Source organism: Rhinolophus ferrumequinum, chromosome 22 (assembly GCF_004115265.2).
Source record: "Rhinolophus ferrumequinum isolate MPI-CBG mRhiFer1 chromosome 22, mRhiFer1_v1.p, whole genome shotgun sequence".
Classification (NCBI taxonomy): domain Eukaryota; kingdom Metazoa; phylum Chordata; class Mammalia; order Chiroptera; family Rhinolophidae; genus Rhinolophus; species Rhinolophus ferrumequinum.
This window is the reverse complement of record NC_046305.1, coordinates 25,900,473-26,027,688: the sequence shown is the minus strand read 5'-3', so window position 1 is coordinate 26,027,688 and position 127,216 is coordinate 25,900,473. Positions and strand designations below refer to the sequence as shown.

At 45.5% G+C, this 127,216-nt stretch overlaps 3 protein-coding genes across 8 annotated transcripts in view; 1 reads left to right on the top strand and 2 right to left on the bottom strand.

Annotated features, from left to right (window-relative positions):
• Positions 1-6,854: 6,854 nt before the first annotated feature.
• DSTYK (dual serine/threonine and tyrosine protein kinase) lies at positions 6,855-57,093 on the bottom strand. Its single transcript, XM_033092794.1, has 13 exons — positions 56,680-57,093; positions 39,504-39,892; positions 28,343-29,012; positions 24,616-24,848; positions 24,139-24,222; positions 23,222-23,398; positions 22,466-22,595; positions 21,950-22,106; positions 21,385-21,517; positions 19,522-19,635; positions 14,908-15,022; positions 11,656-11,790; positions 6,855-11,246 (listed from the first exon to the last, which is right to left on the bottom strand). Exons 1-13 carry the CDS (start codon positions 56,942-56,944, stop codon positions 11,059-11,061), a joined length of 2,790 nt encoding a protein of 929 aa, XP_032948685.1. The 5' UTR covers positions 56,945-57,093; the 3' UTR covers positions 6,855-11,058.
• A 14,039-nt stretch (positions 57,094-71,132) lies between these two features.
• TMCC2 (transmembrane and coiled-coil domain family 2) lies at positions 71,133-107,102 on the top strand. Of its 6 annotated transcripts, none has more exons than XM_033092441.1 (6): positions 71,133-71,384; positions 71,517-71,816; positions 83,592-84,134; positions 102,837-103,777; positions 104,917-105,052; positions 105,541-107,102. In XM_033092441.1, the coding sequence occupies exons 2-6, from the start codon at positions 71,610-71,612 to the stop codon at positions 105,850-105,852; spliced, it is 2,139 nt and encodes a 712-aa protein (XP_032948332.1). In that variant the 5' UTR covers positions 71,133-71,384; positions 71,517-71,609; the 3' UTR covers positions 105,853-107,102. The 6 variants fall into 6 exon arrangements, with proteins under 6 accessions (XP_032948332.1, XP_032948331.1, XP_032948333.1 ...); XM_033092442.1 differs by lacking the exon at positions 71,133-71,384 and adding an exon at positions 72,154-72,879 and having other exon boundaries at positions 71,692-71,816; XM_033092440.1 differs by having other exon boundaries at positions 71,133-71,816.
• A 19,787-nt stretch (positions 107,103-126,889) lies between these two features.
• NUAK2 (NUAK family kinase 2) overlaps positions 126,890-127,216 on the bottom strand; it is a 17,502-nt gene continuing 17,175 nt past the window's right edge. Inside the window, 1 exon segment of the mRNA XM_033094143.1 lies at positions 126,890-127,216. This exon segment is cut by the window's right edge and continues 887 nt beyond it. The gene's annotated coding sequence lies outside the window, so the exon portion shown is untranslated.

The window sequence follows — 127,216 nt, the reverse complement described above, 5'->3', positions numbered from 1 at the left end:
CCTCATCTCAGCTTCTGATTCAGCAAGCTCTTCTTCCAAAGCTATTCTTGTATCCCAGGGCCACAGGGTTGATGACAACAGTGCCACAGACATTACTACTTGACATTGGATGGGGTCCCATACACGAGGCTCTGCCAGACCCCATAGCTGAAAGACAGATGAAGGAGCCCATCTGCCATCCTCCTCAAGTCAGAGGGCCAGTGGGAGCTGTAATTAAGAAAAAAACTGACCTGGGAATCAGGGGACATGGGTAACAAGAGTAACCTCTTGTCCTGGCCTCTAGCTATCTGTGGAACATCCTTTCCTCTCTGGATCTCAATGTCCTCTGCTGTAAGAGATGGCTTAAATGGGATACTTCAAAAGGTCTTTCCAACTCCGCTGTCTCTGAAAGCCTCCTGAGCCTGCTGCCCAGGGATCACCTCTCTCAGGAGAGAAAAGAGGAAACAGTGATCTTTGTCCCAGGTTCTCATTCCACTTACTAGGTCTTCATGATGCCAAATGGTGAAGCATGCCCATAGTAGGTTATAGTTCTAGAAGCTGGAGGGAAAAGTGTGACTCGGGCTGAAGAATTCAAGCTCCAAGATCCGCCAGCTCTGGCTCCAGTCTTGGGCCAAAGACATGGGCTGTGCCTTCTCCTGAATGCTGTGCAACATTTAAAATGGCGGAGACCTTGGACTTCTTCCCTGGAGCCTCAAGGTGGGACAATTTTGAAATGTTATTTCAGGTCCACAACTCCGCATAGGGTCAGCTGATGCCTCCTTTGTAACTTCATTGCACTCTAAATTCTCCTCTGCTTATTCATGCTTCCTTCACCTTGTCTAAGGTTTTGATCCTAAAAGGTCTAGAGATCTCCCCAGTAAACTTCCTGCATATAAATATCTATCTCAGAGTCTGTTTCTCAGGGAGCTAGGTCTAGAAAAACATCATACGTGGCCTACAGGGTTCTTCAGGACTTGGCCCCTGCCGATCTTTCTCGTCTTATTTCTCGCCAGTGCCCCCTTGCCTCTACTCTTCAGCCTTATTGAACTCTCAGTTCCCCAAACACCAGGTTTTCTCTTACTCTGCTCAAATTTGTACATTTTTTCACATAATTTGTTAAACAAATATTCATTATGCTGCTGTATCAATCATGGTTCTGTCCAGAGACGCCGTACTCGGAAAGGGGAACTGAAGAAAGTTTAATGAAGGGGCCATTTAAAAGCTGTAAGCAAGGTTATGGGAAACCAAGCATCGCAGGACCGGTAGCAGTGGGAAGCTCCTTGGCTTGATGGAATAAAGGGAAGAGTGCTGAGTGGGATCTGCATCCCGAGAGCTGTAGCTATAGGAGAGAGCCACAGACAGGAGTTGCGACCTTTAGGGAAAAGGCAGCCATTGCCAACCCCACCCAGCTGGAAGTGAGCCAGCGTAAAAAATTTCCCCAGTTTTCCTGCCACCGTTCAGACTCCCACGAGTGCAGCTGAACATAACTGGAAGCCCCAGAGCAAAAGATGTGGTCCACAGAGGCCACCGTGCTAGGGCACAGAGCTAGACAGAGCGATGAAAGTGGATTTGGAGAGGTAAAGAGGGAGCATTCAGCATAATCCTCATTGTGTGCTAGACACTGAACAAAATAGAATAGCATCTGCCCTCATGTTGTTTACAGTCTCACAAAGAAAAATAGATTTTCATCAGTGAATCATAAAAAGTAATGAAAATACCCATTATTTTCATGTACACATAAAACATAAAAATTCACCATGAGCTAGCCTATGAAGTAAGTTCCAACAGATTTTTTTAAAACTGGCATCATATAGACCATGTTCTTTGTCCACAATGTAATTGTTATAAATCATTAACCAAAACATAAAGGAATTTATCCTCACACTTGGAAATTTAAAAATATACCTGTGTAAAACTCAGGGCAAAGAAGAAATCACAATCGCAATCAGGAAACTCTTAAAACTGAACAATAACAAAAATATTACATATTAAAACTTATGGGGATGCAGCAGTAGTTGTCTCTAAAGGGAAATTTTGAACTTAAATGTTTATGTTAGAAAAAAAAGAAAGGTTGAAAATTCATGAGCTAAGCCTCAAACTTAAGAAGATGGGGGAAAACAACGGCCAGTGGAGTGGCTCCAGTAAAGGAGAACAAAGAAGATGAGACAAGTGCCGAAATTAATGAAATAGAAAACACAGGTACAATGAAAGAAACAATCAAACCAAAAGTTGGTTCCCTGAGGAAAAAAAGAGAATGGCTAAATTGCAGTATATTCACATATTAGAATAATATACTGCAGTGAAAAAAATGTGCTACAGTGACGACAAATTAGCTTGGATAAAAGTCAGAGACATAATGAGTAAAAAGAGAAAATTATAGAAGACTAAATACAGGTAAAGCCATTTTTATAAAGCTCAAGAACATGCAAAACCAAGTTATATATTGTTTAGGGTACATGTATATTTGGAAAAACTTTTTTTAAAGCACGAGAATGATAAGCACCATAGTAACCTTGGCGTGTGTAAGAGGCCAAGGGTTGGCATGTGGGAAGAGCACACAGGGGCTTCGAAACTATGGTAGTGTTTACACACACACACACACACACACACACACACAACACACGTGTATATATATGAAACTATAGTGTCATAATTTACAAGGATGTTACATATGCTTTTTTACAGGTATCAAATAGTAAGTGATAACTTTTAAAAACTGTAAGCAAATCCTGCTTAGTAAAATGTCTCAGATGAACTCTGTATTGTTTCTCCACATTCCCAGCTTGGCACCTGGAGCAGCTCCCTTTATTTTCAGAGCCTGTGACTTCATGTTGAACCTGGCATTTCCCCATCCTTTTGCCTTTTCAACTCCAGGGTTACACACATAGAAAGGCTCTGATTTAGCATATTCTTAGACACTTGAGTATCTTTATGATTCATTTCATTGGGAAGCCATGTTGAGAAAACAAGGAAGGGAAAAGAAAGGAAATAGAAGCCAACGGAGTTTTCTTATGATGAAAAAAAATCCAGAGATTTTAAATTGTCCTTCCAAGAGACCTAGTTGTGACCCTTCTATGCACCAGCTCCAATGTATAAATCTACTTTCATGACCTTGCCTCCAAGTAGAGCCAGAAGGGTGGGTGTGGGTGTCCAGCAGCCCAAGTGAACTGTAGTGGACATCTGTCACCTGGGGCCTGTCCCAAATCTAGGCCCTTTTGTAACCGCTCTTTGATTACCGTTTAGAAATGATATCTCCTCCACTGAATATAGTTTTTAGTGAGAAGGAAAATCTAGGTCCCGGTTTTTCACCATGGAATCTGGAGTTGGAGAGAGTCTTCCAGTTGTGAACCAACACAACTAGGAAATGGGTCTGGGAGCTATGCTGGGCCAGCTGAGAAACTTCTCCCTCGCTGACAACTTACGAGGGAGTGACGATGATTCTTCACAGCCATAGTGAGGTCTTTGCAGTAGCCTGCAGATCTACCCTGGTTCCAACCCAGTGATTCTGTAAGCCTGATCTTCCAGGTTCCTGCTGATTTTGTGAGCCCCTGATATATTTCCAATACATATTTCCTTTCCCCTAAATTAGCCATTTCCTTCATTTTCTTAAATCATGAGGAAAAAATAGATGTTCATAGCAGATGAACAATACAGTAACAGAAATTCAATACACTAGCAGTTGGAAGTTCTCTCCCTACGAATACCACTGTTCTCAGTTATGTAAGGGTGAAATTTGGTAAATCAATAATGCAGTTAGACTTAGCTAGTTTGCAATTTGATCCACCACATCTGTTTCCTCTGTTTCTCCCCTCAACTGATTAACTGAAGAACTCTTGGGGTTTTGGGGGGTTTTAGTTTTAAATTTTTATGGGGAAATAGTGTGTTTTTCCAAGACCCAGCAGCTCCAAGTCAAGTCGTTGTTTTCTTTTTTTCCCCTTCTTCCGCCTGCCCCACCTCCGGTTCAAGCCGTTGTCTCTCGGTCTAGCTGTGTAGGACACAGCTCCCTGGCCCGTGCTGGGATTACGAGCCTTGCTCACAGCAGCCCATAGCACTCTGCCCCTGGCTGCTCACGCTGCCTGCAGGCCACTCCTGGCAGCACTGACAGCCCAGCCCAGGGAGAGATGTTGTTCGCCATCTTGGCTGTAGAGGGCGCAGCTCACTGGGGAATCGAACCCGCGACGTTGGTATTATGAACACTGCGCTCTAACTGAGCCAACCGGCTGCCCCAAGAACTCTTGTTCCCTTTCTGAAGGCTACCCATACCTCATTAATCCATTTAATTAATAGAATCCTAACCCGAAAAGAGCAATTTCTTAACCCTCAGGCGCCCAGACACAGGAGTCCAATGTACAGTTTTTATTAGTGATGCGTAAAGTCCCAGGCTGTGGTGGAAGACTCCAAGTCTGGAGTCTAGAGATGACATTGCCTAAAACAGACCAGACCCCAGGAAGGATGTCAGCCCTCAGACCTGCCCGACCGACTCCCCATTTCCTATATAAGAAAAAACTAATTTGAAAGTAGGTGCAGTTGTCCACTCTGAGACTCTGCCCCTGGCAACCACCCACCCACCAGTGTTTCTCTGCTTACTACCTGCTGCCACTGGCTTCCTAACTTGAATAAAAACCTTTAATTGCTTCCCTACTTTTCTGAGTCTTGTGAATTCTCTCACCTCCTGTGCACAACCAGGGGTTAATTCTACGCAACTACAAGTTTGACATATATCCTTACAAACTTTTTTCTATGCATATATAGAGATGGACTAGATCGCTAGATAATTTGCGGTTATGGGTAATCGAAGGCATTTTTACAAAAAAGAGGTCATACTAAATGCATTCTTCTATACATTTTTTTTTCACTAGTGATGTAGTATAAACATTTTTCCTTGTCAGCACAGAAACCTGTCATTCCTCTTAACGGTTTAGTATAGTATTCCAGACTATGAGCTCTATAATTTAATCTTCCCTTGTCAGACATTAACATTGCCTCCAACTTTTTAGTGTTACAAATAATAAACACCCTTATACTTATACACCTGTGCAAATATTTTTATAGGTAGGGACTGCATAGAAATTGCTTCTGGATCAAAGGATATATACACTGAAAATGTTTGTAATAGGTACTGCCAAATTGCCTTTTTGTGGCTATGTCCACTTCCCAACAACACTGGGAAGTGCTCAGCTCCCACACTTGTAGGTTTTTAATATTTATTTTCTGTAATTTGATAGAAATATATAGTTTTCATATCTATTTCTCTGATTATTAGTAAAGATACCTTTTCAAACATTTATTAGCCAATTTGCTTTAAGATTTTTTTTTATTTCTTCATATTTTATCAGTTATATATTGCAATTATTACATCCAAATTAGTGATTTGTCTTAATTTTATTTTTGGTATCTTTGCCTATATGTGTGTTCTTGTAACCTCTATCATTTTTTCTTCAGTAAAATGGGGTTCTAGTGAGGGTTTAGTGATTTAATACATGTAATGACTTAGAATAGTGCCTAGTATATAGTAAATATTCAACGTGTGTGTCATTAACTAGTTCCTTTATAGTTTTCTTTTTAACATTTAGATCTTTAGTATATTTTTTTTGCATGATTTCTTTTTTTCCCTGAGGTGAATAGCCAGTTTTACAAAATAGTCTATTTCCCCACTAATTTGAAATGCCACCTTTAGAATATACTAAGAATAGGCCATCCCTAGAAGCGCTCTAAAAGACCTCACCCAGTACACGGCCATCCATAACTGCACTTGAAAGGCTATTCAATTAACATTTCATGGACTCCTTAGGATCCTACTAAAGGTACAAATTTCAAAGTTGAATTTAACAATGTGTGGAAACTTGGTGGCCTCTCCCCTCTGAGCACCACCCAAACACAGGACCAGGAAGGCCACTCCATTTGCCCTACTCAAGGGAAAAGCCTGCTGAGGGATGTGTTCTTGGAAAAGCATGCCCAATCTAAAATTGTGTATGCCACGAACTATTTTCTCCAAATAATGGTTAGAGAGGAAGTTAAGATAACTCAGTCACACAGAACTTTATACTAGAATATACGGTATGTGCATGTCAGATAGGATATTTAGCTGTGACGGGCAGCTGGAGTTAGTGGAAAGTTTCACAAGCGTAAGAGGCTCATCTGCATTAAATGACTCTTGTGTAGGGGTAGGCAGAGAACCACTGAGATCCAACTTCCGCTTTTCCTTTAAGACTTAATCACACACATCAACTGTTCAAGGTATGCTGCCATCTCCTGGCCAAACTTATGCTGTAGACAAATCACAAGCAGTTACAGCAAAGAGTGCTACACCATCCATACAAGCAGGATAGGGTAACTCCTAACAACAAACACCCTACGGGAGAAGGTGACATACTGCCTGCTGACATTCCCTGGTGATTACAGATAGTGCCACTCTGCTGGTAGTGGCCTATGATGGTGCCTGCTTAGCAAGCAAATCTGAAAGTGGGGTGGGCCTAAATAGAAAATTCAAATAGGCCAGTATAGATTCTATCCCCAGATTCTCTCATAGTATAATAATGAATAGCTAGGCTTGTGCACGAATTCAGAATACTTCAAGTTTGTGCTGAAAAGAAGCTGAAAAAAAGGGTGTGAATCCAGGAGAGTTCTGAAAACTAAATTGTTATCACCACCCCGTGGTGTCCTTCTCCACTGCCCCACCTTCCATTCCCTTGCCCCACCCTCTGGTAGTGGTAATGTCAAGTACTGGGAAACCAAGAGTGATTTATGGGGGCGTGGCATGTTCCATCGACCTCTCAGGCAAACTGAAAGGCATCTGCAAGACATGGACTAGAATACAGAGATTCATGTTAACACGGTGAGGTAAGAGGAAAACAAAAACCAAACACACGTAAACCTGACACATTAATGTGACCTTTATTATACAGCACAGCTGGTATTTGTGCATCCCAACAAGTAGACAGAATACTCTATAAAACCAAAACCAACCCTTCAAAATTACACTAAATTAAGACTTAACCCATAGTTGTATCTCTTTAAAATACACACAATTAACACGGTCCTGCTGTAACAATGTGGAAATGTAACAAATGGAAAGAGACAACACAAGAAGAGAGAGAGTGTAAGGACTGAAGTTTGTGCTAATTTCTCGTTATTGCACTTTCATTCTACACACTTAGTATGTTACACTTTTATTTAACACTGTAATAAACATTAGTGCTTTAAAACAAACAAAAACATTACATAAAGACAAAAGACAACAAGCTGTCCAGACCAATTTTCTTTCCAACTGTCTGGGGAGGACGGCCTCGCCAGTGCCAGATGTCCAAATATACTAGTCTCTACCTCATCTCAATTGGTCTGGATGTTAACAAAGCAAATGAAGTAAAAAATAAAACCCTTTTAAGAACAGTAGTGCTACCTGAAACCCCCAAGGGAGTTTGCAATATAAGTTTCTCAAGGTTACGCCCCCTTACCCACTTTAACATCTGCACTAGCCCTAACCCACCCCACCTCCACATTTAGGATAAACCTTTTTTTTCCTTTTAAAGAGAAATTGGGTTATTTGATCAAGCAAATTCAAAAATCAAGCTTTGAAATCTCAAAGAAAGCAACTCCTCTTTTGGCAGTGGGCTCTTGGAGGGCCGCTTAGCCTGCTCTCATGCAGTGTGGACTTTGGAGGTTCCCTATTGGCCAGACGGAACATCAAGCATCCTTCTGGCCAAAGCAAGTCCAGAGGGAGTCTATTCCGCCACGTACTACTGTCACCACCAATCCCCCTTGGCTTCTCAGTGCTGAATAATGGACCAAAAAATAAAGTGTCGTTCAGTGCAGTTATCATGTTGTAGCCCTGCCACTCCAAACCATTTCTCCCATAAGAAAAAATATTTTCCAACACCTTTGGCAGCTTAAGCAAAGATGCAAAAAATGCACTGGAGAGCTGACAGATACTAGTTGAAAGTTCTACCATTCCCCTCTTTCTATCTGTGATAGTATTGTATCCTTTCCTTCACTGTTTCCTTGAATTTTAGTGTTAAAAATTAGGAAAAGCTGCTGCCTAGGCTCGGTCCCCCTAAAACTGACAGAGTCATAAGCGACTCTCTTTGGTCTGGGAAGAACCACCACAGCCCTCCTTCCCAGAGAAGTGAAAGACTTGCTCAATCATGAGCTTCTCTCTGTAGAGGATCATGGGAACTAGAGCACACCTGTGGAAACTTTGGCCAAACGAACATTCCGCAACCCATGGCTGGCTCCCTAGGCACAGGATCAGCCACTCCACCATTTATTCTAATTGCTCTGCAGGAAGGACCCTCACTCAGTCCTGAAGCAACGTAAGTGATCAGACTTCACGTGCATTAAAAATGGCCAGGTGATCATTTGGGGGCGGGGGTAAATTGCCCTAATTAAGTTGATTAGAAGGACAGAACATAGTAAGGGTAGTTCTCTCATCACATCCTTCTTCCTCCCTCAGCCACAATCACCTCACCACTTGGGAGCACATATAGCCAAAGCTAGGAGGTAAAATCTTCAGACTTTGGTCTTGCTGAGCCCTTGACAGCCCAAGTGCCACCAGACTTCTTTGAATACCTAGTGTCTTCCCAAGTAATATACAGTACAGTACATTTCATGGCATTCCACCACTTTAAAAATAATGGGTGCCAAAGAACAAATAATCCAAAATTAGCTGACAATGTTATAGAACAAAAGCAAAGTATACACGTATTATACATGTACAATGTATTCCTGCACTCAGCCTGCTGAGTGTCTAAATATACCTCCAAATGTCTACATACGGGCTTTGGCTGGCCTGGAGACTTTCAGGAATATTTCACACATTTTCTCGAAATACTTTTTTAAAGAACCGTAAGACAGCTACTCGTCCATTAGCTGCTCCTTTTCTCCCTCCCCACTCAGGCGAAAAATGTGGAGACAGTGCTAGAAAATTGGTGTCTGAGAATAGACTAAGCAACAAGGGATAAACTGAAAAGGGACTCTGGGTGGAGAAAAAAAACTAACCTCCCATGTGTGAATGGCGGTAAGAAGTAAGACTTCCAACGAACGTTAGGAATGGGGTCTCCATAATGAGAACACAGACTCCTGATTACAGCTCGAGTTAAAAGAAAACAGTCTGGAAAAGGGAACTATATAAAAGCTTTCTGGAAATATCATACAGAACTAGACTTACACAGACTATTTAGCAAGTGGAGACTGCTTACCTCTTCTTTTTAAACTGGAAACCTGGCTTCTTGGAAGGCCCGTCATAGCCCCCAGAGGGGCAATGAGTAAACACTGACAAGAATAGAGTGACTTGAAATAAAGCTAAATAGGTGTTAAAAATTCTAAGAGATACACTGAACATCCTACCAAAACAAGGCTGGTGCCTCTAGAACCCAAACAGACTGCATCAATCACTTTATCATTTGCAAGTAAAAAGGTTTTTAGTGCTACATGGTGTTCCTGACGGGATGTAAGTGCTCAGGGGCCTACTACGCTCAAACAGATCACAATCAGAGCCCAGGACAGCCAGAGTTAAAAACTGAACTTTAAAAGTTGTATGAAACATTTCTTGAAGACTCCCAATTTACACCGTTAATGTTCAAGAGATGGTCATTGTCATAAAGAACCCTAGGAAATTACAGCAGCAAATCTGCCCATTATCTTAAAACACCTACTTAGGTACCTGTTTCACATGGTTTGGAGCTAGGCAGAGGGGACAGACCACAGTGCTCACCACTGTCTATTCCTTCACCTACATGCTTTTCGAAGTCTATTGGACCATTTTGGTTGAAGAAAGCATGAAGTCAAGATCTGTGATGCATCTATGTTTAAATTGTTCCCCTGCCTTTGACTGGCATCCGAATTTCTCTTATGTACAACTTCATGGCAAACTCTCCAAAAGACCACCAACCCACTTCACAACTACGAAGGAGGGGACCCCTCCCAGATCCTAACACACAGGGGTGAGGGGCACACACAGAACTACAGTGTTCTTCTCTTTCATCTGGTTCTTTTCTTCTAACATATTTAAAATAACGTAAAAAGAAGGAACAAGTTGCAGAAGAAACCTTGGTTAAAAAGCCCACTGATCAAGTTTAAAAGCATCAGTGTTTTAGATTCAAACACAAAAAGAAGAGTTGGATTTTTTTGTTTTAAAAAAACAAGTTGGTATCGTTCTAGTGGGTTTGTATGGAGGTCCAAGGGCTCAGATCATTGCCCACTTCTCAGCTTCACCAAATACTTCACAATGGGTCACTTTTACTAGACACTCACCCCTAAGTGCCATGTTAACTGGAGCTTCCCTAGCTTGAAACCAAAAAGACAAAAAAAAAAAAAAAAAAAAAAAAAAAAAAGAATCGTGACCCTAGGACAGAAGAGATTCTGCTCTAGGGGTAGCAATAACTTGAAATCCAGTAGCATATACACACGCACACACACTTTTTCTTTTTGTAGCCTCTTAGTGATGTAACCATGAAACCCTCCACCAGAAGTCAGGGCTATGTGGTCCTATAAATGTAAACACACTGGCACTGTAAGGAACAGATAGCTTTGTTTCTAGCTTCATCACTGGGGCCTCCAGCTGTTGCAACCTGAGAACTCTGGGTGCAGATAGCAGGAACCAGATATCCACAAATTATTTTTTTGCTCTTATGTTTTCACAGTCCCAGAACCAAGCTCAAATTTTCTAAGGGTCCTGATGATTGGATAGAACCAAACTATTCCTAGCTAGAGCCAAAATTACAAAAATTATAGTTATTAATACTATTGCCACTGTAGTGTCCCATTTGCCTTATAAACATACAGTGAACAGACAATGGTAACATTTGCCTCCATTTCAGTTCTGAGGCCAGAACGTTGCCTTCTCCAGCTTTTACCAATGTCCTAGACAATCTTTTGCTAAAGGGACAGCTTGGGGACATCAGTGAACTGATGAATATGCTCAGCCACCCAGGAGTCATCTCTGCCCATAGAGGTCTCAAGCTGCCCAGCAAGCATCAATCCCCTCAGGAGCTCTCTGTAATGAACAACTGTCAAATTTTTCCCAAGGCCAAAAGGTGAGGGGACAGAAAGAAATAAGAGAGTGAAAGAGAAAGGTCTTTGCTTTCAAGTAGAATCATCCAGTCCTCTGTTGGGCTGCTCAGAATGTGACTTGCATAGCCGGTCCATGATGCCCTGGAGCATGGGCTGGACAATGCCCAAGAGAGGTCTCTGAGAGGGGTCGCCATCCCAACAGGCTTCCATCAGCTGCCAGCACTCCTCATCAAACACAGGAAGACGTTCTGGGCGGACCCCTAGGGAAAGGAGCATGGAAGTAAGACCAGAGTCAGCGACAGGGGGATCAATACAAGTAAGAGGCACGGTCAGCTCACAAGCTGATGACTCAGACGGGGCTCAGGGTACTAAAGATGCAATGAGCTTTGCTTTCAAAGGCAGACGTCTACGTTAGAACCCAATAGTAACAGTGATGATAAACTGGAACACGCTGGCATAGGAAGTTGAAGAATTAGACATTTCTTAAAGAAGCAAGCCTTTTTGAGACAGTCCAATACAATGCTGCCTGGAATCAATGGTTTGACTTAAATGTCTTTTCCGGATCCCATGACGGTGTAAATGTGTGGATGGTGATGGCAGGCCCCTGCTGCATGGCTTGGTCTGCTCTCCACAGGGAAGTGTGGGCAAAGTCGGGCTCATGGCTCTTACCTCTCCGCACATTGTTCCAGAGATGGTCTTTGCTGGCACACCTCTCAAATGCCTCAGGGAGCTTGATAGAGCCTGAGCAGATATACCAGAAAAGAATGCCAAAAGCGTAGACATCCACGGAATTATCATACTTCCCTACAAGAAGGAGTGACAAGCAGTGAGCCAGGGAGAGAAATCAACAGCATCATCAATAACTTGCATCTGCAGAGGTCTTTACACATTTTGCCCTAAAGCTTTTAACATCCATTACCTCCCAAAACAACCCTGTTGGGCAGGACACACTCATAATGCCCATTTTGTAGTACAGAAAATATGGCACTGAAGGTCAAAGCTAGAGATTAAGAGAGCCAAGACTAGAACTTGACAAAAGAGAAGGAAAACAGGCGTTTTATTTTAATGGGACAGTAAGAAAGACTAATCCTGAAAGGTCATATTAGGGAAATAAAGTTGGGAAAATACATGCAAGTGTGTGGGTAGGTTGGAACCAGAATATAAAAGTTTTTAAAGTCAGACAGAAGAATCTGAGTTCAGTGGACAGAAAGAAGTCATTTATGTTTTAGAGCCGGAGGTAACATGAAAGTATTTTAGAAAGATTATCGTAACAGCAACAGCATAGGCTAGAGTAGAAACAAAGGAATTTAATATAAAGTAGCCAAAATAAAATAGCAGTGGGAATAGAAATTTTTTTAAAAAGTAAATCTAGGGGTGGTCGGATGGCTCAGTTGATTTGAGTGCAAGTTCTGAACAACAGGGTTGCCAGTTTGATTCCCACATGGGCCAGGGAGCTGCGCCCTCCACAACTAGATTGAAGACAACGAACTGCAGCTGAGTTTCCTGAAGGGCCGCCAAATGGCTCAGCTGGTTAGAGCGCCAGCTCTTAGCAACAATTGCCAGTTCAATTCCGCATGGGATGGTGGGCTGCGGCCTCTGCAACTAAAGATTGAAAACGGCGACTGGACTTGGAGCCGAGCTGCGCCCTCAACCACTAGATTGAAGGACAACGACTTGGAGCTGATGGGCCCTGGAGAAATGCACTGTCCCCCAATATTCCCCAATAAAAATTTTAAAAAAAATTAAAAAAACACACGTAAATCTAGAGAAAGAAAAATGATGACTGTGTACTTCGTTCCGATGTGGGGAGGACTCCAGTTCTCCAGCTCTACCTCCTAACCCTTATGTGAAGCGTTGGGGAAAGACTTGTGGAAATCCATATATATTCCTAATTTAACTCTTACCGATACTACCGAGTGACCTGTGGTTACCTTCTCATTACCTTTCCATCTTCCCCAACAATGATACAACCCCTCTTCCTCCACACAGGCTCAAAATCTCAGCAGCATCATTTAGTCCTTCTTTTCTGTTCATCAAACTTGGTATCAAGTTAATCATAAAACCTTGCACATTCATCCTCTGCATTATCTCAAATCTGTCACTTTTTTTTTGTTTCAGCACTACCACCAACCTAACGCTAGAGACCACCACCACTGTTTCCTTACTTTGGTTCTTCCCACTCAAGTAACCTCTACCTATTGCTGCTAAGCTAACCTTCCATAAACATTTTTCATTCCTCACCTGCTCAAAAACTCAATAGCACCTTACTTCTTCCACATTAAGCCTTCATGCCTTTGCATGAATTCCGGCCTGGTTTGCTATTATTCCCCAAATGGATTTCTTTCCTGTCATGCTTATTTCTATTCTGCATTTTTCCTCATATTTCCCATTCCCCAGCATCCAGAATTTTCTTTTCTCCATGATATATGGTTAGACTCTAGAGACAGAAAGAGCTGGATTCCAATCCCAGCACCATGACTTCTAGCTCATTGTTCTGGGGTGGGTTTCTTCAGCAATCTAACCTTGACCTAACTTTTTCCACGATATGGACATAAAAATGCCAAGAGAATTGTAGTGAGGATTAAACAGAATAAAATATATGAAAAGATATACTCACACTGCCTAGCTCAAAGAATATACTTAAATATGAGTTCCCTTTCCACCTACTGATTTTTCCAAATCTGACTCAAGTTCTATCTAAAATCTCACTTCTCCCACAAAACCATCAAACATTTCACAACCTTTATTTATCCCTTCCTTGAACACCAACATTACATTATGTAGCATTTAATTTAGCACTTAATCAAATGTTGTCTTATATTGCCTCCTAATTATTTTACCTCTATTAACATCTCTGTCTCTGTAAGTTCTTTATGATAGGGGACAACTCCTAAGTTGAGACAATTAAGTTTGCGAACTTGTTGCAACAATGTTGCTAACCTTTTTTGATATCAGACTGCTTATTCATTATGAATTTGTACCAATTGAACAAACAGTTAATCAAGTTTACTATTTGGAAGTGCTGAAAAGCCTGCATGAAAAAGTTAGACAACCTGAACTTTTCGCCAACAATTCATGGCTCTTGCGTTAAGACAATGCACCAGCTCACACGGCCCTGTCTGTGAGGGAGTTTTTAGCCAGTAAACAAATAACGGTATTGGAACACCCTCCCTACTCACCTGATCTGGCCCCCAATGACTTCTTTCTTTACCTGAAGATGCAGGAAATACTGAAAGGAAGACATTTTGATGGCATTCGGGACACCGAGAATAATATGACAACAGCTCTGATGGCCTTTCCAGAAAAAGAATTCCAAAATTGCTTTGAAAGGTGGACCAGGTGCTGGCGTTGGTGCAAAGCTTCCCAAGGGGAGTACTTCGAAGGTGACCATGGTGATATTCAGCAATGAGGTATGCAGTAGCACTTTTTCTAGGATGAGTTCGCGAACTTAAATTGTCTGGCCTCGTACATATACCGTATTTCCCCGAAAATAAGACCGGGTCTTATATTAAGGTTTGCTCCAAAAGACACGTTAGGTCTTATGTTCAGGGGATGTCATCCTGAAAAATCATGCTAGGGCTTATTTTCCGGTTAGGTCTTATTTTCCGGGAAACATGGTAGGAGTTATTCAGTCAATATTTTATGATTAAATAATTGGTTGATTATGGCAATTATTACACTAATAGCCCAGAGAGACATCCAAAAGAACAGTTAGTGACTCCCATTTGTACTTGTCTTTCTGACCCCTTGACCTCTTCACTTTTCCCCTTACTTGTCTTAGGTTTTCCTTGTTCTGTTTCCTCCCTTGCCTGGGCCAGATCTGCCAGTGGTACTTGTGGATACTACTCTTAGCTCAAGGGGTTGCACTCAGGGTTACAGTACAGAGCCCAGCCTAAATCCACTCCCTGCCCTCCAGCTTACCTGTGAAAAGTTCAGGGGCCATATGGATTGGTGTCCCCACAATGCTGCCTGACATCATGGCCTCTGGCTTGCAGAATCCTAAGTCAGTGATCTTGGCACGGTTCTGCTTGTCCAGCTGTCAACAAAGCAGGGCAAGAGTCACCCTGTCTCTGGTCCTGCACACAGCACTCAGCTGCATCCCCAAGCTCACAAGCAGGTATCTACCTCAGTAGTACTTACTCCTGCCTCCAGTCTCCCTGCCTCCAGATTCATTCCCACTCCTGTCTTCTTCCTAGACAGACTGTAAGCAACCTGACGGCAGCGACTGCCTTTTTCATCTTTGGATTCCCAGCAGTTAGCACAGGGCCTGGCACTGTCAGGCTTAACAAATCTTGGAAGAATGAATAAGTGAAGAACACCGAGTTAAGTATTTCGGTTCCTGATTATTCTCCTCTGAACTCCAACTCCAGGACAGAAAACTAAGTAAGAAGGTTGAGGTCCTTTGACCAGCTGAGGAGTTTCTTGAATTCCCTGTAGTTTCCTTTCCTGAAGGTTCAAGAGAATAAATCTGTGTCTCATTTGGTTATTGATAAGCCTCTTACTTGTAGGATTCAGCCTATAATTTTGGGAAGATCTTTCCTTCCCCTGAGTTGCTGTATCTTTCTTTATACATCATTTAAGTGTTGCCAGAGACTCCTCAATGATAATCCAATATATTTTCATGAGAAGTATGTCAAAAGATTCTTTGTAACTCACATAAAGGGACTAGTGGGTTCATGACTATCTTCCCTCTTAAGATGCATTTACCCATCTTAGCCCTCATCCAGTACCTCTGATCAAACCCTAAACAATAACAAGACCAAAAATCCTTAAAAATATCAATGTCACAAAAGTATAGAAAGACAGGAGGACTAGTCTAGATGAAAGGACACTACAGAAACATGGCGACAAAACGCAATGCATGATCCCTGGATTGGGATCAAACAAACAGACTACATTTGGGATAATTGAACATATTTGGGACAATTGGAAAATGTTAATACAGACAGTATGTTAACTAACAGTATTGTATCAATGTTAAATTTCTTGGATGTGATAATGGCATGTTGATTACACAGAAGAATGCCCTTTTTCTTAGGAGATACAAGCTGATGTACAGGCATACCTCAGAGGTAATACAGGTTCAGTTCCAGACAATAGCTATAAAGCCCATATTGCAATAAAGCAAGTCGCATGCATTTTTTGGATTCCCAGTGCATATAAAAGTTATGTTTACACTATACTGTAGTCTATTAAGTGTGCAATAATATGATATCTAAGAAAACAATGTGCATACTTTAATTAAAAATACTTCATTGCTAAAAAGTGCTAACCAGCATCTGAGCCTTTAGCGAGTCGTAATCTTTTTGCTGGTGGAGGGTCTTGCCGAGGCTGCTCCTTGATGGCTGCTGACCGATCAGGGTGCTTTGCTGAAGGCTGGGTGGCTGTGGCAATTTCTTACAATAACTGAAAAATTAACTTTGCCGTGTCAATTGACTCTTCCTTTCACCAGTGATTTCTCTGTAGTATGTGATGCTGTTTCATAGCAATTTACCCACGGAACTTTTTTCAAAATTGGAGAAGTCCATCCTCTCAAACCTTGCTGCTGTTTATTGACTACCGTGTTTCCCCGAAAATAAGACCTAGCCGGACAATCAGCTCTAATGCGTCTTTTGGAGCAAAAATTAATATAAGACCGGGTCTTATTTTACTATAATATAAGACCGGGTCTTATACAATATAAGACCCGGTCTTATATTAATTTTTGCTCCAAAAGACACACTAGAGCTGATTGTCCGGCTAGGTCTTATTTTTGGGGAAACAGGGTAAGTTTATGTAATATTCCAAATCTTTGTTGTTATTTCAACAATCTTCACAGCATCTTCGCCAGGAGTAGATTCTATCACAAGAAACCACTTTCTTTGCTCATTAATAAGAAGCAACTTCTCAACCAATAAAATTTTATTAGATTGCAGCAATTCAGTCACATCTTCAGGCTCCACCTTTAATTCCTCCACTGAAGTTTTGAGCCTGTCAAAATTATCCATGAGGTTGGAATCAGCTTCTTCCAAACTCTTGTTAATATTGATATTTTGACCTCTTCCCAAGAATCACAAATGTTCTTAATGGCATCTAGAATGATGAATCCTTTCCAGGAGGTTTGCAATTTACTTTGTCCAGATCCATCAGAGGAATCACTATCTATGGCAGCTATCGCCTTACAAAATCTATTTCTTGGGGCCGACCCAGTGGCTCAGATGGTTGGAGCTCCGTGCTCCTAACGCTGAAGGCTGCCGGTTCGATTCCAACATGGGCCAGTGTCAGATGGCTCAGTTGGTTGGAACGTGGACTCTAACCACAAGGTTGCCGGTTCAACTCCTCGACTCCCGTAAGGGATGGTGGGCTCCGCCCCCTGCAACTAAGATTGAACACGGCATCTTGAGCTGAGCTGCCGCTGAGCTCCCGGATGCTCAGTTGGTTGGAGCACGGGCTCTCAACCAGTTGTCAGTTCGACTACAGCAACTGGACCTGGAGCTGAGCTGCACCCTCCACAACTAAGATTGAAAGGACAACAACTTGACTTGGAAAAGTCCCGGAAGTACACACTGTTCCCCAATAAAGTCCTATTCCCCTTCCCCAATAAAATCTTTAAAAATAAATAAATAAACTTTGTATTTTAAAGAAACGATGTATTTCTTAAATAATAACACTTGAAAGTCAAAATTATTTCTTGGTCCATGGAATGAAAAATGGATGTTGTGTTAGCAGGCGTGAAAACAACATTAATCTTGTTGTACTTCTCAAGGAGTTCTTAGGTGACTGGGTGCATTGTCAATGAGCAGTAATATTTTGAAAGGAATCTTTTTTCTGAGCAGATCTTAACAGTGGGCTTAAAATATTCAGTAAACCATGTTATAAACAGATGTTCTATCATCTAGACTTTGTTGTTCCATTTATAGAGCACAGGCAGGAAGATTTAGCATAATTCTTAAAGGCCCTAGGATTTTTCCGAATGGCAAATGAACACCTGCTTCAACTTAAAGTCACCAGCTGCATTAACCTCTAACAAGAGAGTCAGCCTGTCCTTTGAAGCCGGGCATTGACTCCTCTCTCGCTATGAAACATCTAGATGGCATCTTCTTCCAATACAAGGCTGATTTGTCTACATTGAAAATCTGTGGTTTAGTTTAGCCATCCTCATTATCTTAGCTGGATCTTCAGGATAACTTGCTGCAGCTTCTACATCGGCTCTTGCTGCTTCACCTTGTACTTCTGTTATGAAAATGGCTTCTTTCCTTAGCCTCATAAACCAACCTCTGCTGGGTTCAGACTTTTCTTGTGCAACTTCCTCACCTCTCAGCCTTCACAGAATTGAAGAGAGTTAGGACCTTGCTCTGGATTAGGTTTTAGCTTAAGGGAATGTTTATACTAGTTTGATCTGTCCAGACCACTAAAACTCTCTCAATATCAGCAATGAGGCTGTTTCACTTTCTTATCATTCATGTATTCACTGGAGTAGCACTTTTAATTTCCTTCAAGAACTTTTCCTTTGCATTCATAACTTGACTAACTTCTTGACACAAGAGGCCTAGTTTTCAGCCCATCATAGCTTTTGATGTGCCTTCCTCACTAACCTTAATCATTTCTAGCTTTTGATTTAAAATGAGAGATGTGTGACTCTTCCTTCACTTGAACACTTTGAGGCCATTATGAGATTATTTACTGGCCTAATTTCAACACTGTTGTTTCTCAGGAAATAGGGAGGCCCACGACAGGGAAAGAGATGGGGGAACGGCCAGTCAGTGGAACAATCAGAACACACACATTTATTGATTCAGTTTTCTGTGTTACATGGATGTGGTTTGTGGCAGCCCCAAAATAATTACAATAGTAACATCAAAGATCACTGATCACAGATCACCATAATATGAAAATAACGACAAAGATTGGAATATTGTGAGAATTACCAAAATGTGACACAGAGACATGAAGTGAGCAAATGCTGTTGGAAAAAAGGCCACCAATAGACTTGCTCCAGGCAGGGTTGCCACAAACTTTCAATTTTTAAAACACAGTATCTGTGAAGTGCATTAAGCAAAATATAATAAAATGAGGTATACTTATATTTAGGAATGACGTATTATCTGCAACTTACTTTCATATAGTTCAATAAAACTGTGTGTGTGTGTGTGTGTGTGTGTGTGTGTGTGTGTGTGTAGACAGAGAAAGAGAGAGACAGAGAGACAGAGGAAGAAAGAGAGAGAGAGAGGAAAAGAAATACAGAGACCATACTAAAAGAGAGAATGTGAATTTAGGTGAACAGTACATAGACTTTCATTGTACCACCCTATTAACTTTCCTGTAAATTTAAATTTTTTCAATAGTGTTGAAAGAAAAAACTTAAGCAACATAAACTGGGTCTATGATGCAAGTCCTCCCTTAAGCTTTAAGTTCAAGATACCATCCATGTACTCTGCTGTTAACTCTACTACTTTCCTTCCAGCTGTTTCCTGTGATCAAACTTATGTGTACCCTCCAGAGGTCACTTAACTCACAGAGGCAGCGCGTTATCGTGGGCAAACAGCTCTTACTTACCAGCACGTTTTTCAGTTTGATATCACGGTGGACAAGTCCCTGGCTGTGCAGGAAGCGGATTCCTTCCACCACATCTAGTGCTATCTGCAAACGTGTCTCCAGGGTCAGCCCAGCCTTGGGGAGACAAAAGAGCTTACTTGTCACTAGAAGGTAATTCTTCAATCCAACCTGCTTACACCAACTAAGAGTTCCTGCTGTGGGGTACAGAAAGACTGACTGCACTAGGGTACACAAGGACAGAAAAGTGGATTAAAAGAGGGAAAAGAAAAGCAGTTAGGAGACGGAAGTAGAGGAAAAGCAAGAAAGGACAAGCTATACAGGCCAGATAAAATCCCTGAAGGCTGCACTTAGGCCAGCTGGATAATCCCCAAATGTGACTAGGAAAGATGCAACCAAACGACTAAAGGCATGAGCTCATTCTAACCCCTAAACAAACTCTGGAACTGCCCTTGAGGCTCTAAGTATTTCTAGGTCCCTCAGCAGATTTACATCCATTGCTCTGTAGACCTAGTTAGGCCAGGTTGGGTTTTACGGATTCAAATACTGAAGTCACTAATCTTCTACCAAGCCTCCGATTTAGGGTATCTTGAATTCTGGAGAACATCACATCACTCAACAAAAAGCTCAGATATGGTTCTCTAGCCCACTTGTGGAGAAATAGCAGACAATGCTGACCTTAACTCCTCTGAAATGAAAAGGGAAAGCCACTTCGAGGGTCATTTTCTTCACCATATTGATTTCTCATAGGTCCTACTAGCACTTCTAAGGATCCCTTGGTTCTACTTCTGGAAGCTTCCATATACACTGGTACAAGAGAAATCTGTGAGAACGGACCTATCCAGACACCTGGAGTTAGCTTTCCCCCACCCCCCGTTCTCCTCAGCTACAGTGCGGAGAACAGACAAAAGTAACCTCTTCCTTTTTGGTTGTTATTTTAGATGAGGGATATTTTCAATATCCAACTGAGAGTGTTTCACCTTCACTAAAATAAAAGCTTTTGATAGCTTTTCATTGTCTGTAACAGAATTTGAATTCTATGGAAACTCTTAACATTTTTAATCCTTTATAGTTTCTCCCTAACATTTCTGTGCACATTCTCTCTTCCCACCCCCAACAATTCCCAAAATGAACCAGTTGCCCCAACCTGAGCAGTGTCTTGACTGGTCTTCCAAGGCTCTTGCCATTATGCTGTTTCCTTGCCTGGCCTCTTCTTTCCAACTGCCCAAATTTTATCCTTCAAGGTGTACTTATCAAACTCAAACACCACATCTTCATGAAATATTCACTGACTATAATTATCTTCTTTTCTTTTCTTCTTTTTTTTTTTTTTAAGGAGGGCACAGCTCACCGTGGCCCATGCAGGGATCGAACTGGCAACCTCAGTGTTATCAGCAGCATGCTCTAACCAACTGAGCTAACTTGCTGCCCCCTGCCTATAATTATCTTAAAAGCTCCTGACAATTACACTTTTTGACATCCCTTTATGGTGCTTAATATAGGGCCTTATACAAAGTAGTCACTAATAAATACGTGTTGACTAAACAACAAAAACTGGCTGTATCCATGGACAGCAAAAAGGAGAAAGAACAGAGTTATAGGAAACTTTTCTGCTCTTTTGAGTCGTCCAGATTTTCCCCACCACCAAGGTAAAAGTGGTGAATTACAGTATTCTGGATATGCAATGGGCTAAAAAGATTCTGAGAAATTTTTAAAGTTGTTTGGCAATAAGGGTAATAAAGCTTGATCACTCCAACAATGTTTTAAGAACGCTAGAAGCTCTGAACAAACAAGAAAGGATGAAAGGCCAGGAAGTAAGCTGCAGATGTGGTTGCCAGCGAGATCTCTGTCCTTGCCTCGCCTCACCTTCAGCCCAGTGTAGAGGTCCCGGTGTAGTCGCTCCATAATGAGCAGCACGGCAATGCTGGAGCCACCACCGTAGTTGTAGTCGATGACGGAACCATGGAGATCCACCAGTCGCTCATGCTTTGGCAGAGACCTGGTAGGAAGGAGAGAGATCTAGGCTATAACACAGCATGCCACCACAGGGGAGGGAACAACCTGAGACCGTGTTTAGTCCAGGTCCACAGGGAGTGGCCCTGGTACAGAGAAAGGGCAAAGAGAATGAACTCCTGAGCAAAGACAAAGAATTATGGCATCTAAAAATGCATAGGCCTTAAGGACTAAGGAAGAAAGTCAAATGGAGGGATGAGCCTGAGACATTAGGATGGTGGACAAAAGGCAAGCAAACACAGTAATGGCTTTGACGACAGCACAGCTCTGGGCCACACACAGCAACACTGGTCCGCACCATTTGAGACCTAGGTGTGCAGAGACAAGGCATAATGTAGTTTTTGGTACAAAATTTATACCAGGCTTCTAGCTTCTTCTCTAGGTCTCTTCCCATAGATGTAAATGAGACCTGACCCACCTCATGTAGTGAAACTCCAAAGCCAGGTCATTCCAGTGCTTCTCATCTGGAGGAACAACTGACTTGAGGGCACACGGGAAGTGTCCCCCCCAGTTGTCACACAGGTACACCACACCGTACTGGCCCCGGCCCAGTTCCTGTCCCAGTTTAGGTTTACCTACAAGGTACAGAGACAGAGATAAGGCAGGAAGGATGGGAACTTGCTGGGCAACCTCCCTAAGATTCTTAGCCTTGGACCTGCCTAGAGGCAAAAAGTCGTAATTACACAGAGGGGAAGAAATTAGGATGTCCTTCTAAACCAGCAGAAAGTAACCTAACTGGTTTGATCTGAATAAACTTTGGTTATGTTATTTGAACTATATAAACAGCAGGACCAAACACACTCAGGAATTCAAAAACACATCAAGGAATGCTTAGGTAGCTTCGCAAGGAAGCAGCTTTTGACACTTGGATTTTCCAAGGCTGAACATGAGAATGTCAGGTATCCAATTTACTTGCAAAAAAACAAGGACTCACGATGCAGCAAGACATCCTGTAAAGAACGGCTCTCCAGAGAAAGGCGGGCCAGGCGGGGGGCGTGATCTTTCCGAACCTTCAGCCACAGATCTTCAGTTTTCTCCAACCTGCCTGAGTGGCCAGCTTCCAGCTGGGAGGACACAGAAAATAGACATGACCTCTCAAATCCCTAGCTCTGAACTCTCCCCATTATATAGGAATAATAATATCTGCCTCATAAGGATAGCTGTGAGAACTAAATAAGATATATGTAATATACTTAGTTCAGAGACTGGTTATAATGGACTCTCAACAAGTAATAGCTTTTCTTCCTGGATGCATATCATATCTACCCACCCTCCCCTAATACACACAAATATTCATACACGCACACATGCACATGCGCACACACATGCGCGCGCACACACACACACACCAAAGGGAGATGTCACAAAACTGCAGACTAGTATGGAAGATGGAAATTCATCCCTTTCTGTAATTTACTCCTAAAACACTATATAAACGTATATAAAATTCCTGCCCCTCAATTTTCATTCCTCACTCAATAAAATGGAAATTAACTGACTCCCTGCATTCTCCCTAGAGTTAAAATAGAAAAATATCCACGTGAACAATTTATTGATGAAGCTTCTTGTGTCATGATATTATACTAGTAATTTTTTTTTAATTGTGTGGAGAGCAGAGAGTAAAATATTCCCCAATGGAGGAGGTTCCTCTCCACTTGATCCAGCTGTGTGTCCTTTCCTACATACCCACCTGCCGCAATGAGGCTGCAAAGGCCTCATGAGAACTATTGAGCCGGGTCCGGAACTGGCTGCAAATGCTTTTGGCCAACTTGGAGGCACTAAGGCTCTCAATGGCTTCCTGGGCCACCTTCCTCTTCCATTCTAGTGTGATGGCAGGTGGACTCACCCATGTGATGCGCTGAATGATCTGCCAGGAGGAGGACAGTGAGAACACAGAGGGATGGGAGACAGAAACCACTAGAAAGAACCAACGCCCTTTCCACTCTTAAGATAGGATGCACATGAAGTCCAACACTCCTCTCCAATTCCATCTACCTCAAAATCAAGGCTCAGCTCAAAGGAAAGCATTAAAGAACACTAGGCCTAGTCTGCATGCTCACAAACTCAATATATTACGTCCAGTGCCAGGGAGTGCCTGATAAATCCACTGTGAAGTCAGTAAGTAACTCTACATAAGAGCTGGACCAAATTCCAGAAAAGCAACCACACTCATGGCCTCCGGCAACAAAACCTGGTTCTGAGAAAACATTTAGGTTAAGACAAAAAAATATGAAGAAGCTGCAACCACTCAGCTCTGCCTTTGTAGCTCCAAAACAGCCATAGAAAATTCATAAATAAATGGGCATGACTGTGTTCTAATAAATTTATTTATAAAATAGTATTTTAAAAAAATATGAAGAAGCTAGTGAAGCAGGGTCTATGGCGCCATAAAATATCATTGAAACATGCCACTTTAAAGAGTTAAAGGGCGCACTATTAACAATTACTGCAGAATAGGCATAAGCCAGATTCTCCCAGGCAGGCAAACTAAGACAAATAGCCACCCCAAACTAACAGAAGGTCTTGGATACCTGTTCTCTATCTGAGTGACTAAGACTCATTTGAGTCAACTAAGAGCTAAACATTTTTTCTCTAGGCAACCTCTACCTGCTTGATTTGCTCCCACAGCATTCTTGTAACCGAGGACCCTGAGTGAAATGTGACTTCGACATGATAGGCAGCATTTAAGATCTGAAAGAGAGCACACAAAAGAAAATCAATATGCCCTGAATAGAGTGGCTATTTTAAAAATGCAATAAGTGATATTTACTTCAAGAACGTAGTCTGGTCTCCAGGTTTTCAAATTTATTCCTCAATATATGTTCAGAATCAATGCAAGTTGATCACTTTTTGTGACTATTTGGGCCCCTTTTCTTCATCATCTTCTTGCTCATCAACTTAACAGCAATTGTACAGTGCACAAGCACCTCCCACAGGCAGTGGTCATGTGATAAGAAAAACAAAATTCTAACTGGATCAACAAAAAGTTGAAAGGGAAATTGTTGGCTAACTTGAAGTTGGGCTTGTGTGTGGACTGTTTCATGCATTATCTGTGACATGGTATCTTAAACATTCTTTGAGTACCTGTTTGAGATTATTACTGGTGATGTGAACTGAAACATCCTGAGACTTCTCCAGGCTCTGCAGACACCGTTCCAGGGTTCCGACAAAGCTCTCCCGTAGGTAATCCACCGAGCTGATGAGCTTGTTAGCCACCGCCTGATTCAGCCGGGAGATGATGAGTTCTTGGATCTGTCGGATGCAGCATTTGATCTCTCTGGTGCCCACTGGTTCCCCATTCTCAGGGACAATGACATCTATGGAGGCAGAGAAATAAGCTAGTTGACTGCGAGGGTAGGGGCAGGTACACTGAACAAAGGCATCCCTCAAGTCAGAGCTAAGGAGCGACCATGATGACGGCTACAAAACACATGGTTGGCTGATGAACTCTGGCCTTCAGGATGATCAGGGGCCATATAACCCTCAACTACTTCAGGGAGCTAGGGATCTTAAGAAGGAGCAATTGTGTCTAGAATGAGCCTCCTGATGTCGTTAGCTTTTTGGTCACATTTATAGGAGGGGTAGAACGTTTATTGAGTGCAGACTATTTGAAAGCACTATAGTAAGTATTTTACATGTGTAGTCTAATTTAATCCTCAAAATAACTTTGTCAGGTGGACACTGTTGGTTATATTGTATAGATCAGGAAATAGCCTCAAAGAGAGGACAAAGTGGGGATGGTACAGTTAGTAAGTAATATAATCAGCGCATCTGCACCCAAAGCTCATGGATTCCCAAACCTCTGACCTTTGTAATATTTCACACTACCTAGCATACTAAGAAAAATCCCAGAGTCAGGAATTCAATTCTAATCAATCACTAGGTAAATAAAAAGTAAAACTAGAACATTGTCCCCACCATGCCACTATCTCTCAGGATTAGAAACTCTGTTTTGCAAGCCAGAGGACAGAAGCAATTAAGAGAAGACAAATTACCTGCAAAAAACTCCACTACTAAAAAAGCACTCTCGTGTCTACTGATGGAAATTTAAATTAGTGCTACCTCCTTGGAGGAAATCTGGCAATATCTGCCCAAATTCTAAACTAACCAACCAACAACAACAAAAAATCTATATACCTTTTGACCTAACTACTCTTCTTCTAGAAATTATTTTTCCAGAAACACCTCCTTACAAGTCCTAAAGATATGTAGGTACAATAATGATCAATGCAGTACAGTTTATAATAGCAAAAAGAAAGAAATAGACAAAATGTCCATCAGTAGGGGAGTAGTTAAATAAATTAACGTATATCCATTAGAAGACAAATTTGTATGCACATTTATGGGAGGAACTCTAAGGAATGACTTAAGTGCAAAAGCAAGGAGCAGAAGAACATAGAGAGGAAAACTGGATGACTGGGGGACTGCATCTTTTTACCTTTGCATTAAGTACCATGTATGAAGGTATTATCTTCGCAAAAAATAAGTATTTTATAAAGTATGTATGTCATGATACCCAGTATGTATGTATTACTTTTATTTAAAAACAAACAAAAACCAGTAATAGAAATCTGGCTCCAGAGAATATGTGGGTAAGCTCTCTTCTAAATCTATTTATTGTTGGCTCAAGAATACTCAGAAAGGACTTAGAACAAGATAAGAAGCAGACATGTAAGTCGTGTCTAATATATAGACAACTAGGTAAGTAGATCCACAAATCCACAATGTAGTTAACAGAGCCAGACATTTGATCTATTTGTTCCCAGTTACTCTCACGTGTGTTGAACTACCTACTGTATCCCAGACACCAAACATGGTATGCCTGGCACATAACAAATAATCAAATATTTCATTGTCTGCCCACCTCCCTGCCCTAACCCGCCTTTATCATGTGTTCTATGATGCCAGCACTGCTGTTCCAGCATCTGTAGTTAAATATTCAGAAGAGGCCCTAGGATTTCCACTGCAAGTAAGCATTTCTCAGCAACTCCTCCCTCCCATAGGAATTTACCAAAGAGGTATTTTTGCTCGTCTTTAGAAACACCTGTAAGAAATAAGGTGCGAAAGCTACCTATATTTCCTTTGTATCTATCAGTGTAACAGAGTCACACACCATCATTCACAGATTTGTTCCCTCTCCAAAGATGTAACAGACACCGTGGTATTTGCTGCAAGGGGTATAAAAATGAATAAGACCCAGATTCTATTCTCCTTCACCTCTAAGATTTTAGAAAAGTGTCAGAAGAACATAATTGTTAATAACTATAATAAAAGATGGAAAGTGAAATATGCCAGAAATTTCAATTACAAATGAAATGTTTTGGGAGTTCAGATGAATGCGATGGTTGTTAGCTAAGAAAATTAAAGACAACTTCATGAAAAATGTTACTTAGAAGAGGACTTGATCGGTAGGTAGCATTTGGAAATTCACAGACAATAGAAGACATTGCAGGCTTAGGGCAGGGCATGAGCAAAGAAAAAGTAAGAGGAACACCTAGAGGAGAGCAAGCAGTTGAGACCAACTGAAACAGAAATTACAGGATGGCGCATAGTGGGAAATAAGACTGAGAAAGTTGGTAAGTGCTAGGCTTTGGAAGATTTTTAATAGGAGGCAAAGGAGTCTAACCTTTGTAGGAACAGGGAGCTAATAAAGATGAACTGGAGAAAGGAACGAAAGATGTCAATGAGATCAATCAGCAACAATAGGTCAGTTAGACTAGAGAAGAGGGGATAGAAAAGCAAAGGCAGATATAAAATATGGAAGAAGACTTGGGAACTGACTGGATGTGGGGATAAGAGAAAGAAAACAGTTAAAGACCATGCTGAGGTTTTGAAGCTGGTCACCAGGAAGATGGTGGCATCGAGTTACTAGGAGCAGATTAAGAAGCAGTAAAGCATGGGAAAAAAGAGTATGGGTCCAGGAATCAGATTATTTAGATTCAAATTCTGCCTCTCCTTTAGTAGTTGTGTGACTCTGAGCAAATTACTTAACCTGTCTAAGTCCCAGTTCCCTCATCTAGAAAATGCAAGAAGTAGAATCCACCTAGGGAGGTTGCTTTTGAAAAAAACTGATGCTAGGTCCCATGTCAGAAATTCTGATGAATTAGTAGTCTTGAGCATCTCTAGTTTCAAAAAGCCTCCCAGGTGATTTGGATGGGTAGCCATGATTGAGAACCTAAAGCGTAACTTGCAAACCATGTCCCTTTAATTAATGGGTAGTAGAGCTAATGTTCACGCAGGAAGACTTAAACGGCAGTCAGTATACAAAGTCAGCAGCATGTAAACCTCAGACACTAAGAGACCTGCCTAACCACTTTGGCCCAATTTTGTTAATAGCCATTCGTGAAGAATGGGACTGCCAGAAAAGCTAAAACCACTACTTTGGAAAATCCTCCTGAGTGGGGTTTTAGGAGCAGCCTGAAAAGAAAATGGAAACCATGACATGCATACAGAAAGGACCAATGAAGAAGCATGAACTATGCAAAAGGAGTCAAGGCTAAAAGCATGACTTAGTAACATTCTTCAAGTGGCTCTTCTCCAGCTCCATTAGGGTCAAGGGGATACAGATAGCAGCTGGAGATGAAAGAGCGCTGTTAGAATGAATTTACCACAAGTTAGGCTAACAGTCCTGGGAAGGAATGACAATGGTATCCTCCAGGAAGGGCTCCTGGAACAAGGCCAGCCGGCTAAAAGATTTAAGGTGGACCCCTGCTGAGCACAGTGTAGAGGAGATGAGGAGGCTCCTCCATTCTCAGCTGGAAGGTGGAGGCTCCCGTAGCCCCAGCGCCCCACCCAGCTCTCTGGGACCCACCTTTAAACTCCATGTTGGCGGCGTCGTCCAGCAGCTCCTCCTTCATGGTGGTGAGCGTCTCAACAATCATGTCCTTCATTTCCTCCTGCTTTCGGTTGGCAATATTCATCAGTGATTCATACAACTCATTCTCCATTTTCCGCGTATATTCCAGGCGCTTGGGAGTAATCTGCAGGTCCCGCTGCATGTCAAAGGCCTGGTTAATACAGATGTCGAGGCAGCAGCAATGTACCAGGTTCAGGGCCCTGGCTGCGTCCACCAGGCGAGCCTGCAGCACCTGGTGACAAAAGGTGCTCAAGTGTCTTAGCTTCTCACTTTGTTCCACCAACATGCTCTGAGCTTTAGTGTCCTGGCCGGGGGCCCCACAGTTACAGTGACTGATGCTCAGATAGCCCAGGTCAATTAGCTGGCGATGAAGTGGTGATCTTTCACTCTCCATTCTTCTGGTGGAGGAGTCAAATATCTCTGAGCCCAGCTTCGGCACTTTGAAAAAGAATATGGGAAAGGAGAAATACTCCCGGATTTCCTGAAGCTCTTGCTCCTCCCTCTCAGAGAGTTCATCTTTGTGAAGCGCATAGGTTATCACAGGCAAGAAATCATTCACCACGTCGCCCAACACATCCACTGTGGGCCGGAGGCCTTGGCATGGTGCCACCACAACGTCCACCTCCTGGAAGGGGAACGGGGTCAGATCAGCACTGCAGGGTCAGAACCAATCCTTGCCTCCCCCAAGTCCCACACTGAGACCAAAATCCAGATCTATGATGGGGCACCTGGACTTTGACATGCCCCAATCATTTGTCCACCTCAGTTACCAATACTCCCTGGGGCAGCCCATGCAGGCGGGCACTCATCTAGAGAGTGAAAAAAGAAACGTGGAAATGGCAGCCCCGTTAGCCATTTCAGATAAAAAGAATATTTAGTCCCTGCCTTTCTTTGTTGCTTGGAAATTCCCACTGAGTCTATCTGATTAAGAAATAAGACAAATAATGGAAGAACTGTTTTGGAAATTACCAGACTAAGAGTGAGTCTGCCTGGAACATTCCTCCCACTCTTGCACTTCCCTCACACCCCCATCCCCACCTTTCTAACCTGGTCTACTCTCAAGCATCCTTTAAATTTCGATGTGTATGTCATGTTGTACCCTACAGAGTCTTTCCTATTACACAATCCCAAGCATTCTCTATTTCTCCTTTTCTTAATGTTCAACATTAGAATATATAATTTATTTATTTAAAACCCATTTTTCCCCATTAGCCAGTAAACTCTTTGAGGGCAGGGGCCATGTCTATCTTGCTCATGACGGTAACTACAGTACCTAGCAGTACTGTTGAATCAATCAACAGCAAACTAAAAGCCAGGTTTGCCAAATATTATTCCTGTCCTATTCTAAGAGTGTGCAGGCATCCCAAAGTCTTAGCCACCTAAGTCTTGGTAATAACCTTTATTCTCATGATCACTTGGTAGGACAGAGACTAAGGTTTGCCTATCCAATATTTATCCTCTGTTTATTGGGAAGGCAATGTCCTTTACAGACAGACAGGGGTGGCCAGGAAAACTCTTTAGAGGGGATTTGATTCTACCAAGAAGTGTGTACTTCAGCCTTGCCCTTCTTGCCTAGAGCACAGATGCGACATCTAGACCAGCAGTGGTCATCCAGCAGCCATAAGGCAAACCTCAGGGTGGGAAGCCAGAACTAAGGATGATGAAGCAGAAAGAAATAGGGAATCTGATAACCACAAAGCTGCCACACCGGCCCTCAAATGCCTAGCTGCAGGCATTTGACTTTTTATATGAGGAAAGAAAAAATTAGTATGTGTCTCGTTTAAGCAAGCCCCTGCTTTCCTGCTCGTCTTTTACATATGATTGAACCCAATCACAACTGATACACGAAAGTTCCTAAAGCAAGTTTCAAGAATGATCTTTGATTTAGAAACAAATCTTCTACAGGCCCTTTTCCTAGCCAGTAGTTTCCGCTTTGTTTGACTCCTTTCCTGAGGAGCTTGAGCACTAAAGAGCATGTATTTCCATCTACTGCATATGCTGCTGCTCTGTATCTCTGAAATTAAATACTGAGCCTGGCATTTCAGACCTAAGGGTTGACCTGGAGATTTCACGCCTATATCACCACAGTTGGTACACCAACTCCAATGTCTTCAGGAGTCTGCAAACTCAAAAATCCAATCCTCCACAAACTTCTAGCACATTTTACAGTTATGAACTCAACACAAACCTGCTTGAGTTTGTGTTCTTAACAGTTATCAGGTGTTGAAATTTCACTTTATTTAAAATCTAAAAGATACAGAATTTATTTTCTTTCAAATTAATATTGTTTTCATTTCTTACCTTAGTTAAGCAACATGTATTTCTGATGAAAGATTTTTAAAAATCAAAACCTAGGACCTCTTCCTTTTTCATCTCCTTCTCCAGAAAAGAAAGGACTGAGAAATGCCAGCCTATTGTTTCTCATTGTGTGTGTGTGTGTGTGTGTGTGTGTGTGTGTGTGAACTCTCCCATTCCCAGTAAAGCACAAAGGTCTCACCTTCTTCCCCAACAAAGCACTAGTAAGTTTTATGCTCAGGTAGGCCATGTAAGTGTCATTTGGCTGGCCACTCTGAACTCCCTAAAGCTAAAAGTGCTCTGCCCATCTCACCATTTATATGTGAGTAAACACTACATAAATCCACCTATTTTCCATCCAAGCCTAGGCCATGAAGAAATCTGCTGTTTCATCTGTGCCTTGAATTGCACGGAATGCTTTCCGATTGGAAGACTAGTCTGACACTCTTCCTGCTGTCCAAAACAAATCCTCTTTCACTGTCGTGAGTCATACAACTAGAGTATGCATCACTTCATGAGGCATATTCAAAAAGCAGGTAAGGAAGAACTTCTAAGATTTAAAGTAGAATATACAATTTGCCTAAATGCCAACATTATAATTACATATAGTAAGTAAAAAAAGACTAAAAGAGGATCCCAAGAAATGAAAAGTTATAATATGGTAGAGAATCATAAGTGAAAGTGTTCTTAAAAATATTTATTTTAAAATTTCAAAGCTGTCTTAAATATATACATATATATGTGTGTGTATATATATATAATGTAAAAGATGTAACTCAATCAAACTTATAGGAATATGATGGAAGAAAGCCTAAATATTCAAAAACAAAGTTAAGTGTTCTTTAGAAAATTTTCGGGAAGAATTTTTGTTTGCTTGTTTATTTAGTGCATTTCTTAAAATTCTAAAATAAATTTCCAGGTTTTCCTCAAAGGATCATTTTGTGTGTACAACAGAACCATTGGCCAAAGCTGCCAAATCCATTTGTAAACCAGTATCTTTTCTAAAACACAGATGACTTTATTTGCTAATGGGTGCAAATTCATTTCTTTTTTTAATGGATTCAGGGTTTTCTGATGGCGGGTATTGCTTGATATATTGGCACCTAGAAAGTAGCTGTCTACTCTTAAATATATCCTGTATCAAACAAAAATGGATTAAAAAAAAAGGTCCCATGCTCTCTCTTCTCCATTTCCCAGTTAATTAACTTGAGCAGTTGGCCTCACTGTTGTGACTACCAAGACTTCTAGAAGACAGGCAAACAGAGCTGCTGGCTGTGCCCCTAGCAGCAGACAATCAGCCTAGAATGTGATATTCAATTCTGTAATACTTACAGTGAAGGGATGACTCATGCCTGACAGTTACAAATAAGAAGGGAAGCCAGCACTATCTCCTGGAAACAGGGTGTCAAAATAATAATAATAATAATAATAATAATAATAATAATAATAATAATTGTTATTATCAATATTATTATTGATAGAGGATGAGCCAGACCTGTTTGGGGCCCATTCTCGCCACAGGAAAGGGAAGTCTGCCTCAGACTGTTCTTGGAAGGATGTATTCCTTCCCAGCTCCTAGAACAGTGCCTTGCACTTAGTGAGCATTCGATACATAAATGTGAAATGAATGGATGAATAAATGATGCTTTTACTACTTGCACAAAACCACTTTCAATAATCATGGGTAAAATTTTCTATCTTTCAACGCATATTCCACACATTTATCTGGAATTGCTGTTTGCCTCTACTCCAAGAATGAATCCTAACTCAATAAAGGAAAAAGAATCTCTGCAGACACCAGAATTCACCTCTTTGGTTTTGTTTCTGACGTAAATGACACTACCTTAAACGCCAAGAAGAAATTGCTCAACTGAAGAAGCCTCACTGCTTCCTAAGAACGGCTCTCACTGATGAGGGGTCCTTACGCTGCGCTACAGCACCCACGGGCCCTCGGAGCTAACGATGACTGTATTAACTGATGGGTCTGATGTACGACGGTCATGTACTCAGGTAGGTCACAGATGTCTTTGCTTTCTCTACAGTCTTGAGCCTCAGGTTTACATCACACAGAAGTACACAACCATATAATAGTCTTGCCCTGCTCAGCAATGAACACAGCCGACCTCATCCCTGTCCCCATATTCTACCGATTTTGACTGTCAATTTTCCTCCCATGTGATTCGCACACAGTGGTTCAGAGATTTTTCCTGTTTGTTTTTACACAGGGTCAATTCTTTCTTCTTCATTTTTAAATAGTTCCCTGAAGTCACCCTCTCTTAAAGGTTACTTACATATTAAGGAAAATACCTCTATATTCTTGTTACATTGCAGAGAACACCCTGACTTTTGTTGGTACAAACACTCCAAAGGGAAGCTGCAACTGAACAGGTTTCCTGACGATAACATGCCTCATAAGCAACTGGAACTAGCTGAAGAGAACCCAGAACTTTATCCCAACAGCAGCATAGAATGGATACATGCTCATCTTCCTACCTAGTAAAAAATATCAGTGTGGTAACTCATAGGCCAGAAACAAGACTCTGGGGAAAAACACAATCCCAACCCTAACCCTAAACTAGCCACAGAAAGCAGGAGACCATCATGCTAAAAGTGGAAATATGTTTGTAAACCCAAACACCCAAAACAAAGGCTCTGCAGCTCCACGCAGTATAATAACTATGAAGCCCTTATGGGTCAGAACTGTCTTCTCTATATTTCATACTTCAATGAATCAGGCAACAGACAAGTTGACAAGAATGTAGTGAATATGAAACTAATATAAAATAATGTTGAATGTCAACTGTAATTGAAACATTTTTTAGAAAGGGGGGAACAGGTGAAGTGGAATAAGAGGTTCAAATTTCCAGTTATTAAATAAGTACAACATAGGGAATATAGTCAATAATACTGTAATAATGTACAGTGTCAGATGGTTACTAGACATATCATGTGATCACTTCTTTAGGTGATATAAATGTTGAATAACTATGGTGTACACCTGAAACTAATAACATTGTATGTTAGCTATATTTTAATAAACACTTTTAAAAGAAAAAAAAAAGAATGTACTAACAGACTCTATGCATTCTATCAGCAGCTATTCAAACATCCAGGTACCCACAGATATAGATAAAAGTAGAAATCTGAAGCTTTATTCTCTTACCACTTACTAGATTCATCGAGAGAGAAAATAGTGGAATGGAGAAGAGAGAATGAGGAAAGGAAGACTTCTAACTTTGTAACTTTAAATTTTGTGGTATTTACCTTTTTATTAACATCTTTCTCTTCTTTCATTTTATTACAAAAGTACTTCATAATGAATTATGAACAACTTCGTTTCTAACTAGAGCAGAATAACTATAAGTAACCTGGAATCAGGCGGACTTAAGTTTGATATAAGGAAGGAGATGCAACGTGGATGGTTGTTGGGGAGGGATGGGTGACTGAGAGAGTAAGAAATCCTCTTCTCAGGGACACTGATTAATTCATACAAAGAAAGGAGGGAACTGGCTTCCTAGGTGCCAGACACTGTGCTAGGTGCTTTACACAACACATACTCTCTCATTTGTAAGCCTCACAAGTCCTAAAAGAGACGGATTATTACCCTCATCTTCCAAATGAGGAAACCAAGCACCGGAATCACAGTTAAGTGGCAAAGACAGGATGTAAATCGAGGTCCTCTTGACTATAAGGACCATACTTCAACAGTAATTGAAGGCCCACTGTGTGTCAGGAACTATCTGTTAGGGAAGCTCTGAAAGAAGAATAAAGGTTGGACAAGATGCTTTCAGGGATCCTAAATGCTTGTGTTCTCTGTCAAAAAGCATATGCTAGCTACAAAGTAAAGGCCTTGCTATGAAACAATCCTGCAAGGACTATGTGAAATACCACAAAAGAAGTCAAAAGAAAATATTTTTCATAGCCAACAACAGTTTCTGCCTGTTGACAGTACTTTGAATCTCTTGAGTCTCTGAACTGGGGAAGATTCCCTCCTCCCACCATCCTCTACTTAAAGGGAAACATCAACAGATCTCGGAGGCAATGAAAACAGAGGGAAGCCATTTCGTGCAGGAAAGAGGCAGGATCCTATAAAAGGGAGAAGACAAAAGAGGAAGATTAAGACTAAAATCTCTGCCAGATTTTCTCCCCAAGAGCTAACCTTTGAAGAACAGAATTAATCACTGGTGATGAACTAAGAAAATACAGCCTCAGTTTCAACCTGTTCTTAAGAGACATCAAGGCTATCTAGTGAGTGTAGGGATTTTTTTTTAAATCTTGCCTCTAAACCTCACATATCCTTAAGAGGTAAATGAACCTATTCTAGGTATTTCCAGGTTTCTTGGCAAAGAGCAATGTATGCAGGATGGTTACATTTCACTATGTATGTTAGTGTGTGTTAGGGGAAAGGCAAAAGAGATTTTAAATTCAAAGAATATAGGGTTACTGCCTAGAAGGAAGTTATAATTTAGCATTTGCCTAAACCTCCCATATCCTTTTTTTTAACATATCACTATAGTTCCCCTTTCTTTTTGCCCCATAAAATCATGGTTTCTTTATTTTAATAGCTCTAGAATAACATTCTTTATTTGTTTGTCCTATACATGTTACGCCAACTTTGTTTCTTTTCCCTTGGAACAGCCATTTTTGGCCTAATTCCATGTACTCTTTTCCCCCAACCGTAACTTCTCACCCTGAGGACCCTCACCTAGGCTTTTTTCCTACTTTTTACCAATCAACCATTATCTTTCAACCTAGATACATTCAAGAGAAGATATGGTACCTAACTAAAGCAACACACAACACATTTAATTTTATAAGGTGCCATAATAAATGCCAAAAACTAGATAAATATTGAGAGAAGCTAGTCTTCTAGCAACAAACAGTATTTAGTAAATTTGGGGATTAAAATTTTACATAAACTTTTGTCATTTTAAGTAAGATCCTTTATGATTTGGGATTGTGAAAATATTAACTGCTGAGAAATTAAAAATATCAATGTCTGCATGACATTTCAAATAGATTATTTCCATTGAAAGCTATTGAGTGTGGGTTATAAAGAAAAAACTTTACTACTCCAACTGGTTAGAGTTGGTAAAAAAATAAGTTTATGGGCAAGTCATTAGACCTTGCCTGGAAACATTAGTCTATCTCAGTTCCCTGAAACGTATCTACCACACATCACCATGAGCCAAAACCGCGTATGGCATCACACGGCAGTCTGGCTGCCAGGTGACTGTACATCTGTCCAAAGGGCCTGGTGGGGACAAGCTGGCTATTGATAAGAGCAAAACAACTGAAAGTTGTGGAACTGCCACAGTAAATAAAATGTCACTGCTGAGATGCAGGAATCCCATCTCCGGCTGAGGAAATTTAATTATCTCTGCTTCTTTGTATTCCTTTTCTTATCGGTGTTCATAGGAAACACACACACATTAGACTGGGACATCTCTGAGGCAGACAACTGTGTTCCACTGGACTTGTAAGAGGAAGGGAAAGAGAAAAGGAGGTGGTAGATGGATGTGCCCAAAATAGGGTAAGGATGGGGAAGGGGAAGGATGTCTGTACGTGAAGACAGAACTAGCGAGTACAGTGAATGGTGAAATGTGTTGCCAATTGGAAAATGACTATGTTTTAACGCTGAACAAAGTTTCAGGAACTAACGGCTGACAGTGTTCCTCTACTGTTGGATTACGAACCGAGAATCTCAGGGGACCCAGAACTAAAAAGCTTTAGAACACCAAGCACTATGGGTTCATGTGAGTTGGCCGATTCTGGAAATAACTGCAAACAGCTAATTTATGACAACTTTAAAGTAACAATTAGAAGAATGACCATTGTACAAGAGGCTAGGAGAACACTCTGCTTTGATAATTGGACAGGTGAAAATGAACTTCTCATTTCCCCTAATTCAATCTTGGTTTCCTTTAGCTAAATATCTCCTTTCTTTACCATCTCTGTTACACACCAAATGGAAGGGCTGTTTAGGGCTTAACTCACTGGTCCTAAATAAAATGGGAGCTAAAAAATCTTCAGGGGCTGGCCCGGTGACTCAGGCGGTTAGAGCTCTATGTTCCTAACTCCAAAGGCTGCCGGTTCGATTCCCACATGGGCCAGTGGGCTCTCAACCACAAGGTTGCCGGTTCAACTCCCCGAGTCCCACAAGGGATGGTGGGCTCCGCCCCCTGCAACTAAGATTGAACACGGCACCTTGAGCTGAGCCACCATGAGCTCCCGGATGCCTCAGTTGGTTGGAGCGCGTCCTCTCAACCACAAGGTTGCTGGTTCGACTCCCGCAATGGACAGAGGGCTGCGCCCCCTGCAACTAGCAACGGCAACTGGACATGGAGGTGAGCTGCGCCCTCCACAACTAAGACTGAAAGGACAACAACTTGAAGCTGAATGGCACCCTCCACAACTAAGATTGAAAGGACAACAACTTGACTTGGAAAAAAGTCCTGGAAGTATACACTGTTCCCTAATAAAGTCCTGTTCCCCTTCCCCAATAAAATCTTTAAAAAAATATATATATATATATCTTCAAGGTAGCTGTGAAATGCTCCCAGCAGTGAGCTGAGAATGGCTGCTGTATTATATTTAATGGAGACAGGAGCCTGTCTTGTAGTGACACAACAGCCAGTGAGGCTCAGCATCAAAGGGTTCTAAACTTTGAACGGTTGGGACCCGTTGCTATTTCTACATCAAAACCATTGGAGAATAAGGCAGATCTGGAGAAACACTGGCTAAGGAAGCCTCAGAAACCACATGAAATACAAACCAGAGGCTAGAGAATTCCTCAAGAAAAAAGAAGAATATGCCTCAAGAAAGAGAATATATATTTCAACTTTGTGGAGAGAAAGCTAATTTGGTATCTCAACTTCCCAAACAGGTAGCCTCTTCAGTTGCTAGTTCAGTTTGAGTGCTTAGCATGTATCGGAGCAGGCACCGGGAGCTCTCACCACCAGTAAGGTACTTGCTTAGATATGCACTTGGGGAAAGGCTCTCACTTTCCTTCCTTGTATCACCTCAATTCATGGGACAAAAGTAGCATTAAAAAATGAAAACAATAAAATGACGGGACACAGACAAATCAAATAATTTGCCTCTCCTTTGCTCACATTCCAAGATTGTTTTCAAAAGGCAAAAACAGGAAAAATCACCACCCAACATATAGCAGTCATTTCACCCACTTAACAATGTTTTTTAAGCTACAAGTCACAATATATTAGGTTGGTGTAAAAGTAATAAGGTTTAAAAGGTTAAAAATTGCAAAAACCGCAATTACTTTTGCACCAACCTAGTATTAGTTCATAGTATTAATTTAGTGGTTGCTACCACCATTTTTTTTAAATGAAATCAAACAGAATAGAAATGAAAATACCAGTATGTTTTGCAAGAAATAAAAGTATTGTTTCACGAAACTTTATTTCAAACATATATGTGTATATATATACTGGGCCCTGTTATAAAATGTTATTTTTCACAGTGATTTAAAATCTAAAAGTTTGGAAACTTGAAGCAATTAGACCAAGGCAGTACACCACCACCAACAGATTGTGTATGAATCCAATACCTACAGCTGTGAAGAAGCTCTCTAGTCAACTGAGGAGCCTCAGCAATAGATAGGGATTACTGTCCAAGAACTCTCACAGAGTCCTGGAGCTAAGAAGTGCCAGCTTTAGGTCTGAAAACACAGAAAAGCCACCACTGAAACCGCTGAGAGAAAATGCTGACTTATACACATTGTCTGCTCTAGCTTTTATCAAGATAAAAGAAATCTGGACTCTGGAAGGAAATGACAGTTTTTACTTCTGGAATGTCACAGACCATGGCCACAACTGAAGGATTCATCCATTGACTGAGACATCAAGCCTTTTAGAACAAGGGTATGTGAAGGGGTTATAAGAAAAAAAAAAAAGAAACCCGCTCTCCTAGTCCTGCCAAACAGCCCTTCCTTCTTGACACAACAAACCAAGTGGTAGACTGTTTTGAGCATGTCTGCATTCTTTTATTCCTACCCACTCCCGACCCCTGGCATAGTCACATCTTTTGCTGATCCCCATTCTTTTTAATTAAATATCCCAGCCCTAGCTATACAACAGGAAAGCCTAGCACAAGAGATGAGTCCTTCCCAAGTGAAGACAAGAATACCAGACAGGTGGCATGATTCCTTAGGAGACGCCATAAGACCTCCTCTCTCATTGGGAGTTGACTTCAATGGAGAAGCAAAGATATTCTTCAGGTGCCAGGATCCCCATATCTTGTAACATTGAGCCAGACCTACCCTCATGTTCCCAAGTTACTTAGAAAGTAGGAAACATGATCTGTTCCACTTAGGAAGTAATGGCTAGGTCTAAGGAAAAACTCACAAAATTCTTCACTTGGTCTCAACTCCTATAAGAACATGAATCCATCATTTAATTGTTCCTTTTAGAAAGGGATGGCGAGAAACAATCTTAGCAACACCTGCTAAGAAAGGAAAAAGGATTTCTAACCCTGATCATAATTATTCTATAAAAGCACACTGAGATGTAAGCATCACATTCCTTCTATTTTAGAAAGGGAGACAGGAGGCAAGGAGGCAAGGAGGCAAGGAGGCAAGGAGGCAAGCCAATTGCTCAGGGCCTTGCTGTACGGTAGCAGAGGCAGAGATGGGCACTGTTACAACCTTGTCTGTTTTCAACTTCCTAGATTACGTACCTTTGACCCCATCAGCTGATGCTCAGAGCCCAGGGTAGATACTGCCAGATTACTTTCTGAGAAAGCGCAAATACAAGAAAAGCTGATATATGTGTGTACAATTGCATAAGTATGAGATTGGTACCTGTAAGAGGGTATGGTGCATCGTCACCTCCAGTTCGGCTAAAACATGGGCAGCGTCCTCACTGTCCTCTTGGACCTCCAGGTCCTCCTCAGGGATGGTCTCCCAGGTGCCCTGGTGAGCAACCAGCGTGTGGACTAGTTCATACTGGCCAGGAAGCGCCAGGCTGACCCGAGTCTGAGTCCCATAGGTGAAGCGGAGGCGCCGAAGCTTACAGCTCTCCTCACTGCCCAGCTTGGCGGTAGGAAGTACCTGCACCCCCAATAGCAGGTTCAATAGCTGACACTTGACATTACAATCCTGGCCGAGGATCAAGATGCAGGGGAGGCAGTCCACAATCTGCTGGAGGTACTTCTCTTCCTTAGGTGGGAAGGAAATGCAGTTCAGCTGGCCTGGTTGGGGAAGGGGAGGGTGAAGAAGGAGAAAGGAGGACAGAAAGAAGAGTGAGGAAGGGTAGAGAGAGACTCACAGAGACCCCATTAGGATGTCAGGGTCCTAGAGAAGAAATTTCTAGGAAGCTCTTGGTTGAAGGAGATATCAGGAAAACATCCCAGTCAGAAAAGACTCCTCAAATATCAAACAGAATTTCCCTCCCCGCTCCTCCCCAGAGCAGTTGTTTCTATCCAGAAAGGTGGCAGTGAACTGATCTGCCCTCCCCACTCCTTTCTCATCCAGTGGAGAGACCGCCCAAGGAGTTTACAAGGACTCAATCACAATCACAAGATCATGAAACTGACAAAGCCAGAAAACACTACACTCACTGGGATGTGAGTCCAAGAGAAACTACACCTGAATGTGTCAACATGAAACCTTCCTTGTGACAGAAGACCTAAAACTTGAACGGCCTTTTTAAATGTCACTACCATATGAAGTTTTAGCTTATTATTTTCTTCATTTTGTATAACTAAATGTAAGAGCTAATCTTTAAATACACATATATCAAAATAAAAAGTTATTCAAGTATGCGTAAGCTCTAGAATCTTTTCTGGTTCATCTCTCTGATGGCGGGGACAGCATCCCAGCTGCCCAGTCATCTGTTTTCTTAAAGCACTGGATACTCAATTAAGGTCAGTATCTCCTAATCACATTCCTTTGGTTTATGGATGACAGACCCTGAATACGACAAAGGGAAAGAACTGCCTGTTAGGATAAAATCCAGGCAAGTCTAGAAAGAGATGTGATCAAGTTCAAAAACGTTATTTCAGGACAATCACACCCCTAAATGGCTAGCTTCCACAAACATGTCAAATAGTATTCAAAGAGAACAAAAGGCTTCCTAAATAAAGTATGAGAACCTCTGTTTGGGAAAGGGAACCAGAAATTAGTTGACTGAAACTCTCAGATTCTGAACTCGATCATTCCCCAACTTGTTCAGTACCAGTGCCTGCCTATGTCTGTGATTCAGACAACCCTTGAGTATATTCAGAAAGTCAGGCACCCTGTTCTTAGGCTTTAAAAAGGCTGATTTTACATACATCTTAATTGAAGTTTGGCATGGCACCCACTGAAACAGTATTCACTTTAGTCACTTAACCATAAGCTGTATTAAATCATTCATAAGCTGTTTATTTTGTTCCTGTAAACAAAGCAAGAGGCCTGACTCATTTCAGAGGTTGCTCTACTTCAGACTGTACCTATCTGGCCACAAATTGACCATTTCAGATCCTCAAACCTCCTTCTATTCCACAAGTGGCACCCCGAAAAGGTTTAAAGCAGTCTGTTTTCACCCAGACCCCTCCATGCATTTTATGAAGCCCTTCCTTTTGGGTGTGTCTATAAGCCCATCACCTGGCCTGCACATACACATCAGCAACACCACACACTGAAACAAGAGATCTACTCTCCTGGGGAGCACGTGGGTTCCTTTGAAAAAGCAAAGAGCATTAACTGAGTGCCTGATTCCATGCAAGGTGTTTACTAAGCACAAGAGCAGAACACCAGACCACTGGTCTAATCTTTGACCTACAATCAAAAGCAACTGGGGGGGGGGGGGGGGCCAGTTAGGTCAGTTAGTTGGAACGTGGTGCTTTTAACAACAAGGTTGCTGGTTCGATCCCCGCATGGGCCACTGTGAGCTGCGCCCTCTACAATTAGATTGAAACAACTACTTGACTTGGAGCTGATGGGTCCTGGAAAAAACAGTTAAAATAAATATAATGTTAAAAAACAAAAAAAAAAGCAATGGGACAGAGCCAATTTCTTGTGTGACCATTTAGGCAGTAGCAATGGGCTAGTCCTGAGTCCCTTCATATCTTGTTCACAACTAAACAACACTTAACCACAGTCTACTCTAGTTATGTTTATAATTATCGAAACACCTAACAAAATGACTAAAACATAGTAATTGCTTTATGTTACATACTTGTTTGCTCTATGTAAGAATCCATTTATTGTGGAGAATTATCTATAGAAAGCTCTAAGTGGTTCTACTAAGTACTCAGAAAAGTCCAGTACCATGACAATAGTTTAAGAGCAACTTTTCATTCCTAAAAAGCTCCTTCACCTCAACATGGAGTAGATGTAGACAACAGAATAGGACCTCCTCAGTCACCTTGCAGAACTTAACCACTGAAGTCTCAGCCTGAGCAGTGAGAAGCCCAACTAGCTTCACTCTCATCTATACTTCTTGTCTTTCCTCTTTTCCCAGTCCTCCCCAGATCCTCAGATAGGTGTCTAAGTGTAAGTTCACAGGGACAACCTTCATAACTCCTATAATAAAAGTTGGCACAAAATAAAAACAAAAAACCTAAATGACCTTTCTAACTGCTGCTGCTAGGAGAGTAGACAACAGATACTGTAAACCAACGAACCATTTTTCAAGATCAGAGGGAGAGACTTCAACATCTCTGAGAGAGTGCCAACTATAGGAAAGCCAGTAAAACATGCTCTGCATGAGCCAAAACCACAGCAGACACACCCCATTATTCATCTGACCCAAATTATCACACACCCCCACTCTGTAGTAACAAAAACAATCAGTACAAATAAACCCCACTAGTGTCAAACCGTAGACCAGTGCAATGGGAGAAGGGGCTGACGCAAAGCCTGGTTTTAATTTTTGTTTCCAGCACTGTTAGGGCTCTGCACTAAAGAAGAGTCTTCAATATAGATATCGCCATCCGGTTTCTCAATACCTCATGATACAAGCCCTTTGCTTCTCCCACTAATCTTTAGCTTTCTCATTGATCTCCAACATGTCTACAAGATTTGAACAAGGGCATGGAGAGAAATGAAGGTGAAACTAGATTGTTTCACTCCTTGCTTCTCTTGGCAAATGGTTCATGGTTCGGTGAGGGAGGAGTGCAGCACTGAAATGGGAACAGCACTAGAGAGGAGGGAGATACTCTGATCCCAGGCTTCACCGCGGACTAGCTCTGTCAAGTGACTTTGGCAATTCACTTGATTTTTCTCAGCCTTGGATTTCTCATCTGTGAACTAAGGGAGTTGGATTAGATCATCTTTAATATCCTTTCCAGTTCTAAAATTCCAGGATTCCATCAGGTTTTAACTGTTGAAGGAAAAAGTAATTGAGGGGGATGGGTGGCTGGTCTGGGTGTTGTTATTTTAAGTGCTATGTGAATTTAATTAAGCAAGCTCTCTCTGGCCTACTGCAACTGCAGATCAAAAAGGTGACAGAACTAGCCAGGGGCTCTGAGAACCTACAGTGCAGGTTTAGGAGTTCTGTAAAGAAGAGATGAAAAACTATAGAATGGCAGTAGGAGGAAGGAAAAAAAACCTGTTTCAGAGCTGCAGCAGCTGCCTTCCTGACAGTTAAAGGACTTCCGAGTTAATCAGGTTTTCTTTGTAATTAATATAACAGCATCTGCATATGGGGCGCCAGAAGGTAACAGCCTGGCTTCTCAGCTGGAGCACATTAACCCTGCCAACTCTGGCTGCAGGAAAAATCAACTCAAATTGTCTGACGTGCAAGCCAAGGTTTTTTATCTAGATGGTTCTTAAATACAGATTATCTTGAATGCTGTTACAGTTGACCCTTGAACAATGTTGGGGTGAGAGGCTCCACCTACCCGCGCAGTTGAAAATTTGCGTATAATTTAAGTATGCACAGATTCCCAACTGCCAATTGAGCCTTGAACAACGTGGGTTTGAATTGTGAGGGTCAAATGAACTGCATGGGTCAACTGGAAAAAAAAACTGCCTGTAAGTGGACCCACGCAGTTCAAACCCAATTTATTCAAGGTTCGACTGTACTTCTAAACAAAGGTTTCAAACTAGGAGAACAACTAAAGTAGCAACCTCATTGTTTTGCTTTAGATAACAAAGGGGAGCAAAATACACAACCTCAATACCCTTTTATAAAAAATATTTATAAGAGAAATCTCCATTTGTAATGGTGTCTCCCACTCAGTACCAGGAAGAAAAGGATGACTCCAAATCTCTAGAAACTCTTATCAATGCAGAAAGGAAAGACTTAAATCTGCGTAACAACCTTTTCCTGGTTTACTGTGCTTTTCCTGATAACCTCCCATAACTTCCCCCACCCACAACCGCTGTCTTTAGCTGGAGATACTGAAAGTGGTTACTTTGGCCATTTCAGAGTTACTCAAGTTTTCCTAGATATCTCCCAGATGTATACAGGAGGTATTCGTGTTATTAAATTTCTGGGTTTTTTCCTCCTGTTAATGTCTTTTTATTATGGCGGGTCTCAGCCAAGAATTTAGAAGGGTAGAGGAAAAATTATTTTTCCTGGGGCGACCGGATGGCTCAGTTGGTTAGACTGTGAGCTCTCAACAACAAGGTTGCCGGTTCAATTCCCGCATGGGATGGTGGGCTGCGTCCCCTGCAACTAAAGATTGAAAATGGCAACTGGACTTGGAGCTGAGCTGCACCCTCCACAACTAGACTGAAGGACAACGACTTGGAGCTGATGGGCCCTGGAGAAACACAGAGTTCCCCAATATTCCCCAATTAAAGAAAAAAATTACTTTTCCTCCCCACAGTAACATTTACTGAGCCTTTTCTAAGTACATCACTAGATTTGCCTGTCATCTAATGCCATCCTGAGATAAGGAGAAGGGGGTAAGGGTCTGAGACTTCAAAGCTGAAGAAGACAATTTATAAGAAGATGGGAAGAGCAAATGTTTGGTAAACAAATGTTTGCTTTGCTATTCCGAGGCAATGGGCCACAGAGAGGACTTCGATCTCCAGGCCCTGCCAAGTTCCCCCAGCGCCCTAAATGTAGCCCATGCTCTGTGGTTATCAGTACTCATAGTTCTCTTCGTGGACCAGGCCCTTTATCTAAATTCTTTTAGGCAGTTAAAGGGGAGGCTAAAAAACAGCTGAGCCTTTTGGGCCTTGATTGTCTTCAACTCAAAAGAATCAGTATGCCAAAGTGGCACATTCTGAGAAGACTTGTTCTGAACCCCTTCACCAGGTTATTGCTTGGTAGACAATACCCCTGAAGCGTGGTAGAATATGCCATCTCAAAACGTGCCACTTTGGCTTAAGGATTATTTTGAGTTAAAGGCACTTGATACACAGCAGGTGTAAGAAGGATGTTCTGACTTCCCCCTTTTCTTCCTGAAAACGACATAAAACCCCCATCTGGAAGGTGTCCTCTCTATACCAGAAGGAAAGCAACATTCTTATCACCAGAGACCTGGAGTCAAGGACAAGAAAAATCTGTACAAACGAGTCGTTCAACTAACCTTTATTGTCCTAGTTACTTTACCACCATTAACTGCCCTGCCCAAGCCCGTCTTGTCACATTTTCATAATTTATTTCTCTTTGTCCAATTCAGTATATAAATGTTCAACTCTGTATCATTGGGTCATCATTCTCTTGTGGGGACTCTCATCTACTAGGAAAATTCAATAAAATGCATATACTTTGCACCTGTTAATGTCTCATGTCAGTTTAGGTCTTAGGCCCAGCTAGAGACACTAGAAGAACAGAGACTTCCCCCCCACCATATTTTTCCCCAGTCTGAGCCAAAACACAATTTAGCAATTGTAGGGCCCCAATTTAAACTAGACTGACAAGAGTCACTATAAAAATTGCCCAAAATCCAATTTAAAGCACACTGACAGAATAACTAGGAAAATTGCCCCAAACCAGGACTTAAGCCTGAGGAAGAAACACAGTTGGTACACAGTTACATTACTATTAGCTGGTGCATTTTTAAAAAATGTTATTGTTATTCCAAGATCTCTAGAGTCCCTTTTCTAAAAGAGACAGGAGGTGCTTTTCAGAGAAATTTTTAATTCTTCTCTATCAGTTAGTGTACATTACCCTTTGAGTTTGAGGTTAAATTATTCTAAAATGGAAGAACTGGAGGGAAGGAACGCCAATGAGGTTTTTTTGTCTCTAGTGACCTATTAGGATAGACACTTTATTTCAATTGTTTGTGGAATAACAGCAATGTATTTATATTAATATACTCTCCTTCTTGCCTGTTTTCCATCCCAATCAGTAACATACACTTGAGGAAAGAAAAGGGGCCACAGGTTAAACCTGACAAGGTCAGGAGACTGAAAATAACCACATAAGATGGCATGAACAACAACAAAAAATTCACAGCTGAGGTGGGCCATGGCGGGAAGTCACATCTTTAGCCAGAAGCTTGCTTCATAAAGTCAATCTTCACCTGAAGTGAGCCTTTCTATTGTCTTTTTGCACCTAAGATGACATCCTTGGAATGTCAGTCATCCCTTTTTCCAGACCAGAGCAGTAAAGTACAGAATCCCTCATTATTATTCTTGTCCCTTGATTAACATCTCTATGTGAACTATCAACTGTCTTGTACCCACCTATGTAAAAGAAGTACCTGTCTCTCCAATTTACTTTTATCCAATCCCAGTGGTTTCCCTGCTTTGTTTTCTCCCACCCCTTAATCTACCACCAATGGATTTCACGTAACCCTCCTCCTTTGATTCTATGTATAAAATAAACTGCAAACCGCCCTTCTGCGGAGCATTTTCTCAATCCCTTGAGATTTTGCTTTCCAGCAACTGTCGTCAGTTTTGCTCAAATAAACTCTTATAAGGTTTCTCTTAGGCTGGATGTTTTTTGTTGACACACCCAAGAGGTGCGTGAGGGCCAGGGTAAGGCGCAGCCACTAAACGGAGAAAGTGAAATGGGACTCTATCTTTGCTTTGTCATACTATTGCAATTCGTAAGGGTGACAGGGCTTCAGAGTTCATTCAGATCTCAGCAGTTATCACTGCAATCCTTGTTCCTGGTACCCCAGGATTTTCCTCCTTTGGTAAAGATTTTTACCTCACTTTTAACATTAAACTTAAAGTTCTCTCTGAAAGTGAATGAAAATACAAAGGATTTTATAATTCACCAAAGTAATCAATGACACGGACAAAGCCGAACTCAACAGAAAATTCCACTACAGGCCGAAGCAATTTTAATCCTGGTTAGAAAATATAAAACTTGAGATAAAACAAAGACTCGCCGCAGTAGTTTCCAGCAGACTGCACAGCCGATCCTCTGGCTTTAATAAATCTTCCTTCTGTATTTCTACCTGCCTGGTGAATTCTCTCATGACCCATAAGCGAGAATCCACAACACTTTCTACTATAGCCAATTCTAGACGCTTCAAAGTAAAAAAGTTTCCTATAACCATCCAGTTCATGAACAAGAAACCACCAGAAGCTTAAACCTTGCACTGCCTGCAGTGGCCGCTTCTGACTACTCAGAGGTAGGGAATACATCTCCACCTCTTCTGGATCTCATGTCTCCTCTTTACCTCATATACTAACAAATTACTTTTATCCTATACTAACAAACCACTTTTCCAAGTCGAATCTGCAGAACGTCTCCATTTCTCTAATGGAATGAGAGCCAGCAGAGCAGGCAATTTTTCTAGCAGGAGAAACTAAAACAGGGTCCCCCAGTAGGGTTCCTGTGCGCCAAGAGTAAGGACTTTTTTCCTGCTTGCTGTTCCCCCCACATTATTCCTTGCACCAACATGTTTCCATAGTACTAAGTTAAACCAGGAGTATGTAGTACAGAATATTACTAAAAAGTAAACTTCATATTGGTTCAGTCACTGTCTTTAATTTAAATAAAGAGAGAGCTTTTATTCAAATTAGTCTTGGAATCGAGCTACATTTATGAGAGAGCCTTAGTCTTTGCTCTGGAAAGTTTGGCTTGATAAAAATCCTGGGAAATGTAATTCTCTCCCCATTATATAGACTGGAAAGGGTAAAAAAACACTAAGCTAAAATCTGTCTGGCATAAATAAAGCACTAAAGCTCCTTATCTGATGGGGCTAAAGTTAGATCTTTTTTACATCTGAATTAAAGAAACGGGATAAAAGCATTTTTTAAAGAAGTGTGAGGATTTTATTTTAAAATCAAAGGCTTTTATGACTGCATAACCTATCATAATTCTTTAGGGGTACTTCTGATGCTTTATTAGTTAGACATGTGAAAAGAAAAACAACCCTCAAGTCCTACTTCCCATCAACCTGCCCAGAGAACACCACCCTAGGGAACGGAAGGACATTATAAAGCCCAACTCCAAAGAAAATTGTGGTCAAAAGATTCCCACAGCCGCGGGGCACGAGGCTGGGGAATGCGTCCAAACCACTCACACAGCCTGCTAAAGAAAACACCAGAAGGCACTGCACAAGTGATGGGCACTTCCACCGCGCCCACAAGGGTCACTGATGGGTCTCCATGTGCTGACCAAGTTTTCTTCAGAGTTTGGTTTGGACTTTGGAGGAATAGTACATATACATAAGGGGACTTCCTGAGAGAGGCTGATTTATAGCTGTAGCAAAAGTTCCAGGATCCCCAAGACTACCAGACTCCCCACTTGGAAAAGAACTGAATTAATTTTCAAGCTTGGGGTGGACTACACTTAGACTGGAACTTCTACAGGGGACTCCAGTCATATCCTTGAGAGTCAAGAACGAAAAATTGCATTTTCCACATGGACGCACTCTCTATACTCATTATAAATGACACCACTCAGATTCTCTGGACCATGTACGAAGCAAGACTCATCATCCCTAGAAGTGAACTGTTTTCCTACAAGAAGTAAGGAGCAAATTTCACCTCAGGTCTTAAAACTGTTAGGAAAAAAAACACACGCACCCACACACGTCATACTCTTCACACTGGCTTCCTTATGAGTAACGTCTGAGAAAGATATGATTTAACAACAATCTTCATGAATGCATTCTGCTTTTGAACCATACAAACAAGCAATCATAATTACTCCATCAAAGACAGAGCGGGGCTAATTGTCCTGTATTCTGTCAGAAAGTTAGTAAAGCATCTCAACTCCTGTTTTATCAATGCCATTTAATCCTACAACTTCCCATATCCCCCACCCTAAAAGACAGCTAATGGTTAAGTAGGTAACCAATTTGTAGGAAATCCACTAGAGGAAACATGATGAAACACTAATCCTTCTTTCATTCATAATATCAACTTGGAATTAATATCAATTACTTGGACAGTGGCTCACCATTGCGTGTCCTGTGCCCAGTAGAGGGTCAGGCGTTAATAAAGGTTTGTTGAGTGAATGAATATTAAGAATTGACTTCCCATATCATGGCGAGGCTCTGGTACACTGGTATTGTATGCAACTCGTTCTTTGGGACATGAAAATCGTTCTCTGGGATACTGGCATAGACTGCAACTCCAACCTAAACGGTTACCTATCAAATACACATCACTGTTCTTTTTTAGGGGCCCAGATAGTAAAATGTGGGCAAATCTACAAAAAGCCTTATCCTTTGGGGGTGAGAGGAATGCCCTTTTGAAATACATAAAAAACATCATTCTAATATCTACTAGCCAGGGAAAGTTTAACAGATATTTATTAGCCTGTTATGTACAAAGTACAAAGGTAGGGACTGCAGGGGATACAAAGACAAGTAAAACATAGTCTTTACCTTAAGAGTTCACAATCGAGTAAGCAGGATTAGACAAATACAGCCATAGCTATCGTACAAATAAGTAAATAAGTAAAAGCATGATCTGTATGTCCAGAGCCTATAGGAATTGAGCAGTAGGTACAAGATGAAATTTATATTCCCCTTTACTTCAATAACATTATTTTTTAAGGTTTTATTTTTGAGAAGTACATCTATTACAGGAAGATTATTCCCTTAACCTCGTCTTAACCTAGTGAGACAGAGAATAGAAGCGTGAAGAAACAAAGGAGATGCTGGGAAAGTGGACAAAGCAAAACAAAATTTAAAGACCAGGATGGATTTTTATTTAAATCCATTCTTTCTTTTAAAAACTACTTGCAAGGCTGAAGAACTTAACCATACTGAAATTAGGAATGACTTTTAAGACTAAACTAAACATTGCAAATGATAATAATCTTAAGATAATAATGTCTTTCTAAGAGCAGGCAGAATTATCCAAGCCTTTTTAATAGTGGCTGCCCTGTGCCACGGGAAACAGTTTATCCCAGGAAAGGAAGATGAGGAAGAGGAAAGAAAGATGGTAAAGGAAACGGGCGCAAAGAGCCATTGTGCTTGGGGCGGCTGCTTCCTCCTAGAGAGCTGGAGGCAGCAAGATCAGCAAAGCAGGGCCTGGTCCCCTAAATGGCAGGCACTGGAAATGGGGATAAGAGATTTGAGTAGGTAGTGTCTCATTATACTCATTCAGATAAAATCTCCCACTGAAGTAAATTATGCTTCCATGGCAAGCTATGGAGCCAGGGTTATGACTCATCTGTAACAAAATCTTCCCACTGCCAGGGTGCATTTTATATTCCCTTGGCCAGGTCAGAAAAGAACAAGGAAGGAGTCACAGAAGCAGAACTGGACTGGGGAGCTTAGAGACCTGGGCCTAAATCTGGTTCTCTGTTCAAAATTGGTCCCACATTCTATCTTTCTATTCCTCTTATTCTTCCCCAGCCAGTCATGTTCCAACTTCCAAAGCTAATATTCACCAACTACACACACACACACACACACACACACACACACACTCAGCCACAAATATTTAGCACTAAGTACATGCCTATACTAAGTGCTTTGATGTATATTATCTTTAAACGTCACAACTTTGTGAAGTAGACATTATCACTCTTATTTTAGATAATTCACATATCATAAAATTTACCCTTTTCAAGTGTACAATGAAGTGATTTTTAGTATATTCACTAAATTGTGCAACCGTCACCACTATCTAATCCCAGAACATTTTCCTTCCCCCCAAAGAAATCCCATACCCATTAGCAGTCGCTCATTTTCCTCTCTCCCTGATCCCGGGAAATCTAATTTCTATCTTTATGAATTTGCCTATTCTAGACACTTAATATAGATGGAATCATAAAATATGTGGCATTTTGTGTCACTTCCATTTTACATATGAAGAAACGAAGACTCAAATAGGTTAGGGAACGAGCCCCAGGTCACACAGTTAATAAGAGGTTCAACTAGAACGGGAACGCTGGTGTGGTGCAAACGTATGCTGCTTCCATGAGGAAGAAAACTGAGAGAGAAAGTGAAAGTTTTAGAAGTCCTTGGGAAATGAGGTTTTACTCATCTACACCATCTCTGCTGAGTTTGCATTGAAATCCTGAGGCAGCTCTTCTAAACGGATCATGGCAAACTACTAGAAAGCACACCCATTCCAGTCTCTAGCTCTCCCACTCCACAACCCCTACTTCTCCCCGCCCCTCAGCCCCATGAAGACCCTCAGTCCCATGAAGACGGCTGCACTATGAAACCAGGATGTAAAGAATTTCCTCTCTCCCAACTTTCTGCCCCTTCCCCAGACATCACGCTGTCACTTAAATTTTATTATCTGTACAAATTTCTAAGGAGTTCAAGAAAAATGTCAATTTTAAATAAGTGCCCTAGTGCTTTTCCTCTTCTTTTTAATTCTGGCAATCGGTTTCCACTAGGTATGACAAAGAGAGGGTGAAGAGGGTCTGGCCCGGTGACTCAGGTGGTTGGAGCTCTGTGCACCTAACTCCGAAGGCTACCGGTTCGATTCCCCCATGGGCCAGTGGGCTCTCAACCACAAGGTTGCTCCTCCAGTCCCACAAGGGATGGTGGGCTCCGCCCCCTACAACTAAGACTGAACACGGCACCTTGAGCTGAGCTGCCTCCCGGATGGCTCAGTTGGCTGGAGCGTGTCCTCTCAACCACAAGGTTGCCAGTTCGACTCCCGCAAGGGATGGTGGGCTGCGCTCCCTGCAACTAACAACGGCAACTGGACTTGGAGCTGAGCTGCGCCTTCCACAACTAAGACTGAAAGGACTACAACTTGAAGCTGAACTGCACCCTCCACAACTAAGATTGAAAGGACAACAAGTTGTCTTGGAAAAAGTCCTGGAAGTACACACTGTTCCCCAATAAAGTCCTGTTCTCCTTCCCCAATAAAATCTTAAAAAAAAAAAAAAAAAAAAAAAGGGTGAAGAATGTTGGAGAAAGCAAACCTGTTGGCCTGTTGGCTAACCAAAGGCAAAGAGCTCTAAAAACCTAAGAATTATAACTCACATAAAATGCCTATAATCTAGCCATACCTTACTTAGCTTTCTGCCATTTTTCTGCTTTATACATTGAATATATATATGGTCGAGATTAGATTATAATCTAATCTCTAAAGGATTAAGTTAAGGTCTTCCAGGTCCTTTTCATCCCTTATCCAAAATAAACTAACAGGTACACCGTAATGTTGATAATTTTATGTATTTATGTGTGTGTGTGTGTATATATATATATATATATATACACACATATATATATATACACCATGTTTCCCTGAAAATAAGATCTAGCCACACCACCAGCTCTAATGCATCTTTTGGAGCAAAAATTAATATAAGACCTGGTCTTATTTTAATATAAGACCGGGTATAATGTAATATAATACTAGGTATAATATACTATAATACCGGGTCTAATATATCATATCATATCATATCATATCATACCAGTTATAATACCGGGTCTTATATAAGACCGGGTCTTATATTTATTTTTGCTCCAAAAGATACATTAGAGCTGATGGTCTTGGTAGGTCTTACTTTTGGGGAAATATGGTGTATGTATGTACGTGTGTGTATATATATCTATATATATATCTATATATATATCTATCTATCTATATATCTATAGATATATATATATATCTATAGATATATATATATATCTATAGATATATAGATAGATAGATAGATAGATATCTATATATATATATCTATAGATATAGATATATATATATCTATAGATATATATATAGATAGATATATATACATAGAGAGAGAGAGAGAGAGCGCGCGAGAGCACCAAAAAAATGTATACACATTTTAAGAAAGGAAAAAATGATTAAAATTGTAATACTCAATATATGCCGATAACAAAAGATGAACACAAGTCACGTTTGACTTCTGCAATTACAAGAGGTGGTCAAAGTGGTTACCATCGGCGTCCAGACACTTCTGATTATGACGAACTACTGCTTGAGCAACGTTGACCAAAGTGTCCACTTGTATATATATTTTTTGGCACCCATGGGTGTGTGTGTGTGTGTGTGTGTGTGTGTGTGTGTGTGTGTTTTCTTTCTTAGAAGAAAGTATAAAAAGGAAAGACTGATTTCCACTAACCCAAGACCAAGGCCAATGTCTTTATTTGACTCTTTACCCCCCAAACCAGGCATTCAGATGTTTATTGAATAATAATAGCTAATACTTACACAGCGTACCAAGCACTGTTCTGAACACATACATTAATATATATTAACTCCCAACAACCCCAGAGGCAAGTACTAGTATCACAGTCCCCATTTCCAGATGAGGAAACTGTGGCCCAGCACAGCTGTGACCTGCTCAAGGATATTCAATCAGTAAGGAGCGGAACCAGGCATTGAAGGATGCAGCACAGACTAGAGCATTCCAACTAGACACATTTGAGTCATCCCAATTTCTTCAAATTGACAGGTTAATGATACATTGCAACAGCTAGGAACTCAAGAAAAATACTTTTCCGTCTGCTACTTTGTAGTACTCCATTCTGCCTTTCTTCAAAAGTGCTTAAAGCCTTTATCTCATTACTTCTGAATGCTCTGACAGGAAAATCCACAGATAGAAGGGCTGTAGTGCCCTATAGTTAGTTAAGTGAAAAGAAAGACAATGATTTGGGCAGCACAGGAACTCAGTCAAGGAAATTTCAGTTTTCTTTGTTACAGGCCAAGCTACTCTCATTTTAGAGTTATATTACACCCACTTTTTAACTTCTAAAACATCATGTATGTCATACTTTCTACATTGCCCCCAGTGAATACAAAACTGTCAAAATTAAGAAGAAAGCATTAATTTGGGGTCCTTCCCATCTCCTTTGTGGTTAAAAGTTTAAAATTTTTTGAGTTAATCCATGATCTTCAGTTGTTCAAATACCACACATACTACATCCAACCCAGAAGCACACTTCCATCCTGATATGATGATTAAAACCTTCTAGAGGTTTGTTAGGTTAAGAATTGAGTGTCCCTTCTCTTAACATTCCAAGTTCCTATTAATCAGAAACCAACATTCACAAAAGAAAGTTGAGACAGTCTCTGAATGAATTTGACCTTGCAAGGATAGACTGTAAAAGAACAAGAGATAGTCTTTTAAGGAATGGTTTCTATTTTCTAACACAATTACCTAAATAGCTAAGAAAATGGCATCCCCAAAATAAACATATAAGTGTCACCTCACTAATTTTCCCTGATGTTCATTTCACCTCCAAAGATAAAACTTTCCATATTGAAAAAAAATGGAAGCATTTTATGGAACAAAATCAAATTGCTGCCAGTCCGGTTATCTGTACCCTCTTCCTGGTTATTATTTCGGGTGGACAGACTCCCGAGGGTGAAGAGAGTTAAATACACTAAGATTAGTTCATGATGCGGTCAACTAAAAAAGCCAATGAGGCAAAATACAAAAGTGCATTTGTGTTTTTTAAGTTGACTTTAAAAAATAAAAATGAGCCAACCAAGGTGCCTTGAAAACCTCCATCTCTATGGTGAATCTACTATGATTTTTTTTTTAGTAAAAAAAATAAATAGTTGTTATAAAATAACAGCAACAGAGGGTTTCTTTTTTGTTTGGGGTTGGGGGGGTAGATAAACTAAGAAAACCCTGTGAGCAGGGAAAGCCCCTGGAGAGGACTGCTAAGGGAGAGAAGGTGAAAGTACACACTCTGGGGATCACCTCTGAAAACATTAGCCCTTCTCACCAGCTGTTTTCTGACAGCCTCACAGAAATCAGCCCCTTCTAAGAGGTCCATTTTCAGAACAGCAAACATCTGGGCGTAAGATATCAAAACCAATTTCAGAAAAATTAGTATCCGGGTCCAGGGCAGGTTGCTCCAAGATATCCCACAATGGCATATTGAGCATTTGAATTATAAAGTTTTTTAAGAAACTGCCTGTGCAAGAAGAAAACCCTGACCTCTCTGTCCCTCTTATAGATCTCCCATGTGGTAGGTGCCCTCCCAGCTCCCGAGGGCTGAGACAATCTTATCACAAGAGTTAAAAGAATCCAGAGTCAAAAGCTTGTATAAACAAGCCTTGTAATACCAAGCTCAAACTTTGTTTAGATTCCTCTCTAACAACTATCAAACCTTGCTTAGGTTCTTTCCTAATAAGTACTAACTCTTCATCCTGTCAAATTTGTCACAAATTTGTTTCTTTGTCTAAAAAATATAAAAAGGTGTCTGGTGGGATCATCTTTTTGAGCCTAATTTTATGATCTGATTATCATATTCTTCTCCCTGGTACATATATTGTTTTTTCTCCAGTTAATCTAGTCTTGTGTCAATTTTATTATTTAATTATGAGTCCAGCCGGAAGAACTAAAGAAAGGGGGATTCTCCCCCTCCCTGACACTAGTCACCCTCCTCCTCCCATTTATCCCCTGAGGTAAAATAAAAGTATTTTTATTTACATCTAGTCTAATTAAATGCAATGGTATCATTTAGGACCATATCAAAATCTTACTATCTTATTTTTATAACCATTTCTGGAGTCTCCCACAAATGTAGGATATTAAACATGCAACTTGGGAATATAGGGCCCAACAACCAAACTGTGAAGAGTTTAACAATTCATTTTATTTTGAGCCCCATGTTCAAATTTGCTATCAGAACCTAAATTTGTGTTTCTGAAAGTGTATTTGCAGACCACTTGCATCAGAATCCCCAAGAACGTTTCTATGTTTATATTCTTAGGACCCACCCACTAAACTTAATCAAGGAATACCACCTGAGACATTTTTTATTTTAATTTGATTTTAATACATACTTAAGTTTGAGAGTCACTAAATTAAACCCACTGACTTCTTTGCTATGCTGTCCCCAGGTTATCTGTCTAAATGGGATGCCAGTCCCTCCTTCCTTCCAACCTAAGTTATTTCCTAATTAGACGCAGTAGTTAACAAACTCTATCTATAGCAATAGCAAGTCGTTTAAGAGGAAGCAAGAAATTAGGAAAGATCAAAGACCTTGAACGATTTTAAGTGCTTTAGGGCCTCTAACACATCCCAGAGGGAATCATGTCAATAAGTCTCAGGACCAAAAACGATCCCTCTCTAACTTCTTCACCGTGAGCAAAAGCAACATTTCTGGCAATTTCCCGTCAACCATCAGATACCATTTCCTTTAGCGACCCCAGCCCCATATAGAGTACATTCCTTACTACTCCAGAGTTGCCTCATGATTGGTGTGAAAGCATTTCACATACAAAAATACACACGCGCACAACAAGCACAGAGTACATTACAGTTCCCTGGCCTCCTCAGGCTCCTGGGGCACCCTGCCTACGACCCCTCCTCCATCCCTCCATTCCTCCATCCCTAAACTGGGACTCTGAGCCACAACTGCCCAGCCCCCAACTCAGAGAAACTTGACCCACTCCTCGGGTTAACCCCCGTCCTCCCCAAACACCGGCCCTCAGCGCTCCCGCCCGCGGACCATTCGGGTCCCCTTCATCCTAGTCCTGGAACTCCTGCCTTTGGACGCCCCTTGCCCCCAGGGACCCCCTGCCGAGTCCTCGCCGCCCCTCCCCCCAACCCTTGGGGGATGTCCTCCCAAAGCATCTCAGAGCCCGCGGGCGCAGGCCCACGGGCCGGGCCACGAGGTCCTTCTCTCACTTTACGCCTCTTCCCGGGTTGTTTTGCAGGGCAGGGGTGCGGTCCACCCTCCAGTTTGCCTCTCCGGCCCTCGCTCCTTCGCGGCTGCCTTCTTACCCGCCTGCAGCCCGGTCTCGGCGACATCGCCGGCAGGGCCGCGCTGGGCCCCGCCATCGCCCGTGGGGGAGGAGGGACAACTGTGGCTGTGGGAACCCTTGATGTCGCGGAAGAACTTCTGGGTTTCGTGCAGGTTCTGTCGCAGCCGTCCCAGGTAGCGGCGGTAGCGGCCGAAGCCCCGGCACAGGTCCCGGATCATTCCGCCGCCCCCCGGGCCGGGACCCGACACCGGCTCGCTCCCCCACCGCACCCCGTCGCCCTCCATCTCAGCCCTCTCTCTCTTTGTAGCTCCGTCCCCGGCCCGCTGGTCTGGCTTCCCTCCTCCCCGCCCCCCCTCCCCCAATGCTTGAGGGAGGAGGAATCTGCCTCCTTAACGCCCCCGCCTGCAGTCGGCCGGGCTCCCAACTCCGTCACCGCGGTTGAAAACAGACCAGCCCGCTGTGCGCTGCAAACGGAACTTTTATCTCCACCATCCAGAGGTGTGAGGGAAGGATCACTGGAGCGCTCTGGAACTGCAGTGTCTCCTGGGACTTGTAGTCTAAACCCGAGACAGTGTCTGGGATTCATCCCAGTTTGGTATAACCCTCACCCGTTCTCTCTCCTCGCTTAAAAACGTGTTCCTAATGCAATATATAGATGATGTATTACAGAATTGTACACTTGAAACTATATAATTTTACTAACCAATGTCACCCCAACAAATTTAAAAATAATTTTTTTGGAAGTGTTCCTACTGCCTACATTAAGTGTCCTTGAGCAGAGAGGAGGTGCAGGACCCAGACGCCAACAGAAGTGGGATGCCTTATTGAAATCAGAGCGAAAGATTTTAATAGCAAAGAAAAGGAAGGAAACAAGACCGAGGCCAGTAATATCTCCATGGCTACCCTAAATGTCTCTGACTTTCTGGGTACGGAAGACACTGGAGAACGAGCTGAAAATACCCTGGAAATCGGGAAAGCTCTCCTGTTTGTATTGCCAGCTCCTTTGCCTATTTCCCTTCTCCAGGTGTGGAAAAGGGGGTTATAAAGGGTCGTTGAAGAGCTTTTAACTGAAGTTCAGTTGGTTTCTTGAACTAGAGGGACTGAACTGGGTAAGGGGAACTTGAGGTTTGTAGCCTTCCAAACCAGTTCTAGTTATCGCAACTTGGTTCTGCTAATATAGACTTTTAGTCGCACAGACTGTCACGGAGCTCTGAACATAATTACGGAAGAGACAAACTTGACAACCTGCTTTCTCTCCCCTCTTCTCCAGGCACAGAGCCCTCCTGTCTTTCTTGCTGTGGAACGACCCCGTATTCACCCAGGCCGAACCTCTTCTCCAACAGGCTGAACGGTATAGATCCATAACTGATCTTAGGAGACTTGAGTATGAGTCTGAACTCCACCAATACCTTGTTTGCCTTGGGTCCTATGAAGTAAGGGTTTGGACTAGTTGATCTTTAAGTCCTTTGGGCTCTAAAAATTTGAGTCTTGCTTCAAAATCTTTGCTTCTGTCTCCCAACAACTTATCTTATCCCTCCAGTGTAAGTGCTCTTAGCTAAGTAATGTCACTATAATCTGGATTAATTCAATGTAAAATGTGAAGGCTTTACCTTTTAGCATTTTATAAAAACAGGTCACTGGTTCATACGAATCTCTGGTAAATGCCTTTGAAGTCTCCTTGGCAACGAGGGAGCCTCAAGCTCCTTCTCATGTACTCCCTTTTACTTGCTCACATATTCTTCACTGACTACTCCTCATCTTTGTAAGACCCCCCCCCACCATGCAACCTGTAAAAGGCTCAGTAAAACAAATGAAAATACAAAATGGAAAGTTTAATACAAGATGGTTGCTACTATCTAAAAGAAGCAGCTGCAGCACTAACAAAGCAATGTGTGATGACTTGCCACACACGATAACTTCTAGCAAAGGAGATCAGGTGAAAGAGTACTTGGTGGACTGGAGTGGCCCGTAAAAGGAATTGGGAATTAATATCTATGTTGAAAATGGAGGGAAATTTAGATAGGTGGAAGTAATCAGGGAGGGAATCATGTCAAGTAAAGGTCATGGAAAAACTTTATTAGCACTTTATATTTATTTTTTAAATAAGTAACTTTAAGACTATGGCATAAAATTCAAATGGTGCAAATGGTATACGAAGGAAAACTAAGTCTTCCTTCTTCTCCCTGTCTCCCAGTCACCTAGTTCCCTCCCAAGAGGGAACCACTGTTACAGATATAGACACTATATAGATACATATTTCTAAACACAAATGATAGTATACTATACTGACTCTATTCTGTCCTTACAGACTCTTCCACATCAGAACATAAACATCTGCCTCATTCTTTTTAATCATATAATATACTTCCATATGGATTGGAATGTTTTATTTAACAAGTCCTCTGTTGCTGGACCATTAGGTTTTTGCAGTCTTTTGATGTTACAAACAATGCAGCAGTAACTAATCTACATACATAATTTTTAATATGTATGAGTATGTCTCACCCCCATTTTCGATCTGCTGAGGAAAGTGATCATTTGTTTCCTGCTATTTAGAATCTTAAAGGATATGAATGACAATGAATGCTTCCTAAGTCACAATCATAAACAAGTAAAAATACATATTTTATTCAAATATCCAATTCTAAAAACAAATAGGGAAAAATAAAGGTTTGAATGGTAACAAGAGAGGATTTAAATTAGTATAGGAAAGTATTTCCCAAAAGTGATAAGAGTCATAAATGCCATAAATGCCATAAAAGCCATAAATGAAGATGATCTACTTTTGTTGCCTCCTAGACTACCACTAAAATGTCAGTAACTGGATTTTTAAAAGTATAAACCCACAATACTGAGAAGAGCCAGTAGCAGAAACAAAAACAACAAAAGAAGTAGAAGCTGGAAAGCAAACGGACAAGTATTAAGTTACCACCTTGGAGAAACCTGAATCTTAAATCCAAAGTGGGAAAAACCTGAGACCCCCATGTGTCTTCCTTCTGCTTGTGAAAATAAATATGAGGTTGGTGCAAACGTAATTGCAGTTTAAAAGGTTAAAAATAACTGCAAAACCCGCAATTACTTTTGCACCAACCTAATACATACATAAAATTTTTAAAAAGCTGAGAATCAACCTGATTAATACTGCAGAATCCCTCAAGTCTCAGGAATTGGTGGCAGTAGGTATCCCCAAATGCCTACTGTGGAGGTAGGTATAGAACAGCAGGGCTGCTATGTACAGGTTATACCCTGGGCAGGGATTAAAGCAAGGATTTTGCAAGCTGTCTAAGAGCAGTTAGATCTTCAAGTCATCTCTATCTTCTTTAATTTTCCCCCCTCCTTCCAAAAGAAGACTGAAGTCTTTATTCTCCAGAGTGGGTTAAATATGAGGTGTCTGTATAAACAGGAGATTAAGTGAATTTAAGAACATTGAATGCTAAGATTCCCAGCCTTCTTCCTCCACTCAGTTCCTAGATCTCTGGCTACCAGATGTTTATCCTTCACAGAGGCAATTTGAAGTGTCTTCTTCAAGGGAGAAGCCTAAGAGAAAAGCCCAAAGATCCTGACATCAGAACAAGAGATTTTTGTCTGACTTGTTCACTGCTGTATTCCAGCACCTAAATAGTTCCTGTCTCTTAGTAGGTGCTCATTAGATATTTGTTGAATGAATGAATGTTCATTGTAGGCATTTTTGTGTATTCAGGAAAGCACAAGGGAGAACATAGAAACCACTCATATTTCTACTATCCAGAAAGAACCAACAGGTTATATTTGTATCTATTAATGTTGGTCCTCATTGGAGGTAGAGAGATAGATGAAATACACATTAGCCTTTCTAACTTTACTTTTCTAACAAATTCTTCTAACAAATTCCTTCTAACAAAAGGAATTTGTTTACCTTTCTAACAAATTCTTCTTGGTTAAATGATTCTAGAAAGGTTCTGAAGCCTTTGCCCTCATGTTCATGTAGATGGAAATCAGGTGGTTTTGGTGGAACAACAAAAGACATTAACATTTAATTCATCCATGTATATCAGAGACAAATTAAGTAATAGAAAATATAACTATTCTCTATTGTACAACCTAAAATCACAATCACTAATCCAAGAATTAAGAAACCCACAAAAGAAAGAAAAAACACAACAATTAAACACTTTTCAAGTTTTCCATAGATATTTCTTTATTACTTTTCAATTGTTGTCATCTTCTAAAGTTTTCACTAACAGGCAAGTGATACTAGGCTCCAAAGAAGAGAGGAAAAATTGTAGAAAGAAAGATGAGATAATACAATTGGGGAAAGATTACCATTATCAAGGTTAGCAGGAGAACATACCTTCTTCCAGCTCAAAACTGATTTCCAAGGGGACATGTTTGTGAATCCTTGTTCTGGACAATCTTGCTCGCTGCTTATTCTGTGTATTCTGACAGTGGTGCAGTGCAGTGCTTCTGGAACTTCAATGAGCACAAGAATCATATAGGCCTCTTGTTAAATCTATTTCTAATTCATAGGTCTGGGGCAGGGGTTAGGATTCCACAGTTCTCACAAGCTCCCAGGTGACTCCAACGCTGCTGGTCTATGGCCCACACTCTGAGAAGCAAGGCCGTAGGGAGACACAGGAGTCGGCAAATCCTCACAGTTGAGAGCGGAGAAGAAGAAGAAACTCACGGATGTCAAAATAGGGGAGTTGCCAAGGTGGATACTGATGCGGGATCTCACCCCTAAAGGCATTGCTGGAGCGTTTCCAAGAGGTTATTACCGGTATTACAACAAGTATGTCAATGTGAAGAAAGGGAGCGTCTCTGGGGTTTCTATGGCAGCTTACGTGCTTTTCAACTATTGCCGTTCTTACAAGGAACTCAAACGCGAGCGGCGATGCAAGTTCCACTGAATAGGGCTCAGTGTGGAGGACACACTCTGCATTCCTGACCATGACCTTTGCCCAGCACCCCTGAATCCTTTCGTATCCTGACACCTTATAAAAGATGACTGTTTTGGGAAAGGAAAGAAGGAAGGGAGGGAAGGAGGGAGGGAGGGAGGGAGGGAGGGGGGGAGGGGGAGGGGAGAGAGAGAGAGAGAGAGAGAGAGAGAGAAGAGAGAAGAAGAGAGAAAGAGAGAGAGAGAGAGAGAGAGAGAGAGAGAGAGAAAGAGAGAGAGAGAGAGAGAGAGAGAGAGAGAGAGAGAGAGAGAGAGAGAGAGAGAGAGAGAAAGAAAAGAAAGAAAGAAAGAAAGAAAGAAAGAAAGAAAGAAAGAAGAAAGAAAGAAAGAAAGAAAGAAAGAAAGAAAGAAAGAAAGAAGAAAGAAAGAAGAAAAGACGGGCTTGGAGTCCAAGAGACCTGCATTCAAATCTTCGCTCTACCGTCTTCCCATTTGTATGCCCTGGAGATATTACTTATTTTCTCTAAGTCTTAGTTCCTCATCTGTGAAATGGGGATAATAGTACCGTCTTCAGTAGGGTTATTGTGAGCCTTAAAAGAGCAATGCCAATTATGAATCTCAAGTTATATCAAAACAAATTGTTTTATAAAAAGCAGTATCTGACTCATAAATGGTGGCTGATTTTATCAATTGTGTTATTATGACAAATTTGAATTCTAATCCTGACTTGCTACGTTACCATCTTGGGCAAGCTGTTGGCTTCTCTGAGTCTTGGTTTTCTCATCCATCAAATGGGATAATGCCCAACTCATAAGGTTATTTTGAAGATTAAAATGGGAGGAAAGTATAAAAAATGTTCACACAGAGCCTAGCACATAGAAAGCGCTCAATAAAAGGTAACTGTGAGATGGTGTGATTGCTATAAACCTAGGTTCTAATCCTGGCTGTGTAAGGGAGAATCCTATGATTACGCTCAACAGCAATCTGTTATTGGGAAGATGGAATGAGCCATAGTAAATGAAAAGTGCTTTGGAAGTTAAATTTAGAGAAAACCCTGAGAGTCAGAGAGAATCTGACCTGAGTCGCAGTACTGGCTGTGCTGCTGCTCGCTTTGTGATCTTAAGCAAATGACTTAGCTTCTTGGAGCCTCAGTTACTTCATTTGTATAGTGGAGCTAATATCTACTTCACAGGCTTGTAAAGATTGAATGACATAATGTGTAAAGCAGTTGGTACCTTGCCTGAAACATAGAAGTGCTTAATAAATGTTTTCTTTCCTATCTATAGTAATTACTCACATTCAGGATTATACATTTTTCCAAGGAGGATAGTATTTCCAAGAATATTTTGTTTTTTGTTTATGAGATTCTCCACATGAAGTTTTATTAACTCGATGATCAAAGGTCTATAAAACTGAACTGCTAAATGCATTCTATTTAATTATACATCAAGTATCACGCCAATGCTGAATATTTCATCGGTGGTATCCCTGGCTGTTAGGATGCAGAACATGGGGAGGAAACACAATCAATTAAAAGGAATTTGGTGTAACCCCAGAGATAATCTTTGTTTTACTGCCAAGCAGAACAACAAAGTTTCCAGAAATTTTTTAGAGTAACTGATCCAAAGCTTTCCAGAAGAAGTCCTGAATATAGTTTTGCCACAACTCATTGCTTATCAGTAAGATTAGAAGATTGATATTGCTTTTCCAAGTCCAAGTGGTTTTGTGGTTTTGATTCTTTCTCCGCTATGTTGCCTTACAGTTTAGTGGAACTGATTTTTGGGTAATTTTCTTACCTGCCCAGCATATAACCTTGCAATTTTTATCTCTCTGGGCTGATTCTGGATGGAGGAAGATGAATAGATGAAAACCTGCCAATACCGTTTTCTATGTCACCGTTGTCTTGGTAGAGGTTTTCTAGAAGATTCTGAAACCTGACTTCTGAAACATATTCCAACTGGCTTAGTATGTATCTATCCATATGTGCCAAACATAATGCCTGAAACAAAGTGTGCTCAATATATGTCATCTGAAAGAAAACATTTCTTTCATATCATCTTCCTGCCTACCCCCTTTCTCATGAATCTAGCTCTGAACAGAGATGGTTTAATGGAAGTGAGGATTAGGATTCTGAAGCAAAGGTGGATGGAAGACATCCTGATCGTGAGAACATTCCCCATCCCCAAATTGTAGAGGAGAGAGGGAGCTCTACCTAACAAGCTTCACATAAACATCTAAGTGCTTGGAAAACAGGCCCTGGAACCTAGCTAAGCTACCTTCCGATGTGTCAGGTGACATCGAAAATGGTATTGGCAGGTTTCTTCTATCATTTTCCTAGAGCTGATCGCAGAAGCACTGATCTAAGGGCCTTCTCAAAATAGGGCTTAGTAGAAAAAAAAAAGATAGGGCATAGTGATCCATTTAGGAAAGTTTCCAGATGACATGTGCACACATCTCCTGCATAGGAAACTTGAAATTTTTTAAGGGTGTAGAGAAATAAAGGAAAAAATAGTATTAAATCTAAAACATCATAAAAATAAATTCATTTCAAATAAAATTTTCAGTAGTCCAATATTCTAGTGTAAAACTTAACGGTTCTTAGCATTCCCTTCCCACGCTTATCCATGGTTCATCCAGATTTTATTCATACAGTTTATACCATCTTTAATTTTTACAACCCTGAAAAGATGGATATTTTTATCCCTGTTTTATAGACAAGGAAATTGAGATCCATACAGCTAATAATCCAGGTTCATCAGACTCCAAAGCCCTTATTCTACTCGTAGCTCAATGCAGTTTTACATTCTAATGTTTTCAATTTACATTATTTAAAGAAGGCTTTTTGTGTTTATGTGTATTTATTATATGTATTTCTCTTAATAGCAACATAACATTCCACTGTATTATTATGCCATTCACTATTCTTGGACATGGAGGTTGTGCCAGATTTTCGTTATGAACATTTTTGTTTGTTGTGTTGTTGCTTGTTTCCTTTTGAATTCTTTTCCAGGATAATGCCCAGGAGGGTATTATTGGGTGAAAGGGTACAGACATTTATATGGCTTTAGCTATATATTGCTGACTTGTACTGTCATTGCATCTTCAAAGAGAGTACTATCTTCTTTCCCCAGCACCCTGTGAGAGGTACAAGGCAAGGCTGGGTGGATTCACCCGTGAAAATAGCCCTTTGTCTCTCTTGCTACTTGGGTATGCCCCAGGCCATCTGAGACTCCCTGAAAATGACTTATAAGTATGCGTGCTCCAGAATGAGATCTCACATGGGACAGTGTGATTCCCTTTCCCAGGAGAGGCTTCCCTGATTAAGTTGTCTTTTTCTCTTTTTAGTCACAAGATCAGCAGAAGGTTTTTCAAGCAACTGACATTTCCCTCTTGATTCAGACTGTAACTCTCATTCTGTGTTCAGAAAAGTTCTGATAGCTGTTAGAAAGGAAATCTAGACTCCAACTCATGGTGTGCCATTCCAAAGTAGGTGCAAAATGTTAGGATAAATTTCACCAAAGAAAGGAAATCCCAACAGTCAGACCTGTAAAAGGTTTTAGGAACTGGCAGGAGGAAGCAAAAGTGAGGAAAAGCCATTCTAGACTAAGAAAGCTCTGTTCCAACCGGTAGAAGGTAATTTTGAGATACATATCAATGTCTTTGATTAATGTCTCTGAATTTGAGTTATCTTACATGACAAGAGTACCATTTGAGGGTATTGAAAGGTTTGGATTGAAATTATATCACATATAATAGGCACTCCATCCCTTGGCAAAACTGCAGTAGGCATTGTGGGAAAAGTACAGACATTGAAGACAAGCAGAACTGGTTTGACTAGCTCTTTCTAACCAGGTGACCTCAGGCAAGTTTTTAATTGTCTTTGAGCCTCAGTTTCTTCTACTGTAAAATGGAGGTTACGATACTTACCTACTACATTCATTTTACAGACTAAATGTGAGTGCGTGCCAGGCATACAGTCAGTGCTCAATAAATAGAAGATATTATTAATTCACAAATCTATCAATAAATGTGATCAACCAAGTATTCCCCTATTCCTGTGTAGTGTTTCTCAAATGTCAATGTGCATAAGAATCACCTAGGACACTTGTTAAAAGTGCAGATTTTCAGGCTCCATCCCCAGAAATTGTTTCCATCAGTTTGGGGTGGGACCCGGGAATCTGTATTATCTACCTAAACTCCAAGGTGATTTATGCTGTTGGTAGCCCATGAACCATACTTTGAGAAACACTGTCCCGTGGTCTCAAAAAATAAAAATAAAAACTGTATTTCCCATCACTAATACACCATAAAATCCTTGTAACATGCAGATGTAAAATTAAAGAGATTCATATACTGAGAGATTCTATATTCAAGATGATTTATATAGTTCTTACCTACGTAAAGGCTTCAGAATCATCCTAAAGCAACATTCTATCTTTTCAGCAATCATGGTAAGGATGACTGTGTGTAAATAATTCTTCCTTAGAGTCATCCTAATGAGATGACAGAGGTCTCTCTCCTCCGGACTGTGCTAATTAATTATATCCCTCTCAGAGTGTTGACAGACATTACCATTTCAATCTTGTGCTGTTGTTTTATATTTCATTTGTCTCATTTCCCCAACCGGACTTTTTAAAATAGAAAGGCAGCGACCAATGTCTTTTATTGTTCTCTACCTTCCACAGGCATCTTGTAAAGCTTTTGTACGTGATATGTTTCATAAATATATTTGAATGAATGCAGGTTCATTTAACTGTAGACTAATACCCACTGATAAATTCTTTGTCACAAGAGTGGGTCAGAATTACAGTCAAGAAATGATGAGATATTAGGCCTTTAGGGTTGGAGACAGAGTACAGTGCAGATCTCAGGCCTATGAAAGTACTATAATCTTTCAGAGCCTGTTTCCTCTTTTGTAGAGTGGGAATAACACTTGCCTTTGTAAGAGTTGTTGTGGGGATTAAGTAAGAGAGTTCACAAGGTTCCTAGCAAAATGCTTACCATCTGTGGTTCTCTTTAAATGGTAGCTTCTTGCTCTTATTATAGCTAAAAGTGCCATATAGAATAATAGATGGAACTGACACTGATATTTATCTTCAGAAGTAAAATAATAAACAACTGATTCTCTCTGAGCAAAGCTATTTTCTTTCTTTCTTTTTTGCTTTCTTTCCTCTTCTTTCTTATTTTTTTTAGGTCTAGCATTTTTAGCTTTGAGTAACAGATTGTCCAGAGGTTTGTAAGGATTCCCTATGCAGATGGGAAAGGACACAAAGCAGCCATTTTAGCAGCCCCAGGCTTTCACACAGAGCAGTACAATCAGGGTTTAAGTTTATGCCTCACAAACCTCCTCTGTTCGTGGTCACGATGATTGTGACTTTTCTCCGATTACCGAGGAGGAACAGCATGCAGAATGAGGAATACGCACCCTACCTGAAATGAGAAGCAGGAACTTCCAGCTTTTTGTAGTACAAATAGGAGATTCACCAGTGCGGAGTCAGACAGACCCTGGGGTCTCCTATGCAGGTCTTAGGGATGTTGTGAGAGAAATGGTCACTAGAGGGGCACTTTGTTTGTTTCGTTTAGTCCTTTAAAACATTGACAGGTACCAGAGATTCTATGCTGTGGAGGAATAATATATACAATTTCTGAATAAAAATAGTAATTACAGTTTTATTTCTGAAGTCAAAAAATTGAAACAATTCTCTAAGGATAAGGTGGCTAGAGGTTAAATAAACTGTGGTATATTCACCTGATAGAATGATAAACAGTCATTTAAAATGGAAATATGACCAAGTTGTAGCAAATGGAGTAACATGGAAAAATGTAATAACATGAAAAATGCTTCTGAGTACATTTTAAGCAAACAACAGGATAAAATTTGTTTAGTCTCAGAGCTAGCTCCAACTCAGGAGTGAAGGAGAGCCCTCCCAGTCCTGCCTGCCTCTTACAATAGCCAATAAAAAGCCTGTATTTTGGTGGTGGGATTGTGACATCATCAACAATCTAACCAATCTCCCTGACGATTATTTGCATAGTTTATTCCTCCTAATCCAGCAGAACGCAATTTCTTTTAAGGAGAGCATTGAGTGGAAGTGGAAATCTCCAAAAGAAAGGGAGGAAAATCACATTAACAAAGGAGTATATTTAATGATGTTGGTATCAAAATACAGTGATCCAAATTATTATATCTAGTCTCTCTAGAGAGTGCTTTCACCTTCTAAGGAAAACACTCTACGTAGTATGTTAAAATAGTTCTTTGAAAACTACCTACTCATTTGATGTTTAAAATTTTTTTTAAGAATTCCTACAAAGTAGGAAACAATTTTCTTGGATAATTTACAAGCCTCTTACTATTGGCAAAAGGAAGGCTTTTATTTCTCAGACTTAATTGCTTTTACAAAACAACAACAACCCAAAACCTACTCCTTGCTTACCTGTTGATCTTGGCAACTTATCCTCTATTATTAAAACTTAATCAGTTTATCAAGCTAAATGAACTGGCTGTTGACAAGGGAACAGGATTCCACAACCCTGATCTTTGCCTTCCTTGTTTATACAATTTACTGGTTTAACAAATTTGATACCACCAGGTGTGCCCCCTTTCATTAGCCTAACTGGGATTTCCTTCCACAAATAGCATTAAGTTTAGTAGGACAATTCTGCCTTTCTCATGTGGCAGACAGGGGGTTAGACACGTTTGTTCACTAACTTTGTTTCATTCAAGTGTACTGGGCACACACACTATGCGTCAAGCATTTTCACATGCATTATCTAGTTTAATCCTTACAATAACTATGTGAGGATAGGTAATATTAGTCCCGCTTATAGATGAGAAAACCAAGGGTGAGAGAAGTTGAGTGATTTCGTTGCCCAAGAACACACAGGGAGTAACAGAACCATAATTCTTACATGTATTTCTAACCCCAAGACCAGTGTCCTTCTTACTGCACCATGTTATTTATTTGTAATTAACTAGTGGTGCCAAAGCAGAATGGAAAATCCTACTCCTACATACCAAATGTAATCTCTTGCATTGTAAATCTGCAACGTTTTGTCCTATCTTGAACATCAAAACATAGTATGTGCCTATATTTTTCCAAAGAAGCCTAAAACAATAGAATGATCAGATCCTTTAAACAACATTTCAACCAAAGTCCTTTCAGATTCTGTTTATCTTAGGTACTCAAGAATTTACTATGGCTAATGAAAATGTGCTCTCAGCTTCAAACTCTATATACTTCCCACCCAAATTCCTCAGCAATTTGTTCTATAATATGACACTCAGTTAAAGTCAGTAATGGGTGAGATACATTTAAATGAATTCCCAAGGATAGAACCATTGGAGTGGAATGTGTGATGCTTTTGAAACTGGATGACATCTCTGATTATAGGTATGGCCCTCATTCTGTGCCAGGCAATGTCTAAGTACCTTACATATGTTACTCAACACCCTCTAAGGTTGTCTAAGGTATCATCAGTATTCCCACTTCCAAATAAGGAATCTTGGGCATAAAGAGGTTAGACAACTTGCCTCCAATGGTCAGTAGAGAGCAGAGCCAGGATTTGTCCCTAGCAGTCTGGCCACGAGAGTCTGCCTCTCCTAAATGGAATGTAAAGTATTACCTGATTTCATGAAACACACCACAGACATTTTATTGACCTGTATTATACCTTGCTAAATATGGCCACAAATAGGAAATTTGGCCATCATGCTATATATACATAATATAAAAACCAAACTTGAGGCCAACTTCAGTCTAGTATAGAAATGAGGCATAAGTCAAAATTTAATGGTCTCCACTTCCTTAAATCTTCACACCGATTTCCTCCACTTTTTTCAGCTTAGAGGCAGGTCATAAACATGTGCTCACCATTGCTGGCCACTGCTTGATACCCAAGACTCGCCTGGAGTCTGTGGGGCTCCTCCACTTCTCAAGGCCAGTCAGGCAGCAGACACCTGTCTGACATCTTGCAACCTGGGAATCTGCCCCCACTGGTTCTGTCTAGTTCTGCCTCCTTCTTCAAGGCATTCTGCCTTTCCCTCACCACTGAAAGTGCTAAGGCTCATATCTTGTGTTTCTACATTGTGTCTAACACTGTGTAGTGGATGTGGGGGGTGGTTCTACATTTCCAGCCCATCTTCAATTCCCATCTTCTAAAAATGGAGCTGCCTAGTTTAGAAAGTAGCTTGCTTGACTGAAGTAAATTCTTAACAATTTAGGCTCTTTTAGGATACACATCAAAATGAGTGGTTGGAATGGGAAAAAGACAGAACAGAGTCAGGAAACTCACAGACTAGTAGGACTGAAGTGAGGTTAGAATAGCATGATGGGTGTAAAAGAGATAGGTAAACTGTAAAATGCTGTAGAGATCATCACTGTGTGACTCACTGACTAATGGCTCCTTCACTACAGTCTAGGCCAATGGTTCTCAAATGTTAGCTTGTGTCAGAATCACCTGCACGACTTGTTAAAACAGATTTCTGGGCCTACAATTTCTGATTCAGTAGGTCTGGCTGGTGTCTGATAATTTGCATTTCTATCAAGTTTCCAGGTGATGCTGATGCTGCTGGCCCCAGGACCACACTTTGAGAACCACTGTTTTAGGCTGCTGGATGGGCAAAAACTCCTATCCCCAGTAAGCATACAGTAGGCACTCAGGGGGGGTTGTTATTATTAGGCTCCATACTTTGATAACCCCAGTATTTGTTCTCTTCTGCCTCCAGATTACTCAGTGCAATTTGGCTGAGATTTATGGGAAAAAGAGATTGCATTCTTTTCCTTCTCTGTCATATGTCTCAATCTCCTGCCATTTAATACCCTTTCTTATTTAAGAGCTGCTTCACAGTTTGCAAGGAACTTTCACACACATTATTGTATTCAAATATATTTAATTTGTCATTTCTGAGCATCAAGCTAAGATTCATACTGGAGTTACTTAAAGTGGGGAAAGGAGAGATGGGGCAGAAGAACACCTCCACCCTTTGCATTTGTAGCGCTGAATATAGCCAAAAGTTTGTGTTTCAGACCATGTTTCCTAGAAAGGATGGGGTCTTCCTCATTGAAGGGATGTATAGTATAACATGAACTGAAAAGTTAGAGCAAAAAAAGCAGTGATGAGAAAGCATCCCTACTGAGCCCCCTACCCACCAAATAAAACGAGTGGGTGGAGGATATCCGGAGAGTGCCTTTACCGGGAGGGTCCCTCCGGCATCTGTTAATACCGGTCCCGGGTGGCCCGCCGCCCCCGCCTCAACTCGGCAGCCGCTCTCCGCAGCGCAAACACGCAGCAGCACAGTCCTCCAGTCCTCTCCTGGGGGCTCACGCGGCGCAACCAACCCTAAAACGTGGCCGCGCGACGCCCCCTCGGCCCTCTGGGCTTCCCATTGGCCCACTGCCGTTGTCACTCCCTCCTTGCCTCGCCTTCCCCTTACCGGCATGTTAGGTTGCGCTTGCCGCTGGCTGGGGCCGCGACCGCTGCTTTGCAGCAGGCAGAGCGCGGGTGGGGAGCTGGGCGCAGGGATCCGGGCGCGGGCGGGGAGCTAGGGGGCCGGGCTCGCGGCGGACTCTGCGACCGGCCCATGCGGGGCGGGGGCCAGGGGCAGGGCCGGGGGCCGCAGCCGGCGCTGAGGGCGGCCGCGGAGGACCTGCCCGGCCGGCTGCCCCCTGCCCTGCCTCGCCCAGAGCCCGGGCAACCCGGAGGGATGCGCTGTGCCTCCAGGCTCCCCCGTCCTGCCTATGCCCTGAAGCAGAAAGTTCGGGGGCCAGGGACCGTCCTCCTCCTCCCGCTCCAATGACTGCCCAAGGACTCCTGCTGCCCAGCCTCGGCTGTGCCCTGCCTTCGCTCCCCAGGTCGTAATGAACTATTCCAAGCTGTAACCAACGCTCCCCCTCCTCGCCCCTTCCTCCCCCTTCTTTAAAAAGATTTATTTTTTAATTCAAGAAATTGTCTTCCGCCGATTCCTTTCCTCGTTAATCATTTAGACCCTGGGCCTCGTTTTTGAGTGTAAGGGGGTGCGGTCTCCCCGAGGACAGCGCTCTAGAAGGGCAGAATCCCCTGGCCGCCCCACATACATCATGAAGAGGTGCAAATCGGATGAGCTGCAGCAACAGCAAGGCGAGGAGGATGGAGCTGGCCTGGAAGATGCCGTTTGCCACCTGCCGGGCGCGGAACTCCGGCCTGGGGAGGCCACGGGTGCTAACTCTGCTGGCGGGCCAACTTCGGACATGGGCGCTGCGGTGGCGCCAAACCCGGGTCCCCGAAGCAAGCCTCCGGATTTAAAGGTGAGCACAGACCCTCCCCTGGCCAGCCTAGCCAGTGACTTAGCTTTTCCCGCTCAACGCAGAAGTGCTTTAACAGGATACAAGTGATGGGGAAGCCAGGCAAAGGTCAGAGAGGATGTTGGGCCAGAACACTGGGCTGGACGTCAGGTACCATTTGTGCCTCTGTCGTTCAGCTCCATTTCAGGCCTCTGTTTATTCCTCATTATTCAGCAGACATTCTAGTGACTCACCCATCCGAGATTGTTTGAATGATGTGTGTGAAGTACTATTCTCAGACAAAGGGCTGGAGAAATCCAAGAAGCTAACTAAAAAGTTGACATCACTTTCCCTCTTGTAGGATGATAGGAGAAGAAAATGACAGCGTGGAAGGCCAAGCAGAGGACCATTAGTTTCCTTTGCTGTTTTAGTTTCCTCCTTTTGGGACCTTCCTGGATGAAGCTCAGTTTGTCCATCTGTGAAAGGGGAGTGTGGATTTCTTGCCGTTAGGTGGAGCCAGAGATTAAGCCAGTGCTTGAAGATCCCTGCCTGCCTGCGGAACCAACCCCCAGGGTGGAGAACTGACAGGTGGCCGATTGGTGCTTGGGCTGGTTTGGGGCCTCGGTTCAAGTTGCACACATGCTGAGCCGGCAGTTAGAACCAGAAGCGGAAAGAGCCTATCACAGGCAGCTGGGAGTTGTTTATTTCCTGGCCTGAGGTTGCCGGGACTATTATGGAGCTGTATTGAATATGTCTCTATATTAATTAAAACAGCAGCTGGGATAAATAATGCACCTTTGCTGGAGCTGCCACAGGGACTGCACGCTCAGGCTTCTCAAGCCAGCTCCCCACCAGCTTGAGCGACATGATGTCAGCCGGAGGAAGGAACTTAGATACCCTGGAAATTGATGCCTCAGAGAGATTTTCTCCAGAGGGGGTGCAAGGTCTTGCTAGGGGAGCAAAGAACTCTGTTATGTTAAATAAAGCCTGTATCCTATAGCAGCAGCCACTAAGGAGCTCACCAGAATAAGCCAATGACATTCCTCATTTGGCCTGAGCGGCTCAGAGTCAGGAAGTCAGAGCGCAGGTGAGTGTGCTCTTAACCTGTGTGTGTGTGTTACCTGTTTGTGTTCCTTGGGGAGAGGTGAGAAGGGGGACAGTTAACTCTTTGTGCGTACTTTAAAAAATTGTAGTAGTTATTCAAATGTGACCTCTGGTTCTGCTGCTGCCCTTTTCAGAGGTTCGAGACTAGCCTTATGTCTAAAGATGAGCTCTGCTGGCTAGGCTGTAACAGGACACTTGGCCCAGCTGTCACCCCTGAGCCCACCCTGTGTGCTCAGGTGTGGGTCCTATTTTAAATGAGATGGTAAAGGGACAGGGGTGTCCTTAATGCTGATGTGGGTAGGGGCCAGCCTTCTGCTGCAGACTTCAGCTTCATTCTGGGTTGATTCAGTTGAGTCTGGCCAGAAAACCCTGATTTCTTGACCAGATGGGACCCTCGCTCTGAGTCCATGAGGGGCAGCCTTGGAAACTCCTCATGCTCCAGCTCTTATGACAGCTCTAGTAAACTGCCAGCTCCATTCATTTTCCCAGTTCGGTTCCCTTCATGAGGATAGGTGAGCTGGTTGTGGAGTGGGGGCTGCAGTGTCTGTCTGTGTAGATAAAGCTGCTTGAAGAAGCTCATTCCCCTCCACCCTATATCATACCTCTGTCTCTCTCTCTGGTGACACCTTCATTCTGGTTGTGGCAGTTACAGCAACAACTCTACGCTTGATATTAAATACTGAACTTCCCTGAACCAGAATTAAGACCAGGTTTGAGAAAAGGAGTCATACCCCCCACTCCCAAGAAAACATACCACCAAGGTTGATCACTGCTATGTTGACCCAGGATGGCAGCTAAATGGAAAAAACATAGCTGCTGCCTGCTCAGTGGAAGCACCGGGAGACTGGGGGGGCTTTTCCCGTTTATCTCTGTCAGCTTTCTCACATGTTTACAGGGTATGGACTTCAGAACAAGACATGAGCTTAGGGGCTATCGCAACTTGATTTGCTGTGTGATCTCAGGCAAATTACTCAACTTTTCTGAGCCTTTTTCTGGGGAAAGGGACTAGGAATATTGAAGTATGTCTGAACATGTTCTCTAATGCTGGAAAAGTTGTTTTCCAGTGTTTGGCACAGTTTGCTAGTGATGGAAAAATTCAGTCATTGGCTCTAGCACTGGGCAGAAGCTATCACCCCTGTTTTAGACTTGATGGTTGTACCAAAAAGGAGCAAATTTAATTTTTAACACCTCCCCACCCCACACGTGTGTTTGGCCTAGGTAGGACCAGCAGTTCTGGCTTGCTTTTGTTTTCATTTTAAACTTTGGAGATAGGAACTTTTGGTCCCTTAATCCCACTTTTATTTTCTTGTAACAGCTCTAGGCATTGTGATGGATTAAGTGCTTTGGGGGAAATCATCTTGACAAAAACGACAAGAAAATAAGAGGCTTTGTCTGAAGTACCTCCATTGAGGTTGGTTGCCGGGAGAGGAGAGAATTTTAGTCTTTGCCAGAGATCCGAATGATGCCCTCACTAGCGGCAGTTGGAGGTGCCAGGAGCTCCTATGGTCTCCCTCCATGGTCCTTCAGTGTTGTGGAGCACCCCAATCTACACTGTAAATTTCTGCTGCAGTAGCCTGGGATTTGTGATTATGGGGTGGGGCGGGCCAGTGAAAAGAAGGAAAAACAGTTAAGCAGCAGTCTTAAAAGAGCAATCATAAAACTGGAACTGAATGGGGTGGCTGGTTAGCTCAGTTGGTTAGAGTATGGTGCTAATAGCACCAAGGTTGCTGGTTCGATCCCCTCATGGGCCACTGTCAGTTGTACCCTCCTTAAAAATAAACAAACAAACAAACAAATACATAAAACTGTAACTGAAAAGTAACCTGAAAATGGACATTGCCCCATAGGAGGCTTATGCAGCTATATTGGGGGCCTTCTCAGCTACTCCTCGCACTTGGCATGACCTGGGGAGATCTCATTAGACACTCCTGCAGCAGAAGCCCAATAACCTAGAGTCACACCCCCAGTTCCTCTTTAACCCCTTGAGCCTATGTCTTGATTCATGTGTCATCATTATCCAGTCCTTTGCTGCTACCAGATTCCCTGCTACATGGGACGTATGCCATGCCAGGATTTCTGGTCACAGAGAGTATTGCCTGACCAAAAGTACACTGGAATTCTCCAGCAAGAAAACTCAGCCAGCTCCAGTGAGAATGGGAGTGGGGAGGAGCTCAGGGGAAAACTGCAGAAAGGAACATGGAGCATACATTCCTGTTAAAAATACAGCATGTTATAGATATTGCTGAGATCTAGGATGAGTGGCTAAGCATAAGTCAGCTGGTTCTATCCTGATGTATTTTAGAAGCCAGAAGACAGGGGAAGAAACCCCTGACCTCACCACCTCTCTCCCCACTTTCACCTCTCCCCACCCAACTCTGGTACAACTGGAGGAATTGAGCCTTTCCTGAAAGGAAGTCTCTGGATGTGCTGGCCAGAGGCCTTCCCTGAGGTTCTCTTTCCCCTCACGAAACCCCTGCGAATAATTTCCCCAGGGATTTCTGAGCAGCATTCCTATTTTTCCTGCAAGAAAAAGGTCGGGTTGGGGCTTAAAATGCCATTATTCCAGTCCTGGTTTAATGTGCTTTTAACCCAAGACTCACTTGGGTTCTGACTGGTGTTCTTCCATTCCCATCATATGCTGGTCTTCATGCCGATTTAGGAAGGTCAGGAAAAGCAATTAGGAGCCAGATAGCTGAAGGAAAGTCACATCTGAATTCTATATGATTCTCCCTGCTGGTGCTTCAGCCTGCCCCCCCGCCCCCCCCATGAATGGCCCGTGTTCCTTCAGCACTCCTGTAGAAAGCCCACTGGAGAAGAATCATGGGTCAACAGGCACTGAGCACCTTCAGTGGGAAAGGCACTGTTTTAAACTGAAATATGACATGCATATGAAAGTATCTGAAAAGATATGTCCACTTTAAATAACAGTAGCAAAACAGACAGCCCATCTCCCTACTGCCCAAATCAAGAAAGAGAACATTAGCATTCCCAAGAAGCCTCTGCTGGTTTTTCTGTTCTTTAGTTTTTTTTGTTTTAGTTTTATTGGGGAACATTGGGGAACAGTGTGTTTCTCCAGGGCCCATCAGCTCCAAGTTGTTGTCCTTCAATCTAGTTGTGGAGGGCGCAGCCCAGCTCCAAGTCCAGTTGCCGTTTTCAATCTCTAGTTGCAGGGGGCGCAGCCCACCATCCCATATGGGAATTGAACCGGCAACCTTGTTGAGAGCTCGCACTCTAACCACCTGAGCCATCTGGCCGCCCCTCTGGAAGCTCAACGGCAGCTCATCTTCAATCTAGTTGTGGAGGGCGCAGCTCACTGGCCCATGTGGGAATCGAACCAGCAATCCTGTTGTTCAGAACTCACGCTCTAATCTACTGAGCCATCCAGCCGCCCCTGATTTACTTTTATTTTTAAGGCTTAGGGTTTTGGTAAAATTTTTGAGTCTCAGTTTCTCCACTTTTTCAGTGGAGGAGAAGACAAGCTATTCATAGGAATGTGAGTAGGACGGAATATGTGTGCTCTGGGGCTCGAGGGGAAGTTCTGATGGTAGAGTGTGGCTCTCCGTGGCCTGGCTGCACTGTAAGGTTCCTGGTGCTACTTTAGAAGTGATATGTTGAGTCTTGAACATTCCTGCAATCTCAGGTGGGAGCTGGAGCCCGGAACAGGTTTCATCAGGGGAGGCAGAATTGAGGTAGACCTAAGAACAAGGAAATGCAAAATTAGCTCTGGCAATAAGCACTGCCTTCGCTTGCAGGTAAGCTCCCAAACATGATGAAATACTTACTTGCAAGCAAGTAATCCATTGAAGGACACATGAGTTTAAGGGTACTTAACGCATCATGCGATGAAGTCAGAAGCATACGGGGTTAATCAGAAAGATGTCCTGAGCGAGGTGGGCATAGAGCAAGATATTAAAGAAAGGGTGGAATGTCAATGATCAAACAAGAGGAGTGGGGCTTTCCAAATGGAGGAAGGGAAATGGCAAGTGCCAGGTTCTTGGTAGCACCAGCGTCCTTTTTGAGTGGAATGGTCATAGTTCAGTGAAGGATGGTGAGAATGCTGAGGTCGCCTGTTTTTATCCCACCTGCACCTAACATGTGGAGGGTAGGAGTCCTGAGGCCCAGGATTGCCCACTCTCACCCTTCTGCCTTCAGTAATATTCAGAGCAGCCCTGTACGTGGGCTCGGGAGGAACTCGTGACTGATGGGAAAGCATGTGGCAAAGGACGCTGTCTGTTCTTCTGCCACATACTGGGTTCTAGATGAATTCCCAGCTGCCTAGTTCTAGCGGGAACTGTACTGCAGACTCAGTATTCACAGAATGTCCTTTTTGTATATCTAATTGTGTCTTTTTTTTCTAATTGTGTTTTAACTGCCAATCCCATTAATAAGAATCTCTCCCCAACAAGGTATTGAAACACCTGATAGGACCTGAGTTTGGGGGTGAAGTTTAAAAGTGTGGGTATCAGGCTGGGAAAAAGCTTAGCTGGCTTCTCGGTGGTGGTCTTGGAGGCCAACTCAAAACTCATCTATTTTCATCTCTTCTCTAATAAATGTCATAGACTCGGAGGGTCATTCTTAGAATGAGGCTGACTGTACAGGGTCCATCTTTATCGGCCAAACACTTAAGACTCTCTCCATGTTAAGAAGTTAGAACAAAGCAGATATGTTTTGTGACGGTGTGAGAAAAATATTTGACTTTTCAAACCAAATGGTTAAAGGCTTTCTTATTCCAGCCAAGTTAACTGAGTGATGTCCACCCTGGAAAACAAAGCTGGCTGTAAGGACCTGAGCCCTGGCTAAGCCATGTGTGGATACAGTACAGTAAACACATTTGGGCTCCTGGGTCTGTGTTCATCTTCTTCCAAGCCAGCTCAATCTTGGCAGTTACTAAGATGATAGACAGAAATGAGGGTTTAAAATGCAGCAGGAGGGGTCTGGGTTATACAGAAGAAAAAGCTGCCTGACTGAGCATTTTGAATATTTGGAAAAGTAGTTGTCTAAGAATTAAATCATCTTTTAGAGATGCTTTTGTAGATTTTTGTAGACTTGGATAGTTTCCACTCAGAAAATAAATAAACATAATTAAGTAGCAATCGCCATGTTTGTGTTGAGGTCTCTGCCAGGTGATATTAAGGACACAAAGATATAGGTGATATATGTATAGCTCCTGCCCTCTATTCACTCATATTCTCATTGTGGATTCTGTCCATAAGCTGAATGACAAAAAAACGGTAAAAAGTTGAACGACAGTTTGAGAGCACGAGAAGCCATGTTACAAGCAGTACACGATTAATTGCAGATAATGAGCTGTGGAGTTCAAAGCAGAGTGTGCGCTCACTACGGACTGGGATGGTCAGAGAGGGCTCTTTGGAGGGGGAGGCAGAGAGAGGGCACACCGTGCAGGTAACTTGAATCACGATCTGCTTTGCTGGTGTTTGTTGAGTCTGTTCTGCCTAAAGAGCTACTAGATGAGGTCACCTTTCCTGATTTGCATTGGCTCCAGCCAGAGTTCTGTAAGCGAGGAAAGAAACGAGGAATTAAAATAAAATTGGGATTGGGGAAATCATTTGCTCCTGGTTTGAGGTCAGCTGTTATGCTGGAGAAGAAATGATTCCAAAATTCTTTATCACTGTGTTTCTAATAGAAACCCCAGACAGGCCTGATCAGCTGTTCACTCTTCCTTGTGGCCCTCAGTGCCAAACCTGGGATGACAGTTCCTGTCCTGTGCTAACCCCAGGCTCCCCAACCAAGGCTTCTGCAGGGCAGTCAGAGACTTCCGCAATCCACTTTGTATCCCGAGAGTAGGACTCTGTGGGTTTTTACAGTGATTAGCTCTCTCATGCTGGCCCTGTTTCCATAGAGACCCTATAAATAGAGGAACGTTGGCGACCTAGGCTTGCTAAGGCTCAGGCTCATGGTGACCCAGTCACCCCACTGAACCGTTACAGCCAGACCTTTGAGGGAGGGGCAAAGGGAGTTTCAAACCCAGGTGGGAGGAAGGGACATGCAGTCATCGGCCAGCTAGGATAATTAGCTGTGGGTTAGTGTGACTTTAAGATCCTTTCAGCTTTTCTGAGAGTTGTTAGGAACACAGGGACCTGTAGGAATTCGGAGCGACATTGGCTATTTTTAATCAGAGGGTGGCAAGGACTCTGTACCCTGAAGCATTTTACATTTGGCCTCATGCAGCTGTGTTTGCAGATTTCAGAGCAAACTTCCTCTTTGGGGAACCCACACCCAGGGAGGAAAACGGATGAAGCCTAACTGTTCAGAGACCACAGCCTTGTCAGGAAGTATCTTTCAGAAAACATCTAGTCCACCCTTTCTTCCTGAGAGGATGATGGCACCCAAAGAAGACGGAGCCCTTCCTGCCCTTACAGATAGTTTCAGGGGAGGAGACAGCAACCTTCCCTCATTTACCTCCCCATGTATGGGCACCTGACGCTGGAAGCTCTTTTTTCTGGCTCACATCTGGCCTCTGGGCAGTTCTGGGGTCAGTTCTTGCTTGTTCTTACGAATCAGAAGAGCTCTGTTTGTGTCCCACCTCTAACTCTGAAACATCTCACCTCTTTTTCCTAATACATGGCTTAATTTGGCCACCAAAATCGTTTCTAGCAGCTGGGGAAAAGCAAAAGTCAGTGTGGAAAAGCAAGTGACATTTAGTAGCTGGAACCTGTTAGTCAGAGCAGGTGGTGCTTTCTGCTGCGTTGGTGGCTAAGTTCCCTCAAGCTAGTCACCATGGTTTTCCTCATTTCCAAAACTTGTGGCTGGTTATATGGATGTGCTGAGATTTTTTTTTTTTTTTAACACCATGTTATGTCAAAACTCCTTAACCATCTCCTCCCTGACACCCACATGCAGAAGGAGCCCAACCCATGTCACCCTGTTTTCCTGCCTTGCACCTTGTGAGGAAAACCCCATGCATTTGAAGCACCTTCTCCCCGTTATTCTTTCCTTCGTGCCTACCACAGACTGTAGCAGACTCCTCAGTGCTGCTGGGGCAGAGGTCCTGCTTTCCTTCACCTGCAGAATGGGGGTAGGGGGAGGTGGGACATGAAGGCCACTGGGGCTAAGGGTCTTGCCCAAGTCCTACATGTGACATGAGCAGATCCATCACTACAGTTCAGGGGACTGAACTCCCCCAGCCCAGGCATTTCTGTTTTGTTTTGATTCTGCCTTTGACACTGTCCTGAGACACAGGTAAATATCATATCTACTTTACTGTTGGAATCAGTGTGTGAGCCAGTGAAAGTCAATTAGACTAGAAGCTGGGGGTTCGTCTGTGTGACTTGGATGAGCCACTTAACTGTGCTGGCCTCAGTTTCTTCATCTGCAGAATGGAAACACTGCTACTGTATGTGTTACACCCTACTTCCTGAGGGTAGGCTAGCATTAGGCAGGAATGACTGCATAAATTGGAAAGTACTTTGAAAAATGTTGTTGTATAATATTAAAAATAAATTAACCAAGGATTTTAGGGTACAAAGGAATATGGCAAACAGTGGTGGCTGCTGTTCACAGCACCTCCACCCTTTTCCTGGGGCTGAAGGAGAGGAAATGCCTCTGGGCTACAGGACTGCTGATAAGGTCTTTCGAAGGGAACTCTTTACCTGAGTGAATATAGAAGATTGGCCTCAGTGTTGGAGAAGCTAGTTTAGGAGTGATGGGGAAAGGAGAAAGAGACGTGGAATAGAATGCTAGAAAGATAATTTGTAATATGTAATGTGACCATTTGGCACAAGCAGCTGGACAAGTGCCAGAGCCAGCTGGCCCCATCCACAATGCCTGAAGGGAGGTCTGTATCAGCTTTGGCCTGAGGAGGACGGGGGTATCTTGGCTCCTCCCTGGTCTGGAGGCCAGGTATCTGGCACTTCCCAGTCTGTGGCAGAGTGTGTCCCCCAGTTTGGTCTGCCTTGGACGTCTTGGTTCTACCCAGAGTAGACTCAGGTGGTCCTGCTAGCCCAGAGGTATTGGTGACTCTTGTGGGAAAATCTGGCATGTGTAGCCTAGTGTCCCCAGGGCTTCCCCAGAATTAAATTTCTTTTTTTTGTAAGATTTTTATTGGGGAAGGGGAACAGGACTTTATTGGGGAACAGTGTGTACTTCCAGGACTTTTTTCCAAGTCAAGTTGTTGTCCTTTCAATCTTAGTTGTGGAGGGTGCCGTTCAGCTTCAAGTTGTTGTCCTTTCAGTCTTACTTGTGGAGAGCGCAGCTCAGCTCCAGGTCCAGTTGCCATTTCTAGTTGCAGTGGCGCAGCCCACCATCCCTTGCAGGAGTCGAACCGGCAACCTTGTGGTTGAGAGGACGCGCTCCAACCAACTGAGCCATCCGGGAGCTCAGCGGCAGCTCAGCTCAGGTGCCGTGTTTAATCTTAGTTGCAGGGGGTGCAGCCCACCATCCCTTGGTGGAACTCAAGGAGTTGAACTGGCAACCTTGTGGTTGAGAGCCCACTGGCCCATGTGGGAATCGAACCGGCAGCCTTCGGAGTTAAGAGCACGGAGCTCCAACTGCCTGAGCCACCGGGCTGGCCCCCAGAATTAAATTCTTGAGAAGGAATGGTGGTAGCTTTTATTTCCTCATCTAAAAATGGAAATGTTAGTGCTGTTGCTTTTGTTAGTTTCTGGGAAAATCAAGTGAGATACTGCAGGAGAAAAAGCACACTGACAACTATTAACTGTTAGTTCATGGTGAGTTGTGATGATATAACTTATCTGGTCTATAAAATGGGTGATACAAGGGTCCCGCCCACTTTGAGGATTGTGGTGAGACTCAAGTGAGGTGAAATATGAAAATCCTTGACATCCAGACTTAAGTGCAGCAGTCTACACAAACAACACTGAGGTATAAAGTAAGACGGGGGTCAACTAAGAAGATCTAAAGATGGTGTTTTCTTGGTTTCTACATGGTTTAAGTTTTCTGCTGTGTAAGTTTGTTTTTAGAAAAAAAGAAAATCCAGTTAAGTATAATTCTTCGGAATGTTTTTTTTTAAATGATGTAGGCTGCCTCAGGCGATTAGGTGCTGTTCCTCACAGATGAAGACCTGCTGTGGCTCATGGAGCCCCAAATGGCTGGGTTCCGAGTTCCTGCTTAGGAGTACAGAGTGTGGGTTCTCCCTTGGTCCTCCAAGAGCCAGCCCTTCTCCCACTGGCCCCGAAGCTCTGTGGAGGGCTTGGCCTAACCAGATAAGTCAGCTCCCTGACAGAAGCAGCTGTCTGGTGTTATATCACACGTTGTCTCTCCCTGGCTGGGTGGTCCAGCTGCCTCTCTTTGAGCTGCCCTGCCTGGGGAGCAGGTGGGCAGTCTCAGCGGGCAGAGTTAAAAGGGCAGACTGGGGCTAGGGCCTCTTTGGTTTGTTCTAGTCTGAGGACAAAGGCACTCATTTGGACAGCTGGTTCTGATATGTATGCTCAAGAAGTGGTCACATTACTGACTGCACTAAAGGTATGACCATAGAAGTAAAGTTTATTTATTACATTTACTGATTTGTTATACAGGACACAGATGAACAGCCAGATAGGGCGGGGTTTGGAGGGGTCCCAAGTGCAGGTGCTTCTGTCCCAAAGGAAATGCAGTGTCCCATCCTCTTGTCGTGTGGATGTGTTCATTGACCAGGAAGCTCCAGTGAAGTTTATTTTATTGCCAACTATATCAGCAATGAGATTGGCTCCAAATCACAGAAAATTGTACTAGAATTGTATAGACAAAGATATATTTATTTCGTGCAGCAAAATCCCAAGAAAGGTGTTTACAACTGGTTTGGTAGCTCTGTAGGGCCATCAAATTCTCAGCCCTGTGCCTTGGGGCTCTACTGTGTGTGCGTGTGTGCATGTGTGTGCACGTGTGCGTGCGTGCGTGTGCGCGTGTGTGTGCGTGTGCGCGTGTGTGCACGTGTGTGTGTTTAGGCCTTCATCGTGATGCTAGTCATCTTGTGGCAAGGTGGCTGCTGCATCTCCAGGTGTTGCCTCCATATTCCAGACGGGAAGAAGTAGGAAGGGCTAGGACCTTTATTAAAAAAGCAAAAGTCTTCCTACAAACTCTTACCTTGCTTTTCTTTGGTCAAAACTGTGTCATGTGGCCACTCCTAGCTGCAAAGGAGTCTGAAAGAGCAAGAATTTTTAGCGAGGTGCATTAAGGCCATGCAGTTTACTTGTTAAGAAAGATATTGGGTGGGCAATTAACAGCGTCCGCTATAACAGTATAGCTTGAGTGTATGACTCTGATGTTTCCAGAGAGTGTCACAATGAGGTCTCTTTGGAAATTGATGCCTGGTTGTCTAGAGGAGTCAGTGCAGATTGAAGGAGGACCCAACTTAGAAGGAAGAAGGAACTAGGGGTCAGGGGGAGAATCAGTCTGGAGAGATACAACCTCATGAGCCAAGTGCTGCCTGCGTGTGCCTCTGAGCCCCAGACTAGCCATAAGGATCTCATGACCAGTCAGTCACCCTGAACCCATGCGTAGATTGAAAGTGTCCTATGGCGGGGGGGAGCCACAGGGGTGCATTTCTTTGGAATGAAAGAAGTGGGTCTGCAAGACATGACCTTTTAGGTGTGACCAGCCATTTATAAGGATCTTCCAGATTCAGGCAACTGTAGTAGTTACACTGATCTCCCAAAAACAGACTCCTCACATCTGTCCCCACCAACTGGACATTTGGGAGCTTTGTACTTACAGGGTTCTTCGTGTCTCCCCCTTAAGAAAATCCAGCAGCTCTCAGAGGGCTCCATGTTTGGCCACGGCCTGAAGCACCTGTTCCACAGCCGGCGCCGGTCACGGGAGAGGGAGCTCCAGGCGTCTCAGGATTCCCAGCAGCAGCAGCAGCAGCAGCAACAGCAGCAGCAGCAGGGCGTGTCCGACCATGACTCCCCAGACGAGAAAGAGCGTTCCCCCGAAATGCACCGTGTCTCCTATGCCATGTCCCTGCATGACCTGCCTGCCCGGCCCACCGCCTTCAACCGTGTGCTGCAGCAGATCCGCTCCCGGCCCTCCATCAAGCGGGGTGCCAGCCTGCACAGCAGCAGCGGGGGCAGCAGCCGGCGCACAAAGAGCAGCTCCCTTGAGCCCCAGCGCGGCAGCCCCCACCTGCTCCGCAAGGCCCCCCAGGACAGCAGCCTGGCCGCCATCCTGCACCAGCACCAGTGTCGGCCCCGCTCCTCTTCCACCACCGACACGGCCCTGCTGCTGGCCGATGGTGGCAACGTGTACCTCTTGGCCGAGGAGGCTGAGGGTATTGGGGACAAGGTGAGGCGGGGCAAGATGAGGGCCTTCTGGGTTGGGGGGCTACTCAGAGGCAAGCACCATCTGCTGGGGGAGGCTCTGGGTCTGGGTCTGCTGTGGGGGCGGTGCTCTGGGTCTGGGTCTACTGTGGGGGCGGGGCTCTGGGCCTGGGAAGCTGAGCTGGTAGACTAAGTCAAAAGCAAGACATAATCCCAAGGGGCTAATTTCTGTTTATTTCACAATTATATTTGCTCAGGCTGTTACTAATTTTGGTTTCTTTTCCTTGAACACGCTATGGAGAGGCAATTAGGACAGTGGTTAAGAACACAGACTAGCACCAACCCTGGTTCTGCCATTTTCCAGCTGAATCAGTCAGTTAACGTCTTTGTACCTCAGTTTCCCCAATTGAAAATGGGGATAATAGTAAAGTTGCTATAGTATTAAATGGGTTCATGTATGTAAAATACTTGGAATGGAGCCTGGCACAGTATCAGTTTTAGTATTATTACCAAACAAAGAAGATAGGGGAGGAATCCAGGAAGAGTTGTTTGGTAAGAAGACAGTCCAGTTTGGTACTTCCTAAATTTCTACATTCATTCACTTATTCATGTAACAAGTACTTGTTATGTGCTATAATAATGACCAAGCCAGAGGTGCTGTCTTCACAGAGCTCACTGAACAGAGAGGGGAGACAGAGGGTGAGTGGATAGAATAGGGTGAGAAGGCTGTGGAAGCTTCAGCAGAGAGGGGGCCAGAGTTGGAGGGGGAGTTGGCAGAGACCTTCAGGAGGAAGCCATTGAGCCAAATCTTGAAGGAGTATAATTTAGCCGGGGAAGAACTGGGGGGAGGGGCAAGTGGAGGGAGGGTGTAGGGTGTACAAAAGCAAGTAAACTGGTGCCAGGAGCTACTGGGGGTTCACTGTGGTTGGGGTGTCAAGCACTTTGTGGGACTGACAGGCTGAGGCTGGATCACAAAAGGACTTGCCATGTTGAGCCTGGGGATATTGTGAAGCTATCAAAGAGTGTTAGCCCGGAGGAGATCCCTCTGGGGCTCAGTGTAGACAATATGTGTAAATCGGGAAGGGGGACAGGAGTGGAGTCAAGGAAACCATTTTAGGAGCTATTGCAGGAGTCTCGGCTGCAGCAGTGAGGATGGAAAGGAGGAGACAAATTCAGGAGACATTTGGCGATTAGAACCAGCAGTACAAGGTGAGATGTGGATATGGAAGGCAAAGGAAGCGAAGGAGTAGAGGATGATTCCAGAGTTTAGGGACAGGGCATTCTCTAGTTGGGAAAACATGGGGGAAGGAGCATGTTTGGGAGGAAAGTAATGAGTTAGGTTTGGAGCTGTCCAACTACAGAGCACCAACTGGCAGTGGGGTTCATGGGGCGATGTCTGGGCTAGGGCTAGTGCCCTGGGAGTCAGCATTGAGCTTGAAATCATGGGTATGGATGAGACCCTGGAAGGGCATGCATCAAGTGAGAAGGAGGCCGAGGACAGATCTGACATATGAGGAACAGAGCAGCCACATATGTAGGAGTAAACCTGGAGAGAGGAAACCAAAGCAAAAGCAGAAAGAAGTTTGATGGAGGAGGAAGTACGCAACTGAGTGAAATGTGTCAGGGGTAACAGGTCAGATCAGGATTTGGAAATGTACATAGGCAGTATCAAGTGTGTGGGGGGGTATCACTGGTAGCCAGCAAGAAACCAGTTTCAGAGTATTGAGGAGATAGTGGAAGGGGAGGCAGCTTGTGTAGCTTGTCTGGGGAGGAGAAAGGACAGCAATATTGGGTTGAGGCAGTTTGGTTTTTGTTGGTTTTTAAAAGATGGGCTGGGAGGGTTGCAGATCACATAAAGCCTAGTAGGCCAGGAAAAGGGCTTTTGACTTAAGTTTCATACGATAAGCGACACCTTTTAAGATCACTCTGGCTGCTGCTGCATGGAGAATAGGCTGTGAGCCAGGGCCGGAGCATGGAGCTCAGCTAGGAAGCTGTTGGAATACGCCAGGGGTGAGATGATGGCGGTTTGCAGTAGGGTGGGGGTGGTGGAGGTGAGGGGAAGTGGCTGAATTCTGGATTTGCTTCATAGATCGAGCTACTTCCATTTCTGACAGATGTGGGCCATGACGGGGAGTAGGCAAAGATGGCACACAGGGTTTTGGCCTGGCAGCTGGAAAGAAGAAATTGCCATTAACAGAGTTGGAGGGATATGGCAAATGGAACAGTTATTTGGCAAGGGCTTTGGGGTAGAAATCAGAGCAGGTTTTGGACATGTTACATTTGAGATGGCTATTAAACATCCACATGGAAATGCCAAATAAGCAGTCAGATCAATGAATCTGGAGTCCTGGGGAGAGATCCAGGCTGGAGGCATACATTTGGGAGTTGTCAGTGTATAGATAGATAGATTTAAGATGATGGCATTGGACTATTTGCAAGCGTAGTTTCAACTGCAAAGAAGTCTTTTCCAAGAGTGAGATCTGGGTGTATCACCAGAAGGGTAATGTGGCCTTGTGGAGTGGAGACCCGGAAGGGCCCAGCAGCACGTTCATCCCAAGCACTGTGTCTGCAACAGCAGCCAGGCCCACCCCTCGCTGCTGAGTCTGAGTACCTTTTAAAAATCAAATTAGAGCAATCCTCTTAAGTGAGGTTCTGTGGTACTACAGCTGCTTTACGAGGAGGTAGGGAGGCCATGAACTTTGGAGTCTCTGCTGCCCGAGTATATGGAGTGAGTGGGCAGTGGGCACCGTGGGAAGCTGGGAAGGGTTGTAGACGTTTGCTGACTGGGAACGCAGGCGCTGAGGAACACGGGGGCAGGCACACCAGCTGGGGAGCTCCTCCCGAGACTTTTCCATGGGGCTCAAGCTTGGCCTTCACACTGCCCCCGAGATATCCGGAGGGCAGGCAGGATTTTTTTCTTGCTGCCAATCAAGACCAGGCCAGGAGACTCTTGGGTGAGCTGATTGGGGGAGAGTTCCCTAGGTTCAGGGTGGTGATGGGTAAATGTTGTTTCTAGGACTCTTTTCTATCCTTATTGAGAACTTGCAGCTTTCCGAAGCTGTCACGTATACTGCCTGATTAATCTCAATAACATCCCTGTGAAGGTATCAGAGCAGGTATTATGATCTCCATTTTACAGATGGATAGACTGAGACCTAGAGGAATGGAGGCTTCTTGCGTGAGGTCACCCAGCTAGTTCATGGCAGAAGAGAGACTAGATCCCATGTTTCTAGCATGTCTACAAGGTCAAACTGAGATCTGAAGTCACCAAAACCATTAGGGACCATTTTTTGCAAGATCCATAGGAAGCAGGTTTGCCTCAGCCCAAGGAGGTGACTTGATCTCTTGTTTGCCATTTCTCCTTCAGTTACACAGCTTTCCTGACCTGGAGCTGTTCCCCCAAGGATGGGCGTGGCCCTGGGGGGTCCTGAGGAGAGGGAGTACTTCTGTGTCCCAGGAAAGGGGTCTCCCAGCCGTCAGTAAACCCTGCTCTGTCAGCTGACTTCCCCAGACCCAGAGGCCATTGGTTGGTGTGAGAAGCTGTGGTGGTTCCACCCTGGTCTCTGGGCATGAATAGAAGGTATTCTTCTCTCTCTAGTAAACACAGCCCCACATGCTCTCTGCAAGATCCCTGGTGACTACTAGCATCTATTTTTAATTCATAAGCCTCCCCCAATACCCACACCCCTTGCCATTGTTTAGAATGCACCAGCTGGCTTTCGGACCAGAGAGGGCCCTGTCAGGGGTTGAGTTACCGAAACACCCTGGAGGCAGCTAAAGTTCCTCAGCTGTCCTGGAGAGGCTCACCCCACCCCCATCCTAAGAAAGCAGGGGACCTGGAGCCCTGAGGAGAGTAGTGTTGCAGCAGAGAGACAGAGAGGGGCCCACAGTCCCACAGCAGCTCAGCCTTGGTGATGTGGTCTGGTATTCGTGTGTCCCCTCCAGACCCAGTTAGCTATCTTCAAGGTTGTGTCTTAAATGAGTTCCCTTTAAAACAAAAATAAGTTGTCATCTCAGCCTCGCCATTCTTCTTTTTTGTTATTTGTGTGACACTGAGCAAGGTAATAACTACTCTGTCTTATATCTATGAAATGGAGAAAATTGTCATCATTTGTTGGTATCCTGGAGCATTGGCAGGTAAATAGAGAAGGCGGTTGTCCATTGGGGCATGGACTTAACCTCTGGGAAACCCGGGCCCTGGAGGCTGCAGCAGGAACCACTGGTCATATATGCAGTGGCAGTGGACTTGGGCTGCCTGGTTGCTCAGCAGATGAATCCCCAGCCTCTATTTTTCTTTTTTTCCCTTCTTTTTGTTTTTTCTTTGCTGAGCAGCAGTTCCTAGAAAATGTGCACTGTCAGGAAAATCGAGTAACTCTTCTGTCTGTTCTGCCTTCACTCCCTGCTCCCAGACTTTTGGGGAGTCGATTAACAGGTCACAGGCTTGTATTCCCTTTCTTGCATTCCCTCCATGTCTGGCTTGGTCAATGCTTCCCTCTTAGCTTGTTCAAAACTTCTCCCCAACTGTCAGTCACCACATTCCTCTTGCCCCTTCTGGACTGTGCAGGGTGCACCCAGCTAGAGGGTGTGTGGAGAGGGATAGCACAGGAGGCTGGGTTTACAGTCAGCTCTGCCGGACTAGCCCCTGACCTTACCCTGCTTGTCCCTTCCCCTTCTGTGCAGTGTGGTTGGTCCCCCTGAGGACGAGGAGCAGCATGGGTGGGAGCTGGGAGCTCACAGAGGGCATCTGTGCAGCCTTAGGAGATCAGCATGGAGGGGCTCCGTGGCCAGGGGACTTTTACTGACAGGCCAGCCTACTGACCCCTGACTTTGAGGGCAGGCAGGGTCGGAGAGAGGACCAGGTTAGGGTGGGACAAGGAGGAGAGGGTGGAGAGGTGATGTCATGACTAGATGCTTCCTTGTGGCCTCATGGAGGTGTTATCACCAGGCCCCAGACGGGGAAACCAGTGGCATTCAGCTCATCACCTAAAGCAGAGCAGACTTTGGACAGCCTGTCCTATGGTACACTGCTCCACCAGATTTATTGAACAACAAGATTTCTCTGCCCTGGTGTAAATAAGCACCCCTGTTTACTTCAAGGGAATGGCAAGTGAGGGACCACCCTTAGCCCTAGGCTCGTGCCAAGAAGACAGATCTTGGCAGGCACCAGTGGCCCTGGCTTATTTATGTCTGGGAGCCTGCTGGTTTAGAAGTGGGTGGGGCCAGCTCTGCTGAGAGGTTTTCAAATATGTCCCCGTGGTAGCTGGGGGAGGCCAGGCCATCCATCTGTGAGGCCTGCTGATATGTCTGAGCTTGTAGGCCAGGTTACATGGGAGGCCGAAGAGGCACCACTATAGGGTCCAGCTGGGTCCCTCGGCCCGTTCATGCAGAGCCGTGCTATGCTGCTCCTGTTCATAGTCACTCATGCACATGCTCGAGTCTGTGTCAGCCTGAACTCACACCCAGTTGCTGGGAAGGACAGCTGCCTTCTCTGTTCCCCTCCTCCACCCTATCTCATCCCCTCTTCCCTTCTCTCTTTCTCTCTTCATGGAAAGTTTCCTTAGGCAGAACGAGAGCCAGAGGCAGCTAGCCCAGTGGCCTCAGAAGAGCCTCCAGAGGCTGTGCCTGTGATGCCAGCTGTTTGCCAGGCTGAGGCAGGGCAGCTCTGTGATTTGCCATGAACCCTTGCTTCCTGTCCCAGCAATTAAAAGGCCCTATTTCTCAGGAGCCTTCAGGGCCCAGCACAGCAGTCTGTCTCATGGAAGCTGGCAAGTCAAGTAAGGCATGGCATAGAGAATACAGTCAATAGTATCGGAACAGCTGGTGGTAGATGGTTACTACAGTTACTGTGATCACTTCGTAAGGTATATACATGTTGAATCACTATGAATCACATCTGAAACGAATACAATAGTGTATATCAACTGGACTTTAGTTTTAAAAAAAGGTCTTCCTTTATCTGATTTGAATTCCGCAGTTTCAGGTGAAGCCTCCTGCCTTTCAGGGGTCCTGTGCCGTCAAGAGAAGAGCCAAGAAAATGAGGACTCTTCTCCTTACCCAGAGCTCTGACGCCAGAGGACATAAGCAGCGGCTTCCTCTGGACTTTTAGAACAGGATCGTGGGCTCAGTCGGTTGCCTGAGCAGGCAACTGGTCTCCGGAGTTAGCCTTTATTTATCTTTTCCCCACTGACATCATGAGTTTCTTTCTAGATACAAAGTTCCCAGTGCTCTCCAGATTAGCTCTGGCTTCCGAGAGTACAGAATTCCCCAGGGTATAGGGGGCAAAATTAGGTAACATCCAAATTATCCAGCCGGGACCTGATGTCATGCATTCTCCACCTTCTTGTCTCTGAGCTCAGGCCCAAACACTGTGGGAAAGCCTGTGGCTCTCCGTAGCCCCGGGGCTGAGATGGTGCAGCCCAGACACAGGCAGAGACGCCAGTCAGGTCCCCAGCCTCCTCCCTCGGGTCACAGACTCAGTCTTGGCCCCGGCTCCCTCTGACACGCATGCCCAGCGCTGCCCGCGAGGAAGGTGTGCTCGAGGTTCGGGTGTCAGTCCCCATGCCAGAGCCGATAACAGTCAGCAGCAAGAGGAGCCCTGTCATCTGGTTCCAGACGGCAAGGAGCCGGCGCTGGTGATGTGGGCATGGGTCCTGGGAGCTGGCCAGGTCTCTCCAGCCACTGGGCACATTCCTCCCTGGATCCGGCACATCCCGGAGATGCGAAATGTGACCCTGGTCCCCTCTGGTGCCAGATGAGGCAATGGAAATACAGTATCATTAACCTGATCCCTGCTTCTGCCTCTTCTTTCTTTTCATAGGCACAGTTTGGGCTTTCTCTGTTTATACCCCTTGGGGCAGAGGACTCTGAGATAGAAGCAGTGATGAGCACCCTCTTTCATTCCTTTTAGGCTCCTAGGGAACCAAGGGCTCCCCTGCCCTGCAATGGGGGGCTGGAGGCAATGAGTGAAGTTGTTGGGAATAGTAGCTTCTCTGACGCCCCTTCTCTCTCCAGTGGCAGGTGCTGGGGTATTACAAGCAGCTTGTCTGACTGCTCTTGGCACCCTGGCCCCTGTTCCCACCTCCAGAGGCTGGCTCAGGTGCCCCCACTCCTTAGTCCTCTTTGACTTTCACCCAAGTCTGTATTTGGGGAGTTCTCACTACATCCTCTTCCACCTCTCCAGATACCCCACCACTGGGACCCCAGCACTGGGCCAGTATCCATACCTCGTGAATAATTCAGCACAAAGAAGCTGACTTAGATCCACAGTGATACTGTCAGCAGGAGGCCTCCTTGGGGTTGCTGGAAAGGCGAACCCTGCCCTGGAAAGACAAGTGCTCTGTAATATTAACTTCATTATATAAGGTTTCTTCCCTGCCTGAGAAGGCAGCTTCACACCCAAATATTATCTGGGTCTCATGACTCCTCAGGGGCTCGGCAGCATCGTGGGCATGCCCTGAGGACATGCTGGTCGTTCCATTGACATGTCCCTTTGAGCCTTCCTGGCAGCGCCACTCTGTTGAGCAGCATGCTGCGGTTTGCTGAGTGCGTTCACGTACATTTCTTGTTTGATCACATCAGCTCAGGGTAAGCTCTGAGCCCTTGAGGCAGCAGGGCACCTAGAGTTCTGTGCTTCAATCCTCTGCTTTTAGAAAGGAATCCTACATTATTCTTGGCAAATAGGGTAGGGTAAAGGTCCTCTGTTTCCTAAAAATTGCCTGAAAAGGAGATACAGCTTTTTCTCTCTGTCACTTTTCCTGGACCCAGCGTCCCCTCCCCCAGGAAAATAGAGCGGCTATGAAGGCATGGCATTCTCCCTCTTTTCTAAACCCACCTGGCACCAGTTTTGATTTTCTTCGGTGACCTAGGTGAATGACTCTCTCCACTGCCCAGCATGTGGCTCATAACTGTGCCTGAGGAGGACTCCCTAAGTAGAAGGGTCCCTGGCATTAGACAGGCAAAGGACCACTGGGTGGTCAAGATGGTCGCCTCCCTCCCTGAAAGCAGTGGAAAGGTGGCATGGTGTGTGCATGTGATGTTTCCCTATGGCTCTCTCTGCTGTGGCCTTTCTGCCTGCTTCCCCAGCCCCTTTGGCAGGGCCTGTCCCGGTGCCCCTAGGAAACATTCCCACCTTGGTTCCTGCAGTTCATCCTGAAGCATGTGACCCTTCTTCCTGCATTTCCTCAGGGGTGGCAGGGCTCCTTGGTAACATGTATTTCTAAGAAATGTACCTTCTGACTGGGTCTAAAAGTGAGTGTTGTGGGAGGGACTTCTGAATACTGACCACCTCCCAAACCCCAAAGTCCGAGAGGTGAGCACTAGAGAAGTGGCCGTCTTTCACAGAGGAATCCTAACTGGGAGATTTTCATGGCACATTTGGTGCCTGAGATTTTATATAAGGCCTCACCTTGTATTCTAAGCTACTATATTAGTTGCTTTTCAGTGTTAGTCTTTGTTCCTAAAGCCTAAGACTTCTCAGATTTCCCATCCTCAGGATGTGTGGTTTGTGCTTTTTTTTTCCAAGACAAAAAAGTAAGTAGGAAAATTTAAAGGGGGTGGGGGGCCTGAAAAACAATAACAAGGGCAAAGGAAGAGACAAGAAAAAAATTAGAATTTAGGGTATTAAAGAAAGCAGGGGTGTGGCATGAAAATTAAGGGAAGAGGAAAAGAAAACGTAATTAAGGGGAACCCAGTGAAAGAGAGTTCTGAGACCTGCTGGACATGCAGAGAGAAGAGCCTTGTGAACAGGACCTGGGCTTGTTTCCAGTGTCCCCTTCCAGGGTGACAGGAGCCCATCTGTCGTCCCCAGACTCAGGCTAACTTGGAGAAGTCGAGAGAATGAGGCCTGAGGCACCTGCCACAGCTCAGCCGCCCGAACCTGTGCATCCACCGTGCCTTGACGGAAATGGGGCCTGCAGCTCTGCCAGGCCACAGAGCAGGTGGCAGGGAAGCTGGGGGAATGGCCAGCACTTACCAGGAAGGATATGTAGTGGCACTTACTCAGCACCACCTTCTCTTTGCAAAAGGATAGCTGCTTTGTGGCTCATGTCCTTTTAGAGTCTGTGGCTTTAGCTCCCACTGCAGTTCTTCCCATGTGCACTGGCCACTCTCTCAACTTTGCTCCATATGGCAGCCATTTCTCTGGCTTTTTCAGTCCCAGGCAAAGTCTCCAGGTACCTTCTAGAATGATCATGGGATATGTGTGTATGTGTGTGTGTGTATACGCGCACAGGTGGTGAGGAAGCCTCAGAAGCAGTCATCTATTTCAATAAAACCTACGACATGTCAGGCATTTTTACTCACGTTCCCATTTAATCTCACTGCAGCCTGGGGGATAATGCTGTGTGTACCAGTTTGCAGCCAGGAAAACCAAGACTGGGCTCCTTCACGTTCTCCCCATCTGCCGATACCGTCCATGCTCTCATTCCTCCAGGCTGCTGCCTCTTGTGGTTGTGAAGAAGCACATATGTGTGGCAGGGTGATTTACAGCAGGCTTCTGACTCCACACCTTCTATTCTGCCACCGAAAGTCTTAGCCAGAGCCCAGGGAATGACATGTCTTCAGACCAGTGCTTTCCAAGCTCCCCACTCCTCACCTACTCCTCCCACTGCTGTTATGGACACTGAGTCTCAGAGCCTGTGGTGACCTGACCCAGGTGCCTTAGCAAGTCTGGAGCTGAGACCCAACTCCTGAGCTTGTATCGTCTTCCCATCGTGTCATGAGGCCTTCGGTTCCTTCTCCCCACCCCCACAGCAGGAAGCTCTGTGTCCCTAGCAGATACGGGAACATTTCTCACTTGTAGGGACAAGAACAGTCTAGAGGAAAAGGGATCTCTGTCCTGCTGGCTTGTCTGGCAGACATCCCCCTGGTTTCTGTTTGTTCCTTTTCTCTCAGCAGACGATTGGTTCACCCCTGAGCTCCACCTCCCTTTTTCCTGAGGTTCAGTTATTGTGCTGATGGGTAAGTTGTCTCTGGAGGGGAGCTGAACCTCCCATTAGGGAGATGCCAGATGCCATGTTGTGGTGACTCTCCTCAGGGTCATCTTGGTGGTGCAGTGTGGCCTTGGAGGAACCGCTTTCTGGTGCTTCTGGGCCTTCAGGATCCTCAGCAGCCTGGGGAGTGAGACCCCGGGGCAGCATACTCAGCCCCTCCGCACCTCTGCTCTCCTGCTGCCGCTGCCTGCTCCCTTGCCTCCTCCTTTTTTGCTTGTAAGGAAAGGTTACAAATCTTAGCTTGGTGGAGCCTAAAAAGGAGGGGCAGGAGAGGGTTGTTGTGAGTGTGAGAAGACCAGGTTGTCTCCATTGCTAGCTACTGTGGTAGATGGACTGTCTTCCATTGTAGCTAAATGAATGATCACTGAGTCATTTTACAGACGTAAATATTGAGGGAGGGTCAGTCTTATGCTAGGCACAGTGAATGGCCTTGACGTATTTGAGATGTGATCCCTGCCTTTCTAGGGACAGTTAAGACCTAGGACCTGTTTACACATAACCATTATGCAAGTGGACCAGTGCCCAGTGCCAAAGAATAAAATAAAAACTGAGTACCACAGGAGGGAAAGCATCACTTAAACCTGTGGGGACCTGCCAGAAGCATCCCCTGACCCCACCTCAGAGCTGCTCCCAGAAATTGGAACCTGTGTAATGGCTTTTGCTAGGCTCCTGTCCTCATAAACCCCACGTCATTGGCCATCACAAATGTTTGTAAGGTTTCCACAAGCCCAGGGTGTGGGGACTCCTGCTCCTGCAGTTTTGGCTGCAAGACCTGGCACTAGGCCGCAGAGATAGCACTGGGCCCTTATCTCCTTGAACCTTCTTGAGTTTGGGGCCGCCCCATTAGCAAGATCCATGTTGACCCTCAGTATTTAAGCTCTCAGTCCCTCACCAGGCTCAGGTGGGTGCAGAATCCATATCTTCTTTGACGGGAAAATCTGCTGTGGAAAGCTGCCCTTAGAGAGACCCAGCAGACCCCTGAGCTCTGTGGCCTCCCACCCCTCTCCTCTCAGCTTACTTTCTTCAGCTGTGGACCTCTGGCCCCCTCTGCTGGCCACTCCCAGGATTTCCTGCTGAGCTGTGAAGATGAAGCCTAAGGAGGAAGAGGCTGCTGTGAGTTTGCTGTCATATTTTATTTTGGGTGTTTATGCCTGGGCATTGCTGTGGCGGGGAGGAAGACAGTGAATGGCAAGCAGAAGCTTGCAGAGAAGTAGCTGTACTAGTGTCCAGAGCAGAGAGTAGATTTCTAGGATAGGATGTCAGGGCAGAGGCATTCCCCCAGTGAGGCTGGCTACGGTCTAGTTATTGGAGTAAGGAGGGTGCTTTGCGAGTGATAGTGCAATAAGCCAGAAGGCAGGCAGGGAGAGAGGCTGAGGACTCTGCTGAGCTGGCTGTGTCAGGATCTGACGAGGAGCCCCTTCCAGGCTCCAGCCTTTTTGGCTTTGGAGAGCTCCTCTCAATCCTGGAAGCCTGGCCAGGAGACCCATTTCCATTAGGAGGCTGCAGAAGGGAGTCAGTGGGACTGCCTCTGTTGGTGGGAGGGGCTGTGTTGGGGGAGGCATTTTTGGGCATGCATGATGGGAGGGGACTGGCAGAGTACCTGTTTGGGTGGGTGAATGATGCAGATGCATGTGTCCTGGTGAGCTCCCCTGCCCCACTGCCCTGGGGCTAGACTTGCTGCCTGTCCTCAGGCACACTGGACTCATGGTGGCAACAGCTGGACTTGGGGACACGCAGGACGGTGTGGGGGGCATCTCATCAGGGCTTGGTCTTTCAACCTGCTTGGTGATCCCTCTTGTCTCCTCCCAGATGGGAAGGAGCAGCTGGGAGCCCCAGAGGAGGGGAAATCTCCCAGAGCAATCCGCCTCTAATCCCTGGGCTGGGCCTTCAGACTAGAGATGGCGGCTGCAGAGCCTGGGAGCCTGGGCACCCCTGCTTGCACATCCCGGCTTCCCTTGGCAAGCCCAGTGCTGCCCAGGGACTGTGATCCTGGGGGGCTGGCACAGCCTGCAGAAAGCTGGGGCCTTAGAGCCCCTGGCACCCCATCACCAGCACAGCTTTGGGAAATGGTACCCACACAGGTGAGTTCCCTGGTGGGTGGAAAGAGAGAAACTCACGGTGGGGGGCTGATGGGAGAAAGCCACTTCTGCAGAGTTTGTCAGGCAGGCTATGCTCACCCTCTGGTTTCTCAGAGAGTGGGGCCCCCTCTTCTCTCCATTATACAGAACTCTTTGTGGATGGGGGAAGGGAGGAGGGATGAACACCAGGCCTCCAGGCTTAGGGTGACTAGTCCTGGGAGGGCCCTTAGTGTTGAGTGAGGGGTCCTTGTGCAGAAGGACTAGTAAAACCTGGAAGGATGCTTCCAGAAACTAGTAGTCATATGTCACTGTTCCTGGGGCCAGGGGAGCTGATGTGAAGTTAAGTGGAAGAGGGGGAGTGTTCCTGTTTGTGGTTGTTCTCTCCACAGAAAAACAGTGACAGGGAGAGGGGAGTGTGAAGGTCCAGTGAGCATTGACCCCAGGTGGACAGCAGGGCAGTCCAGTGTTGGGTGCTTGGAGCTTTTAGAGTACCCAGAGGATGGAAAATGGAAGAGGCCCCAGGTGGGAGGGCAGTTCTGGGGGCAGACCAGGGGTCTGTGGGTGTGAGGAGATAGAGGGGACTACAGGACATTTGTGTGGACAAAGAGGCATTGTTCTCAGCGGATAGGGAATAAGGTAACTGAGGGGAGGGTGTGGTTTTGACCAGAACGCAGGGATGAACCTAAAGGAAAGACTGGAAGCTGAGGGCTAGAGGAGAGGGGTGTCTCTGCCAGGAAGAAAGAGGAGCCCTTAGGGTCAGGGTGGGAGGAGACACCCCCAGGCTGTAGGAGGAAGCTGATGGAAACCTCACCCAGTGTGTGGCTGCCTTGTGACTGTAGGTGCTGCACAGAAGGGTAAGTACATTTCCTCGTCTGTACATACTCTGCACCCTGAAATCCTTGTAGCAGCATGAGATTCCTTGTAAAACCACCAAGGGCCTGCCATGCCATGGGCGAGCCAAGAACTGTGGGCACCTGCTCTTCGAGTCCCCTGTGTGGTGGCTGGGGCCTTGCCGCAGCTTTCACCCCACTATACGGCGGTGAACAGACCCAAGTGTACACACTGCGTTTGCCTCTCCGCCCTCTGGAGAAAAGCTGCTTAGGCTCCCAGGCACCAGTGGAACCACTGGGTGGGCTGGTGCCACCCTGTTATCCCTCCCCTATCCTGGGAGTGCTTTGGTTAGCTGTGATACCTGCATGTCCCCACCAAGAAGAGAAAGAGCCAACAGCCCAGCAGCTGTGCCGCTGCCTTGGGAGAATGGGGGCAGCCCCTGACCCCAGGACTGAGGGCTGGGGTAATTTTTCCAGCCTGCTCTGACTGGAATGCCAGATTGGTATGGGAGATGTTGGATTCCCTCCCTCCCAACTTCACTATAAGGTCAGACTGCCTCTTCATGCGGAAGAATTTTAGCTGACCATGAATTTTCCTCTCCATCTGGCGTAGCATACCTCCCTTTCCCTCTGGGAACTCATAGAAAAAGGGAATCTGGGTGTTGTCCATCCTGAGAAGGGTGCTCAAATCAGAGTCACAGGGCCAGAAGTCAGCAGATGGAGGCATCTCGCTGAGTCACCCAGGCCTGACAGCTCACATCATACTCTCCTGCTGGGCCCTCAGCCACTGGAAGTCCAGGCCCTGCTCAGGCAGCCCTGTGTGGACCTCGACCCATGTGGCCAGACCCACAGACAAGACAGGCTTGTCACCTGACCCCCTTGTTCCCCACCCTAGGAGGGGACCTGAGGGCCACCTGTCCCCAGATGACAGGGCTGCCCTGCTCTCCTAAAGGAAAGCATAGGAGCCCCAAAGCTTTTTTTTTTTTTTTTAATCTAAAAGTGTTGGCTTTCCACTGAGCAGATGGCTAAGACAGGAAGTCCCCATCTCCATGTCAGTCTGTTTTGGGGACCCTAACAGGAGCACTTTGTAAATCTAGGAAGGTGCTGCTTGTCCCTGGGGAAGGAGAGTCAGGCCAGGAGCACTCTGGGGTCTCTTGGGAACCTGGGAGTACAGGTATGGAGCACACACTATAGCTAGGATCCTACCCCTCCCACACAGTTTCACGTGAGCCTGGATGCTTACTGCCTGACAGTGTCTAGTGTGTGCTCCTAGCCTCAGGGGTCCAGGCTTCTGGGCTTGTGTTCAGAGGAAGTGCCGCTGTTTGGTGTCTGGGCCCGCTTAACACTAGGACATGAGCTCAGGCCTGGTGGAAGGCCTGGGAGACCCACGGAAGTCAGGGAGCCAGGGCTGGGAGTTCCTATAATCGGGCTGAGCACCTAATCTTGCTTTACTTAGAGTTGCTGGGAGGAGAGGCCAGGGCCCTGTGAGGCCATGTGGAGGGGTGCTCCAGGCGTCTGGGCAATGGGCGGGTCTCACAGGAGCAGGGAGAGCTTCAGACAACGTCCCAGCTCTGGCTCTTCCAGAACATTCATGAGCACTTCTTGGAGCTCAGTCTCTGTGTAAAACAAGGTCTTTGACCCAGGCCCTGGCTGGTAGACACCCTGCACAGGGAGCATGACATGACCTCCCTAATTGTCTGGCGTGAAGGGGGTCGTGGAAGAGGCATGGCCCTCCGTCCACAGCCTCCTCTTCTTAGAACTTGCCCGGCCTGTGCACAAGGGTTAGTGCTGGTGTCCAGCCCTCTCTCTCTCGGGCTGCAAAGTAGGGTGATGGGGCAATGGTGCTGGAGCCACAACTGGACAGACAGCTGGGTGGCCTGGCACCCACCGCCGTGCTACAGGCAGGGGGGCCATGGGAGTTTCGCCTGCTAGCTACCAGGAGTTGTGATCAGTATTGCTCGTTTAGTCACCCAGCCCCAGGACAGGGGTTGGGAGTGAGTTAAAAACAGCTTCTGCTCTTAAAAATGTGATTGTAAGATGAAGGACGCAGATACCCTCCCACAGACCCATTCTATAGTAGGACATTGGTTGAACCTGCAGCCCAGGCAGTAGGTTGGAAGACCCGGGCCTTCCATACCCGGGATGTGCAACTATCACTTCTGCCTGGTTCTAGAATACTGTCGTCATCCCCAAAGGAAACCCATCCCCGTTAAGCAGTCACTCCCCATTTCTCCTGCCCTCAGCCTCTGACAACCACTAATCTGCCTTCTGTCTCTGTGGATTTAACTATTCTGGACATTTCATATAAGTGGAGTCATTGAATATGTGACCTTTTGCATCTGGTTTCTTTCAGTTGGTGTACTGTTCTCAAGGTTCGCATGTTATAGCATGTGTCAGTACTTCATTCCTTTTGTGGCCAAATTATTCCATTGTATGGATAGACCAATTTCGTTTACCCATCACTGATAACGGACATTTGAGTTGTGTCTACCCTCTGGCTATTGAGAACAGTGCTGCTATGAACACATGTGTATAAGTATTTATTTGAATACCCATTTTCAGTTCTTTTGGGTGTATACCTAGAAGTGGAATGGCTGGGTTACTGGGTAACTACATTTAGCTTTTTGAGGAATCACCAAACTGTTTTACACACCGGCTACACCATTTTACGTTCCCACCAACAAGGTAGGGGGTTCTAATTTCTCCACATCCTCACCAACACTTGTTTTCCTTTTAAAAATTATAGTTGTTGTTCTAGTGTGTGTGAAGTGTCACTTAATTTATTGTTATTTGATTTTGAGCACCTGCTGTATTCCCTGAGATTATACTGTCACTGTCACCTTCACTCACAGTGTCTTGTTTCATCCTCTTGACAACCCTTTGAGGTAGGTAGAATTATACCCCTTTTCTAGATGACAAAATTGAGTCCCAGAAAAGTTAATGACCTATCCAAAGCACACAGCTGACAAGTGACAGAGGCAGGATTCTAAATCGGTGTCCGGCTCCAAGTCTAGTGCTTTTTCCATTTTCGGGAGTGGGACAAATCACTTTCTCCTTTTCTCCTACTCTGCTTTTTCCATCCCTCCTAACAGCTTTTACTTCTTATGCTTTCATTTTCCTTTCTTAAGCATCTTCCTCCTTGTACCTCCTTGGTTCTCTTTCCCTCAGCCATCCTGTCTCCCTTAAATCCTGAGAAGACACTGCTGCTGTGGGGAGGCGGTGTGCCTGGGGAGGGGAGGGCATGGAGAACTCACCCTTCCTCCGACATGCTACCTCCTCTCTCGGGAAGAGAGCAAAATGGATGAATTGACGGCGAGCAGTCCCCAAGCACGGCAGATCTCAGAGAGGGGCAGCAAGGGGCTGGTTTCCTGCTGCAGGACCCCCAGGCTCGAGTTGGCCCCCGGGCAGAGAAGTGGGCGGGCCGGGGGGCCAGGACCCTAGCCCTAGACCACTTCAGCCCACCATCAGCGCCAGTTGGTTTTCTCAGAGTGTCTGTTCTCCTCTCATTCATGGGGATCTCACAGCCAGCTTCAAGTCTGCTTTTCCATTTGTAAGTTGGACAGTCTCCATATCGGGGAAAAGACTCCAGACTGCCAGAGCAGGGCTATTTTATACTCCCTCATAGTCCTGAAGCACTTTCGCTTTTCACAGCATTTTCCGAGTCCATGTCTCATTAGCTCCTCCGAAACTCCTGTCAGTCTCTGGACAGACCCTCTCCTCGTTATGAAGACAAGCAAACAGCCTGAGCGTCAAGCAGTGATGCAACCAGGCCCAAACTCAGTATCTTGATATCCTTTCCCCCAGGAAGAGCATGGAAAAGAGGGGAAGGAGAGTTGTGTTTCTTTAGAAAGCACAGTGGCCTTATAGGAGGGTCAAGTTGTTTAATTTAAAAGCCATGTGTTGCACATGGAATTTAATTTTGTGTAGCTCAATACCTATGTTATAGTATCAGTACAGAGTACATTCGCTGGCATGACCTTAAATAAATTTTATCCCCCACCCCCCAAAAAAGAATTGTGCTGCCTGGACCCAGACGGCATCTGGGAAGGCCTTCTCTGTGCCCTACCCGCTGCTCAGTGCTGTGCAGAACTCATGTACGGAGGACCTGAGAGCAGATGTGATTATCCCATGTCACGGGGGGACACCAGTGGACAGGACAGTTGAGAGATGGGCTATTGGCTGTCACTGCAGGGAACAGCATAGGAGGAAGGGGTTTAACTGCAGGATTGGTTTTAAGTCAGACTGGTGTGACAGGGAGACCCGGGGACAGATCATGTAAGGGACCGTGGGATTGGCTCCTCTGGTATACCTACTCAGAAAGTCAGAGGAGCAGGTTCCTGAAGGTATGAGCCAGGGGACAGGAGGGGAGACCCCAAGTAAATGTAAGAGGAAAGTGACTTCAGGAGAGATGGGGAAGGGACCGGTGGCGTCCCTAGCGTCCCTTGTGGAACTGTGACCTGAAAAGGCTCCAGAGGAAGCCCACAGAGGAGCTTCCTCCCCCTGGCTCCCAAGTTTGGTAGGACTATTGTTTTCAAATACCTTTGCCCCTCCGTAGACATCCAGCCTGATGACTTCTGCCTGTAATTGGCACAGGCTGTTTCCAGTTCTGGCGCTTGTGACTGGACAACTTTCTTTGTGTTTAACCCCTTCCCCCACATACACCTCACCCCGCCTCTGTCCCTACCATACATATAAAGAGTGATGATTTGACCCGGCCTTACTGGGGTGTGCTGTGTGTAAAAATACATGGGGTTGAGCCATTTCCTGCTGCTTCCGCTGTTGCATGGCGATAAGACACTGGGGCCTGGGCTGTGGAAAGAGATCCTCCAACAAGCTGAGGGGACTGACCTGAGGGGGGCTCCAGGCCCACCCACTGCCCTCCGACCAGCGTTTTCCATCTTTCCTCACTTCTGTGGCCTTTCCGTCCTTTCTCTTCCTGCCGCCCATCCTTTCTCAGTCTCTCGTATTTCTTTGTGCCACCCTGAGGCTCTGGGGAGGCCTGCCTGCCTGCTGGTGAGGAAAAGGGGCTGGCATCTCCTTCCTGCACATTTGCCCCCTTCCAAGCTGGGCAGTTAGCACCCCTGGGCTCCCTGCTTCCTTAGGCCTGTGGATTACTTCTGGCACTTGAGTCCTTGGGGACCTGGCCAGCAGGACGGGTGGGGGTGTACTCCTCTCCTGGTTCTGGGAGACGGGGCAGGGCTGGGTGCTCCCACCATCATGAAGCGGAAGAGATTGCTGACAACTCCAGAGAACTGGAAGGTAACGGGCCGCGAAGAGTGTCAGCAGAGGGGATGGGTGGGGGGGTGGGACCCGCTGAACTGCACTAGAGAAGCCGAAGGGGTGGGGAGGGCAGGGAGACTTCTCCCTCAGAGAAGCCTCCTCAAGGTGGGAGCCTTATGGGAAGGTTGGGTCCAAAAGGACAGTTTGTCTCATCCCTGAGAAACTAAGCCAGTCACTCTTCAGTGAAGCCTCAGACCTGCTTGGGTCGTGTGATGGAGCAACAAGAGTTCTGGGCTGGACATTCTGTCTTCATAGCTGTGTGTCCCTGAACAACTTGTTCGAATGGTCTGGTCCGAAGGAGGAGATCTGCCTAGACTGCATTTCAGGGATGTTGTGGGGATCAGTTAGTTAACAGATGACAGATAAATGGCAGCTGTAGGGGAATACTGTTGTCATTGTTGTTCTCTTGGACTCTTTCCCTGAAGTTTCCTGTTCATCCACATCCGTTTTCTAGGCAGAGACACCAAGTCCAGAGGTGTCCGACTGCTGCCAGCCCCCTCCCATGCCTTCATGATTTATCCAGGCTTCCTCCGCTTGCCTTCTTCCCCAGGTGGACAAAGGAGACCTCGTGGCCCTGAGTGTTGCTGGTGGCCCCGGCCATGGGGACATTGATGGTCCCATCAGCCTGGACGTGCCTGATGGGGCCCCAGACCCCCACCGCACCAAGGCCGCCATCGACCACCTGCACCAGAAGATCCTAAAGATCACGGAGCAGATCAAAATCGAGCAGGAGGCGCGCGATGACAACGTGGCGGAGTACCTGAAGCTGGCCAACAATGCGGACAAGCAGCAGGTGTCGCGCATCAAGCAGGTGTTCGAAAAGAAGAACCAGAAGTCGGCGCAGACCATCGCCCAGCTGCACAAGAAGCTGGAGCACTACCGCCGGCGCCTGCGGGAGATCGAGCAGAACGGGCCGTCCAGGCAGCCCAAGGACGTGCTCCGGGACATGCAGCAGGGGCTAAAGGACGTGGGTGCCAACGTGCGCGCAGGCATCAGCGGCTTTGGGGGCGGTGTGGTAGAGGGCGTCAAGGGCAGCCTCTCGGGCCTCTCCCAGGCCACCCACACCGCCGTGGTGTCTAAGCCCCGTGAGTTCGCCAGCCTGATCCGCAACAAGTTCGGCAGCGCGGACAACATCGCCCACCTGAAGGACCCTCTGGAGGACGGGCCCCCCGAGGAGGCGGCCCGGGCACTGAGTGGCAGCGCCACACTCGTGTCCAGCCCCAAGTACGGCAGCGATGACGAGTGCTCCAGTGCCAGTGCCAGCTCGGCCGGGGCGGGCAGCAATTCCGGTGCGGGGCCCACTGGGCTGCTGGGAAGCCCCAAGTCGAACACGCTGTACGGGGCACCTGGAAACCTGGACTCTCTGCTGGAAGAACTGCGGGAGATCAAGGAGGGACAGTCCCACCTGGAGGACTCAATGGAGGACCTGAAGACGCAGCTACAAAGGGACTACACCTACATGACCCAGTGCCTGCAGGAGGAGCGCTACAGGTAGGTGTCGCCTCCACCCTCGATGCCGCCCGCCACCCCCTTGTGAGGTGACAAGCCCCAGATTTAAGACTGAGTTATGGAGGCAGGTAGAGGAGCTGGTGAAAGGGTCCTGGACTGCTGGAGGGGCTAGGAGGAAGTGCTAAGGAGCCTTCCTCCAGACTGGTTAGAGCAGCTGGGAGATAGGATTATGGGACCTACAGAAGGAAGGCTCTGCCTGTATCAGGAGCTTTGAGCATCCCTACTTGATGAGTATGTGGTCAGTGTACGGAAAGGGAAACTGAAGCAGGGACCAGCTACATAGTCTCTCCTCTGGAGAGACTCTGGTGAAGAGCACTGACCCTGGAGCCAAGTTACTGGGTTCAAACGGAGCTCTGTTATTTACTGTTCACCCTGAGCGAAGTCCTTACCACCCTCTGCACCTAGTTTCCTTGTCTGTGAGGCGGGATTAACAGGAATCTCCACTTGTAGGGTGTGTGAGGACTAAACGAGGCCAAACCTGTAAAGTCAAAATGTGTAAATTCCTGGCACGATCAGTGTGCACTGAGGTGGAGTCTGGTTCTTCCTGCCCTCTCCTGCCTTGCCCGTCTACTCCATGCCTCTCGTGTGGCATTTGGCACTTGCTCCCTGGGATTCTGGGGGATCCTTTCCTTAGCATTTTGGCTTGTGTGTGTATATATATATATATATATATATATATATATATGAAGAAGATTTTGAAAATTGAGGGGGAACCCTGCCTGAAAACTAACCACCTCCACTTAATAGTCATCTTTCAATATTTGTACCTTCAGAGCAGGATTGTTTTCTATATCCCTGTGTGCCTGGTACCCAGGACAGCATCTTAGCTCAGGGCAAATTCCTTAACCTCTCTGCCTCAGTCTTCTCATCTGTAAAATGGAGGTGACACTAGTACTTATCTCGTGGGGTTATAGTGATGATGCTATTGAGATAATGTAGGTGAAATGCTGATCACAGTGCCTGCATGTAAGAATTTCTGTGTAAATAGTACTTTCATTGTTGTCGCTGCTGTTCAAATTGGGATGGGGCTAAACACGTGAAATGGGCTGAGTCATTGCTGAGAATGAATGGAATAGATCCTCGGGAGCCAGGACTGGTGTCACACCTCCTCCCTCTGCCAGGTATGAGCGGCTGGAGGAGCAGCTCAACGACCTGACTGAGCTTCACCAGAACGAGATGACCAACCTGAAGCAGGAGCTGGCCAGCATGGAGGAGAAGGTGGCCTACCAGTCCTACGAGAGGGCTCGGGACATCCAGGTACCACCAGGGACCAACCTTGGGGAGGCCCCTGACATGCTGATAGAGCTGGCAGCAGCCAGAGGGTGAAGGTTTGCCCGATGGGGGATGATGGGCACAGGCTGTTCTGTCAGCTGGGCAGATGGGCACATGGATGAAAAGGGCAGTGTGGGGTGGGATGAAGATAGGAGCAAGGCAGGCCTGAGGCAGAGTGTGTACCTGTGCAAGGGCAAGCTGACTGGTGAGGGCCTCCCATGCCCCCAGCTCTGATGGCAGCCTTGCCAGTGAATAATTAGAATTTCCAGTGCCTCAAGGGGAAGCTGGGATTGGATCAGTTTCTCCCCTTCCCACATTAATCAAGACTCCCATTTCCTACCAGCCTCCCCAGATAGTCATAAGTAAAAGACTGCCGCCAGCTGCAGTTGATCAGCCTATACCTGCCTGGCCTTTGGAGGGGGGCCCCCTTTGCATTGTCCTCCTCCCATGTGCCCACCCCTGTGTCCCCGCAGGAGGCTGTGGAGTCCTGTCTGACCCGAGTCACCAAGCTGGAGCTGCAGCAGCAGCAGCAGCAGGTGGTGCAGCTGGAGGGTGTGGAGAATGCCAACGCGCGGGCGCTGCTGGGCAAGTTCATCAACGTGATCCTGGCACTCATGGCCGTGCTGCTGGTGTTTGTGTCCACCATCGCCAACTTCATCACGCCCCTCATGAAAACGCGCCTGCGTATCAGCAGCACCGCCCTCTTCATCCTCATCCTCTTCCTCCTCTGGAAGCACTGGGACTCCCTCACCTACCTCCTGGAGCACGTGCTGCTGCCCAGCTGAGTGGCCAGCCAGTCCCTACCCCATGCTCTCCCTGGCCCCCAGCTGGCCATGCGTCTCCGCAGGGACCTTGAGACTCCAGACTCCCTTGGATTTCTTCATGTGTCTGGTGTGGCCCCCTGCCCAATCTGTCCATTCCAGCAGCTCCTACCCCTTCTCTGTTCTTGCTTCTGTCTAATGCCTTCTCCCTGTTGGCCTGAAGGGAGGCTGGAGGGCAGCACTGACTGGAGGCAGTGGGGACATCTGTGGCCCAATGGAACAGAGGAGGACACTGGGACGGACTGTTTTGATTATTTACAGTCACACAAGGACTTCTCTCAGCTGACTTGGATGCCGCCAGTCAAGGAGGCCGATGAGAATAGGAACAGGAGAGGGCCATGCCTCAGCTTTCCCAGGGAAGAGCCCACCCTGGAGGCCGCCACGGCTCCCTCCTGCAGAGGTGGTCAGGAAGAAAACAACAGGGCGAGAGGACGCTCTGCTGGCCCCTGAGAGAGCAGGGAAGAGAGGGGAGAGGTTCCCCAGACTTGGGCAGCTGCTGGGCCAGAGAGCTGGCTCAGTCCAGCCCTCCTTCCTCCACAGCTGGCCTGAGGCTGGGTTCTGGGCTGGGATCTTCTGGGAGCCAAAGGAGGCAGGTTCTGGAGGCCAGCTGGGTGTGGCTTTGGACTTGTGTTTTCCCTGTTATTCTTTCTGCCTGTCACTGGATCTGCTCTTTTCAGGGAAACAGGCCTCTGGGCCCCCGATCCTCAGCCTAAGCCCTTAGGCCCCTGGGAGCAAGTTGGGTTCTATTTATTTATTTATTTATTTTTTCCTTTGTACCTTAGCCCCACTGAGCTCCAGGGAGATGTCTGCCACCAACCCCTCTCTGAAGCCAGGGCTTATTCTTGGCTGTCAGGCACTTCCATACCATCTAACCTCCAGGTAATCCTGGCTGGGAGATGTCGGGTAAAGCCACTGGGCCCCTCTCCCAAGCAGCCCCTGAGCCAGGATGGGAGGAGCAAAGCCTCTCTTTTATACATCTATTTATTTTGTATGTGTGTATTTGTGTGGGGGAGGTTGTTTGTTGCTTTATTTTTTTAAGGCTCTGGAGTGTTGTGTATGGTTTCTCTTCATATTCTCCCCTCCCCATGGGCACTTCCAAGAACAAAGGGGATTTCTTGGAAAAGGAGAGAGAAATCCCCTAGAACAGGGGAGGACATTGGCTGCCAGCTGTAGTGGACCTTCCTGAGAAATAAATATCCTCTAAATTTTCAAACCATCCTGTCTAGTGTTGGTTGATTAGGCTCTCTCCATGGAAACCACCGCGTCTTTCCCCACGCTCAAACATTCTGGGTAACAAAGCGGAGCCCTACCTGTTGGCTTGAGGTCTTCTTCCTTCAGTATCCAACACTGAACAAGGCATCCTCTACCCTTCCCATCTGCTTTGCGTGGCCAAACTCTGGCTTAGCTGATAGGCAGGTGAGATGACACGCACCCCATCCAGACCTCCTGGAGTGCTTTCCAGGAGGAAGGGAGAGAGATTTCCATTGCTTGGAGAAGGTAAGCAGCTAGAGGCCTGGACGACAGCAGTCATGTCCAGGTGTGGCCACAAGAGGGCAGCAAAGTCCTTAACCTTTCTTGGGATTCAGTCCCTAAGGGGCCTCTGTTGGAGTTAGCTTGGCTTTATCAGTGCTGTCCAGCCAGAGCACCTGCTCACCATGAGCTGGAGTGTGGCCTTGAGTGTAGAGGCCAGTCCCTCTGGCTGCATGGCTGCATCTCCTACTCCTGGCATTTAAGGGCAGTCACAGGAGGTGCTGGATTCCCAGCAGAAACCCTATGGGAGATTTGGGGGATCACCTGAGGCTCCCTACTAGGAGAAGGAGAGGCTGGCCTCTAGCATCATGGAAGCAGGAGGAGTGGGGAAGGCACCTACCCCAGACTCCTGGCCCCTAATTAGTGTACCTGTGGCCAACTCGCGTCCCCTCTCGGGGCCTCAATTTCCACGGCTATAATGTGGGATGGTGCAGTAGCTGCTAATTTCAAAGGGCTCTGACATTCTGTGGTTCTGTAGGTCTGAGAAGTCAAAAGTTTAGCTGTGTCCATGACCTTGGGCTTGAGGGCACTCCAGGAGTCAGGGACCAGGCCCTAACAGGATCAGAAAGGCTGTGATGCTGGTGCCACCGGGAGGATGACATTGACAGTCATCTTCACCTTCTGTGCCCATGGAGGGCTTTCACCAGCTGACCTTACGAGACCTTCCAACAGTGTCACTCCAGGACCCTGCACCCCCTTCTCTTCCAACTACAGGCACACACCTCCCTTGGTGGCCCAGGCTGTGGGCCAGGAGCCTGCATTCCTGGGCCCCAGGAGGGGGGTGGCTGCTCCCGGCTGCAGACATTTCCCACATTCCTCTCCTAGGTCAGGTGCCTTCCCTGCACTGGCTCTTAATGTCACTGCCAGCCACAGTCCACACTGAAAGGGGGGAAGGGAGGCGGAGGGAGGGCAGGGGTCATTCTCAGTCCGTTCTGAGGCTGCAAACAGTTTAAAAATAGGAGGAAGATCAACTGCAGCTCCAGAGTCTTCCACAAAGACTGAACAGCATAGGTTCCATGTTTGCCTCATCGTGGCAACGGGCGTCTAGTAAAGCCGTGCCCTGACTGGGAGTTGGGTTTTGTTCCTCTGATGGTCGCTGATGCTTCCTTGTTCGTATGTAGCCAAGCCTCTCTTTCCTCTGTAAAAAGGGGATGAGTTGCCTCCACTCTGACCTGCCTCCCTCTCCCACCAAGGGTTCACAGGGTGATCTCTGCTGCAGGGGACCACTGTCCTTCAGACTGCAGGACCAACAGGCAGGCTTCTTCCCGAGCATTTGTGCTTCTGGCCCTGGCCCCACACCTTGAGGTTCAGAGGGATCAGCCAGTTCTGCATATCTCACAACCTTGGCCCACCCAGGCTGGGGTCAGCTGAGAACACTTCTCTGCCTGGACTTGGGGCTTTATCATTCCAGCAGCACTTGGGCAGGTGGATGGCTTGGAGCCCGGCACATTTACTGCACTCATGCAAACAGTGGAGCTGCTGCAGGTACAGCCTGAGCAAACACCGGAGTCCTCAGCAGAGCAGGGGCAGAGGGAGTAACTTCACCCTGCTATCCAGGTTACTCCAGGGTGATTCCAGGGTGGGGAAGGAGGAGGAAAGAGACCTGGGGCCACAGGGTATGAGAAGAGGGGAGCTGTTGCCAGGACACCTGGAGAGATTCTCGTATCAGGCTTAATTTCCCCATCAGTGATGGGTCCCCTAAGTGAAGTCCAGACCCCAATATGTAGAGCATGGGCTTTGGAACCAGCAGATCTGGGCTCAAATCTCAGTGCAACTGCTCTCACAGCAGTTTCCTCATCAGCCAATAGGGAAGCAAATGACATCAGGCTCATGGGTTTAGGGGGCAGGAGAGAGGACATTCTGCAGGTCAAGTCGTCAGCATGGTGCCTAAAACCTAATACGGTAATAACCTAAGGCAATTATGACTAGTCCTTTTTCTTTAACTCAGGGACATGTTCGAGTGCTGAAGAACTGCTCAGAGAAGTCTAAGCAGAACCTGCAGAATGCACAGGCTGAGGGTGACAGAGGGAGTTTCGGTCTCCAACACCTGAAGGCGCAGTGGAGCCCCTCACCGCTTCCCTTCCCCTGGAGCTGAGAGCCTGCTTATTCCAGAGGCCTGTCCCCCCAGTCTCAGAGATAAGGCGGCCCAGTCCCAAGGGGTCAGCTCCAGCTTGGGAGAGGACTGATGAGGCCTGCCTGGTCCAGGCAGCTGCTTGTGCTGCAAGGAGATCCGTGTATGAGGCCCGCCTCCTCCAGACCAGGGGCCCCAGCGTGGGCTTGGCAACCAGCATCAACATGCCCAGGTCTGAGCCGCCGAGACTCAGACACTCACTGGCTGTGAGGTCATGGGCCTCAGTTTCCTTATCTGAAGCACGATAATGATTCCTGTGCTACCCAATGGCAGGCCACTCCTAAGGCTCAGAGGAGATGTCAGATTCCGGTACCTGCCCCCATCACCCTTGGATCTGTTCCTAGGAGGAGCAATACCTGTCAGAATGCTGCTGGGCCATCTGAGGTCCCCACTGAGGGCTCTGACCTCTTGGCCTGAACGGTTGTAGCCAACCTCTATATGGAGACAGAAAAAGGAAGCCCAGTTCCGCCAGGCATGCTGGGATGGTGGTGGGGAGGGAGGGAAGGCTGAGACTTGCCCCAGCACATCCAGACCTGTCAGCAGGACCTGAGCCACCCAGCCAGCCAGAAGCTCAGTCCAGGCTGGTGTCTGCCATACTTGGGTCCTCCCAGAAGAGCTCTCCCACCCCAGCAGTTGAGACCTGCCTTTGGACCCCCACCCTTCCAAAGCCAACTGTCCAGATGAGGGAGACATCCTGGACCCAGTGGTGCTGGGCAGGCCACCTCCGCCATGCCCCTGCCTCTAGGCAGCCACCCACCAAGTTGGCTGTACTTCCAAAAGCACCCAGAGGAGATTCCACAAGCTCTGCCACCCAGCAACCTCCCACCTTAAGGTTCTTTTGTTGCCTGACTTTGGTTGTTCTTGCAATTTGAGCTCACTGGGGATAACACTCTAGTGAACGTTTTAGGAAGATCTGGGTCTCTGGCTGGTTTAAGGGCTCTGTTCTCTGGTCTCCTAGAGAAGGCTGAGTTCTTTCAGTGCCACCCTCCTGGGTCCCCAGCTCTAGGTAAGAAACCATCCACTTTTACCTGGAACTGGGTCCCATGTTCTTTTTTCTAGTTGAGGACAGGCTCCAAGCACCCAGATTTGGGGTGGAGGTGAGGAAGAGAGGATTTCCCATGAAATTGGGCATTAAATGACCTTGAGCAAGAGACAAGTCACCAACATAGACATTGTTATGTGTCTCTGACTGCTCCCCTCCTCTTCATCTTCTCTGCCAGGCCAGGCCAGGCCAAGGATGGGAAGACCTGAGAGAGGGCAGCGTGGCTGCTGAGGGGAAGGGACTGCAGAGGGGGCCGATTCCTTCCTCTGTTTCCTCCTCTGCTGGTGTTGGAGCTCTCACCATAGTTGGCAGCCCGGAATCCAGGTGTGTAACCTCCAAGCCACCCAGCCGTAGGTTCAAATAAATATAAAAAACATGGTTTGGAGCACCTGGTCTGTGCCAGACACTGGGGACACAAAGAAAAGCAAAACATGGTCCCTGCCCTCACAGAGTTCACAGACTAGTGAGCGTGTATGTGTTCGTGTGTGTGCATGCATGCACGCGCGCGCACACACACACACACACACACACACACTTCTGATATAGACACAGACAGAGATAAATGCTGCAACAGGGGCTGGGGTGAGAGGTCCAGGGAGGGAGACCTTCATCCTGATGGGAGCTATGGGGAAGTTTCTCAGAGCATTGGGGATGGCTAAGAGGCAAGGAAAGGCAGTGTTTCTTTGCAGGGAATGGTTTTGGTCAGGTCCTGGGTTTGCAGGTGGCATAAAAGGCATCTGTCCATGGCATGAGAGGGTATGCGGTTGTTTCAGGGGAAGGCGCTTCCAACAAGAAGGACTGGGAATGAGGATATCTTTCAGAGAGGGACAGAGACGCCCACCCCAGAAACTTCTGGGTCTTCAGAGGGGTGGTTTGTGCTTGGAAACAAAAGGGAAGGTAAGGGGAGCTTTGGGGGAGAAGGGAAAGGAAAAACACTGGCTAACATTCAGATGTGCTGTGTGATACAGAGCAGGTCACGTAACCTGTCTGGGCCTCAGTGTCCCCATCTCCACACAAATGGCGAATTTAGGATGGAGAGATTGACAAGGCTAGCAAGTCTCTGGAAATAGCCAAGAAGGTTTCTCTGCATGCAGCTCCTAGCACTGTGGCGGGAAAACTCGGCTTGAGTGAGGTCTGTAAGAAGGAACGCGTGCTGACTGAGTGGCGGGAGCAACAAGAGGTCTGGGACTGCTGTTCTAACCACAAGAGGGTCACATGGGTGGGTGCCCAGGCTGTGGGGGGCCCAAGTGTCTCTAGGTGAGTGGGAGGAGGCAGGTTGGTTCCAAGGCTCTTACGGCAGTCTTCTCACCTTCTCCCAGGGGTGGGGCTAAAGATGAAAGAGACACTGGTGTTCTCTTCTCTGTTTGGCAGCTGGAAGATTAAAAAGGAGGTAGCTTCTGCAAAGCCATCATCTACTGAGGTGTTATCTGAGGGTGTGGGAAGGCCCCACTCCAAGCCAGAGTCCTGGCAACATCAATCCCTCTGTCTGTCCAGGAACTTGTAGCTAACAAATGCTTTTTTTGTGCACTGATTCATTTTATCTTCACCACATCCTAGGAGGTGGCTAGAGAGGTGTCATTATACCCCATTTTACAGATGATCAAACTGAGCCTCTAAAGATGAGGGCAACTTAGGGACGCAGCAGATGAACTACAGACCACAGACAGACCCAGGCTTGCTGACAACGCCACGGTCCATACTGAAAGCTGGCACCCACAGTTACATTAACACTACTTCCCGTACAAACGCAGGAGGGCTAAGCCTTGAACAATTCACATCTTAGCATGAATTAGTTTATCTCATTGAACACTTTCTCTACTCTGTCAGAGAAGAGGTTAGGGTTTCTGGGAGTGAGGAGAAAACACTTTCAAAGAGGCAGAAAGGGAAGACAACACTTCTACAAATTCCATTGACTTTCAAGTTTTTTCCAAGTCTGGGTCCTTTAAACCGCAGAACCCAATGCCAACCTCACAGGGGAAAGGTTAGGGGGTCCACAGGAGCCATTTAGTCACCCATCCATCACAACTATATGAACATCTGCTTTGTGTAAAACATGGAAGATGCTGGGGTGAACTAGACAAACACTTTCTCTTTGAACACCTCAAAATTTATCCTGAAAGACAGAAAAATAAGTTAATGACAGTGAAGCTTAGTACAGTGGTACCTCGGTTTTTGAACATTTTCCATTGACGAACATTTTGGTTTATGAACGCCGTAAACCCGGAAGTAAATGCTTCGGTTTTCGAACACGACTCAGAAGTCGAACATGTCACTCGGCTTCCGCTGAGTGCAAGATCCTGAGGCCTAGCTGTCGGCTGTTTTCGAACATTTCAGAACTCGTGGATTACGTTCGAAAACCGAGGTACCACTGTACTTGCTAAAATGGAGTTATGATCTAAGGAACAGCAACTAATTGCCGGAAGGGAGCTGAATTGGCAAAGTTCTCCTCTCTCGATGACACACCCCTCGTCATTTATCACCCATCCCAGAGCCTCATAAGCCTTCCAGCCAGAAAGTCCTTTTTGTTACTTCCTCTATGTCTCTCTGGCCCAGCAGTGCCTAGGATACCCAGCCATGCCCAGTGATCCCACCACATGACCTCAGCATCTAGGTGAACGGCCTTGGGACCTTTATGGAATCTCTGGCCAATACTCCCATTAGACAGATAAGGAAATGGAGGCCCAGAAAGGGGAGATGACTTGCCCAAATCACCACAGTGAGGTGGTGTCATAGGAGATATCACCACCACGGACACACACATCTGGACGGGTGTAACTGAGGAATCCCTGTGTGCTATACATGGTCGGAGAAGGAAGGTAAGGGGATGTATAGGGAGGCAGAGGGGTCCGTGACCCCACCCTGAAGAGAGGAAGCTCTGAAGCCAGGGAGGAGAGAGAAGGTAGTGGGGAAAGCACCTCTCAGGACAGGTTTAGATGGTGACGGGGCAGGAAGCTCATCCTAAGACCGAGTGTCACCATTCACAGTCTGTCTTATTGGACCTTTGCAAGCCACAGCTATTTAACATTAAATTTAAATGAGTCAAAAGTAAATAAAATTAAAAATATGTTTCTATGTGGCTAGCGTTGGCTGTATTGGATGGCACGGACGGAGCATACTTCCATCACGGCAGAAGGTTCTGTTTGGATAGTGCTGCTCTAGACATGTGACATGTATGATCTCATTCGAAAAATATTTTTCTGAGTGTTATTAATACGTGTTTGTTGCAGAAAATTTAACAAGGGAACTCAAATCACAGGTAGTCCCTCCCCTGACTATTAGCATTTGACATATGTCCTTCCAGTCTTTATTCTTCCTTTCAAAGAAAATTCAAATAATGCACAGTCATTGTAAAAAACGCAAACAATATAGAGGCATAGAGAGTAAACATGTTGTCCCTCAAGATCCCCTCCCAGAGGAAAGTGCTGTCAGCCGTTCGGCATATATTTGTCCAAATATATACTAAGTCTGAGTCTCCCTTAGCCCGGGGTGACTCTAATCACAGACTCTCCATTACACTGCTTTGCCCTTATCTGCCTCCAAGACTTCCAGTCCGGCCCCTTGCACTAATGCAAAGTGCCCCAGGGCAGCTGACAGACTTCAGGGGGAGTCCTTGTACTCAGCGGTCCTCTCAGGGGCCTCTGCTTTGGACCCTCATTAGCACCCTCTGCACCGGAAAGCCCCTCTCTCCCTTTCCTGCACACAGCCATGCTCCCTACTCCAGAGAAGGCCCAGGGGAAGGGGCACTGTGTCCTTTCATCTTACTCACCCCTGCTCCCATCATCTCTCCCAGCCGACCCCAGGGGCAACAGCAGAATAGCAGAGCTGTCAAGAGCAGGGGTCTTGCGGGGGGGGGGGGGGGGGGGTGGTGGCCAGTTAGCTCAGTTGGTTAGAGCGCCGTGCTCTTAACAAGGTTGCCGGTTCAATCCCCACATGGGCCACTGTGAGACGCGCCCTCCACAACTAGATTGAAACAACTACTTGACTTGGAACTGATGGCTCCTGGAAAATCACACTTAAATAAATAAAAGTTTTTAAAAAATGAAAGATTTAAAAGAACGGGGGTCTTGGATCAGACAGTCACAGGTATTTAACCTCTCTAAGTCTCCATTTTCTCATCTGAAGAATGGAGATAATATCTAACTCAAAGTGTTGCTGTGAGAATTAAAAGAGATGATAGACATAAAAATATTTCACATGTCAAGATAGTTATTGTCATTTTACAGATGGGAAAACTGAGGCTCAGAGATACCTAGATACCTCTCAAGGTCCCGCTGGTAGGACGTAAAAGGATCCAGGGTTCTAACCTGTGTCTGTTTAGCTCCAAAGCCCACGCTGCTCCCCACAAGGCAACCCCTTTCTTACCCTCAACCCTCAGCTCTAGGACACCTTCATTCGGGTCCAAAGCCAAAGAAAGAAGCAAGGGAGGCAGCAGCAACTGTAAGGTGACCCCAAAGGTCAGCCTTGTCCCAAGTTGAGAACTGCTGGAACCTGAGAGGGCAACAGTCCCCTACCACGGGCCCTCCCTCCCCAGCTTCCCACTGCACGTCTGCTGCATGTCTGCTCTCTGCAGACCTCCGTTTCCCCACGTGTATAGCAACCTTGGCAGCCTGTCAATCTGTGCTTCTGTGACCTCCAACCCCAGGAGGCATCAAGGACCACCCAGACTTGGGCTTGATGGGAGGCATGAAGGTGGCTCTGCCCCTCACACCAGAATAGGCCCTGGGAAGGGACAGGTGTGGCACTTACGGGCACTGACCCTGAGTTACCCTCATTCTCCCCGGGATCCCTTGGGGCCCTGAGGTAGGGTCGGGTGCTTGACAGGCCTGCTTGGTGAGAGTAGGTCTGGAAGGTGGTTTAGGAAGGGTGTGGTGGGCTGGGTGTGCCGCTTAGGCCCAGGTGTGATCACTAGAGAGGGGGCACGCCTGCCAGCTTCCTCTGCTGTGCCAGACAGGGCAGGGCAGCTTCTCTCACAGGCTGAGCCTCTGGGCTCTTAGCAAGGAATAAGTAGAAATGGACACGCTCCCCCTCGTCATCCATCCAATGCCAGCTCACCAGCTCTTCCTTGCTGGGTGGTGGATGAGACGGGCCAGGGAACCAAACCCCAATTTCCCCCAGAGCTGTGAGAACAGGCGTGGAGAACCTGTCCTCACAGGCCTGGCTGGCCAGAGGCCTTGTCTCCCTCAGCTGCCCTCCCCCCAGAGGGAGGGGGAGCAGACAATGGCCATGGGTGATTCATAAATAAGCCATCTTTTCATCCCCTCCCGCTATGGCAGACCCAGGACAACCCAGCTTCCTCTCTCTGCACCCAGCCCTGCTCCCTGCTCAGTGGATCACATCAGGGTCCATGGGGCGGGGAAGGGGGCGGGTGACTGCAGCAGATCCAGGCAGTCAGAGCAGAGCAGACAGAGCCCACATGGGCCCAGACCTGGCCTGCCATTCCCTGCCCTGACCCTTCTCCCCTCCACAAGGCAACACCCATTCTCCCTGAGTCCCAGGGGAAGAGTTGTCATTGACATTTCTTCATCTTCTTCCAGGATAGAACGTAGACCCTGCCTCACATGTATTCCCTTCCAAAAGACCAAGTACATGTGGTCGTCCATTCACTCCATGAGGATAGAGCTTACTGTTAGAAAATATTTCCTTTTGCTGAGTTACTATCTACCTTCCTGTAGAATCCACTAGGGCAGCACTTCAAGAATAGAATGTCGACTCCGAGTCCCTATCTACTCCACAATTCTTTGCTCCAAGCCAAATATTCTCATTTTTTTCAATCATTTCTCCTGAAACTGTTTTCAAGACTTTTGACAGCTGGCCTGTGTCCTCTCTTGAAACATTTACATGTATCCATGTTCTTCTTGTAACCTGGTATCTAGAATGGGGCATGGTGTTCCAGCCAAGGCCAGTCCAGTATGGAGGCTGGTTCTGAAATATCACATCCTAGACTCTGATTCAATGTAGATGCCATGAATTCTGTTGTCTTGCTGGCCTGCACGGAACTCCAGCTCAGGAAGTACCTCCTTGGCATGGTGCTGTCAAATGTCCATGCTGAATGGGTATGCATGGGTCACCCCAGCCTGCATTACTGCTGCCTCCCGAATTTGGAGGCCCCTCTACCTGCCTGGTAAGGGGGTTCCCTTGCAGACAACTCCCCATAGAAGGAGCCCCAAGGCTCAGGCAGTGCTTCTTAACAAGTTTTCATTTATGAGAACCCCCCTTGACGGTCTCATGGAAAACTCCAACCTCTTCCCAGAAAAATGCACTTGCTCAAAAGTTCTGCAGATGACACCAGGACTTCCTGCAGACCATTCTTGGCCCCCAGGTGAGGAATCCCTGTCTGGAAGTTGATGCCTGAAAAGTAAACTCTTGAGATAGCCTCCCTGTTCAAACTATGGGGCCTAGGGCAAAGTCAAAGTAATAACCTCTCAGACCAGGGCTGTGCTCAACAGCTCGCAAAGCGTGTTCACATACATTGCCTAGGACAGACCCTAGGATACGGACTATAATTGAACAAATAGGAGGTCAAGGCCCAGAAAGGTGCAGTGACTTGCCCAAGGTCACACAGCCAGTGTGGGCAGCGTCACACCAGACTCTTCTATACACATGGGGCCTCAGAGAAGCCCAACATGATCTGCTCTCCAGTGGGGAAGGCACCATGGAGAATTGGCTACACTTGGTCGCTGAGAAGACTGGTCCTGCTGCTTCTCCACACCCAGGCTGGCTTCTGTGGTGAGCTGTGGTTCCAGCAGCCTTCCTCTTGGCAAAGACAGAGAAGGGCCAGGCTGTCAGGCTGTGGCTTGTGGGACGGCAGGGAAAAGGGCAGAAACCAGGCCTGGAGCCTGAACCCCGGGAACCCAGGGGACAGAGAAAGACTCACTGTCCCCTGCTTTTCCCAAGAGTACAGACACCTCTCTTGACAGGAACATACACCCAGGAGAATAAAATGTGGCCAGGGAAGGGGTGGAACTCAGGATATAGACTGTATCTGAGTGTATGAGGTTTATATACGGGTACCAGACTTGACTATTTAAGGTCATGGGTGTTTAAGTTCCCAAGAAATTCTTGTTCCCTAAAACCCCTCTACTTGACCCAGCAAACTTCTCAGCCTGCAAGACCCAGCTCACCCCACCCTCCCGTCCCATGAAGCAATCCCCCTGTGGCTGAGTGCCTTGCTCCCTCCACATGGCCTGTGTTCAGATCCCACTCAGACACTGTCTGGTCATTATCTGACCCCTCTGTGTCCTCGACAGGTATCTGACCCCCGTGTCCTTAGCAGGCTGCAACTTGGGACTCAGTATCTCACCAAGAGGGGCTCAATCCCTGTTTGTTCAGTAAGCTCCAGACACTAGAAATGATGGACTGCTTTTGCTTTCACTTGCTCTGTGGCTTCAAGCTGGATCCAAAACCGTGGCCAAAGACAGCCAGCCCCCTCACTGCCGCCCCTTAACTGGAAGCCAATAGTGGCCTTTGGAAACCCTCTGAAGAAGCATCTAACAGCTTTTCCCAGGCTCTGACATGTGAGAGAAAAGGTTGAGGAAACTCTCGTTTTTGTCTTTCCCCAACCAGATTATTTCTCTTTGCTCCAAACAGTTGGCAAAAATGGGCAGAAAAGGTGTCCAGAGCTTAGAGCGTTGCTCTTCAGGCAGCTAAGAGATTCTGCATCCTCTATTGCTTTGTAGCCTGGACCTGGGGAGTCACTGAGGGAGGGGCTCAGGTTTGTTGTTCCAGCCTTTGATTATTCACTCTTATTGCAATAAATTTATGAATTCATATTGATTTTGTGTATCTGTCTTCTCCTTTGGACGTCTAGGCCCTGGAGGGCAGGAAGCACATCTTACTCCATTCAAGATCTCCATGGCCTGGTACAATGCCAAATACACAGTAAATGCTCAATACATGTTGAAGAAAAAAACATGCACTACAGCCCACTGCCAGTCTTATTTCTGGGTCACCCCTGTCTCTCTTAATGGAAAGAGCTTCTTACAGCTTCCCATGCTAATGTAGGAGGGCTGGCATTTCTCCTCTGGGCTGCTCCTGAGGCCAGTTCTTTGTCACTATTTATTTCCATCCCCAAATGTGCTTCTTAGGTTTTCCTGCCACCTGGCTTGAAGCCCTAAACCCCACCCTTCCCCCTAGGTTGTAACTGTATAGCCCCACCCAGACAATTTGATTCACCCCCTAGCCTCCTGACAACACTCACCCCCACTCAAACCACAACTATTTTTAGCAAAACCTCATGTTTTTGGCATCCTCCCCTGCCCCCACTCACCCTTCACCCACTGGTGTCACTTCCCCCTTTTAATTAACAACAACAGCGAGGACTGTCCTTTTCTTTTGTTTATCCCCTGGCTGTCTGGGTTTCTGGGAGGGTGGCTGACTCCTGGGGCCAGCTGGAGGAGGAGGTTTGTTCCTTTAGGCTCTAGTCCTGGAGGCCTACACAGTTAGAGGCCTGCCATGGAGGTCCTCAGACACTCTTTGCTTAAAGCTGTGCAGAATAGGGAATTTTCCGTCCTTTCCTGGGTCAGAATCCCAATGTCCGACCCACGATGTTCTTAATCTCACCTAAATCTTTCCAGCCCTGAGGGCTGCCAAATTTAGCAAATAAAATTTCAGAACACCCATTTAAATTTGAATTTCAGATAAACAACCATTTTTTTTAGTTTAGCATGTCCCAGGCAATATTATACTAAAAATTATTTATTGTTTATATGAAATTCACATTTAAATAGCCACCCTGTATTTTATCTGGTCACCATACCTGCTGTATTCCCTCTCACCAGAGCAGCAATTTTCAGATGTTCTGGTCTCGGGATCACTTTACACTCTTAAAAATTACTGTGGATACTCAAAGAGCTTTGATGTGGGTGAGTTAATGTTTTGCATATTAGAAATTAAAACAGAAATTTAAAAAATAATTATTAATTTATTTTAAAATAAGTTTAAAAATAACAGTAATAACTCAATTATATATTTATATAAACAAAATCTTTCTGGTGCAGAAAATATGTGAGATGCTCAAGTCCCATTGAACTTGGTTATAACGGGATCACTGGTATAGACTTGGGATAGACCATTCACTGGATGATTTGGGTCCCGACTCTTTGGTCACTGGATTGGTCAGTAAAGGAAGAAGCCTGCCTGACTCGGGGTGCTAGGAACGTAGGCCATGAGGCTAGGTCTCACTTGAGGCCCCTCACCTGAAATATCGGTCCAGCTGTCCTTCCTCAGAGCCAGTGTTAGTCTCGCTCCTGCCAAGCATCGCGGAAAATGACAGTAAGGGTCAGAATAAGAGCAGGTACACGCCAGGTAGGAATGAGGGATAGAGTTGGTCAGCTCCCTTCCTTGCCAGCATGGTTGGGGTGGGGTGGGACAGCAAGCAACTGGCTCACTAACCCAGTTTCCAAGGAGCCAGAGCTACCACTAGGCTCATTCATTCTTTTCTCCCTGCCTATAGGGAAGCATCTTTAGATGCTTCTTAAAGCCTCAAGATGAGGCAGAGTTGGTCCAATTTCTCAGCTGAGTCAGCCTGCTCCACTTCACAGCCTGTGTCCCAGGCCTAGGCGCCTTGGGTTAGAGTCTTTCTAGACCTGTTTTTCCATCCCTACTAAGTCACTGGCAAGATCCAGCCTTACACCCCCACTACCTATATCAGAAATAAGAACCAGCTTGGACTCACACTAAATTATGTGTGCAGTGTCATACCATCCCCACCTCAAGTTAATTTAAGAGGCAAAGGAGTTGGCCTAATCACCCCTGATGTCTCTGACATTGTGCTAGAGCATTGGTTCTCAAACTGTTGTCAAGGGACCCCTGATGGTATTCCCCAAATCCTTTCAGAGGATATGCAAGGTCAAAACTGTTTTACTAATAATATGAAAACATCATTTGCTTTTTTCACTCTCATTCTCTCATATGAGTAATACACAGTGGAATTTTCCAGGGGCTTCATGGTGTGTCATATTACAACAGACTGAATGCTGAAGGAGATTTAAGAATCCAACAAAGTGAATATAGTTAACACTACTGAACTTAAAAATGGTTAAGATGATAAATCTTATGTTAATGTATTTTTACAACCATTTAAAGAACTATATTTTCCAAAACAAAAGCTATTAGTGAGAAGAGAGCCATTGTTCTACATTTTTTTGCAAATGTCTTTAAGTATGGCTTAATGAGATAGAGCGAGAGACATGAGTGTCACATCCCCACCCCAACCACGACTGGCGAGGGAGGGAGCTCACCAACTCTATCCCTCATTCCTACCTGGCGTGTACCTGCTCTTATTCTGACCCTTACTGTCATTTTCCGCGATGCTTGGCAGGAGCGAGACTAACACTGGCTCTGAGGAAGGACAGCTGGACCGATATTTCAGGTGAGGGGCCTCAAGTGAGACCTAGCCTCATGGCCTACGTTCCTAGCACCCCGAGTCAGGCAGGCTTCTTCCTTTACTGACCAATCCAGTGACCAAAGAGTCGGGACCCAAATCATCCAGTGAGTGATCTATCCCAAGTCTATACCAGTGGTCCCGTTACAACCAAGTCCAATGAGATTTGAGCATCTCACACATTTTCTGTACCAGACACACAGCCTTCACACACTCACCTTTGTGCTATTCATGATCATTCTGTAGGTGTTAGTTTATAGCTTCAACTTTATTATATATAAATTCTTTGAGGGAAGGGACTATGTCTTTATTGTTTCTGTATTCTTCATGGCACCTAGAACAATAGTAAGGTCTCAATACATGTTGATGGTTTATTAGGGGAGGGGTTTTCACTGATTTAACAATCAGAATACCCTTTATAAGGGGAGGCCAGGAGAGCAGGTGGAGGCCCCTTAGTAAACATTTATTGAGTACTTACACTCATTCCTTAGGTTTTCTTTGGTGAGGTATTTCTTACAAAGCATGTTCATGCATCATCCCTTTATTCCCTGCAGCAACATGAATGGTGTGAGTGGACTGTGAAAGTGACCCGCTAAGTAATTGCAATGTGCTCTGCCTAAAGAAAGAATGTGTTAAGCCAGGGAAGTTGTCTCTGTGGCGCCAAATATGTGGGGTGTGGGGTATTCTCCAGAGCTGTGCTGGGGAAGGGTGTCCTGAACATGGCTACCTAGTGCATCCTGGCAGAGGAGAGGCTACCCTGCAGTGACGACCATTCAGCTAGCTCTCCTTGCTCAGCTTCCATGCTGAGTAACCTTTCCACTGAGCTTGAGCTTCCCCTTGTGTGAATTTGCCAACATACAGTGAACGTGCTCATCAGCAAATCCAAGGATCTGGTTGGTTGGAAGCAGTTATGTTTTTCATAGTACATTAATGAATTGCCATTCTGATTATATCCATCATCTCCTGGAGCTTTGTGTCCCCCCAGAGTCTCCTAAGCCTGTGGCAAGCAAGGTTTCTGAGCAGCAAAGTGAGGCCCGGACTCCGAATTGTTAAAAGGTCTCAAGGAAAACCTGGCTACCATGTGAGGCTCTGCTGAAGGGCCAGCCTGCTCTCCCCAGGTACAGCCTGGCCTCTCCAATGGCTTCCCCATTCACAGGGACCTTCCTGCTGGACACAACAGTGACCACAGCCAGGGATCAGGAAGACTGAGACCTTGCAGGCCAGGCCAGGAGGATGAGTCGCAGCCCAGCTGGGGGAGCTTTGAAAGTTCATCACACCCTTTCCCCAGCTTCCTGGTGGGGCAGGTGGTCAGTCCTGCTGCACTGATGAGTGCCCCACAGTTCAGAGCCCAGGTCAGTGCAGCCTGGAGCTGCCATTCTCAACATGAGGAGAAAGTGATGCAGAGTGGGGAGGAGATGGTGCTGGCCGGGCCCTCAACTCTAAAGGCAGAGCTGAACACTTCCACCCGGAAACGGGGTTTTGGCCTCTTGCGGGCTGGGAAAATCTTGGGCTGGGAAAATCCTGGCCGGCAGTGTCTGTATATCACGGAAGCTGAGTCAGACTGACCCTATCTCCTAAAAAGCTCTGCTGTTTTTAGAACTCCATTGGTCAAAGCCAGACCAGCCGCCTTCCATTCCTCAGGGGGAATTCCTTTGGGGGAGGGGATAGAGGGAAGAGACTGACCTTTTCCAGGAGACTGAAACCTGAAATCTGAGTTTTTGTCCATTTATGGGCTTGAAGCCCCTCCCCACCTAAGATGACTCATTCCCGGAGCATGACCTAACAGCCCCGGAGAGGGGATAGGGTAGAATTGAGAAGGCGGGATTAGCTGTGGGAGAGGGTTGGAGGCTGGAGAGAGAAGGAAGGGAAGAGCCCGCTGATAAGCATGGGAAGTCCTTTTCGAAGAAGCAGGCATGGGGAGGATTTTAGGGCCAAAAGAGGTAGAATGGGGGGGGGGCGGGGAGAAAAAAGAGAAAGAGAAAGAGAAAAAGAGACTGAATGAGAAATCTGTATCCCAAAGAGAAGCTGCCTGCCCTTCTCTTAGGTGGTGTGCAATTCCTCTAAACTCAGCGGCTCCTTAGAAGTAGGTAAAAGTTAAAGCTCCTCACCTGGAGTAAGTTCTCAACCTTCAGTGTGATCAGAGCCACTTGCCAGCCTGTTAAAATGCAGGTTCCCAGGCCCTTAGTGGGCTGTGCTCAAGCTCCCTGGTGATCTGAAACAGGAAATTCAGAAACACAGGAAGTCTGGGAATTGGAGAGCTGGCTCATCCTCTGGGGTCTTCAGTTGTATGAGGCCTCTCCCACCCCCTCTGCCAAGGTTAGAGGCAGAGCCTGGGCCCAAGTGTGACATTTCTAATGTCCTGATAAAATCTGGACATGAAATGAAGACTTTCAAGATGTTCAACCATGGAGTTTCCGAGCTGGAGGGTCCTGAGAAGGCTTTTAGTACATACAGCCCCGTCACAGTACAGATGGGGAAATTGAGTCTCAGGAAGTTTCAACTACTAAAGAAAATTTCCCCCCAATCTCTCCGTTCCCTAACAGAAAGCTCCTTGGACTTCTTCAGGAGCAGAGAGCCAATCCAAGTCAGGAAAATCTGCTTCCCCAGTTCAGCACCACCCACCTCCCTCACCGTCAATCTTTAATAAGCTGCCGATCAGCTAAGGAAATGACTGCTTCCCCATTCACTAACATCCTAGACTCTACAACTCAGAAACTTCCGAGGTTATCTAGTCTGACTTCCACCCGAAGCAGAAATTCCTTTCAGCTACAACTAAATCTCTGTCTCCAACTTTCATCTCTTCCCCAGATTGCAGCGCCTTACTCGTCTTATCTCCCCTCAAGGCCTAAGTACTCCCAGTTTCCCATTCTACCTGCAACCTTCTCTCTTCTTAGCTAATGGATACTATCCTTCAAGTCCTTCAGGCCAAAAATCATGGAGTTGACCTCTCCCCAGCTCTTCTCAACAAGCAGCTAGAGGAATTAAAAAAATACCGCAAAAAACCAAAAGTCAGATCATGCCACTCCCCTTGCTCAAAACCGGCTCTCCATTTTGCTCAGAATAAAAGCCATCGCCTGTGTAATGGCTCACAGGCCCAATGGGATATATTCCCCCCCTCTTACCTCTCTTGGCTCCTCTCTCCTTCACTCACTCTTCACCAGCCTCACTGAGAAGTTGCCTGACCTGCTCCTACCTGAAGGCCTTTGTGTTGGCTGCTCCCTCCATTGGGACACTGCTCCCCCAAGTATACAAATGGTTAGCTCTCTCCCCTCCTTCAGGTCTTTGCACAAATACCACATTCTCCATGAGTCCTCCTCTGATCACCCTTATTTAAAATTGTATTCCCTGTCCCCTCCATCCCAATACCCCTTCCCCATTCTCCTAATATTCATGACCTGTCGATATACTGTCTAATTTACTTATTATACCTAGTGCTTTGTCCATCTTCCTCCACTAGAATGGAAGCTCTGTGAGGGTGGACATTTTTGTCAGTTTTGTTCACCAATGTATCCCCATAGAACAGTGTACATAGAACAGTGTACATTGTAGGCACTCCTTATTGAAGGAATGAACAAAGACATTATGTAGGTGACTGCCTTACAGGCTGAATTCTGGGTCTCAGTAGCCCCCACCCATTAGTCTTGGTCCTCGTCTCTGAGATCTGAACTTGCAAGTCTATTTCCTTTTGCAGAAGACCACCCCTATCATCTATTCTGTGGTACACCCCACCCCCACCCCCCACTGCCGTCCAGTCTCCTCTTCTGCTTGAAAATGTCTAGGCTCTTTATCTAATCCTTTGTCCTGGATCCATCTGGGTCTTCGGTCCTCAAGACATGTTCCAGCTGCCAGTCAGTCTTCAGATTCTGACTCGCAGAGTCGACCCAAAAGCTCTAGTGGGGTGTGGGCACTGTGCCTTGCAGGGGGCTACTGCTCCCCACGCCTCTAAATTACTGTTTTCCCATCACTTGAGCCCCACTGCAAGGGCTTAAGGCATCCTGGCTGTTGTGGCCAGGAAGAAGTGAAGCAGTCATCCTGTTGTGGGGACAAGCTAACATTCCCGGGGTTTTCCCTCCCTTTACACAGAGGAGCCTCTGTTCTACCCAGCAAGGGGCTTCCACTCAGGGACAGCTTGGATGGTCTTGCTTCAGGAAAGGGCTGAGGATGGGAGAGGATTCTGACCAAGATGTTTCTTGTCTTCACTTCCAAAAGCCCTTTCCTGTCTCAAAGTTGGCCCTGATCTTTGTCTGGGTTATTCACATTCCAGAAGCGCTCATGTGGCACTAAATATTCCTAGGGCTCCAGCATTCTGCCCCAGGGCCCAGCGTCATGTCTCTGAGTTTGCTTCTGGAATGTTTTTGGTATGAAGCATCATGGCAGGTGAGGGGAAGGGTCATCCACGCACATGGATCCACAGCCAGAGTCTAGGTCTCTGTAGGGCTAGCGTAACATCCTTCTCCACCCAGGTTCTCCTTTCCCAGGAGGCTTCCCCCACATCACCCTCTCTGCCTTAGCCCCTGGCTAAGATTTTAAGCAGGTCACTAGGAGGACAGAGATCTCAGGGCTGAACACCTTTGAGTTCCCACTCCTTCACTGAAATAACAGCTCCGCCCCTGCTGCCATAGTGCTGATGGGAAAAGCCAGCAGGACTGTGGCCTCCCTCATCCTCCCCACCGGTTCCTTCCCTGTGTCTTCCCTTCTCCCCCACCCAACCAGTCTCCGTTTCTTCTTCTGTAACATAAGAATGATAAAAATTGTACCAATAAGGCTTTCACGAGCATGAAATGAGATACTCCACATAAAATACTTGATCCACAAGCACTTAATAAATGGAAGAGCCTATTATTATCTTTTAAGTCGCAATTCTTTTTCATCATCCAAATTCCCCTGACTTGTTATCTGAACTGGCAATTTCTCTGTTGCAGTTTACTTCTCTGCAGCCTCCTGGAAGCTAAGATCTTTGTTGTTGCACCAGAGGCACAGCAATTACCTGTCTTCCAGAGCTTAGCACACAATAGTTAGATTCCTGAGCTGAATGAATAAAGGAGCACAGCAGCCAACTCCACAGCTGAACTCTATGGTTCTTGAGTGTAAAGACCTTCCCTTATATTTTCCCTGTGTCCACCCAGAGTCTAGTCCAGAGTTTTGGTACTCAGTCGGACCTCAAAGATATCAGACCAAAATATCCCAGTTGTAGCCTGAGCAATTTGCTTGCTCTCTCATCTTGACCCCATAGATGCCTGACACCCCACTTCTTCCCCAGACTCAGCGACTTTCCCAGCTCCCTAGATGCGAGGAGAGGGCGGGAAGGTCCAGGTGCTCCACCCCGGAAGAGCAGGTGTGCTGTGGAGCTGGGAGCTGGGAGCTGGAGCTGGCCAGGACTGGGGATATTTGGGGGTCTGTGAACACCAACCAGGAGGGGGCAGGGCATGGGGAAGGAGCCTGCTTGAAACCAGAGCCAGTGGCTTCATGGCTTGCCTACACTTTGTCCTCATTCCCCCTTTCGTCCCGACCCTGGTAAAGCCAGAGTTTCTCAAAGGAGCAGGCCAGCGGGTGGGGAATGCTCCGATGGGGTTGAGCGGGATGGGCTTCTAGGGGGGGCATTCCAAGCATTCTTTACTTCACTAGGGGTCAGGCGGTGGGGGTAGAGGGAGCGGGAAGCAGCTGCCTAGCACTGAGGAATGGGGATTTCTTTGGAGGGAGAGAATAAAGGCTGTGGGTGTGTCTTCAAGCAGCAGGGGACCGAGCTGGATAGCGGGGCTGTACAAACTGCCAAGCCTACTTCTCCCTTTAGTGCCAAAGGCAGGAAGTGCAAATGGGACCCTCCGCCCAGGGCTCTCCTACCTGTGTGCTTAACCGGGCAGAACTGCGATTGGAGGAACAATGAGGAAGCTTTCGGAGCTGTGAGCTGGTGTTTGTTGTGCTTTATTTTTGTTAAGCAGGTTCTCTATTTCCCATCTGTGACAGCCCAGGAGGTGTGTTAAGAGAAGGCTCAAAGAGACCTGTGTCTCAGGTCCTCAAACAGTATCAGAGGTTATTTTCAATCACCATTCTGGTTTTTAATGGAATGGCTATTCCTGGCCAAAGAGAAGGGAAGAGGGACCATCAGGGACTGGAAATCAGGGAGTGGATGAGGGAGACAAAATCAGGGACTGGACAGTGCAATGGAACGTGTGGATTTATAAAAGATCCCCCTTCCCCCAGGATCAGTAGAGAATCATTGCAAAAATATCTCTCTATACACAAA

What these genes read in the sequence shown, in the direction of transcription:
- DSTYK (XM_033092794.1), bottom strand. Translation starts at nt 56,944, where the DNA reads ATGGAGGGCGACGGGGTGCGGTGGGGGAGCGAGCCGGTGTCGGGTCCC. An exon ending in CGAGACCGGGCTGCAGGCGG is followed by an intron (nt 39,893 to 56,679) that starts GTAAGAAGGCAG and finishes TTCCCCAACCAG; the next exon opens with GCCAGCTGAACTGCATTTCC. An exon ending in CCAGTAATAATCTCAAACAG is followed by an intron (nt 24,223 to 24,615) that starts GTACTCAAAGAA and finishes GCTCTCTTTCAG; the next exon opens with ATCTTAAATGCTGCCTATCA.
- TMCC2 (XM_033092441.1), top strand. Translation starts at nt 71,610, where the DNA reads ATGAAGAGGTGCAAATCGGATGAGCTGCAGCAACAGCAAGGCGAGGAG. An exon ending in CTGAGGGTATTGGGGACAAG is followed by an intron (nt 84,135 to 102,836) that starts GTGAGGCGGGGC and finishes CTTCTTCCCCAG; the next exon opens with GTGGACAAAGGAGACCTCGT. An exon ending in AGAGGGCTCGGGACATCCAG is followed by an intron (nt 105,053 to 105,540) that starts GTACCACCAGGG and finishes GTGTCCCCGCAG; the next exon opens with GAGGCTGTGGAGTCCTGTCT.